This window comes from Mesoplodon mirus (assembly GCF_964341445.2).
Source record: "Mesoplodon mirus genome assembly, chromosome: 12".
Classification (NCBI taxonomy): Eukaryota; Metazoa; Chordata; class Mammalia; order Artiodactyla; family Ziphiidae; genus Mesoplodon; species Mesoplodon mirus.
In genome coordinates, this window is record NC_138988.1 from 42,982,945 (window position 1) to 43,104,840 (window position 121,896).

Genomic DNA, 121,896 nt, shown 5'->3' on the forward strand with positions numbered 1-121,896 from the left:
GGAGGGGATGTTAGGAGGCTGAGAGGCTGAGTCCGACCGCAGCGGGTCCAGTCTTGGGACCCCGCACAGGCCCCCCCCCCCACCTCGCTTCCCCGCCTTCAGGATGAGGGGCGCTGCGACTACAGCCCGGACTCTGCACCTCCCCCTCCCCAATTCCCATCAGGACGCGCAGGGCGGCCCCCTCCCCACCCCAGGAGGCCCGAGCAAGCCGGGAGGAGGGCACCGGCGAGAGGAGGGACCAAAGTTCCCCTGGACTAAGACGCTGTGTGCAGCTCTTCCTAAAAAGCTGCAGTAGCAGCCACTTTGAGCGAACCCAGTGCGCCTGGAGCAGCAGCCCGGGGACGCGGTGCAGGGTCGGGACCGACTTACCTGGCCCGCCGCCCGGAGGGCAGACGGGGTTTCGGCCGCCGGGGTCTGTCCCGAGCGCAGTGGCAGTGACTCTTTGGGCGGGGTCGGGGGTCGCGCCGCCCTCCTCTCAGGCTTTGGGACAATCAGCGACCGTGGAGGCAAGAGAAGCGGAGCGAGGAGTTCAGGGTCCTTGCGGACCCGCGCGCCGTTCTGGGCGGCGGGGCGGGGCAGGGGCGGGGCTGCTTGGCCCACAGTCAAGTGCCCGACCTCAGGTCAGGTGCCCCAGCCTAACGCCAGGTGCCCCGGCTTACGGTTGACAGCAGAGTCCTGGGATTTAGGTATCGTTCATCAAGAGTGGAACTTATTGTAAAGCAATTATACTCCAATAAAGATGTTAAAAACAAAAGAAGTAGGATTAAATGCTTGAAGCTGTAAAAGAGAAAATAGGATATATGAGCAAGACACAATTTATTCTCACAAATAACCAAGCCAACTTGGTAAAGATTCAAATACAACTTCTGGAAACAGAACATTTCCATTGGAATAAAATCCCCAATGGATGAGTACACCTAAAATCAGACATAGTTGATAAAAGAAGTAGTAAACTGAAAGTTAGATGTGAAGCACTTCCCCATAAAGCAGGTTAGAGAGACGGAGAGAGAAAATATAAAAAAAGAAAGAAAAAAAGAAAAAAAAGAATGGAGCTTATGGTACAAAAATGTATGGGTGGCTCAGAAGGGGGTTGAAGACTTCTACCACAACAGGTAGGACAGGGGCCAGATAATAGAGGGCTTTGTACTCCATGAAGACTTTGATTTTACTTTTGAGACACTGAGAAATCATAGGTTTTTTAAGCACGGGTGACGTGATTTGGCGTGGGTTTTGTCAAGAGTATTCTGGCAGCACTGTGTAGAGTGGTAGGTGAGGAAGCTGGTGTTTGCATGAGAGGTCTGAGGCAAGGAGGTGAACTGAGACGTGACTGCAGAAGGCCATGTGGAGGGATAGAGGAAGAGTAACCATGAATTCACTTTTTGGGTGAGGAAGAGGGAAAAATTCAGGAAGACATCCAGATTGCAGTTAGTTGAATAAATGGGAGGAAAAACTTTTCTTTTAGATGCTTGGATTGTTTTTTTTTTAAGGTGAAGTTTTTTATGTGCAAGATATTTGAGAACTTTATGGACTGAAGGAAAAGGAGATTGAAGATATAAGAGACTGTAATTAATGCTGTGAGGGCTGTAGACAGCTCCTGTTGATGTCTAAGATTAAGGATTCTGCCAGGAGGGTGGCTGAATGGAGGTACTGTGAGGTCTACAGAGGGTCGGGAATGAAGTGGGGTGAGGAGGAAGAAAGGTGATACAGTCAGTAAAAAGAGAGGGCTTGAAGGACTTCCTGGAAAGTCAAAGAGGAGGTGTGTTTGGGGGGAACACCAAGTAGATGTTTAGTAAACGCTGCTTAGGTTACATGATTACTTAAGGGAGTCTGTGATAAAACTGAATGATCCAGGAAACAGAGTTAGGAAAATGAAAAGAATTTTAGGGTATATTCTGTCCCACTTGACTGGCTTATTATCAGCCCGTATGGCTCTGATGAGCAGTGATGTGTAAGTCTCCAAGTGTTCACACAGGTGCTCACACCCTCAGAGTATGCCAGGGGGTCTCGTGGGAGTGAAGGAGTGGCAACAGAGTTAGTATTCCAAGCAGAGTAATCTCTCTCCTCTCATCAACTTACTAATTTTCGTACTTTTTTGTAATATTAGAAGAAAAAATGGCTTAAAGCTCTCTATATTCTCTTATTTTTCAAATACTAATTATTCTTGAGCGCTGATAAATCCTCTTTACTCTTACCTTTGGAAAATAGGTTCTCCCAGCTTTTACCACCTTAAGTAATCAAATTACAGTTTTGTGAGTGCTGTGTTTTCATAAAATTGAAAGATTTGTATGACTAGCTTACTGTGTAGTAAAAGAAAAATGTACACAAAGTTTAGAAGGGAAAATTAACCAGTAATTAAAGGCATTTCATGAAACAACTTTTTGTGTGTGTGTGTGTGAATATTTCTCTTAAATGTGTTTTGGGGCTTCCCTGGTGGCGCAGTGGCTGAGAATCTGCCTGCTAATGCAGGGGACACGGGTTCGAGCCCTGGTCTGGGAAGATCCAACATGCCATGGAGCAACTAGGCCCGTGAGCCACAACTACTGAGCCTGCGCGTCTGGAGCCTGTGCTCCGCAATGAGAGGCCACGATAGTGAGAGGCCCGCGCACCGCGATGAAGAGTGGTCCCCACTTACCCCAACTAGAGAAAGCCCTCGCACAGAAATGAAAACCCAACACAGCCTAAATAAACAAACAAACAAACAAATAAACAAATAAATAAAAAGCCAAGCATTTGAAGCCCTTAAAAAAAAAAACAAACCTTGTATAACCAATCGGCAGGCTAAAAGAATAACCTCATGTAAAATACAGAATCCAATTACCATTTTTAAAAAAATGTGTTTTGGCCAAATGCTGTCGTGGAAAGTTGTTTTTCTTAAATTGGATATAATTTGTATTATCTATCTGCTGAAAGGGCCTAGAAGCAGTGATATGCTATTAGCAATGTACCTTGAGACCAGATCTTCGTTTCTAGAAAAAAACATCTCCTGCTGAAAGAACCCAGCACTTACAGAAATGGCTGATTCCAGGGATGGTGCAGGGAAAGTACAAACTGGAACATCTTGCGCCAGAAAACAAGAAAGTGCTCAAACAAATGGTGAGGTCATGTCAAAAGGACACAGGAGTCAGCTTTATGGAGATCTAACTTATCGTGTCTGGAACTATTTGATATCAAAATAAAATGGATTATAGACCTATTAAATAGGAATCCCTATTTTAATACATAAGTAAACACATGGGTGTAAGGAGAAGCTTCTGTGTACCACGGACTGTCAACTAATAAGTTTGTAAGAATGAAAGAGAAAAATCATTTCGCAGCCATCACGGTAGTAAGTGTTTCAGACAATCATCAGTGGATGTTAAAACTAGACAGTGGAAGTTTTATGAGGAATAGGACATGTATATAGTCTAAAAGAATCCCACTGCAAATTACTTATTGATAACAAAGCAAGAAATGATAACTTCACAGTAAAGAAACTCCCCCTTAACTGAGTGATCAAAGTTAATATTGCATGTATGGGACTTGCTGATAAACTCTACTTCCTGGTGTGATGCACTAAGAAGGATACAGTATCACTTCTGTGATATTTCTGCACAAAATGCATAATGTTGAGTCTCATCATTGCAGGAGTATCAGGCAAACCCCAACTGAGGGACATTACATGAAATAGCTGACTTATATTCTTCAAAAATGTTAGTGTCAAAGGTAAAGGCTGAGAAATAAACTCTTCCAGATTAATGGAGACTAAAAACTAAAGATTAAAATGCATGAAAACAAATTGCATTGTGTTATCTTAGATCAGATCCTACATCAGAAAAACGAAAGTCGCTAAATAAGACTTTATTAGGACAATTGGTAACATTTGAGGTCTGTAGATTAGATAATTATATTTTATCAATATTAAATTTCCTGATTTTGATCATTGGACTGTGATTATGTAAGTGAATGTCTCTGTGCTTAGGAAATACATCCTTAAGGATGTGTCTATGACTTATTTTCAAAAGGTTTAGGGAAAAAAATATATATAGAGAGAGGAAAAGAGTGATAAATTGGGAAAAATGTTGAGTTGATGAACTTGGATGAAGGGTGTGCAGGTGTTCCATATGCCATCCTTACACATTTTAAATTTGCAATTAATTCAGAATGAAACAAATATATACATACATACCTTTTAGTATATCTTTTCTATAACAGAATTCTTATTACACTGGAATATATAAAACTAACCACTAAAAAGACTTAACCTTGTTTCTCCTAAATAGTTTATCAGTGAATGATATTCAGGCATGCTCAAGTAGCCTTGAAGAGAGTTTCAAAAGAGACCTGTCAACTCTTCTTACCCTAACTAGTGTCATAATGATGAATGTATGAGGGCAGTCAAGATCAGCTTCCTGAAGAGTATACTTTGAGTAATGGTCTTGTTTTCTTGTTTTTATTTTAAAGCATTATTGGTCTTTGGTCTTTTCTTTCAGATTCTGGGCCTCTGAACCTATATCATTAGTTTTCCATGTCTATATTAATTGATAGGACCTATTCATGCTCACATTGGCAAATCTTTAAGTATCTCTCATGTGGTAGGAATGTATATGGAATTATAAATGACATGCTTCAGACTACATTCTTGATTACTTTCTCCCTTCTTCCTCTATTTCACATCCTGGGAGTCATATCTCTCTCTTAATTTCTTTGGTGTCAGCAACTTTTATCAGTTCTTTTACTTGGTAACTTGTACTCAGATTTTGCTGAAGCTCTGAACACCTGCAATATTGCTGCGGCTTCCGCTAAGTTTCTCTGCACTTCCTACATTCTGGCATAATGGGATGTTCCAGACTCATCTTGGGCAAACTCTGGAATCATCCATTTCTCTTGGTTCGTTTTAATGGGGATTGGTATTTAGAAACCAAGATCTGGGCAAGTTGATTCTCGAGTACTCGGTCTGCTGTTTGGCTTGTCATGTGTGTTCACCACATTTATTTTTAGACTTTTTTAGTGGGTGGAGAGAGCCCCAAAGAACATAGTATGTGAATTATTTTGCCTTTAGTGGCATACTGTTGGGAAGGCCTTTTTTCTCCATCTTCAATATTCCTATGCTTTTTGAGAAGGAGATTTATAGACCCTGGTCATAAGGGAAGCAGATTACCCTGTGTGTTATGTATGTGTATGTACAGTTGGATGTTGATAGGAATCTATATCCCTGGATAGGTATATAGTTTTTCATCTTTCTGGGAAGCATATCAAAGTGGCATCTACTTTTATATACATATTTATGTTTTTCACTAACAATTTCTATTATATCTTTTGTTAGATTTGACATCATTTTTCAGATGAAACTTGATTTCAGGTGGAATTTTAAATTTAAAAATCTTTCGTATGTCTATTAGCATGAAAGCAAAATATGACCCTTTAATAAATTAAATTGGAAAAATTGTCTCAGAGCTTGCCATTTCAAGAATTTAGTTGGGCCAAAAATATTATATGTATGCATACAAATATATACACATATAAACTTGGGCAAATTTTTATTAAGGAAAATAGACATGGGAGACAAAGGTAGGCAAGGGGAAGAGGTAGGAAAAGGTAGGATGTGTGCCGAGAAACAGTAAGTCCCAGACAGTTGGATTAGAGCACTTGTATAGGGAAAGAGACAAACATAAAAGGAAAGGATAAACAACAAGGACCTACTGTATGGAACAGGAAACTATATTAAATATCCTGTAATAACTATAATGCAAAAGAATCTGAAAAAGAATGTATATGTGTGTGTGTATAAAACTGAATAACTTTGCTGTACCTGAAACGAATACAACATTATAAATCAACTATACTTCAATAAAAAGTTGTTTTGAAAAAAAAGAAGAAAAAAGGGAAGATTTGCACCAGGTGGTAGAAACCTTTAATGCCCAGCTAAAAGTTCCAGTTATTTTCTAACAATTCATAATAAAATCATTGTGGATAAAACCATGTCCTTTAGTGATGCTGAGAAAGGGGACACAGCATTGCCCAGCCCTCGAGGTGGGTCTGTTCCTCTCAAGGGATAAATACGTATTTGAATCATGAATTCCTGTTTCCCAGGGAATGTCTTACAATTATGTGTGGCAATTCAGAATGCCTGAGAAGTGTTTGTGTTTTGTTTTCTTAAATCCAGCCATTTAATATTTACTTCTTGTTTATGACTGTACTTTGAACCTTATTTTAGGAGGATATACCTAATAAAAGCAAGGTATTAATTTACTTTTCTATCTAGGTAATGAAGCATATATGTGTCTACTTTGGAGGAAGTGAAGCGGATGAGCTGGTATTTATCAAGGGCCGTATATACCACCCAGTGTGTAGGTAGCTTTGTTCACGCCATCCCAGTCAGTCCTCACAAACAGCTCTTACAAACAAGCAGTGGCTATCTTCTTTTATAGGTAAGGAAATTGAGGTTTTGAGGGGTCACATCCAAGTGACATTGCTAGTAATTGTCAAGGGGGAAATCCAAAGGTGGGTCTCTCTACTTGTATGAGAATTGCCAGTCATTCATAGTATTGTTTTTTAAGATCTCATAAGTCTACAGTGAAAGGATTGCTGTGCCCTTCATATATAGAAGCTTAAGACCAGGAGGTAAAACATGGTGTGGATGGAGAGCAGTTACAAGTGATATTTGCTAGCCTGCAAAAATAAGAACAGAAAATGGGCCAAGAGGAAGATTCGTTATAGCCAGGCAGAAACGTCTGCTAGAATATGTAGGAAAGAATCACAGCATCATAGGACTTGAGTAAATGTGAGCCTGAGGGAAGATTGGTAGCAATGATTTTATCAGAGTGAGTCATCTGACAGCTCTAATCAGAATCACCCCCTTTATTATAGCTTAGGTCATCCATGTGCCTATTTCTAGAAAAGACTGAATCAAGACAAGTGAAACATACCTGAAGATCCTGGCCTGAACATTATAATTGACCTGGCAGGAAAGTGAGCTTCAGATTTGACAGCTCAGTAGTGGTGGTGGTGGTGATATTAGAAGTACTTAACAGTCTGGGTTTTCCTTCTACAGCATTATTTTCCAAACTTCCACAGTTCCTGGAGGGGGAGGAAATTGAAAATATGTCTCCAGGGATCTTGAGGCATCAGCTGAAGTGATCGGGAATTTTTTTTGAAATCTCCTCTTTTATCTTTAGGCAATCTTCATTTTCATATCTGTTTTAATTGAAATTACTTCTTTTACTGGTTAAATATTTCTTTACCCCCATCCTAAATCACCCAGTGGAATTGACAATTTGGGAAAATGTGCTTATTTCACTGGCCTCGCATCTCCCACCTCTGCGCCGGGTGGGTGCCCCGTCTGAGAAGCACCATCTCCCAGGGTTTGAGCTCCCACAGAGGCTTTACCGGTAGCACACGGGGCTGCCACACCCTTGTTGACTCCCCACCCCTGTGATTCCCTCACTTCTGGTTCCTCTCTATTTATCACACTGTCATGGTCTCTTTCTTTCACTTGATTGGCATGACTTTATTTTAAGGGCTTTATCTCTTGATGTGTCCAGCAGTTTTATTTTTAGAATTTCTTTTTTTTGTCTTACCAGGGGAATGTAACCAAATATCTATCTACTTATCTGAGTCTTGCAGGTACATATTTTTTCCTCATGATGCTGCTTGCTATTTCACTTAAGGCACAGTTGCTGCAGATATGACATGACAGAGGGCAAGCTTAGCCTGGGTATTGTTTGCGACCAGTCTCTGCTGGCACTGAGTCAGCATGAAGGCCCAGCTCTGTGTGTGTGGAGTTGGGGGTGGGATGGGAGAGCAAATTGTCATCTCTGTCTCTTGGATAGGAGGGAACGAGTGCAGGCCAGCACGTACGGAAACTAATTTCAGGTCACGAGTGCCAGCTTTATGATTATTATATAGATTGTATTTTCTAGTGATTCCCAGTTGATTTCCAGCTTTTGTTACAGCCTTGACAAGAGTTCAGTGCTTTCTGGTAATTTAACAGCAGCAAAGATTTCCTTTGTAAAGCATTTTTATACCTAAGTGTTATATGAAAAGGATTATTGATGATTTACTGATACTAAAGACTTGGTTCACGTTAAGCCCTCGAGTCCTTTGTTTAGAGCATCATTTGTGTACAACCTGTTTTATTCTCCTGAAACCCTATTGTCCACCTTGAACTGGTCTAATCTTGCTTGATCCCATGTTTCCCCACTATCCCTCTGCAGAACCACCTTTTGTACCAAATGCAATTGCATTCCTGTCTTTTGAATGACATCTGCTACAAAAATAGCTTTTTACATAGGCCTTGCAGATTTCAAAATATTTTTTTTAAACTAACCTGTCTTTATATCTTCGGAACTATTCTATGAGATAGACGGCTTGGGGATTGTTATTACTCATTTTATGAATGAAAAAAGAAGATACCAATGGTCCTGACTTGCAACTTCATGTGAAAGCCCCAGGTCTCTGGGGTTTCAATCTGCTGAACCATTCTACTTCAGTACCCTAGTTTCTAGAAACATTTCCAGTTTTCCCAAAAGTGGGAAGAATTTATTATGTAGGTTGAGTTGTCTACAGAGAAGATAGCTCTAAGATATTTCAGGTTTTTTTTTTTTAAGTTTTAAAATCAGGGAAGAAATAAGTTTTCTGAATTTCCAAATAGGACTGGTTCCTATATTAGATAGGTTAAATATTTTTACTTCCTGAGAGCAAAGTGGACTGAATCAGAGAAGATAGTGAGTTGGCTAAGTTTTCCTTTTTCTCTTTATTTCTGGGACTAGTATTTTATCTCCTCTTTGTTGAAATATTGTAAGTCATGGGTGAAAGAGTCACACTTTGTGGTTCTTAGTAGGAATTTCTGTGTTCATGAGGTTTCTCAAAGGTAGTATTAGAGGTCCTCTAGCTATGTGAGAGTTTTTGAAAATCTAATAGAAATGGTAGATTTCCATGTGGTAAATCCATGGATCTTAAAATGTCAAGCTTCTTTACTTTTGGCTGGAATTTAATGCACCTGATTAGAAGCCCTGTTTGGCAGCACATGGGCATGACTGGTTAATTTTTTTGAGAGTTGTCATTTGTTTGTAGACAAGGAGTCGGTGAGGAGAGAGTATAATCAAGTGACTGGTCTCCTTAGGCTCCAGATACTTGGGAGTCTGAGATCTGTGCTGCAGTGAGGGAAGATGTCCACCAGGTGGCACCAAGGATTTGCTTAACTGTTGGCTCCCCAGCTAGTTAGTGACTGGACCACCTGAAGCCCATTTAAACTTCTCCCCCACCTTGTAAACTATGGCTCAGCTGCAGCCACGCCTTCAGCTCTGGTCCCTGACTTCCCCTGCACCCACCCACTCAGCGCTGCTGCTGATGCTCTGTATCGGCGTCTCACCACACTGTGGGTGTTGACTCTTCCCCTGGATGGGAAGCTTCTTGAGAGCAGCGCCAAATGAATTTACTTTAAAGCTTATTCCTTTCGGTATTTCCAGCAGTGCCGGGCACAGGACCTCTGAGTTGCAGTGTTGAGTTAATATCTCTTGGTGATCTGTGGGCTAGTTGTGACCCTCCATTGCGTTCACTTTCAGTATGTTTTCTGTCTTGAAGGGCATGTTTATTTTCCCAGCTGCATAAATGACTTGCTGGAGGGGGTTGTGTAGTTTCATAAACCTTACTCTAAACTGCCCCCTGACCAACCACTTTCACTAACTTCCAAGACAGTTATAGAGACCATTCCTGTGGAATGATGGGTCTTCCCTGCAGCCCTGCAGTTGGCCTTGGCGGTGGGATTTCCCTGCGTGTTAGGCAGCAGATGGCCTCGGAGTTGTTAGGCTGTGCGCCGTGTGGGTAGGAGCTTGGGAAAAGCAGAAAAGAATCCTCTGTAGCTCTCATCCCTCTGCCTTATCTGGGCTCCCAGCGGGGCCTCCCACAGCAAGTGGGTTTGGCCTGGAAGGGAGGCCTCTTGCCAAGGAAGGGCCGGCCCGGGAGGAGCAGTAGTACCACAAGCATATAGTAGCTGGATTGTGTCATTTTATTGGAGACCATTAAGGAAATGGACGTTCATTTTTTTCTTTTTCAGAAAACAGATAATGGCTTCTAAGCCAATTGGAAGGAAATTTGAAAAGGTTTCATAACAGTGTTATTTCATTATTACAGCCAACCTCCACAGGCAACCAAGTTGTTTTCAGGCCTGACCCTGGCTCTGGCTTTTTCGTTGTGTGGATACCTTTCCAAAGTGTTTGATCTGATGACACATTCAGGGGTTCTGTGTTTGATAGCAGACCCAAGAGTGTGCAGAACTCTGAGCAAACAGCATTTACATTTACCTAATGTAATTTTTAAAATGAACCACAGTCTAGGTGATACTGGAGATAGTAATACTGATGTGGTGTGTCTGGCTGCTTCTTGAAAGGCTGTTTGTTTAGCTCCCTAGTGAATTTGGTAAACCAAGGCCATATTTTTATTTCTAGAGCTGGGAGTTCCCCAAGCTGGCCGTTTTGACCTTTGAATGTTAGGAGCCCCAAAAGTTCTGATTATGAGACAAGGAAAAAGCAATAGCTTTCCTTGTCCATTAAAAAACCCAGGACCCACTCCTGGCATTCCTTTGTCCTACAAAGAGAGCAGAGAATGGGACCCCTGCTCTTTGGGGTGGTGTTACTTTAAAGACAATCAGAATCTACCTGTTAAATGCTCATCTTCTCTGTGAGTCTGTGTTTTGGTTTATTATTACCTTTGGCAGTTGAATTTAAATCCATTGGGGGTGGGGTGGGGTAGGGTAGTTTGTAAGTACATTTTCAGAAATGCATCTAAAAGTCTTTTCAGGAAAAATTTGGGACCTGCTAGTACAAATTAGCATCGCTAATATGGCTGCTTTGTTTTTAGGTGATCGGCGAGGACAATGTGGCGGTGCCCTCCCACCTCTGCAAGGTGATCCTGGCGCGAAGAAGCCCGGGATCTACTGAGCCCCTGACACTAGGGGCTTCGTGGTGCCCAGCGAGGCCATTGGCTTCCAGCCCCAATTAAGTGAGCTCCAGGTGAGCCTGCAGGACCTGGAGAAGTTGTCAGGACTAGTGTTTTTCCCTCATCTGGATGGAAATAGTGACATCAGGAACATCTGCTTGGTGGACACTTGTAAGCTCCTGGATTTCAGGAAGTTCACTCTGAGCACAAGAAAGATTCAGGGAGCCCGATCGGTACTCAGACTGGAAAATCCTTTCATGGAAAATTTGCAGAACGCAGGCATTGAACCCAGTGAGGACTTCATGACTCACTGCAAGAAGAAGCTGGAAGAACTCAAAGCTCAGAGCAGTCAGGAGTCCTGGAAAGAAAGCCCTCGTAGTTCACCTCTCAGAAGTGTGACGTTGTCTGTAATGAAGCAGGTGCAGCCTCTTTGGGATACTATGTTTTAGTGGCTCTGCTTTAAAATGATGGACTCCTAAATTTCAGACTAAATTTCTCCCCCAAAGATCAAAGATGTCAAATGTTTTGGCTGGTATTTTATTTGACGTGGGAAACTAAGGAAACTGTTAACGCCTGCAGATCACGGGCTGGTCTTGTGTCAAGTTAACAGGAGGGCTGTGTCTGTAGGATGACTCTGTGTGTGTGTCCCTCTGGATGTATTGTATGTGAAGGCATTATATTTTCTGCCTCCAAATCATACAGTGTCTTTGATGTATCTGCTCAGCCTTCGTGGAACCCAATATTGTACATGTTCTTTCCCTGGGACTAGAACTGGTCTTAGAGATGGCTTTTGGATATCCCCTATGCATTGTCCTTACCATGTGTGTCATATATTTGTTTCTTGTTCCTCCCCTCATGGGCCTGCTGTTCCTCCTCTTCTGTCAACTACATTTTCTGCTCACTTAGTATGTTCTATATACTAAGCTCAGTGCTTTACATGTATTATCCTACAACTACCCCCTGAGGGAAATACCACTATCCTCATTTTACCCAAGAGGAGATTGAGGCTTAGAGAGCTGAAGTATTTTTCCCAAGGTTCATCTTCCCAAAGAAGTAATCCACAAGGAATGGGCACACAACATGGGGTACATTAAAATCTTCCCTGACACAGAGGCTTTTGACTCAGAAAGACATATGTCCTGAGTGATGTAAGGGGTGTCTGTGATCCTGGGGCCTGCTTGGTAAGAGGGGTCTGGTTCCTTGTCTGCCATCAAGCCAAAGGGACTTTAATGTCCTCTGACTTGAACCCTCCTTAGTTCTTTGGGAAGAAACAGTCACAGGTATTTGAAGGTTAAAGGTCAGTGCTTTGGGGGGTTTATCAGAGTCCCTATTTGCCTTCAGAAATGCAATTCTTCTAGTGCCTGGCTGGTGCCAAATCGATGTGTTCCCTGCTTTCCAGATGGGCTTTTTGTTCTAGAGATTGAGGAACCTTAGAAGGGTCTGTGCCCACAGATTCACCAGCTTGTGGCCCACTCACCTTTGTGCCAGCATGCCTACCTGGATGGCATACATAGGGCTGGTGGTTGGCCCAAAGACCCCAAAACAGTTACCTCTGGGGAAAACAGTGGCTGTTTTCTGAGCCAGATCTCTAGATTTAGGTTTATGTGGAATCCTTTCATGGGCTGTCATAAGTGTAGGCAGTAAAATATCTTAAAATAGGACACAGGAACTTGTCTGACTGTGTCCTATCACTGCTGTCTTTCCAAGGGCTGTTACTAGAACAGTTTTCATGGTGCTTTGTGTTTGTCTCTAACAGACATGCCAAGGCTTTAAGATAAAGGTAAGATGATAATGATTGACATTATTCTGCTTTATTTGGGTAAAAAAGAAAGAAGTTGGAGGGTCAGAACACTGCAGCCCAATTAATACCTGCCTGTTTTATCCCACAGTTCCCCATTAGCTTGTGCCAGTCTTTTTCTTCTCAGGAAGAAAGAGCCAAAATGTCATTGTGACCAAAAAATCTGTTACTTTCTCTCCTTGTTGGAGAGGTGACAGTGGGGTCTGAGGGTTTTTCCAGGAGCCCGAGGGCAGCTCTGTGGGAGAGTTCCTACCACCCATCTCAAGAGGCAAGCCCCCATCCGCTGTCCCCGGGGCCTGTCACTACATTCTCCTCTGACCTGAATTTCCAGCAGCCTTGGGGTTATTCCCATGCTGTTCTTACTCCTGTGTCACCACCTCAATGGTAGAGAATCTTGATTTTTAGGTCAATAAATTAAAGTGTCTTAACATGTTTTTAGTTCCTATGAAAAATGTTACCTGGTCATTGTGAAAAAAAGAGATAACTACTCATAATTAAAAAAGCAGTCTCCCAGTCCTCATTTTTATATGTAAAAGTTTTGTTGATATACGACAAGTGATGCTTGAATTGTTGTCTCAACACTTCCTCTAAGAGTCCCTCCAAAACAAACTTTGAAATGTAGACACTGGGTAGAGCTCAGGATTTTCCTCTGGATCAGATCACTTCCGCCTCCCCCGTGGGACTGTTGAGTACTTGGACTCAGATGCAGCAGAGCCCTAGGCCTCCCCCCAGCATCAGGTGTGTCCCTCTGGTCAAAGAAGCATCTTATTACTGACCTGAGCCGATCACCATCCAGCCGGGCCCTCTCCGGGTCCTGCCGTGGTCTCAGGCTGCACCTGGGACTCTGCCTTCCACTCTGTTTATGCTCAGGGAGCCCCTGGTCTGAGGGAGGCTGCCGAGGGAGAAGGACCCAGGCTCTGCTGCTGGGACCCCCCTCTGGGGGTGAGGGACTCACTCCCTAATCTCTCTCCACCTGCAGTAACATCTTTATTTCGAGACTTCAGGCTCTTTGGTCTACGGATTGAGACTATTTCACCTATATCGTATGCAGCAAAGGGGAACCTTACACAAGTGGCAAAGGTAGGATGGGTGTGCTAGCCCCTTAAATACCTGCTAGTGTTTCTGCCCTTGTGCCTCCATCTTCAAATGACTGAAAACCTCCTTCCCTCCTTCAGGACTTAGAATAGAGCCCAGCAGGAGATACAGAGTCTGATCTTGAGGGAATGGCTTCCTGCAGAGCTGGGCTCAGCCTGCAGCCCTGCTCTTGGAGTGACTGTGAGTATTACCATGTCGCCTGTGTTCCCTGCCTTGATCACGAGTCCATAAATATTGGCATTAACAAGATGAATCTCAAATTTCCCGTAAACGGCCTGTCCCCGACCCCAGGGTCCACTGTTCTGTTCCCTGCTAACTCCCTACCACGTCCACCCTGTGTGCCCTTCCCCTTTCTGGGCCCTCACTCTTCTCCTTGAGCCTCTAATTCATTCTGGTGGAGCTGGTCAGGGGTGGCCTCACATTGACCATGGAACCCCTGCTCTTGCCCACCTCCATGTCCAGCCTCTCCATCCGGCCTGCTTTTCTGGATGTCGTCATGGAGACGGTCTATCAGCGGATCCAGTGTTGCTTTTCCAGTCCAGCCCCACCTTCAGGGACCAACCCTCAGGTCATCAGAGAGCCGAGTGGGATGCACTGCACTCTGTATAATTTGGGGCAGGGGAGATGGGGTGCTTGGATGGGCTTCTCTTCCATGTTCCTGAACTTGACAATTCGGCCAAGGGCTGGTCCACCCTGAGTGCACAGCACCTCTAGGGGTCACTGTGGCCTAATGCCACACCGCTGGGACCTCATCCCAACACAGAGCCTCAGTAGGCAGGCTCCAAGCTCTCAGGCTGGATGGGACCGGAGCGGGTCATCTCTTCCAGTGCGCCTCATGTTTGGCTCACGTCAGAGAAGCCTAGAGAGTTTAATTTTGTCCCCCAATTTTATTTTGAATAATTTCAAGCTTTCAGAAAAGTTGAAAGTGCAACAAATGCCCTGTCCCTCCATACTGTGTCTCTTTTGCGTTCTTGTCTTGAACCATTTAAAAGTAACTCATTGTCTAAAAAATGTAAGTTGTAGACACAGCACTTCACTTTTTTTTCCTGTTTTTTTTTTTTCTTTTTGGCTGCGTTGGGTCTTTGTTGCTGCACGTGGGCTTTCTCTAGTTGTAGCAAGTGGGGGCTACTATTCATTGCAATGCGCGGGCTTCTCGCTGCGGTGGCTTCTCTTGTTGCGGAGCACGGGCTCTAGAGCGCAGGCTCAGTAGTTGTGGCACACGGGCTTAGTTGCTCCACGGCATGTGGGGCCTTCCCGGACCAGGGCTCGAACCCGTGTCCCCTGCATTGGCAGGCGGATTCTTAACCACTGTACCACCAGGGAAGTCCTTTGCTATTTTTTTACTTTATTTTTTTAAATTGAAGTATAGTTGACTTACAATGTTAATTTCTGCTGTAAGCAAAGTGATTCTGTTATACATATATACATTCTTTTTTAAAATATTCTTTCCCATTATGGTTTACCAGAGGATATTGAATACAGTTCTCTGTTCTATACAGTAGGACCTTGTTATTTATCCATCCTATATATAATAGCTTACACCTGCTAAACCCAACCTCCCACTCCATCCCTCCCCCAGTCCCCTTCCCCTTGGCAACTACAAGTCTGTTCTCTGTGTCTGTGAGTCTGTTTCGTAGGTAGGTTCATTTGTATCATATTTTAGATTCCACATATAAGTAATATCATGTGATGTTTGTCTTTGTCTGTCTTACTTCACTTACTATGATCATCTCTAGGTCCATCCGTGTTGCTGCAAATGGCATTATTTCATTCTTTTTTTATGGCTGAGTAATATTTCATTGTCTATATGTACCACATCCTCTTTATCCATTCATCTGTCGATGGACATTTAGGTTGTTTCCATGTCTTGGCTATTGTGAATAGTGCATAGCACTTCACTTTTTCATACTTCAGCCTGAATTACCTAAGAAAAAAGACATTCCCCTATTTCCAAAATAACTATTATCACATCTAAGAAAATTATCAAGAATTTGATATCGTCTAATAAACAAGCTCAATCAGAATTTGCCTGCATGTTCCCCAAATGTTTTTTATACTTTTTTTGAAACATCCAGGCTTCAATCAAGGCTCCTATATTATATTTTGTTAATTATGTCTAGTCTCTCAATCTAGAATAGTCTGCCTGGTGAGCTTCAAAAGAATAGTAGATTCTCCAACCCCACAGTTGAAGATTTTGATTCAGTAGATCCGATGTGAAGCTGGAATCTGTATTTTCTAAACAAGCAACACTGGCAATCCTGAGGAGCAACCAGGATTTGGAACCAGACCATATGCCCTTCTTTGCTCCCACCCTCCCCCAAGGCACACATTCCTTAGACAGAAGTCTTCTGGCAAGCAGGTGGTCTTTGAGTTTGACCTTGTGATTATCAAGGGAAAACTTTCTCCTATCCCATTGGGCCCCCAGGTGCCCAATTTTCTTTATAGAAGAGCTGTATAACATTCAGCTGAAACCTTCCCCTGTAACTCCTGCTCATCAATGACAGGCCCTAACCGCCTTTCCAGGCTACACAGAACTGGCTGGCACCTCCTTTCACCTGATAGCCCTTTAGAGATAAGGTGCTCCTAATGACATCAGGGCATCTCATTTCATGCCCAGGCATTCATGGATTTCAGACCCTTCACCATGATTTCACATGTCTTCCTGGTGTGGCGGCCACGTCTGGACAAAGCATTCAGGGTGAGGTGATAGCAGTGCTGAATCGAGGTGGGGGATTGACACCCCACTTTTCTCACTATACCACTGGTTCACGTGGGACTCGCTCCAACTAACGGCTTCGGGTCTTTTCCACATGATCTACTGTCAAATCACTTTCTCATCATGTGCTCACATAGTCAATTTTTGGAACACAAATATGGCATTTTATGTATGCCCAACTATTAAGATTCCACTTGATTATAGTTCCTACCCATCTTCAGGCGAGTTCACATTCTCGATGATGCTGATTTGGCCATCTGACATGTTAGCTATGCCTCCCAGCTTTGAGATTGCAGATTGGAAAAACAAGCCTTCAATGTGTCCGTTAAAAACATTGAAGGAGACAAGAGCCAAGGAAGGTCCCTTTGGTAAAAAATTCATTTTACATGGCAACCTGCTTCACATACCCATGCAGCGAGTTTCATGTGATAATAATGGGCTCTGATATTTTCAGAACTTAACATTCAATTCTCTTCTATGTCTTTAAAGAAACAAACACTAAATTGATTGTACAATGCAGAAATAGGTCTCCATGAAAATTTGCCTGTGAGTCACTCTGGGACAGGGAGATTGCCCACTGCACCTCAGGGTGCACACAGCACGGCTGGGCCAGCACTTTGGACACCTGTGCTATGCAGGGAGACTTCCCAGCCCATCTTCCCACTTACACATCTAATGTTTGCCCTCCACCCCGCAAGGCTGTTGCCATTATTTTACTTTGCTTTGTAGTTCAGTCATTCATCATTTACTTGTCTTTGCCCTCCAAGGCCTGCTAACTCCCTGGAGGCAGGCAGATTGCAGAGTTGACTCCTTTCTGGGGCCTCCAGAGGGTTCTGTAAACAGCACGTGCCCAAGACGTGTTATGGAGTTACCAGCAAGTCAGAAATGTTGAGCTTATCCTGCTTGAGTGTCACTGTGCTCATGGTCCCTGTGAGGGAACCCAGGAAGGCTGAGGACTAGGGCCTGGCTGGGGGGCCATTCCCCCTGCAGGGAACAGAGAGACAGGCCTCTGAGACGATGGCTTCTCAGAGGAGGGAGGAAGGCATGTGCATTGTTCTGGCTGTGAGCTTGTGGGCAGGCGCTGCGTGGAGCAGGGCCCTGTGCCTGGGGTGACTCCTGGAGGCATGCTGAGCACTGCTTCCAGCCGGCTGGAGTTCCCTGGGCGCTTTCCCCACTCACTTTTCATCAGGATCCACAGGGTCTGGTCCTGAGGCCACCCATCCCAGTGGGAAGATGAGAGCAAGGAGGTGCCCGTCAGAGTGTGCTGAGCAGGGCTTTTGTGTGTTTGGCCCAGAGAGAAGCGGAGTTAAATTTAGGTCTTCCAGCTGTGTGCAGGTGTGGAACCCTGCCCTCTCCCCTGCCCCCAGCCAGGATCTTGGAATTATTTCTCTCCTCTCCCTCCCCCAGCCCCAGTTCCTCGACAGGCACAGCATGAACTGTCATGCCCCTGGTGATGCCAGGGCTCATTTCTGCCCATATGTCTTCTAAGGCTGGGGACAGTGGCAGACAGTGGCCTTGAATTTGCCAGGCCTCCCCAGCAGCTCCGAGGCCTTGGCACATCTGGGGCCCAACTGGCTCTCTCTTAGCCCACTAGGCAGGACACATATTTTAGTTACCACCACCTCCCATGATGGGCCCTGACTTCTCCCCTGGCCTCCTGATTTCTGTGCTGTGTGCCCCCTCTCGCCTCTCTGCCCCGCACTGCAGAGGGAGCCTTCAACCTCTCACTGTCATTGCCATTCAGACACGGGCCAAGACCTTGGATCTTCTCCAAGGTCAGTGGAGTCCAGAACAGTGTGACGTGTCTGTGTCCTCTTTCCCCATATGAGGCTGAAACTTGAATAGACTGGGATTCCTCAGGGGTAAGTGTGCTGCGACGCCTCCTTCACTGTGCCCCTGGGACCCTTCCTCCGGGGTCCCTGGCTGAGGCTCAGAGCCTTACAAGCTCTGGTCTAGGGTCAGAGCCTAGCCCTGCTCCTCTGCATACTTGCAATATGATTTCAGGTAAGTGGCACCCCGTTAACGCCTAGTCCCCTGTGTGCAGTGTGAGGTTGGGCCGGACACTCTCCAGGGTCCCTCTGTGCTCGGTGTTCTGACTGTCCAGGGCAGAGCATTCCTTCTCAGAACGCAGCCTGCAGGGGTGCTTTGCAGGGAGACATGCAGGGGCAGCCTGGAGACGCAGGGGATAGTGGGCTGAGGGGCCTCAGAGGAGGCGTGAATGAGGGAGAGGCTGAGCAGGCTGGTGTGGACAGCCCTGTCCCAGCCCTATCTCCCGTCCGCGACACCCTCTCCACACCCCAGCCCCGATAAGCGGGTGTGAGCCACGGCCACCTTGTGACAGGTCCTTTAGTGGGGAGGGTATGGCGGGGGTCCAGGCCTCTGCTGAATCTGGACGTCAGCGCCGTCCACCCCCACCCCCTTTTCCCTGCTGGGCTGGACAGGCCCAAGCAGCCCCATCCTCCCTGACACTCGGCCAGCGAGGTTCAGCCTCCTCAGGGGTGCAGGGAGCAGACCCCCCTCAGTCCTTTCTGGCAAAGAGCCGAGGAGGACGGCCACCCCTGCCAAGCTGCTCCTGCAGTGACCGTGGGGCTGGGGCCTGGCTGGTCCTCTCGTCTCCTGCCCTTGCCCAGTCTCCTCCAGTCCCTGTGGCCATCAGCTTTCAGTCTTCCCCCCTCAACTCTGACTTTGGGGCCACTGTTTCATCAGGGCCCACCTTCTTTCCTCCAAGGCCCCAGCCAGTGTTCACCACCAGCAGGCCAAGGCCAGAAACCCCTAATTTCTGGGTTTGTGGGCCTAGGGGTCTGAGAAGAAGAGAAACTGAGCTTGGAGCTCTCAGGAAGGGGAAGGGAAAGGCAAACAGGCTGGGCTAGAGGCTGCAGGACACCCCCAGGAAGGAGGGTCTTTGCCCCCAAGCCTAAGGCACTCAACTCGGAGCTTCCTTCTGCTTTCTCAGAGGCCCGCTAACATGTTCAGAGCTGAAGATTGCTTTGATTCTCAGGCTGCCACCATTGTGCATCGGGCAGCCCATTCATGTGCATTTGGGTGTAAAGATGTGCGTGTCCTCTGTGTGTGTTCCCATCCCCGGGTTCCGTTCTCAGCCTCTGCACAGCTTATGAGGCATCAAGGCCCACTGGCTAAGAGCACAGACTCTGGAGCCAGGCAGATGGACCTGGGGTCAGATCTCAGCTCTGCCGTCTTAACTGCTCTGTGCCTCAGTTCCCCCATCTGCAAAAGGAAGATGACAACGTGGACGATAGTACCACATACCTTGTAGGACTTGCAAGTATCAAATGAGTTACTACATGTAAAGTATTTGAACAGCACCTGCCACAGAGTAAGCACCATGGAGTTGTTGGCCATTATTATTATTTGTGTAAATTTTACTTTAATGTAATTTCACATATATCCTTTATGCAGAGTCACCAATTATTTATATTTTGCTCATTAATTTTATAATTCTCTCTCTACATTATGTATAATATACTGTATATTCTATATTGTATATATACTATACATAGTATATACACATACACACTTTTTTCTCTGAATCACTTGAGAGTAAGTTGAAGACATCATGCCTTTTTACCCCTAAATACTTGAGAGTGTATTGGTGAGGACAAGGATATTCTTTTACAAAATCACAATGCAGTTAACAAAATCAGAAAATTTGTTATCTAATCCACAGGCCATATTCAAATTTCATCCATTGTCTCAATCACATCTTCTTTCTATTTATTATTTTTTCCTGTTCCAGGGCCACCTGTTGCATTTAGTTGTCATGTCCCTTTAGTCTCCTTTAATCTGGAAGAATTCCTCGGCCTTTCCTTGTGTCTCTTGAACTTGACATTTTTGAAGAGTTTAGGCCAGTTATTTTGTAGAATGACGTTGCTCAAGTTCTGTTGCTGTTTCCTCATGATTTGTTTTAGGTTATGCATTTTTGGTAAGATTACCACAAAGGGGATGTTGCATCTCTCTCAGAGTATCACATGGGGAGGCACACAATATCCATTTTCCCATTTGGTAACGATGTTGTCTCCGATCACTTGGTTTAGGAGGTGTGTACCAAATTCCCCCGCTGTTAAATTAAGAAAATTAAAGAGCAGCTGTGGGAGGATACTTTGAGACTATGTTCCTCATCAAACTTTTATCTTAATTTTCATCCATTGATGATTTGCTACTCCCTCCCTCCTTCTAAACTTACTAACTGGACCATTCAAACTGGCTTTTGACATGTATATACCAGTCTAAGCACTCTTACTTTCTAGGATGGTCCGGGGCTCTTCTTGTATTTTTTCTCTGCTCTAGCAATGAATCAGCCATTTCACCAAGGAGTCCAATTTCCTTTGAATGGAGAATGGTATTTAGAAACCAAGACTTGGGGCTGCCTGTGCTCATTGATACTAGTGTATTATTGTTCCTCCTTGACGATTTTATCATCTGTTCACTTGTATGCGAAGGTTGGGGCAGCACCAGTGAGACTGCAGCTTGGAGATGGGAGGGGCAAAGGAGCAAGGTGACCTGCATAGAGTCCCCTCTCCTCTCTGGCTCAGTGCATCCTCCCCGCCTTCTCTTTCCTTCTTTCCCTCTTCATCATGACCTCATGTCCCCCTTCTTGGTCAGAATTCCTCTGGAGATTCCAGCTGTGGGAACCTCTGAAACCATTTCCCCAGCTACATGTGTGATATCAGAGACAGACAACTATGTAACCTTTGTGTGTGAACAGTCAAAGGCAAAGATAATTTACAAGAAAGTTTTTGCTTAGAACAATCTGGTGACAGGGTGATTGGGGAAGACACATTTGGAAGATTTCCACCTGGAAATGTTCCTTTTTCCGGCATGAAAAGCACACAGACCCAAACCTGTGCTGAGGTTAAGGCTGGGGTGCCGTTGGAGGTCTGCTCTCCAAATAAGCCTCTGCAAGGCTCAGGGGACCCGCAGGAAAGGTTACAAGCCCCGTGCAGCCCACTTGCCATGTCCACAGGTAGCAGGCACAGGTGCGGCTTAAAAAGAAACTGCCTGGAGTCCGGGGAAGGCCACTTGGCTGGCTTTGTTAGTTAATCAAATGTAGGGTGAGTACATATCCCTGGTCCCCCACTTGGGTGTTAGTTAACTGTTTTGAGTCTATATTCAAGGCTTCCTCTCTCTGAGATCTGGGGTATGGAAAGCTGGCCTCTGGAGGAAGTGCATTAATTTACAGAAGGACCCAGAGCCTCTGAGATGGAGGAAACAGTATCCAGTTGCTACTTCCTGAGATGAGAAGGGAAGGAGGTATACTGTGGGGGAGTGGCGTGACCACAATAAAGGCCTTGGACCAGGGGCTTCTGAAATGAAATGATCTTGGGGAAGCAGAGGTCAGGTGTAGTGACAGGATCCCAGCAAGGGCTCCCCTGTGTTTCATGGGGGAACGCTGGCTTCAGCGTGGAGTCAGGCTACTGTTGGGAGGTGCTGAGCTGCGCTTGTGCTCTCTACTGGAGACTGTGGTTATTTATCCACAGGAGTGTCACCTAGAGATGAATCAAAGTGGGATTCCCTCCCTGGGCTCCCCGTGACTTTGAGGAATGGTACCGCCTTCTGGTAGCCTGGGCTGGATCCTGCGAGGTGTCCAAGTGTCCTCAACAGTGACATGGCAATGCCATCAGACCTCAACCCCAATTTTGTTTTGTAAACAATCCAAGCAGAAGATGAAGTTCCCTCAAGAGAGGGACTGGATATGTCATGTAAATTCTTGATAGGTTGATAGAAAACATTAAAAGCTGATTGAGAGTGTTCCCTGCCAGTCCAGTGGTTAGGACTCTGAAGCTCTCACTGCTGAGAGCCCAGGTTTGATCCCTGGTTGGGGAACTAAGATCCCCCAAGCCGCACAGCCAAAAAAAAATAGCTGACTGAGGCCGCCTTTGTGCTCTATGCTCAGGGGGCAGTTCATATAGCTACATTCACAATGACCAGAGAAGTAGTGTTTTCCTATCAGCAGCGACATGGTGCAATGCCTCAGGCAGGTACAGGAACTTGCTATCTTGTGGAGCTTCTGCTGCCTGTGGTAGATATAGGAGGTTCTTTTCCATTATGGGTTATTACCAGATATTTTCCATTATGGGTTATTAACAGATATTGAACATAGTTCCCTGTGCTATACAGTAAGTCCTTGTTGTTTATCTATTTTATATATAATAGTGTGTATCTGTTAATCCCAGACACCTAATTTATCTCCTCCCCTTCCCCTTTGGTAACAGTAAGTTTGCTTTTTTTTTATGTCTGTGAGTCTGTCTCTGTTTTGTAAGTAAGTTCATTTGCGTCATTTTTTAGATTCCACATATAAGTGATATCATATATTTGTCTTTCTCTTTCTGACTTACTTCACTTAGTATGATCATCTCTAGGTCCATCCATGTTGCTGCAAATGGCATTATTTTATTCTTTTTTTATGGCTGAGTAGTATTCCATTGTCTCTGTGTACCTCATCTTCTTTATCCATTCCTCTGTCAATGGCTGCTTCCATGTCTTGGCTATTGTAAATAGTGCTACAATGAATGTATCTTTTTGAAATATGGTTCTCTCTGGATATATGCCCAGGAATAAGATTGCTGGATCATATGGTAGCTCTATTTTTAATTTTTAAAGGAACCTCCATACTGTTCTCCATAGTGGAGAATTAATTCTTAAATAAAATAGGCCCCCAGTGAATCATCCACCCTGCTTGCCAAGTACTCTTTGGGGCAGATGTCAGAGGCCTGAGGGCCAGCCCAGGAGGTGGCCTGAGGAGGCCGATAGCCTCTTGTGGCACCTTCCTTGTTGTCCTAGTCAGAGACCAGAGGCACCTCCTCACCCATTTTTGGGTGTTCTGTTCTCCAATTTTGCACCCCAAATTGCTCCCAAGTTTTCACCCTCCACCATCATCTCTCCCTACAGAGACCACCTGACCTGTTTCCCCTCATCCGTTCTTATGCCCCACAGATCTTTCCCTCAGAGCAAGAGGTAGGATCTTTCTAAAGTACAAACCCAGCTGGCAACCTTGCCCCTCCCTGCAAATAGAATGTTGGCATGGATATGGAGCAACTGGAACCCTCATTGTTGGTAGGAATGAATGATGAACAACCACTTTGGAAAACATTTGACAACTTCTTATAGAGTTAAACATACACTAATCAGATGAAACTGATTAGTTGTCCCCTGAAACTCAATTTCTAGGCATTTACCCAAGAGATAAAAACGTATGACCATACAAACACCAGTACACAATGTTGATAGCAGCAGCTTTATACCTGATGGTGAAAAATTGTAAACAACCCAAATGTCTATCAACTACTGAATGCAAAACCAACCACGGTACATCCATATAATGGAATACCTCTCAGCAATGAAAAGGAACAAACCAACACAGGCAGCAACATGGATGAGGCTCAGATGCATTATGCTGAATGACAGCAGCCAGACACAAAGGTTATGTGCAATATCCATTATATGAATTCTCCAGAAAAAGCAGATCTATAGCAACAGAAAACAGCTCAGTGGTTGCCAGAGGCTGGGGTGCAGGAAGGGGTTGACTATAAAGGAGCATGAGGACGTGATGGAAATATCTGATATCTTGATTTTGGTGGTAATTATACTGCTTATACATTTGTCAAAACTCACCACACTGTGCATTTAAAAAGGGTGAATTTTGGGACTTTCCTCATGGTCCAGTGGCTAAGACTCCACGATCCCAATGCAAGGGGCCCAGGTTTGATCCCTGGTCAGGGAACTAGATCCCACATGCTCCAACTAAGAGTTCATATGCTGCAACTAAGACTTCGCATGCTGCAGCTAAGAATTCGCATGCCACAACTAAAGATCCCATACATGGCAACTAAGACCCAGCACAGCTAAATGAATAAATAAATATTTAAAAAAAGGAAAGAAACAAGGGCTAAAATCTTAAAAAATAAATAAATAAAAAGGGTGAATTTGTTATGCGTAAATTATACCCCATGGAACCTGATTTAAGTATAGAAACAGTGGGCTGGAGAGGATAGAAAGTATGATGGTCATTGTTGCCTCATTGCGAAAGTGACATCCGAGGAAAGAGGGGAGCCACACACTCTCTGGGAGAAAACTGTGACAGAGAGGGAACAGCCACTGCTGAAGCCCTCAGGTGAGGCGTGCACGGCCTGGGCAGGAGCCAGCAAGGAGCTGGTGTGGCTGAAGTGGAGTAAGAGCCGGGGTTGTAGACGGGCTCAAACAGGCCCTGGGGAGTGGGGTGCATTGGGGGGCTGCAGAGGGCTCAGGCTGTTCTCCGAGTGTGATGGGGGCCACTCGGGGGTTCTGTGCAACTTGCCTTTTTTTTTTTTTTTGCTGTACGCGGGCCTCTCACTGTTGTGGCCTCTCCTGTTGGAGCACAGGCTCCGGACACGCAGGCTCAGCGGCCATGGCTCACAGACCCAGCCGCTCCGCGGCATGTGGGATCCTCCTGGACCGCGTCACGAACCCGTGTCCCCTGCATTGGCAGATGGACTCTCTACCACTGCGCCACCAGGGAAGCCCCAACTTGCCTTTTAATAGACGCCACTGGCTGCTGTGTTGAGAACGGTCTGGGCCAAGGACCAACCAGGAGGCCTTTGTAAGAATCCAGGCAAGAGGCATTGGTGGCTCAGACCAGCATGGCGACGGTGGTGTTGAGGAGTGGTCTGACTTGGGATATAGTCTGAAGGCAGAGCCAACAGGATTTCCTGCTGGATTGGATGTGGGGTGTGTGAAAGAAAGGAGGTAGGGATGATGCCAGGGTTTTTGGCCTGAGCAGCTGGAACTCCAGCTGAAAACCCCATGGGGGCTGCTGACTGGTGTTACCTGTTCCCTGGGGCCTGTGGCTGAAGTCAAGACAGACATGGGGGAGGGCTCGGCCCTGCTCCTGGCTCTGGGGCTCAGGGGATGGGCTGCCTGTACTGGTTATTCCATTACCGTTTATTTACTGGCCTTATTGGCTTTTGTCATTTCCTCATTGTCTCCTGTCTGGAGAGAAGACTATAAATGTGATGGATTGATACAGGATACAGGAGGCCCAATTATCTCTGTCAAGCCGGCCTCTCCTCTTGGTCAAACCCTCCCCGTTCTCCGTCTTTGCATCATCTCTCATTGCCTTGCAAGCAGAAGCAGCCTAGTCCCTGGCTGTCCAGGAAGAGGGAGTGCAACCCAAGAGGGTGAGTGACAGACAGATGGTCCCCTGGAGACACGGCTCCAAGAGCAAATACAGGAGGCAAGCTCAGCCCCACAGAGGCCGGGCGGAGGCCAGCGGGGTGGGAGGGCAGGACGTACCGCCTAAGGTCAGCCCACATCCGGGGAGGGGGGCTCTGCTTCGACTTGCACGCCTTTCTGGAATCCGAGCTGGCGCCTCCCTCCACGAACGCTGGGGTGATGGGGCTTTTCTCTCCGGCAGCAGGTGCCTGGCAGCTGCCCGTGGATGCCAGCCCCGTGAACTGGCCTGGGAGGAAGTGCTTGTCGGAGTGGTGATTGTACGTGCTGGGCTTGGGCTTGGGCTTGGCCTGTCCCCGTCCCCTGCCCTTCAGGCTGACTTGGGACACCCACAGGAGAGCGGCGCCTTGGGTGGGGGCCCCCGGGGTCCCTCTGGGATCCTCCCCAGGGTCCCCTGAGACAGAGCTTGGCAGCTGCCAGGCTTTGAGTGTCATTTCTGAACCAGATCCCTCGGCCCCCACCTCAGGCCTGTCTGCCTGCCTCTGTCCCTGGGAATGTCCTGAGGCCCCTGGTCCAGGGTGGTTGGGACAGGAAGCCTGAGGTTCCTTCTTAGGATTTCAGGCATCTCCCTATGGTCACACCCTGCTCGCTCCCCAACACGGACCCTGGTTGCTGTGCCTTGAGTGTGCATGTGTGTGAATCCGCACCTGCCTCTCCACGTAGGCAAGGATCTCATGTAGGTGGCGTCCTTCCAGAACAAACAGTGGAAGGTGGGACTATGGGTGAGAATAGGAGCCGGGGACCTAAGAGGACAGAAGGGCAGGAAGGATTCAAATGGAGGAGAGGATCCAGGTGAACCCAGTGGACAGTGAACGGCTGGGTTGAGGGGGGTCTCTTGTGCCAGCATTCCGGGGCTGCTCTCTGTGCCAGGCATGGGGCGGGGGCCAGAGAGTGTGGTGCGAGCGGGCCGGCCTGGCCTTCCCCAGCCCTCAGGCAGCGCACAGGATGGTGTCCTGGAGGTGTGTGCAGGCGGGGCAGGAGACACAGTCCTGCGGCTTCGCCAGCCCATCCACGGTGGCCTTTGGCATCTCCTAGCTCTCAGCCGCTGCCGGCTCTGTCTCCGCCTGTAGGAGTGAGTGCCTGTGCTCTCTCCCTGCCCCTCCCAGCCTCCCGGCACTGAGTCTCGTGGCCATCAAGGCTGAGGCGGAAGAGCGGCTGGCACGGGGCAGGGAGCAGCCAGGGCCCTGGCCCCAGGGTGAGAGCTGACGTCTGTCCAGGAGCATCTCTCTCCCTGCCAAGGGCTGAGATCCTGGGCTGCATGCCTTCCTTCTGACACAGGAGCCGGCATCCGTCCCTCACGGAACCTGGACCCCGGCCTCACCCCAGAGTGGCCGGGTGACAGCTGTGGCGGTGTGATGACCGCAAGGCCCACTCTTGCCTCCCTCCAGATGCACCTGACACCTCCCAGGCCAATATTTTATATTGGGGGTATAGTTGATTAAAAATGTTGTGTTAGTTTATTGTCAGTTTCAGGTGTACAGCAAAGTGATTCAGTTATACATATACATATATCCATTCTTTTCCAGATTCTTTTCCCATATAGGTTATTACAGAGTACTGAGTAGAATTCCCTGTGCTATAAAGTAGTCCTAGTTGATTATCTATTTTATATATACTAGTGTGTATATGTCAATCCCAACCTCCTAATTTATTACCCCCACTACCTTTCCCATTTGGCAAACATAAGTTTGTTTTTTTTATGACTGAGTCTGCTTCTGTTTTGTAAATAAGTTCATTTGTATCAATTTTCATATTCTACATATAAGTGATATAATATTTGTCTTTCTCTGTCTGACTTACTTCACTTAGTGTGATCATCTCTAGGTCCATCCATGTTGCTGCAAAAGGCCTTATTTCATTCTTCTTTATGGCTGAGTAATATTCCATTGTATATATACACCACATCTTCTTTATCCATTCCTCTGTGAATGGACATTTAGGTTGCTTCCATGTGTTAACTATTGTAAAGAGTGCTGCTGTGAACACTGGGGTGCATGTATCTTTTTGAAATATGGTTTTCTCTGGATATATGCCCATGAGCGGGATTGCTGGATCATATGGTAATTCTATTTTTAATTTTTTAAGGAACCTTCATACTGTTCTCCATAGTGGCTGTTACGAATTTACATTCCCACCAACAGTGTATAGGGGTTCCCTTTTCTCCACACCCTCTCCAGGATTTATTCTTTTTAGACTTTTTAATGATGGCCATTCTGACTGGTGTGAGGTGATACCTCATTGTAGTTTTGATTTGCATTTCTCTAATAATTACCAATGTTGAGCACCTCTTCATGTGCATTTTGGCTTTCTGAATGTCTTCTTTGGAGAAATGTGTATTTAGATTTTCTGCCCGTTTTTTTTTTTTTTTTTTTTTTTTTTTTTTGCGGTATGCGGGCCTCTCACTGTTGTGGCCTCTCCCGTTGCAGAGCATAGGCTCTGGACACGCAGGCTCAGTGGCCATGGCTCACGGGCCTAGCCACTCCACGGCATGCAGGATCTTCCCGGACCGGGGCATGAACACGTGTCCCCTGCCTCGGCAGGCGGAATCTCAACCACTGTGCCACTAGGGAAGCCCTTCTGCCCATTTTTTGATTGGCTTTTTTTTTTTTGAGATTGAGCTGCATAAACTGTATATTTTGGAGATTAATCCCTTGTTGGTTGCATCATTCGCAAATATTTTCTCTCATTCTCTGGGTTCTCTTTTTGTTTTGTGGTTTCCTTTGCTGTGCAAAAGCTTTTGAGTTTAATTGGGTCCCATTCATTTATTTTTGGTTTTATTTTCGTTACTCTTGGAGGTGGATCCAAAAAGATACTGCTGCAAGTTATGTCAATGAGTGTTCTGCCTATGTTTTCTTCTAAGAGTTTTATGGTATCCAGTCTTACATTTAGGTACTTAATCCATTTTGAGTTTATTTTTGTGTATGATGTTAGAGAATGTTCTAATTTTATTCTTTTACATGTAGCTGTCCAGTTTTCCCAGCACTTATTGAAGAGACTGTTTTTTCTCCATTGTATATTCCTGCCTCCTTTGTCATAGATTAATTAACCACATGTGTGTGGGCTTATTTCTGGGCTTTCTGTCCTGTACCATTGATCTATATTTCTATTTTTGTGCCAGTATCATACTGTTTTGATTACTGTAGCTTTGTAGTATAGTTTGAAATCAGGGAGCCTGATCCCTCCAGCTCTGTTTTTCTTTTTCAAGTTTGCTTTGGCAATCTTTTGTGTTTCCATACAAGTTTTAAGATATTTTGTTGTAGATCTGCAAAAAATGCCATTGGTAATTTGCTAGGAATTGCATTGAATCTGTAGATTGCCTTGGGTAGTGTAGTCATTTTGACAATATTTAGTCTTCCAATCCAAGGACATGGTATATCTTTCCATCTGTTTGTGTCATCTTTGATTTCTTTCATCAGTGTCTTACAGTTTTTGGAGTATGGGTCTTCTCCTTAGGTAGGTTTATTCCTAGGTATTTTATTCTTTTTGATGTGATGGTAAATGGGATTGTTTCCTTAATTTCTCTTTTGGATCTTTCATTCATAGTTTATAGAAATGCAACAGATTTCTGTGTATTAATTTTGTATCCTGCAACTTTACTGAATTCATTGATGACCTCTAGTAGTGTTCTGGTAGCATCTTTAGGATTTTCTATGTACAATATCATGTCATCTGCAAACAGTAAGTTTTACTTCTCCTTTTGCAATTTGAATTCCTTTTATTTCTTTTTCTTCTCTGATTGCTGTGTCTAGGACTTCCAAAACTACATTGAATAAAAGTGGCAAGAGTGGACATCCTTGTCTTGTTCCTTATCTTGGAGGAAATGCTTTCAGCTTTTCACTGTTGAGTATGATGTTAGCTGCAGGTTTGTCATATATGGCGTTTATTATGTTGAGGTAAGTTCCCTCTAGGCCCACTTTCTGGAGAGTTTTTATCATAAATGGGAGTTGAATTTTGTCAAAAGCATTTTCTGTATCTATTGAGATGATCATATGGTTTTTGTTCTTCAATTTGTTGATGTAGTGTATCACACTGATTGATTTGTGGATATTGAAAAATCCTCACATTCCTGGGATAAATCCCACTTGATCATGGTGTATGATCCTTTTAATGTATTGTTGGATTGGTTTGCTAGTGTTTTGTTAAGGATTTTTCCAAGCAGCTCTGGGCTCAGGAAGACTTTAAGCAGCCTGTCTGCTGATGTGTGGGGCTGTATTCCCACCCTGTTGGTTGTTTGGTCTCAGCACTGGAGCCTGCAGGCTGTTGGGTGAGGCCAGTTCTTGGTGACAAAATGGCAGCCTCTGGGAGAGCTCACACCAATGAATACTCCCAATATCTTCTCCACCAGTGTCCTTGTCCCCAGAGTGAGCCACAGCTACTCCCGCCTCCCCAGGAGACCCTCCAAGTCCATCGGGTAGGTCTGGCCCAGGCTTCCATGAAGTCATTGCTTTTTTCCTTGGGTCCCAGTGTGCATGAGACCTTGTGTACATTCTCTGAGAGTGGAGTGTCTGTTTCCCCTGGTTCTGTGGAGTTCCTGCAATCAAGCCCTGTTGGCCTTCTAAGCCAAATGCTCTGGGGGCCTGACATGGGGCTTAGAACTCTCACTCCCGTGGGAGAACCACTGAGATATAATTATTTTCCAGTTTGTGGGCCACCCACCCTGCGGGTATGGGATTTCATTGTATTGTGAATGCACCTCTTCTACCATCTCGCTGTGGCTTTGTCTTTGTCTTTGGATGTAGAATATCTTTTTGATAGGTTCCAGTCTTTTTTGTCAATGGTTATTCAGCAGCTAATTGTGATTTTGGTGCTTTCGTGTGAGGTGGTGAGCTGAAGTCCTTCTACTCCGTTGTCTTGTCTCACACCTCTCTCCTCATGTTGTTTTCACTCCTTTTGCTGCAATTTCTAATATAAAATATATTTTCTTTCACCACCCAGTGTACATACAGGCACTCACCCAAGTTTTCTATGTATATCTAAAACAATAGCTTCACAAGACAACACTTATCCTAAGCACATAGCATCCACTGCTATTTTAAATTCTGATATCATTTTAAAAAAAGCTGGTCGTGGCCCACTACAATGGGACATGGCCTGCGCTTTGAAACGCCTTGGTCTGGTTGGGGAGACAATTAAACAAGTGTCACAGGAGGTTAAAGTGGACTGTCTCTGCCCCTGTTTTGACCAAGGGACTAATACCAAGGATTTCAGGATGCCAAACCATGTGTCCCTTGTATGCAGATGGCTTACAAGGGAAATGGAGCCGGACATGGCGACCCCATAGTCACATCAAGGATAGGAAAAGGGAACCTGTTGTGAGTGGGTTTCTTGCAGAGAACTATCATGAGTTGTTTCTAGGACCCTGTGGCCTTCTTCTGGGGGATGGCCTGTGTGTGGAGGGTGCCACCTTCTAACCCAGGCCTGCTGAGGGGGGCTTCCTGGGCCTTCTTGGAGAGCTTTGAGATGGAGGACTGGGCCTCACTGGGCCTGAAAAGTTCAAGTGGACCAGCCCTGGCACCTGGAGGGAGGGTTGCTCTGGTGGTGGCCTTGGAGCACACTGCTGCCGGGGCCTGGCCGCAGGCCAGTGTGGGTGGGGCAAATGTGCTTAGTGCTTCCTGAGGACCAGAGGCAGCAGGCAGAGAGGGCCTGTGTGAGCCTCCACAGCAGGGCTACCAGGAAGGTCCAGGGGCTTGGCAGGAAGAGGCTGGGAGTAGACCCACAGGTGCCCACAGGCAAAGGAAGGGTCACGGGGCACCCGGAAGAATGCATTCCTAGGGCTGAGGAGACTACAGGGAGAAGGTCCAGTAGGGAGTCTCCAGAAAGCCAGAAGATGCCCGTATGAGAGTCCTCTCTAGCCGTCCAGCCACCCCATCTCCGACTGTCATAGGACTGGACACTCTCAGGATGAGGCTAAGATGGTATTTATAATAGAGTGGCTGAAGGCTGCTGTTTCACCCAAGACTGAGTGGAAAAGCCCCAGCATTGGCCTGGTTTTTACCCGGGGCCAGGGAAGATTGTCTCCACTGAATGAAGCTGAAAGGGACAGGAAGAGGCAAAAATAAAGGCTGCATTTGATTACACTGGGGGTCACCTTTGTTTACATACCGGCTTTGCGGGTTTCTGCAAAAAAAAAAAAAGTATGTGTGTATATATATGTATATACATATATATAAAACTGAATCACTTTGCTGTATACCAGAAAATAACACAATATTGTAAATTTGTAAATCAACTATGCTTCAATAAAAAAAAAAAGAACAGAGTCCAGGCCAGGTCATGTAAGCCATTTATTGGTTTGTTTTAAAAATATGTATCTTATTTACGCACGAAGTTTGGTGAGAAGTGCTTGGGTAGTTCAGACAACGGCTGGCACTTGGTGCAGCCAGCGTCGTCTGTCAGCGGCCGGCCCCGGGCACCTACCTCAGGCTCCCAGGCTGTCCCCACACACAAAACCCCAGCTGCCTTCCAGTCAGCTGGGCCTGCAGGCCGGCTGGCCTCCCAGCCTCATCCCTGTCCATGCAGCAGGCTCTGGGTGCCAGGTGCCAGGGAGGGCACACATCTCTCCACGCCTTAAGAGCACAGCACAGAGAGCTACAAAAATAAGATTTCCACTCAGAGAAGTGTCGCTGGGACAGTTAAAAACCACATCCCACACTGAACTCAAAGGGAACATGGGAGAAGAGAAATCACTGGGGTGGAAGGGGGTGGAGGCTAGGGCTGCCACCAAGGGAACTCAGGTGACAAGAAGAAACATAATACTTGTCTCGCCGGCAGTGTCCCCTTAGCTCCCCACGGCTAGCTCCCTGACGGCTCGGCGAGGTAGGTTAGGACAGCCAGCTTCTGGCTTCCCGGGCTGCCCTGAGAGGTGGCCGCCGCCGGGTGGAGGGCGGCTTTGCTGGAGAGCGGATTTGGGCAGCCGAGCCCCTGCCTGCACAGGCTCCACCAGCCACCACTGTCACTATCAGGGTGACAGTTCTCTACATTAAAAGATTTGCATATGCTAAGTAGGATTGTCAGCAGCTGAAGAGGCCCTGGGGGTGGTAATTGGACTAGAAAAAGTATTTTTCCCTGAAAAGGCCTGCTCATAAGACCTATGGGCAGCCTGGCCGCTGCCCTAGGAGGGCCTGCATGTGGGTGCCACCAGGACCCTGGGCTGAGCGGGAGGGGCTGGTCCAGGGTCACACTACTCCCTTTCCCAGGGGGCCTGCGGTCCATTCCCCTCCCAGGGCACAGGGACTGGGCCTGAGCCTCCTGAGGCCCCTTCTCTGCATAGGGCGCAAACAGCCCTCCCCACTCCCATGCCACTGCATCTGGAGAGGAGCAGGAGGCCACATGGGCATCCCCTCACCGCTGGGCAGAGGCAGAAAGGTCCGGAGAGAGAGCCTGGGTGATGACAACAGACCCCCTTCTCCACATGGGCCGGGGGCCCCCGCCGAGGGCTGTTGAGTTTCTCAGCCCTAACCCCACGGGCTCAGCCTTCTTTTCCTCGCCTGTGGGGCAGGGCCGGCCAGGCTGGGCAGCAAGGACAAGCTGGGTGGCAGGAGGTGAGTGGGGCTCCTCCCTCAGGCCCTTCGTTTAACGTTAATACTCTAACAGAGGCCACGCTCTCCAGGGAAGAAAGGCAACGTCAGTGCCGAGGACCAGCCCTGGGACCCGGGCCACTCTCTTCTGGAAGCTTGTTGTATTTGTAGAACTGACCCCAGGGTGGCCTGTGTAAAAATACAAGGGGAAAATGGAACCTTGGGAACAATGGAAGGCCGGGATGAGCCCCGGCTGACAAGAATCCCACCCATGGGGGCCGGGAGGAAAGGCATGTCTCCCTTAGGCTAGGGTAGAAGAGGCTGCCTGGTGCTCACCTCGGGGAGCCCAGGCCACATGTGGCCTGTGTCTGGCCTCTGTGTGTATGAGAGTGTGCACACGCATGAAAGGGAAGGGGTTCAGCCCTCTTGGCGCCTTAGCCCAACCCCTGGGCAGTGAAGGCCTGTGGGACCCACACTGGATTTCACTTTTGCTCTGACAGCAGAGTCCCAGCAGCTCCATAGACACTCTTGTGCAGAGTTAAGAAGAAGCAGCGGGAATTGCTGCCAATCCATCCATGAAAAAAAAGTTAGTTCTTTGCTCAAGTAAAAAAATATCAAATATAATAAATTTATGAAAGCCCGTTCACAACACATACAGTCTCAGTTTTGTATTTTGTCTCAGCAGCTGGGATGGAGTTGCTCGTCAGAGCCCTGGGGTGTTGCCTGACCAGAACCTTCCGCCAGGACTGGTACACTTTGGGCCTCTAGGGACAGGCCACCCCGAACGGCTGGCTTAGCCAAATGCTTACAGCTGTCAGCATAGTGCACAGGACTCTGCTTTGTCGGTCCATGGGGCCGAGGCTCATCTCTCACTCCTGAAGCCCAAAGCAAGGACAGATGGCTCAACGGCTGCTGGTCTGGGGCTGCATTCAGGTTTGCCATGACACTGTGCGCTGGCCCACCGGGGCATGCTCACACGACAGATTCACGGTCCCTGTCTGGGGACAGGGGCATGTCCGTGAGATCCTCGCTGGGGCTGTAGTCAGATGCCCGCGCCTGGGGGTTATCGCTGGTGGCCCTGGTGACGCTGTCATAGGAGGGTGGGAAGGACGTGGAGGAGATGGAGGAGCTGGAGGGTGGGACAAGGCGCTGGGAGAAGTTCTCGTTCATCATGTAGGCGATGAGGCCCTCCTGCTCGGGGGCATCCTCTTCAGAGAGGCCGCTGCTGCCCGCCTGCTGCCGGAAGAGGAAGGAGGCGTGCTTCATGGAGCGCTGCAGCAGGTGCCTGCGGAAGGCCCGCTGGATGATCGTGGCCGACACCTCCTCATGCTTGCGCCGGAGTGTGGTGGTGATGGGCTCATACGAGATCTTGGACGGGTTGGCCGCCATGAACTTCTCCTCCATTTGGATTTTCAGGGCGTCCATCTCCCCAGACTCACCCAGAACCCTCTTGGTGAAGGCAAAGAGGATGTCCATGCAGTGGATACGGTCCCCGCTCACCATGGGCAGGTCCATATTGATGAGGCTTATCTGGTTGGGCTTGGCGATTCGGAGCGGCTCAGACAGGGCGTCAGCAAAGTCGGACAGGGCCGAATACTCAATGAACTGGGTGGCCTCCGGGTCAAACTTCTCCCAGATCTCATAGAACATGTCGAAGTCATCCTCACTCAGGGGCTCCGTGCTCTCCTCCGTGGCCACACTGAAGTTCTCCAGGATGATGGCGATGTACATGTTGACCACAATGAGGAAGGAGATGATGATGTAGGTGGTGAAGAAGAGGATGCCCACGGCGGGGCTCCCGCAGTTCCCCCGGGAGCCGTTGCTGTTGGGCAGGTTGGGGTCGCAGTAGGGAGGCCCCGTGTTGAGGATGGGGCTGAGGAGCCCGTCCCAGCCTGCCGATGTGGTGATCTGGAAGAGGCACAGCATGCTGTTGGCGAAGGTCTGGAAGTTGAACATGTCATCAATGCCAGCCTCCCACTTGACGTAGGCGAAGTTGGCCATGCCGAAGATGGAGTAGATGAACATGACCAGGAAGAGCAGCAGCCCAATGTTGAAGAGGGCGGGCAGGGACATCATGAGCGCGAAGAGCAGCGTGCGGATGCCCTTGGCCCCGCGGATCAGCCTGAGGATGCGGCCGATCCGGGCCAGGCGGATGACTCGGAAAAGCGTTGGGGAGAAGAAGTACTTCTGGATGATGTCTGAGAGCACAGTGCCTGTGGGAAACAATGCAGACTGTGGTCACTGATGGCATTGCTGTCCTCCCTCCAGCCCTGCATCGCTGGGAGGTGTCTCTGTACAGCGAGGAGCCAGGGAGCAGAGGCCTGGGTCACCTGGGACCTGCAAGGACCCTGCCTCCACCCACCTCTTTGAGTCTCCATTGCTGCAACTGTGGTCCAGAAAAGGAGGACCTACAGTACCTGCATCTTTTGCAAAATGCCTTCTTAGCACTCCGTTCCTTAGTCTCCTGAGAACACCTGCAGAGCCGTACCAGGCTCATCTTCCAGATCTTGGGTTCTGAGGCCTCAGGGGACTTTCTCAGCATCTTGGTGGCCCACCTCGGACCAGAATTCGGGAACTTTTAGCTCCTTGCTACTCAAAGTGTGGTCCAAGGACCAGAAGCCTGATCTCCTGGGCACGTATCAGAAATGCAGAATCTCAGCTCCGCCCCAGACCCACTGTGTTTTAACAAGCCCAGGTGGTTTGTGTGCACACTGAAATACAAGAGGCACTGGCCAGGCAGTCGGCCCACTCCCCGCACCTCGCCTCTCGCATCTCAGCCTCTCTGAGGTGCTTCCTATGACCCTCCCAACTCTGCTAGCTGCCAGGCCTGCCCACCCATTTCTACTGACTAGTCTGGATTTGGAGTTTCAAGGAGCAGGGATGTAAGTTATAGGAGAAAGAGTGGAATACACTTGCCTTGTATTGGCCCAAGTGACCTTTCCAGACTCCTCATATGATAATAATGTCACCGGCTGACATGTGTCCAGTGTTCACTGTCAACAGGGCACTGGGTTGAGCAATTCATACCCATCCATTTAGTCCTTCCAACAGAAGAAAGGGCTTACCCTAGGAGGTAAGCTGATACCATTATCCTCATTTTCCGGAAGAGGAAACTTATCCAAGTTACCACCTAGTCAGTGAGAAGCTGCGATTTGACTCAGACACTCTGGCTCCAAGTCGACCTGTTAACTGTGCCTCTCTGGTACACAAGCTCTGGGATCAGTAGGTGTTCCTGAGTACAGACTGCACCTCCTGGAATCTCTGAGACTATGCCTCAAGGGCTCTGTTCCTGTTCCTGACACCCTCATTCTCTAAAGCTTCTCTCCAGTCCCACCAGGCACAATCTCGCCCTCACCCCTGCCTGGGATCTCTCGGAGCATTTCCTGACCTAACTTCCAGCTTCTAACCATCTGCCCATCACTGCAGCCATAGCAGCCCCTGCTTTTGCCTCTGAGTCACTGAAGGCAGGGTCTGAACATGGCAGAAAGATGAAAGCTAGTCACCCCAAGGCAGAAGTCTGTGGGGGCAGGGTCAAAACTGGGCCCTGAACACAAGTGACAAAAGAAAAAAAATATTGATAAATTGGACTTAAAAATAAAAGCTTTGTGCTTCAAGAGATAACAATGAAAAAAGTGAAAAGACAACCTATAGGATGGGAGAAAATATTTGCAAATCATATATCTGATAAGGGACTGGCCTCCAGAATATATAAAGAATTCGTACAACTCAATAAAAACATAAGTAAGTCAATTAAAAAATTGAGCAAAGGATTTGAAGACATTCCTCCAAGACATTATTCTTATTATATACCAAGATATACCAAGGAAAATGACAAATAAACACATAAAAAGATGTTCATCATCATTAGTCATCAAGGAAATGCAAACCAAAACCTCAATAAGATATCACTTCATACCCACTAGCGTGGCTATAATTAAAAAATACGGAAAATAACAAGTGTTGGTAAGGATGTGGAGTAATTGGAACCCTCATACATTGAGGATGGGAATGTAAAATGGTGCAGCCACTTTGGAAAACAGTTTGGCGGTCCCTCAAAATTTTAGATTACTGGTTGCCAAGGGGCTGGGGAGAGGGAAAATGGGGACTGATCGCTAAATGGGTACAGAGTCTCTTTTGGGGATGAGGAAAATATTCTAAAATTAGAGTGTGATGATGGTTGTGATGTGAATATACTAAAAAGTACTGAAGTGTACACTTGAAAGGGTGGATTTTATGTTATGTAAATTATATCTCAATAAAACTGTTGTTAAAAAAAGAACTTGGGCTCTGAAGTTAAACAGATATGGGCATGTGCTATGGTCTGAATGTTTCTGTCTCCCCCTAAATTCATATGTTGAAATCCCAACTCTCAAAGATGATGGTATTAGAAGGTGGGAACTTGGGAGGGCTTAAGCCATGAGGGTGGAGCCCACATAAATGGGATTAGTGCCCTTATAAAAGAGGCTCATGGAGCTCCCTAGCCCCTTCCACTTTGTGAGGACGTAGCAAGAAGGTGCAGGTTATGAACCAGGAAAAGGACCCTCACCAGAAAACATGATTATGCTGGTGCCTTAATCTTGGACTTCCAGCATCCAGAACTGTGAGAAGTAAATTTCTATTGTTTATAAGTTAACCAGTCTGGTATTTTGTTATAGCAGCCTGAGTAGACTGTGTATGAATCCTGTCTCTGCTTCTCCCTAGTTGTATGATGTCCCTGCCTCAGTGCTGACTTTATAAGGTAAACTGCATGAGGCAGGTGATGTCTGAAGGAGCCTGGCACATACCTGGGTGGCTAGACTCCAGAATTTTCCATCTCCAGGGATAACTTCTACTTTAGAGGGCCACCTGCCTCCCGACTCTGGAACCTCTTCCTCCTTCAGCCTAAGGGGAAGGCTTCCCTTGGGAAGGCAGGAAAGCCCCCACAGGTCCCATTCCCTTTTCCAGACTCATCCTTGAAGCTCTCCAATCAGAGAGATGTGTCCCAGGGTTCCAGGGAGGGTGGGGCCAGGAGGGGGTACTGGGTCCTCTACCAGGTTGGCCCCTTGGCCTGATTGGGCCCTCCCAGATGTGTGTGTGGGTGTGCGTGTGTGTATGAGATGGGGGGAGAGGCAAGGAATGTAGAGAGAAAAGAATGCAGGAGCCTGGTGTACTTGTTATTAAGTACAGATCCAGGGCTGGAGGAGAGGGAAAGGCCTGGCCTGGGGAGAGCTTTTCTGCCTAGCCGACTTGCATACCCACCCACGATGGAGAGGATGACAACCACGAAGTCAAAGATGTTCCAGCTGTTGGTGAAGTAATAGTAGCGCAGGGCAGCCATCTTGATGATACATTCGCCTGTGAAGATGGCTACGAAGAGCAGGTTGATCTTGGTCAAGATGTTGACCTTCTCAGGGCTCTGGTCATCTGTCTCCACCATCATGGTCACCATGTTCAAGCAGATGAGAAACATGATGGTGACATCGAAGGCCTGCTTGGTCACAATGTCGAATATGAAGCCCTGGTACTTGTTCTGAAAGGAGGGGCAAAGGACGGGCTCAGCAGGGGCCTCAGACAGGCTAGCATGCCCCCATTGCTGCCTCTCAGCCCAGGCCACCTACCCTCTTACTTCATCCTCTGGGGGGAGGGTGGGCAACGCCCCCAGACAGTCACGGAAAGAGGAAGAAGTCAGGATGCTGGCCAGCCTGGCTCTCCTGCTGAAAGCTCTCTGGGCTTCCAGGCCCAGCCCTAGGCTCTCTCTTCCCTGAGACCATCTCTGACGGCTCTTCAGAAACGGACCTCTCTTACTCCGAGTTTCCTCAGCACATCATTCATCATGCTTCCCTTTTTTTTCCCACTGTCTGAAGGCTCAAGGTCAGATTTAAAGTTCAGTCCTAGTAATTGTCTCAGTCCTCAGGTTAACAAATTTTCTCCACTCTTTTTGTGGAATTTATTTTATTTATTCTACTTGGGACTTCCCTGGTGGTCCAGTGGATTCTAACTGACTGTATTTTATATGTCTTTAATTGTAAGATTATTTTGGGAAAGAGAGACGATTATAAATAAGTGAAAACACGTGTGCACGTGCACGCGCGCGCGCACACACACACACACACACACACACACAACTAACCTAGAACCGAGCATGGAGAACAGGAAAGTATCAGATGAAATGGATGAATTAGATGCAAAAACTGGGGCTGCCACTTACAAGTTAGTGATTTAGGTATCATTCACCTAATTAACCTCAGTACTGCCCCCATCCTGCTCCAATACACACACACACACACACACACACACACACACACACACTTTTTTGGGCCAAGGGAGTCAGCCTAGCAGAGAACCCAGCACCCCTCTGGGCCCCACCTACCAGGGAAGTCTACTGCTCACGGAGTTGCAAGGATGAGGTTATGCATGGGGGTGGGGGCAGGCTGCCCTGCGCTCCCTGGGGAAAGCCTGCAGCCCTGCAGGGAAGAAGAGGGCTCACTGAGAGGTTCCTGTGGGAGGGAAGTGTCCCCTGGGCTGCCATAGCTGTCTCATGCCTTCCCCTCTATCTCCATGAGACTGAGGCCCCTGTGCGTGGTTATAGGTCCCTCCTTTCCTGGACAGGCTGAGGGCCCTGGGCTGGGCCAAAAGACTGTGAAGAGGCCCTGATAGCTGGTCTTGTGGCGTGGGGCCTTCTCAGGGTCCCCTCGGCTGATCCTCCCCACTCCCATCAAATCGAGAGCCTGACTCACCAGGGGCCGTGGGATGGGCTTCTGGGGCTTCTTGGAGCCCAATTTCTTCATGGCATTGTAGTACTTCTTCTGCTCCTCTGTCATGAAGATGTCCTGGCCCCCTAAGTGCAGAGAGATAGGCACCAGCTTCATTTTGGAGTTCTCAGAGCCCCCAGCATGGAGGGCACATGGATCTTGCCTCCTTGATGAGGGTGCCAGGGTTGCACTCCTCCACACTTCCTCTCCCGGGGCAGAAAAGTGTGCCTCTATCCTGCACCAGAGATTTCCCCCACCCCCAGACCTGCTTCTCCTGGGTCCCTGTCCCCATTCTCCTTGAGCTCTCTCTGACTTTGTGACTTGCAAATCCAGTCCCTACTCCCATCCTCTCCCCTGCCCAGCTCAGCCACCTTGGAAGTTCTCTCTGCCCACTTGGTTTGCCTGCCACCCAATCAGGGCCCCTCTGATGGAGCTCCTGGAAGACCCTGGCCTTTGTGCAGCACCGCCCCCGCCATTGTCCCTGATCACGGACCAGGTAAACAGACACAACCCTCACCCCAGGTTCTCTTAGGAGCCTCATCTCTCAGACTACGGCAGGCGTGGGCCCCCTTGTTACAGGCTTACAGCCCTAAGCAGGTCACATCATGGACACACTCCTCTCCCACCCTATCCCAACAGGAGCAAGAAGAGGACCATCCCCAACAGGAAGGAAAACTGGGGCCAGGAGCCGGAAAGGCTCCCAAGTCCCTGGCATCCAGCCTTGCCCTCTAGCCTGGGGAACCTGTGCTCTACGTATCTTTTTCTTCTGTTGGTTGAAGTTGTCAATGATGACACCGATGAAAAGGTTCAGGGTGAAGAAAGACCCGAAGATGATGAAAATAACAAAGTAGATGTACATGTAGAGGTTGTATTCCCACTGGGGCTGCTCTTCATACTAGAGGGGAGAAACCAGACGGGAGGTCAGACAGGCGGGAATGGGGGTGGGTTGGCTGGGTGTGTCAGAGGAAGGTCACCACACAGGGTGTATGTCTGAGTGTGTGTGATGGGTGGGTGGGGATGGAGTTGAGAAGAGTGGGTGGTGGCAGGTGAGGAGGGCAGGCATGCTGGGCTCAGGGCTGGCACAGCATCCCTGCATGGCTCCTTCCCCTGGGTCACTGGGAGGTTTGAGTATATGGGGGCATCTCTCAGCCTGTAACTGTCAGTGTGATGGGGGTGGAACACAAGGACAGAGGAGAAACTTGATTTATGTCTCTGTTGGTTCCACCCCATCCTCCTGGGGTAAGACTTTGATTCAACTAAATTACAGTGAATTTAATTTGAAAGATATTTGTAAATTTGGGGACTCCTTGGGAGACCACACAACCTTGCCCCAGGGCCAGGCCTAGGCATTCCAAGAGGCTCAACTCTGGTTTGACACAAGAGACCTGGCCCTTATGGGATGTAGACCCTGATTCCCTGGTGGCCAAGCAGCTGGGAACCTCGGGTGCCTGACTCAGGCAGAGAGGCCAGTGTGACAACCTACCCCCCTGGAGTCCACAGCTGCATACATGATGTCCATCCAGCCTTTAAATGTTGCCTGGAAGGAGAAAACAAGAGTAAGGAAATCATTTAATTCTGCATCTATGGGGCTACTTAGGGCTCCTGTCTGGGCAGATGAGGCCAGGAAATAACCTCCTACAAGAAGCAAGCAGTCCATCCCACCCTTTCAGCAGTATCCAAATGGCTGGGTGGTCAGGGAAAGGCCTTCTTGTTCAGGGCTGAGGAGGAGGGGAAGCCAGCCAAGCAGACACCCCAAGAAGGTCATACAGTGGGGGAATAAAATTCTTAGAGACTTCCCTTCAGATCCACATTCATTTCAGATTCTAAAATGACACAGAAGCGCACAGCAGGTATCAGGGAGAGAGAGGTGGCTCTTGGGCTCTCAGTTCTTACTTAAGGACTCCAGGGCTGACCTGGTCCCCTTTGTCATGAGCCTTATGGCTTCTGCTTCATAGCTTTTCAAAGGAAGTCCCTGAAGAATCCCAACCTTCCCTCATACTTAAGGGGGTCCTTTTGCTAGTGGTGTGTTGGCAAATGGCTAACAAATGGCTTTCCAGAAGAAAAAGAAAAGCCCTGATTGTTGTGTTTGCCAACTTCTCTGTGTAAATACTCCCATCATTGCCATCCTTAAGTTGCCAACATGTCATTACTGACCACAGAGTCGGGAAGAGGAGCACAGCGTTGGAATATTTCCACTGTATGGATATAATAGGTGTGAATAACCTCAAGAGCATAGATGATAATAAGTGGTAATGGTGAGTTCTGATTTCGTTTCAATATCATTGAGTTAATTACAAGTTTATAAAATCTAATTTTCAATAATGGCTTGCAAAATATTGGAAAATGTAGCAATTGGCTCTTGTGAGTCCATACATGCTGGCGCTGGCATGGTACACAAGGCAGGAAAGAGGAGGCCGAATAGGACAAGGTCCTGGCACTGGCTGCATGGACTGCCCAAGTCTGGGATGCTATGATGATTCAGAAGAGCCTGAGGGACATGCTTGGTGGTGAGACCAATTGCCTAGCGGATCTCACTTGTGTCCTTGGCAAAATCCGATTGTGTCCTGAGACTACTTTCAGGGTATAAGCTGGTCTGCACAGACTTTCCATGTCTGAGAGTTTTTATGAGTCAGGCAGGGCAGAGGGAAACCAAGGTGGCCGCAGAGAAGGCAACTGCTTCAGCTCCCTGTGCCATGGGGCCCTCACCTGTACAGAGAGGCCTGGAGATGTTGTGGGACCTGCTGGGGACCACCCAAGGTTACGAGATGCCCGTGACCGAATTCTTCCCAGCCACTGTGCGGTTCTGTCTGCAACAGAAAGGGGGCTTTCCTTCCAAGTTCTGACATTCAGAAGGGACAGTCACAGGGATGGAAGGCGCTCTGAGTGTGGCTCTAATCATGTTCCCCACGATGTATTTCACGTTGGAGAAAGCTATCCCTGTGATTTAAGAGGTGGGTGGAGGTGTGAGGGGATGTGCCAAGCTTCCCTCTGTTCTGGGGACTAGAGACAGGTGTCTGAGCTTTTGGTTGGGACAGCAAGAAGAACAAGCTGCAGCTTTGCATGTTATGGTTCAGATTGATTTCTGTTGTCAAGGTTATTTGTATGCTGTGCATTATAATCACTGAAGCCACTATCCTCACAAATCAATGGAAACTTTGGAAAGACTGGGGAAGGCCATGCATGTTTAAACATCACACATCTTGCACAATAGAGATGAAAGGAAATATATTCTTTTAACAATGCAGGAGATATCACTACATTTTATAACAGAGGGGTGGCCAGAGTTACAATTTTGCTAATAGTTCAGTTCCTGGGTGTCTATGGTCATTCACTTGCAATCTGTGCCATCGTACTGCCAAACTGACTGCTGTCTGGGGAGCTGGTTCTGCCGTAGTGCTGAAGCCCCATGCCATACTTGGAGAATGTAGCATCTTCATTAGAATGGAAAATCTGGGGCCTTCCCAAGCAGCCAAGAATTCCCTGGAGAATCCTAAGCCTCCTTTGGGCAACATGATCCTATTGTGAGGATCCAGGGTGGCCCCGCTCTCCCTCTCCTGCCCACAGCACAGGGGAAGGTGCCTGTAGCTGGTCAGCCAGTAGGAGGAAGGAAGGCCCTTCCCCACCCCCACAGGACTTACCACCTGCAGAAGGGCCAGGTACCCGGCTCCCACGTTGTCAAAGTTGACTTTCACCTTGGTCCAATACAATTCGCCAGTCATGTTGAAAGACACACAGTCGCTCTTGTTGTTCACGATGGTGTAGTTCAAGGGCAGGTCTCCCTCAGTCTGGTTGATGCATCTCCCAAACTTCCCCGCGAAGAGGTTCACGCCCATGATACTGAAGATGAGCCAGAAGATGAGGCAGACGAGGAGGACGTTCATGATGGAGGGGATGGCGCCCACCAGGGCATTGACCACAACCTCAAGTGGGCAGAGAAGAGGCTCAGTTCCTGGGGGTGCCCAGAACACACACCCTTTTCAAGGCCTCCAACCTACTGAACCTCCTGGGTATAGGTCCCTATGGGGATGGGGAACAGTTCCTGTCCCTGAAGGGGAATCCATGGCTGGAAGCTCTGGCTGGCAGTGAGGGGAGTGAGAGAGAACACACACGCCTTTTGCTTTGCACCCTGAAGTCTGACACAGCTCAGAACATCTGCCTTTCCCTTCTTGGCTCTGCCCGGAATCCATGACCTTCAAACTTAATTTTCAGCAGGGTCTCTGCTGGACGAGTATGCCACAAGTCTGATGAGAAAGGGCCTCTGGACATACACTCTCTGAGCTAAGCTTCTGGTTTCCTTTGGGGTTGCTGCTACCGGGATGGATGGGTGTTCTCCTGTAAAGTGTGCCCAGGGGACCTCCGGTGGTATGGGTGGTACGTCTGGAGGGTGCTCTGACAGCCTCTCATGCTGCGGTGGGAGCAGGGCTGGCAGGGCGGGTGGTGTGCACGCTCCTTGTGCCTCTGCCCTCCCCAGGGAGAGGCTCTCTGACCCCATGGGGCCATGGCCCCATGTTCTTCATTTAAACTCACAGCACCCAGGAGAAGTATCCTTGGCAAAAATAACTGGGGACTCCACTCCAGTGAGGGACCTAGTTCTCAGCTGTCTGTGAGCCAGGAACGTTTGCCACACAGACTAGGAGCGGAGCTGGTGTGGGGCTGGGCGGTGGATATGGTAATGCTGACACACGCAAAGGAGGGGGTCGGTCTGTGGCCCCCCAGCAGGCATGATGAACCTGGGAACAGGGTGGGAAACCAACTCTCCCGTTTGCCCTTCTCTGGCTCTGTGGCCAGCAGCCACAGCAGAGGCATTCCTGGTAACTAGTGTCTCCCCCATGTCCCCTTGTCCCAGAACAAAATGTCCTTGCTCCCAAAGAGACATTTAACTTAGGTCGGATTATTCACTTGTGAATGGCTTCCCACCGGAAATAAGCAGTTTGTTTCTCCATGGATTCGGGGTGTGAGCAAAGTTCAAAACCATCAGCCAAATTGGGGCTGTGTAATGGTGCCTGCTGTGTCAGTGAGAGACACACAGACGTGTCTGCTAAGTCACAACAGAACTGTGCGCATTTTGTAAAAACAAGAAACAAAAAAAAAAAACCCACACAAACACATGGGTTTGTTTTCTTGCTATATAAGATGGATAATGTTTTTTCTTAGTGGGCTTTTCAATTTGCCTTATATGTGCACATTCTTTGGTAAAATTTGGTGGCTTGAAAAAAACGCAGAGGGCTCTGCACTTAGAAAATAGTGCCAAAGAGTTTACTAAGCAAATACAAACTGCTCTCTGATGGAGAATACAGCTGGCTCCTTCCTTGCTTCCTTCATCCTCCCTAGCACTGCCCTACTGCCTATCACAGAGGGAAGGCAGCCTGTGATGGCCAGGAGGCAGGGGACAGGGCCGGACACACGGAGCCGGGGCACACACAGACACGAGGCCCCGCTGGAGAGCAGAAGCTGAAGGGGCCCTGGGCCGGTGGGGCTGGCTGCAGCTGAGACACCTGTGCCCCAGGTCTCACTTCCTCTCCATTATCCAGGGCTCTCTGGCCCTCATGGAGCCCACAGGGCTGGGGGTGGCAGGCCTGGGGGGAGGTTCTCACAGCTCTCCATCTCCGAGTGCCACCAAGCCCAGCCGTGCTTCCTGGAGATCCTGTACATGCTCCCACCAGGTCAGGGCCGCCTGGACAGCAAGTGAGCCTGTGGGTCCCCTCCATGAAGCCACTTCCCACTGCCCCTGTGGGAAGAGCCACCCCTCTTACCCTCATGCCCTCAAATCGTGACAGGGCTCGCAGGGGTCGGAGCGCACGCAAGGTCCGCAGTGACTTGATGGGGCCCATCTCAGCAAAGCCCAGCGCGTTGGCCACCAGGCTGATCAGTGAGACCTGTGGGAGGCAGGGTGGGAGTGGAGCCACGGGGACAGCTCAAGACAGTGGCAGGGCTCCTGGCCCACCGAAAACAGGCTGGGTATGAGAGAGCCAGCAGGCCTTCCTGTGTCCAGTCTTTCTGATTCCCGGCTGGATCGTCTTCACAGGCTGTCCTGTGTTGGGCCAGCCTTCCTGCAGCCCAAGAGGCTGGGGGCAAGCCCAAGCATGTCCCAGCTTTCAGACCTTCACCGAGGGCCTGCTGTGTGCACTTCACACACACACACACACACACACACACACACACACACACACACACACGTACATCTGTAATAGCCGCACTCACCCCAGGACTTGGAACGCACCTCCCAATGCTACAGATGAGAAAACTGAGTTCCAAAGCCACCCACTAGTGTGGAGGAGCAGGGCCACAAAGACTGGGCTTTAGGTCCCATGTGCTTTCCTTCAAGTCAGATTCTTGGGCCTGCCCCTTCCCTGCCCCAACGTAGACTCTCTGGGGAAGGACTGTCCTGAGTTGAGTATGAGCAGACAGACAATCCTGGGGCATTTCCCCAAAGCTGGACCTCACAACATTCTGCCGTCTTCAAAGAAGGGAAGCGCAGATGGAGCCCCTGAGGACTGTTCTCTGCTGTCTGCTTTCTCTGCCCCGCCCTCACCGGGGCATTTCTACCCAGTGGATTTTATCCTTCTAAAGTTCCAGGGGCATCCAATCCCTTCTTATGTCACTGCTGGCCGGTGATCACAGGTTAGAAGTGGCCTCCTGCCTGACCTCGCCGGCAATCACCATTACCACCACCCTAGCTCTGAGGGCAGCCTGACGGTGGCGAGGGGCTGCAGGCGGGGCCCTGACTCCCGGACCCTCCTCCCAGGCTTGGAAGCAGCAGGTTGGGAGAAGGCTGGGCAAAGGGGCTTGGACGAGGAAGACTCCCAGGATGGACTTCTGTGCTGCCCCCACCCGGGAGAGGATGAGGGGCATCTCTCAGGGACTTGCTGCTGAGGGCAGCCAGGTCTGGCCAGTCTCCCCGCCTAGCTCCCAGCAGGCCAGCCTCGTCTGCTGCTTCCAAAGCTCGCCCTGCCTGCTCCACCCAATGTCAGTTGATGACAACTCCATCCTTCCAGCTGCTCAGGCCACAAGCCTTGGCATCATCCCTGCCTTCTCTCTGTCTCTCACTCCCTACATCCAACCCATCAGGATTTCCTGTTGGCTCTGCCTTCAAAATATGTCAGAAGTCCAAATATTTCTCACCGCTTCCACTGCCACCATCCTGGCCAGGCCGCCATCATCTCTCCCCTGGATCACTTCCACAACCTCCCAGCCTTCTCCCTGCCTCCACTCCCCGCCCCCACCCTGACAGGGCGATTCTTTCATAACATGAGTCAGATGATGTCACTCTTCTGTCCAAAGCCCTTCAATGCCTCCGCATTTCATTCTAAATAACGGCCCATGGTTTTCAAAGGCTGCACCTGTTCTACCCCATGCAGTCTGGCCTCATCTCCTGCACTTCCCTTCCCCACTCCTCTGCTCCAGCCACTCTGGCCTCCCTGCAGTTCCTCAGGTATCCCAGGCACCCTCCTACCATAGGACCTTTGCACTGCTGTTCCAACCTCTGTTTGGAGTGTTCTGCAGACATCTGCCTGGCTAACCCCAACTTCCTTCAAATGTCACCACAGTGAGCCCACTCTGGCCAGCCTGTTTTTTTTTTTTTTTTGCGGTACACGGGCCTCTTACAGTTGTGGCCCCTCCCGTTGCGGAGCACAGGCTCCGGACGCGCAGGCTCAGCGGCCATGGCTCACGGGCCCAGCCGCTCCGTGGCATGTGGGATCTTCCCAGACCGGGGCACGAACCCGTGTCCTCTGCATCAGCAGGCAGACTCTCAACCACTGCGCCACCAGGGAAGCCCTAGCCTGTTTAAAGTTCTAATCTCTATCTTCCTTTCTCCCTGAGTCCTGGCCCTCCTAATCCCCTTCCCTCTCTACTTCCTTTTCTCCATGTGTATACATCACCAGCGTAATATGAAGCTGGCTCATGTATTATGTTTCTGGTTCACAGTCACCTTCCTGTGTGCAGGCAGGGGTTTTGTCTGTTTTGTTCCCCAAGATCCTCAGCATCTACAATAGCACCCACATACAGTAGATGCTCAATAGTATCGAAAAAATGCATGAATTGAACATGGAAACATCCTTTTCCAGACCTTGATGCCTGAAGTCCACCATTTCCATGAAGTGTGGGGATAGGGGGGCATGGCCAGCATCTGGAAAGCTGGATTCCAGCACCCACTTCCTTCTCCTTGACCTTGGGCCAGGCCCTTCTCTGCTGTGAGCCTCAGTTTCCTTCTCCACAGGCTAATTCTCCAATCTTGAGAATTCCAGGCCCTTAGCCCTGGCCTCAGCGGAGTTCCCCAAAGTAGCAGGTGGTGGGAGGTGGGTGGGCTTCCCCAGAAGTCTTTGCAAACTCTATCTGGCCTGCCCTGGCGGAGTCCCAAAAAGCTGCAGGAACAGCTGGGTGAGGGGGCCTCAGGGCAGAGCTGCCAGGATCCCAGGGCTTCCCCCGGCCCTTTGGCAAGGAGGCTTCAGGGGTCCTCTCCCTCATCTCAGGGAGGCTCTGAGGGCTCCAGGCTGTAAGAGCATCCTGAGCTCCCCCCTTCTCTGCCGCCTCAGCACCTCTCACCCCAGCATTAGCATCGGCCACTTGGGGTGATGAAAGAGGCCTGGGCTGGAGGCCCAGCAACGTGGATCTGTGTCTCCACACATACTCTAGCCCACGGAGCCATTCATGTTTGTCCTCCCACCCAGGCCTGGACCCTGGCCAGGCCCACTGGCAGCTGAGCCCCTCCCTTTAGCTTCTGGGCCTGAAGTGGGGACAAAGCACAGGCCTAAGCTCTTCTATAACTATAAGAAGGACAGCCCCTGCTGGTGGGCAGAGCTACGAGTGTCTTCTGGAAAGCTCTTCCCAGCCTGCAGATCCTGACCCACATCCTGCTGTGTGAGACCCACCACAACCAGATGATGAGTCCTCGCCTGAGCCCTTCGCCATGTTCCCTCTGCCCTTAGGGAGCACAGAACCAAGGTTGCCCCGCATTCTGAGTCTCAATTCTCACCCTGCTGTGGCTACTCTCCCACCTGACTGTGCTCAGGAGCCCCACAAGACCCTGCAGTCACCCTGCTTGGTACCCAGCAGTGTCCTGGGGCCTGGGGAACTGTGGGTCAGGGGCCTCCCATTCCATCTGCCAACTGGGTGCTCAGGGGATATGCCAACCTCCTACCCCAGGTCCCCTGGGCACACCAGAGGTAAGGCAAGCCCTGCCAGCCGCCTGATCACCCAGAGCAGCCACCTGGAACCCCTCAGCCAGTGTTCACACTTTCCTCCTTCTCACAGGTGACTCCAACCCCTCTCACCCTCCCCAAGTGGTACCTTCTACCTGAGCCAGGAGGATCTCCTGCCTGCCCAGCACCCTTTCCCCAATCCTGTGCCCTCTGGCCTTTGGCTCATTCCATCTCCTATACAACACCTCCTCTGTGTGTGGACATGTAGGCTCTTAACTGGTCATCTGTGTAGTGGGCCTGACAGACACTTTACAAGGTGCCGTGGTGAGGGCTGCAATACGGGCTCATCGCTCCCCCTTCTGGACGTCCTGAGAGGGTGGGACCCCACTCCTGCCCTGGCTCACACCGCTGCCGGAACTGCACTTCACTATCCCCCGTGGTGAGTACAGTTTCTCCCAGAAGCCTAGGTTTCCCTGTGTCCCCAGTCGGGGGTTTTGATGGCAGAGCCCAGGTATCCCCTCTGTGACCCCAGACTCGGGCTTCCTGCCCCTTTGCCCATGGGCACAGCCAAGATGCTCCACTTCGTCCTGCTGCCCTGTCCTTCTGTCCTTCTGTCCCTCGGCCTCAGCTCCTTCTCACACTGGCAACGGGCGCCCCCCTCCTCTCTTCCCTTCAGGGGCCACACTTACGTCCACAATGAGGAAATCGAGCCAGCACCAGGCATTGGTGAAGTACTTCTTGAAGCCATAGGCCACCCACTTGAGCAGCATCTCCAGCACGAAGATGTAGGTGAACATCTTGTCGGCATACTCCAGCAGGATCTTGATGGTCTTCCGCTCCTCCAGGTAGATGTCCTCGAAGGCCTGCAGACCAGGGTAGACAAGGTAGACATGATATCCTGACCCAGCCAGTCCCACCCCGCACAAGCCTTCATCTCTGACAGTATCTGCTGCTCAGGAGGGCGGGGCAGAGGGGAGCCATGTCGTGGAGGGGATTCCTGAGTGTGCCCTCTGAGCCGCGTGTGCACCATTGCCGGGTTAGGAAATGATGTTATGTGGTGTGTGGACAACAAGGCAGAATGTGTAGTGAGAATGCTTCTTCCTTCACTTTAAAGAGCAAGTCTCAGTTCAGTGCTAGTGCATTGTTAAGACCTCTCTAAAACAGCTCAAGGCCTGCTGCTAGAAGCAGCATACACTTTCCCCACCCCCTCTATTCCACTGTGTTTTTACTCAATTTACTTTGGCAATTACCTACTTTTCATAGGAAACAATATTGGTTTCCAATGACAACGATCATTCAAAGTTGCCCTTTAAAATAAACTTATTTAAACAAACAAAAAAACAGTGAATGTTCATCTAAGGCAAAATTTTAAAGAAATGATAGTAAAGGCAGTTTGTAGATATGAAGAGTAGGAAACACAGGACTAGATGAAGTCAAACCTCCTGCAGTGCTCAGCATCTGGGAGTCAACATTCCTAAAATGCTAGAAGTTGTCGGTCTTTTCCCACCTCCTCACTGCTGCCTCAACCCAAATCCCCAAGCCAACAGAGAGACTCAGATGGCCCCAGCTGCCCTCTTCTAACTCCAGGCTTCTGATCTGTACCTGCCCCTCCTGAGTTACCTTCCCCTATCCAGAATGTGCTCTGAGGCTCCCAGTCTAGGCAACTGAATGCGTCACTGAGGGCCCCAGGGAGCTGCCTCCACCTGTCGCTCTGGGCCTCCCTGTCTGACTGCAGGGCCTCTGTGAGCTACAGTGATCCAGGGGGCTGGTGCTGTCAGCAGTCAGTTTAGCAGACCACGTAGCTAATCTGGTCCATGTAGATATGACAACAGGATAATTCAGGCCCCAAAATGGACTTTGGGGGTTGTTCAGGACAGAAAGTAGGCCTGTTTTTTTCTGATTATAAAAATGTATGCCTCCTATAAAAAATGAAATAATACAGAAATTATAAAAAAGAGAATAAACAACAACAAAAAAACCAAACAACTCAATCAAAAAATGGGCAGAAGACTTAAATAGACATTTCTCTAAAGAATACATACAGATGGCCAATAGGCACATGAAAAGATGCTCAACACTGCTAATTATTAGAGAAATGCAAATCAAAACTACAGTGAGGTACCACCTCACACTGGTCAGAATGGCCGTCATTAAAAAGTCCACAAATAACAAATGCTGGAGAGGGTGTGGAGAAAAGGGAACGCTCATACACTGTTGGTGGGGATGTAAGTTGGCACAGCCACTGTGGAAAATAATACAGAGGTTCCTCAGAAAGCTAAAAATAGAATTACCATATGATTCAACAATCCCACTCCTGGGCCTATATCCAGACAAAACTATAATTCAAAAAGACACATGCACCCCCTATGTTCACAGCAGCACTATTCACAATAGCTAAGACATGGAAACAACCTAAATGTCCATCAACAGAGGAATGGATAAAGAAGATGTGGTACATATGTACAATGGAATACTACTCAGCCATAAAAAAGAATGAAATCATGCCATTTGCAACAACATAGGTGCAACTAAAGACTACCATACCAAGTGAAGTAAGTCAGAAAGAGAAAGACAAATATATGATATCACTTTTATGTGGAAACTGAAATATGACACAAATGAACCTATCTATGAAACAGAAACAGAATCACAGACATAGAGAACAGACTGGTGGTTGCCAAGGTGGGGGGATGGGTTGGGAGAGGGAGGGAGTAGGAAGTTGGGGTTAGCAGATGTAGGCTTTTATATACAGAATGGATAAACAACAAGGTCCTACTGTACAGCATAGAGAACTATATTCAATATCCTATGATAAACCATGATGGAAAAGAATATAAAAAAAAGAATGTATATATATGTATAACTGAATCACTTTGCTGCACAGCAGAAATTAACACAACATTGTAAATCACTATATTTCAGTTAAAAACTTGATTAAAAAAAAGAGAATAAAAGGCATCTCCAATTTTATGACACTAAAGTAACCTCTGCTAACATTTAGGTGAACATTCTTTCAACCCTCACTATTTGTGTGTATATATTTGAGTGCACGATTTTATAAATAAGCTAAGATATTTTGCTTTGAAATTTCTTTTTCCATGAAACAATCTTTTGTGAACATTTACTTACTAAGTAATGTGAATACATACAAGATCTATCATTCTTTTTAAAGGCTGCATAATATTTCATTATTTGCATATACTACTGTTAATTTAGCCATTGTTTCCAATTTATCCCTAGTAGAAACAATATTGCAATGAGCACAGTGTCTGATTATCTTGAGGATAAATTTCTAGAACTGAGGTGCCAGGTCAAAGTTATACTTTTCGTACAGATTAGGAACAGGACCTCCAAAAGGGGACACCAATTTGAGACTCCTTCCACAGTGCATGAATGTGGCTCTTTTCCCACCAACCACACCGGTGCAGTTTCTCCTTTGTCACATTTCCCAGACTAATGAATGAAATTTGTATTTGTTACATTTTAATTTATCTTATTACTAGTGATACTGACATCATCTCCTTGGATATTTGCAGTGTTCTCTTTATAAATTGCCTGTTCATGTCCTTTACCTATTTTTTCACTTGATGGTCTGGTTTATTTGGGGACATTAACTCTTTGTTTTATATACTTTATCCTAGTTCTGTGCCTTTAAATCTTGTTTACTTTTGTTTACCGTACTGAAGTTCTATAATTTACTTTCACTTATTATTATATCATTTAATATATTTATATCATTTGTTACGATTTTCATTTAGTAAAACCTTTGGCATCATGTTAAGAAAGTCCTTGCCAGAGACTCCCTGAACAAGATGGCAGAGTAGAAGGACTTGAGCTCACCGCCTCTCATGAAAACACCAAAATTACAACTAACTGCTGAACAACCATTGACAAAAAAAGATGGGAAACTACCAAAAAAGATACTCTACATCCAAAGACAAAGAAGAAGCCACAACAAGATGGTAAGAGGGGCACTTTTGAGATACAATCAAATCCCATACATGCCAGGTGGATGATATACAAACTGGAAAATAATTGTATCACAGAGGTTCTCCCACAGGAGTAAGAGTTCTGAATCCCACATCAGGTTCCCCCAGCCTGGGGGCATAGCATTGGGAGGAGGAGCCCCCAGAGCATTTGGCTTTGAAGGCCAGTGGGGCTTGAGTACAGGAGCTCCACGGGACTAGAGGAAACACAGACTCCATACTTGGAGGGTGCACACAAGGTTTCATGTGCACTTGGACCCAGGGCAAAGCAGTGACACCATAGGAGCCTGGGCCAGACCTACCTGTGGGTCTTGGAGGGTATTCTGAGGAGGCAAGTGTTGCCTGTGGTTCACTATGGGGGCAAGGACACTGGTGGCAGAGGCCCCAGGGAATGTTCATGGGCATGAGCTCTCCCAAAGGTCAACATTTTGGCACTGAGATCTGGCCCAACACAGCATCCTGCAGGCTCCAGTGCTGGGATGCCTCAGGCCAAACAACCAACGGGGTGGGAACAGAGCCCCACCCATCAGCAGACAGGCTGGCTAAAGATGTCCTGAGCTAACAGCTGCTTGACACACCCCTGCCCACCAGAGGGACAAGACTCAGCTCCACCCACCAGTGGGAAGGCACCAGTCCCTGCCACCAGGAAGCCTGCACAAGCCCCCGGACCAACTGGACCCACCAGGGGGCAAACACTGCTAGTGAGAGGAGCTACAATCCTGCAGCCTGAGCAATGGAGACCACAAACACAGAAAGTCAGACAAAATGAGATGGCAGAGAAGTATCTTCCAGATGAAGGAACAAGATAAAACCCCAGAAGAACAAATAAGTGAAGTGGATATAGGAAATATACCTGAAAAAGAACTCAGAGTAATGAAAGTAAAGATGATCCAAGAAAAAGAAAAAGAAAAAGAAAAAGAATGGAGGCACAGACTGAGAAGATACAAGAAATGTTCAACAAGGAGCTAGAAGATTTAAAGAACAAAGAGATGAACAATACAATAACGGAAATGAAAAATACACTAGAAGGAATCAATTGAAGAATAAATAAGGCAGAAGAACAAATAAGTGAGTTGGAAGACAGAATGGCAGAAATCACTGCTGTGGAACAGAATAAAGAAAAAAGAATGAAAAGAAATGAAGACAGTTTAAGAGACCTCTGGGACAACATTAAACATACCAACATTACAAGGATCTCAGAAGGAGAAGAGAGAGAGAAAGGGCCTGAGAAAATATTTGAAGAGATAACAGCTGAAAACTTCCCTAACATAGAGAAGGAAACAGTCACCCACGTCCAGGAAGCACAGAGAGTCCCATACAGGATAAACCCAAGGAGGAACACTGCAAGACACATATTAATCAAACAGACAAAAATTAAAGACAAAGAAAAAATATAAGAGCAACAAGGAAAAAGCAACAAATAACATACAAGGGAATCCCCATAAGGTTATCAGCTGATTTTTCAGCAGAAACTATGCAGGCCAGAAGGGAAAGGTATGATATGTTTAAAGTGATGAAAGGGAAAAACCTACAACCAAGAATACTCTACCTAGCAAGGCTCTCATTCAGATTCAATGGAAAAATCAAAAGCTTCACAGACAAGCAAAAGCTAAGAGAATTCAGCACCACCAAACCACCTTTACAACAAATGCTAAAGGAACTTCTCTAGGTGGAAAAGAAAAGGCCACAACTAGAAACAAGAAAATTAAAAATGGGAAAGCTCACTGGTAAAAGCAAACATGCAGTAAAGGTAAGAAATCATCCACACACAAATGTGACATCAAAACCAGCAATTGTGGGAAGAGGAGAGTACAAATGCAGGATATTGGAAATGCATTTGAAATTAAGAGACCAGCAACTTAAAACAACCTTGTATATATACAGACTGCTATATCAAAAACCTCATGGTAACCACAAACCAAAAATCTACAATGGATACACACACAAAAAAGAAAAAGGAATCCAAACACAACACTAAAGATAGTCATCAAATCACAAGAGGAGAGAACAAAAGAGGAAGGGAAGAAAAAAGACCTTAAAAAAAACAAAAATAATGAACAAAATGGCAATAAGAACATACATATTAATAATTACCTTAAATGTAAAAAGATTAAATGCTCCAACTAAAAGACACAGACTGCCTGAATGGATACAAAAACAAGACCCATATATATGCTGTCTACAAGAGACCCATTTCAGATCTAGGGACACATACAGACTGAAAGTGAGGGGATGGAAAAAGGTATTCCATGCAAAGGGAAGTCAAAAGAAAGCTGGAGTAGCAATATTCATATCAGACAAAATAGACTTTAAAATAAAGACTGTTAAAAGAGACAAAGAAGGACACACAAAAATGATCAAGGGATCAATCCAAGAAGATATAACAATTGTAAGTATATATGCACCCAAAATATATACTTACAAAAAATAGGAGCACCCCAATATATAAGGCAAATACTAACAGCCATAAAAGGAAAAATCAACAGTAACACAACAATAGTGGGGGACTTTAACACCCTACTTTCATCAATGGACGGATCATCCAGACAGAAGATCAATAAGGAAACACAGGCCTTAAATGACACATTAGACCAGATAGACTTAACTGATATTTATAGAGCATTCCATCCAGAAGCAGCAGAATACACATTCTTCTCAAGTGTACATGGAATATTCTCCAGGATTGACCATATGCTGGGCTACAAAGTGAGCCTCCGTAAATTTAAGAAAATTGGAATCATATCAAGCATCTTTTCCAAACAAAACACTATGAGATTAGAAATCAACTACAAGAAAAAAAACTGTAAAAAACACAAACATGTGGAGGCTAAACAATATGCTACTAAACAACCAATGGATCACTGGAGAAATCAAGAGGACATCAAAAAATACCTAGAGACAAATGAAAATGAAAGCATGATGACCCAAAACCTATGGGACATGGCAAAATCAGTTCTGAGAGGGAAGTTTATAGCAATACAATCTTACCTCAGGAAACAAGAAAAATCACAAATAAACAACATAATCTTACACCTAAAGCAACTAGAGAAGAACAAACAAAACCCAAAGTTAGTAGAAGGAAAGAAATCATAAAGATCAGAACAGAAATAAAATAGAAACAAAGAAAACAGTAGAAAAGATCAATGAAACTAAAAGCTGGTTCTTTGAAAAGATAACAAAATTGATAAACCTTTAGCCAGGTTCCATCAAGGGAAAAAAAGGGAGAGGACTCAAATCAATAAAATTGGGAATGAAAAAAAAAGAGAAGTTACAATGGACACCACAGAAATACAAAGGATCATAAGAGACTACTACAAGCAACTATATGGCAATAAAATGGACAACCTGGAAAAAGTGGACAAATTCTTAGAAAGGTACAATCTTCCAAGACTGAACCAGGAAGAAATAGAAAATGTGAACAGACCAATCACAAGTACTGAAATTGAAACTGTGATTTTAAAACTTCCAACAAACAGAAGTCCAGGACCAGATGGCTTCACAGGTGAATTCTATCAAACATTTAGAGAAGAATTAACACCTATCCTACTGAGACTATTTCAAACAATTGCAGAGGATAAAACACTCCCAAACTCATTCTATGAGGCCACCATTACCCTGATACCAAAGACATATGAAGATACCACACAAAAAAAGAAAATTACAGGCCAATATCACTGATGAGCATAGATACAAAAATCCTCAACAAAATACTAGCAAAGCAAATCCAACAATATATTAAAAGGATCATACCCCATGATCAACTGGGATTTATCCCAGGGATGCAAGGATTTTTCAATATCCACAAATCAGTGTGATACACCACATCAACAAATTGAAGAATAAAAACATATGATCATCTCAACAGATCCAGAAAATGCTTTTGACAAAATTCAACACCAATTTATGATAAAAACTCTCCAGAACATGGGCATAGAGGGAACCTACTCAACATAATAAAGTACATATATGACAAGTCCACAGCTAACATCATACTCAGTGGTGAAAAGCTGAAAACATTCCCCCTAAGATCAGCAACAAGGCAAGGATGTCCACTCTTGCCACTTTTATTCAACATAGTTTTGGAAGTCCTAGACACAGCAATCAGAGAAGAAAAAGAAATAAAAGGAAATCAAAGTGGAAAAGGAGAAGTAAAACTATTACTGTTTGCAGATGACATGATACTATACATAGAAAATCCTAAAAATGCTACCAGAAAAGTACTAGAGCTCATCAGTGAATTTGGAAAAGTTGAAGGATATAAAATTAATATGCAGAAATCGGTTGCATTTCTATACACTAGCAATGAAAGATCAGAAAGAGAAATTAAGGAAAGAATCCCATTTACTATCATCTCAAAAAGAATAAAATACCTAAGAATAAACTTACCTGAGGCAAAAGACCTGTACTCCAAAAACTATAAGACACTGATGAAAGAAATCGAAGATGACACAAACAGGTGGAAAGATATACCATGTCCTTGGATTGGAAGAATCAATATTGTCAAAATGACCATACCACCCAAGGTAATCTACAGATTTAATGCAATCCTTATGAAATTACCAATGCTATTTATTGCAGAACTAGAAAAAAAATTTTAAAATTTGTATAGAAACACAAAAGACGCTGAATAGCCAAAGCAATCTTGAGAAAGAAAAACGGAGCTGGAGGAATCAGGTTCCCTGACTTCAGACTATACTACAAAGCTACAGTAATCAAAACAGTATGGTACTGGCACACACAAAAAAATATAGATCAATGGAACAGGACAGAAAGCCCAGAAATAAGCCCATGTACCTGCAGTCAATTAATCTAAGACAAAGGAGGCAATACTATACAATGGAGAAAAGACAGTCTCTTCAATAAGTGGTGATGGGAAAACTGGACAGCTACATGTAAAAGAATGAAATTATAACATTCTCTAACAAACATCATACACAAAAATAAACTCAAAGTGGATTAAAGACCTAAATGTTAGACCAGATACTATAAACTCTTAGAAGAAAACATAGGCAGAACACTCTTTGACATAAATTGCAACAATATCTTTCTGGATCCACCTTCTAGAGTAATGAAAATAAAAACAAACACAAGCAAATGGGACTTAATTATACTCAAAAGCTTTTGCACAGCAAAGGAAACCATAAACAAAACAAAAAAGGTAACCCACAAAATGGAAGAAAATATTTGCAAACAAAGTGACCAATAATGGATTAATCTCTAAAATACACAAACAGCTCATGCAGCTCAGTATCAAAAAAATAAACTCCCCAGTCAAAAATGGGCAGAAGATCTAAATAAACACTTTTCCAAAGAAGACATACAGATGGCAAAATGCACATGAAAGGATGCTCAACATTACTAATTATTAGGAAATGCAAATCAAAACTACAATGAGCTATCACCTCACACCAGTCAGAATGGCCATCATCAAAAAGTCTATGAACAGTAAGTGCTGGAGAGGGTGTGGAGAAAAGGGAACCCTCCTACATTGTTGGTGGGAATGTAAATTGGTACAACCACTATGGAGAACAGTATGGAGGTTCCTTAAAAAGTAAAAATGGAACTACCATATGATCCAGCAATCCCTGGGCATATATCTGGAGAAAAACATAATTCAAAAGGATGCATGCACCCCATTGTTCATTGCAGCACTATTTACAACAGCCAACACATGGAAGCAACCTAAATGTCCATCGACAAAGGAATGAATAAAGAAGATGTGATACATATATACAATGGAATATTACTCAGCCATAAAAAAGAAGGAAATAATGCCATTGCAGCAACATGGATGGACCTGGAGATTATCATAGTGCGTGAAATCAGACAGAGAAAGACAAATATCATATGCTATCACTTATATGTGGAATCTAAAAAAAATGATATAGGGGCTTCCCTGGTGGCGCAGTGGTTGAAAGTCCGCCTGCTGATGCAGGGGACATGGGTTCGAGCCCTGGTCTGGGAAGATCCCACATGCAGCAGAGCAACTGGGCCTGTGAGCCACAGCTACTGAGCCTGCACGTCTGGAGCCTATGCTCGGCAACAAGAGAGGCCGCGACAGTGAGAGGCCTGCGCACCGCGATGAAGAGTGGCCCCCACTTGCCACAACTGGAGAAAGCCCTTGCACAGAAATGAAGACCCAACACAGCAAAAATAAATTAATTAATTAAAATCAGTTGATGATAATCTATTGAAAAAAAATAAAAATAAATAAATAAATAAATAAAATGATATAAATGAACATATTTACAAAATAGAAACAGATTCACAGACATGAAAAAACAAACTTATGGTTGCCAAAGGGGAAAGGTTGCGGGGGGGGAGGGATAAATTAGGAGTTTGGGATTGATATATACACACTACTATATATAAAATAGATAATCAACAAGGGCCTATTGTATAGCACAGGGAACTCTACTCAATATTCTGTAATAACCTATACGGGAAAAGAATCTGAAAAAGAATGGATATATGTATATTTATAACTGAATCACTTTGCTGTACATCTGAAATGAACACAACATTGTAAATCAACTATACTCCAATATAGCATAAAAATTTAATTTAAAAAAGACTATAGGGGGCCTCCCTGGTGGCGCAGTGGTTGAGAGTCCGCCTGCCGATGCAGGGGATACGGGTTCGTGCCCCGGTCTGGGAGGATCCCATATGCCGCGGAGCGGCTGGGCCCGTGAGCCATGGCCGCTGGGCCTGCGCGTCCGGAGCCTGTGCTCCGCAACGGGGGAGGCCACAGCAGTGAGAGGCCCGCATACCGCAAAAAAAAAAAAAAAAAAAAAAAAAGACTATAGGGACTTCCCTGGTGGTCCAGTGGGTAAGACTCTATGCTCACAATGCAGGTGGCCTGGGTTGGATCCCTGGTCCAGGAACTAGATCCTGAATGCATACCATAACTAAGAGTCTGCATGTTGCAACTAAGAGTCCATGTGCTGCAACTGAGAAGTCTGCGTGCCGCAACTAAAGATCCTGCATGCCACAACAAAGATCCTGCGTGCCACACTTAAGACCCGGTGCAGTGAAAAATAAATGAATGAATGAATGAATGAATGAATGAATAAAATTTTTTAATGTATAAAAAAATAATAAAAGACTACAAAAAAATTTAAATTGAGGTACATATGAAAAAAAAGAAAAGCAAAAAGAAAGCCCTTGCTTATTGCAAGGCTAGAAAAAAAATGACCTTCCTTTTCCTTTTCCTTTATTCCTTCCTTCCTTCCTTCCTCTCTCCCTCCCTCCCTTCCTTTCTCGTTTCATTGTTTTATATTACAATTTTAAAAATCTAATATATTTTGGTTGGAGCAAATATATATTTTAATATTTTTTTCAGAGTGACTAGTCAAGTGTCCTAACACTTTATTAAAGAATCCACAGAGTAGAAGTCAACACTATCATCTACCACATTTCTATATTTGCTTAAATGTATTTCCAACCTCGGTGTGGTTCTACTGCTCTCTTGGTCTATTCCTGAATTAGTGTCATATGAATTTTCCTGGCCATTTTTCATAATATTTAAGATAAACTTAAGCAATGTTTTTTCGAATTCCCTTTAAAATGTTAGAAATTTATTACTGCCTTGAGTTTAATAACTCATTAGTTTTAGGAACTAATACAGTCTTTCTGCCCAAGACCAGAGTATATTTATAGTATGTTTATCTGTTTGTCTTATTTTACACTCCTTAGGCAAGTTTAATAGTTTTCTTCATGTACCTCTTATACATTCCATGTTATATTCATTCCCAATTATTTTATGGCTACAATGCCTGGCATGTAAGGACTATTGGAGAAATGTTACTTGTGACTAAGTGGTTTCTGTTAGTATAAAACAACAGCAACATCAACAATTATTTGTATATTTGTTTTATAACTGGCCATATAATGTTTTTAATAGGTTTTAAAATTTTTCTAAGCAATCACTATCTACAAGTAATGATATATTTCTATTATTTTAAACTCATTTTATACTTGACTATATTAACTTAAATTCTTCTGTTTTTCTGATTTTTATACTGTATGTTTAATTTTCTTGATTAATTGCACTGGCTAGTACTTCAAGATTATTATTAAATAATGAAAAACAGCTAAAAGGTAGTTAAATCATCTTTTTCTTTTTCCTGACTTTATTTATTTTTTTTTTTTTTTGCTGTACGCGGGCCTCCCACTGTCGCGGCCTCTCCCGCTGCGGAGCACAGGCTCCGGACGCACAGGCCCAGCGGCCATGGCTCACGGGCCCAGCCGCTCCGCGGCATATGGGATCCTCCCAGACCGGGGCACGAACCCGTATCCCCTGCATCGGCAGGCGGACTCTCAACCACTGCGCCACCAGGGAGGCCCTTCCTGACTTTAATAAGAATGTTTCTAGTGCTTTACTACTAATGATGATGGAAGAAGTTAATTTGAAAGTAAGTTTTTCATTAAGTAAAGGAAATATATTTTATTTCTATTCTTACCAAAGTTTTAAAAATCAGGCATTCATTGAGACAATTAAATGGTTTTTCATCTTTGTCTGACTCATATAAATAGATTTCCTAGTAGGGCATCATTCTGACTTCTTAGGATATACCTAGCTATGACTCATTTAGTCTTTCAAATATTTTACTGGATCCTATTTGCATGTATTTTAAGAATTTTGCATCACTATTCATTAGTACAGAGAATGAAAACTGGTCTGTAGTTTTACTTCTGGTATACTTAAGGTTTTAAAAATCAGCACTATTTAGCTTTCATAAAAAGAATTTGTAGATTTTCCATCTTTTTTCATACCCTAGAAGATTTTAAATAGGATTGAAATTATTTTCTTCCTTGAAAATATGAAAGAATCCACTCTTGGAGATGTAAGAGATTAGACCTAGTGGTTTATTTGATTGTTTTAATTTTTGAAGGAATCAGCTTTGGAAATTTTATCATATTTACTATTTATTTTCTAATACATTAATTTGTGTTTTTATTTTATTAATTACTTCCTTTGCTTTATTAAAAAATTTTTTTTACATTTGTTTATTTATTTATTTATTTTTGGCTGTGTTGGGTCTTCATTGCTGCACGAGGGGTTTTCTCTAGTTGCGGTGAGTGGGGGGCTACTCTTACAGTGCACAGACCTCTCACTGTGGTGGCTTCTCTTGTTGCTGAGCACAGGCTCTAGGCATGTGGGCTTCACTAGTTGTGGCAAATGGGCTCAGTAGTTGTGGCTCGGGGGTTCTAGAGCACAGGCTCAGTAGTTGTGGCGCACGGGCTTCATTGCTCCATGGCATGTGGGATCTTCCTGGAACAGGGCTCGAACCTGTGTCCCTTGCAATGGCAGGCAGTTTCTTAACCATTGCACCACCAGGGAAGTCCCTCCTTTTCTTTCTTTAAGATTATTTTGTTGTTGTATTTCTACATTCTTGAGTTAATGAATTTATTCTTTCTATTTAATAATGAAAATGGTTAAGTCTATTAATTTTACTCATTACAGCTTTGGCTGCATCCCACATGCAGTATTACTGATATTGTTATTTTCTAGTTTCTTTCCCCCTCTCCCAAGTCAAAGTTTTTTCTATACCTCTATTCTTCCTGTCTTATTTTTCTAGATTTCAGGTGGACAAAACTGGTTGAACTGTAATCTTTGATTTATGACACACTGTCATCTTTGGTCCATGAATAGTCTCTATTTATTTGCTTACTTATTAATATAATGAACACCCATGAACCCACCATGAAACTATTTTCTGTTTGATCCAAAGTTTAAGAATAACTTTTACATTTTTAAGGGTTTGCTTTCAATCTTTCTATTTTTGCTACACTTAGCAGTCTTCTTATCTGTGAAACAGTGCTTATCCCACAGGGTTATTATGAGAATTAATGTATTAATGTTTGTAAAATGTTACAACAGGGCCTGGCACATAGTCAGTACTATTTAAGTGTTAGCTACTATTTTTATTATTATGTTAGATCAAATTTATTAACTATACATATGTTTTACATATCTCATTGTCTTGTTCTTTCTACTTGATTGGTCAAGCGCTAATAGAAGTGTGGTAAAATCTCACTGTACTACTGTACTGTTGCCACTTTTTTTCTGATTTTGCTTTGTATAAGTGCTATGAAATCCCAAGTAAATATATTCATAATAGTTGTATTTTTATTATAGGTTGGACCCTGTTTATCTCAATTTTTACCTTGAATTCAACCTTGTTTAACATTAACAAACAAAAACACTCTGATTTTTGTTGTCATTATTTGTAGTTGTCTGCTATATCTTATTATTTCCTTTTACTATTTCTGAGTCACAGTGTTTCAGATTTGTCATTTGAGAACACATAGCTGAAGATTTTTTTTTCTTCAGTCCATTTAGAGTCCTTTTCTTTTAAAAGATGAATTTTATCCAGTCACACTTATTATTAAAACACATGCTTGATCTTGCCTTTGCCATACTGTTTCCTGATTTAATGCCTCCTTGTTCCTTTTTTCCCCCTATCTTTTGCTGTAAAATCTCTGTGTTCTTAAAAAATTTTTCCCTTCAGCAATTTCAAAGTGATACATAGTCTGCTTTCTGTTAAACAAGTTTATAACTTCAAATAACACACTCCGACTTCTTTTTCTCTGTATATCATTGATGTGTGTGTTTTTTTTTTTGTTTTTTTTTTTTTTTACAGTGCTTGGCTCTCTACCCTGATGAGATTCACCATTCGCTTGCCAAAACTCCTCCTCACTTATGCTAGGCTGAGCTTTTCCTCCACAGCCTAGACTAAATGGCTCTGGCTGCCCTTGTTTGTGGCTGTTTAAAAACAAAACTCGTTAACATATTGTCAAATCCTCCTTCTCTGAAGCCTACAGAGATTTGGCTCTAGCTGCTGATGGTAAAACAGCATGTAGCCTGCAAGCCATGGCTCCAGGCCCACTCTGGAACAGGGGCAGGGCAGTACAGGGTGGGATGGGAGGCCCAGAGGTTTAGAAGTGATAGCTGCAATGTCTCCCCATGGCCTGCCCCGACAGGAGGCAGCATGTGCTGGAGGCAAACAGCCTGGGATCAGAGTGGCCCTCTCCCTCTCTATAGTCCAAAGCATTCCTTGTTAGTTGCTCACCCATGGGGTTCTAAACTTCTCAACAATATCAGGTGCTTGCTCCCTCTGGGGTAGGAAAGTTTCTGTTTGTTCTGATCACCCCTCTCTCTGCCCACCAGCACCTTTCACAACCCTCTCCAGGGCTGTTCCATCTCCTAGAAGGGCTCTGAGAGATGAGTAAGGTGCTTGGGAACCAGATAGGGCATCCCTGGAGTGCCTCACTGCTCCTCCCAGCCTCACCAAACCTCCCTATTTTCCATAGTCCAGTTCCATCTGCTTCCTCCAGGGAGTCTTCCTGATTGCTCCAGTTCCCCCTGACCTCCCATCACCCTGAGTCATCTACTCCATTCTTACTCAACTCTCTCTCGAGCTGATCTCTGACTATCTCAAACCTGCTGAATCTGATTTCTCCAACTAGACTGGGAGCCCCTGAGGCCAGAGCCAGAGTCTCTTCTTCCTATTGCTCCTCCATGGCTCACAGGACCAGTAGATACAAGGAGAGCTTAGTAAAGACCTATTGAACAAATGGAAAGTCAAGACAAAGGACTCGGCACCTGACTCTCTTGGCTCAAATGCCACATCTGTTGCTTGTGAGTGGTGGGGCTTTGGGTGAGTTACTTAATGTTTCTACAAAGGGTTGCTATGGGGATTAAATGTGATAATGTGTGAACTACATAGCTTGGCCTCTAGCCCTAGAAGACATGGGATGAGTGGAGCTACCAGTGTAATATCAGCCTGCAGTGAACCAGTCTGACAGCGTGTCTGATGCTGTGTGCAGGTGGGTGTGTCACCAGGGCTTGGGTGTAGGTAACTGGTGACCTGCGACCTATGCCAGCTGTGCACTGTGATCGGGGAAAATGACTTCCTTTTGTGGAACAAGGAGGCCTGGAGAGATGACCTCTGTGAGCCCTTTCTGCTCTGACCCCCATATGTGCTGTGGGTGTTGACAGTTTACGAGTTGGTCCTGATCTGGGGCCCTGGGGGAATGCATTTTCAACAGAGGCTCCGCCCCAGTTTCTGACCTGGTTTTCCAGCTGGAGATCTCCTTTCTCTACCTCCCCTCCTCCTCCATACCTCCCTGCCCAATCCCCAGGAGGGTACCAGCGTTCCACTGCTGAGCAGGATCATGAAGATGATGAACGTCTCGAACCAGCTGTGCTCCACGATGTGGTAGCAGGTCTTGCGCAGCCTCCACCAGACCTTCCCTGGGGCCTGCGTGGTGTCCACGGTGCAGCAGGGACAGCGCCGGACACAGCCTTTGGGGGAGGGAGAGGAGTCAGACCCAGTCCAGGGCCTGCAAATGCCCACATCTGATGGCAGAAAGTTGAATGGTTGAAAGAATGACTGAAAGAGGTTACAATGATGGGTAATGAACTGGGCAACATGGTGGGTGGGGCCATGGCAGGGGGTGGGTGGCAGAGAGGGGTGACTGTGAGTGCTGCCCTCAGGAGCCCACACTCAGCAGGTACCCTGTGGATAGGCTGGATGGACTAGGCAACCAGTAAGTAGATGAAGGGCCTGGCAGTTCTGGGCAGGGGCAAGGCTGGGGTTGGGATGAGCTCCAACTTGTCCTGTGCTCATCTGGGAAACTTTCCCCCTGGGGGAATGTACCAGAACCCCCTGGGGTGCTGTGTCCCTGGCCTTTCTCCATGTTTGCAGTTTCTGAGCCTTGGGAAGGGCAGTCTCCTCACTGATAGCCCCAATGATGTGCCACATGGAGGGCAAACCCTCATTTTATCCCCAGCTGCCCTCCGAATATACCATGGATTCATAAAAGCTCTAGATGCCAGTCACCAGCACAGCCACATGCCACACCCACCTTGAATATTTACAGAGGGCCTACTATATGCCAGGTGCCGTGCCAGGGCCTGAGGGAACAGGGGGAATTAGATCCAGTCCTTGCCGCTGTGGGGGCACCTGGTCATGCTACCGTCCCACACACGCAGCCAACCCACAGCTGCCCAGCCCAGCACGGCACGGGCACACTTGCCATGACTCACGTCACAGGCAGGTGGAGGGGCCCCCAGGGTCTTGAAGAATGGGGGAAAAATGGCAGGCACCCAGGTCAGAGTGGGGTGCGACATGGCCCTCTACCCCCAGGAGCTGCAGGTCCTCCTGCTCCGGTGGACAGGGCTGAGGCTGGGCCAGAGGCCCACCCAGGGCAGTACCTTTAGTGAAGCAGTCCTCTGGATCCTTGATCTCCTCTTCGAGGTCGGGGGTCTGCTCCAGGAGGTCAGCAGTGTTGGTCATGTCTGCTGTGCTCCCCTCAGAGTAACTGTTCTCATGTGTCTGTGGGCAGGACCGTGGGGTAGGGAGGGTGAGGGCACGAGTGTGGGCCGTGTAGCAGCCTCCAGCCTCAGGCCCAGAGTCTGGGGGGAGCCTGGGGCTCCCAGAGTGGAGGTGCCCAGACTATCCTCCATTGCACACCTGGGGAATCTGAGCCCGGGTGAATGGGAACCTGCCATAAAGGTCACCTAGCCTGGACCTTAGGGCTCCTGAGTTTGTGATTCTAGTCTACTGGTGTCTAGGGCAGGGTACAGGGGGTCGGGGAAGGGTTCTGGGAAAACCCTGGGAATGGGGAAGGCATCCAGGTGGAAGTAAAACAGACATGGGGTGCAACAGGGACACACACTGGGACATGGACACATAGTGGCAGCTCAGCACACACAGAGGAAACAGGCATGCCACACCCAGAACAGAGTCAGAGCCAGGATCATGGGCACACACAGGTACCAGGTCAGACATGCGAAGAACAGGCCAGCAATCCAGCCCACATTTCTCACTCAATTCATGTGGGTGCTGGTGTGATGCACAGAGCCTGGAACAAGAGTGAGAAGGTGCTGGAAGCTTTCCTGCCCGGCTGTGCAGTGTTCTGCTGCCCTGATCCCACATAACTTGATTATAGAGAGGTGTGTGCAGGTGCCCTTATGAGTGTCTGTGTGTGTCACATGTGGGGTGCCAGTGTATAGGGGTGTTGTAGTCCTGCCCACTTCCCCTCTTTGGGCCAGTGCACCCATCTCCAGCTCCATGGATACTGTTTAGCCAGCCCCTTCTCCAGAAAAGTGTCTTTAGCCAGGGACCTGCAATCCCTGGAAATGGCTCGGTGGTTACATCGAAGCCAGGGGTGGCTGACGACTAGTGACTGACTGATATGAAGGACACCAAGCTGAGGCTGGAATCCAGCCAGCATGCCATCTGGAGATGCTTCTTTTGCCTCATCCTGCTTCTATCACTTCCTTATGGGTCTCTCCTGAGGGCACTCTCTCAACGAAATATTAGCACAGGAAGCCAGGCTCCAGCTCTGCTTCTAGGAGCCCACCTTAGTGATAAGTATGGTGGGGAAGGGGGTTCTGTAAAGGAAGAGCAGCCTTCATTTGCTTCAGATCATGTCTACATCCCCCAGCGCAATTGGCCAGCCTCATGCCACTCAAGCTCCACTCTACTTAGGGGCGAGCTGGTTTGAGTTCTTGGGCAGCCTCTGCTCTCAAAGTTGCCTTCTTTTTCCTTCCTTCCACTACTCACTCCACCGCTGTCTCAAAGTCCTCTTTAACCCTGAGGTTTGTGATAAGGAAGGGCTGGATCTTGGTGAGAATGCAGAGAGTGCTCCTGGGTTCAGGGTGGTCTCCCGTGGCTTTGAGGGTCATGTCCTTCTCCCAGCTTCGTTGAGCGGCACTGAGCTGGGAGAGGCACAGTCAGAGGTCTTCATGCAGCTTTTCTTTTCAGACACTGGAGCTGTCACGTGGGGGGACAAGTACTCAGAATCCCGCTGCAGGTGAGATGAGGGGTCCTTCTCCCAGGAAAGCCCCAGCCCACCTCGCTCTCCCTTGTTCCCACCGCGACCTGATTTGAAGAGGTGATGAAGTTACAAAACTCGTTCAAAGGTCAACGTTCTAGTACAGGAGCCCCTTCTGTCCGTGACCTTCTGCTACTCCTATGTCTTCCTGTTCCCACAAGCCTTGGTGTGTCAGACCCTCCAGGGGGAGAAGTGTGACCTGTACAGTCAGGATGATGATTCCACCAGGCCCTCGTGCTTACAAACTGGCCATGATCACAAAGCCTCCAATGGGCCCATCTCATGTAAGGAACAAGGCAAAGGAGAAATATCCTGTTGGAGCAAGTCACAGCTGCCTGACTGAGGGCTGAGGTCAGGCAGCAGTTCAAGGGCCCCTGAGTGCTGTCTCTGAACATATAACCTCCACCTTCCTTGATGCTTGGCAGAGCCGGGGTGGGGTGTAGTCAGCTGTGCCACAGTCCAGTTAGCTCAGGGGTTGCAAGCTCAAATGCTTACAGGGCCAGGTAGGTGATGGAATGAGGGCAGGCAGGCGGGAACTGGCAAACCGGAGCGCTCCAGCCGGTGTCAAGGAGGCGGCGGTTAACACTCGTCTCCAGCAGGGCGGCTCTTCTTGCAATTTTTTTTTTCAAGAGAAGCCCGAAATGCAGATTTTTTTTACATAAAAGCTTCTGGGTTTTAAATGTTGGTAGCAAATTCAAATTAAAACCCTTCTGTGTCCCGAAGCCGTCCGGCAGGCCTTGTGTTTGCTGCCTCTGCTTTTGTCCAGGTGAGAAGCAGCTGGTGGCTCGTGTGCCAAGGACTTGTTCTCAGAGCTCCCCACAGCACCCTGGGGTGGGCTGATTCACAGGACAAACATGTGCCGACAGGACCAAAGCAGAGGAACCGAGTGAGGAGGGGGTGAACAAGCAGAAGTTTGGGGTTAGTCTTGCATCGTGGTCCTGAGGGGCTGTTTCCAGAATTTCCCCATGGCTCTGGGCCCCAAGCCGTGTCTCCCCTATGAGGACAGGGCTGCCCATGCCCCCCTCCGCAGACGGGTCTCCCACACTGGCTGTGACGGCGGCTGTGGTTCCCAGCAGCAAATGCAGGCCTGTGCCCAGGGCCTCTCACGGCCTCTAGTCCCAGCAGCAGTGCCCCACCGGCTTCAGGGACAAAGGTGTGCATTACCTCACTGCACCCTGGGGCTGGGGCCTCTGTTCTCCGCTGCTGCTGCAAGTCTGCCTGAGCTGCACTGGCCTCGGCCCCAGAGGTGGTCTCTGACACCTGGCTCCAGGGCCTGGGCTCCGGGAGGGCCTCTGGGCTGCCAGATACAGGCTGGGATTCCTGCTGAAGAGACCCCCCCCCCCCAGCCCATGAGCTACCAGGTCGGAGTATTTCTAGGACCCTGGCTCTGCTTCAGGCCCTGCCCATGCAGCGGGGCACTGCCTCCTGCCCTCTTCATGAGGTCTCATCTCACTGAAGACCCCTCCCTCGGGCGTCCTGAGGCTGAAGGAGGCTCCTGATAGGTTCGGGCAAAGGGCCTAAGGCTAGACAAATCTCCCCCTCCTCTCACTCCTTGACGGGTACCGCTGGGCTATGATGCCCAGCTCCCAGATGCTGACAGCTCTACTTAGGAAGGACATGCTGACTTTTCCCAGGAGTTCCCATTGGACCCCAGCTTGCTTGATTGCGTGCCCGCATGTGCGCGCGCACACACACACACACACACACACACACACAGGCCCCAGGGAGCCAGGGCCAAAAGGCCCAAGAGAAGGAAAGGAGGAGGAAAAGGAGGGGCAGATGGAATTCCACTCCTGTGCTGGGAGTGTCCTGGAGCTAATTGGAAGTTGTGGTCCTGGCAACGCCAACGCTCCCCCTCCCCCAACCGACACAGTGACTGTCCCGCAGCCCGACTGAAAGGGCAGAAGCTGGCCTCTGGGACCACAGGGAGGCAGGAGGATGTGGAATCAAGCCTGGAGCCTCAGATCAAATTCCATGCAAGGGAACAGCTGCTCTTCTCAGCCAGACCCATCCAGTGCAGGCCCTGAGGAAGCAGCCAGGATGGGCCCAACGAAACAGAGAGAACCAGTCCTCGCTGTTTGACCTGAGGCCTAGGGAGAAGCCATCTGAGCCTAGCTCAGGCCATGAGAAAACTGAGGGAGCTCGGGTGGCGGTGAGGGGTACCATCCCGGTTGTCCAGACTCTAGTCCCAAGTGTTAAAAATAACAGGTTGGGAGATAAGATAGTGCTGTCTCTGACACCTGCCATCTTGGGATGCTTATTTTTAAATCTCAGAATTAGCCCTGGGCCTGGGAGGAGGGGAAGGGGCAGTGGGGAGGTCTGGAGGGCACATTCCTCCCTCACCAAGACATTCCACCTTGTTAGTCCTGGAGGTGACAAGGTCAGGGCAGGGTCTGGGGGCCAGGTGTCCTAGCTCTGTCCTAGATGCATGAGGAACTCCTAGCAAGTCTCTCTCTTCTCTCTCTTGCTGTGCCTCGGTTTCCCTTTCTGTACAGTTAGCTGCCCGTGACCAGCCAGGGGATGAATGATGGACAGCAGTCCCTCCCAAGACGCCCTCCTGGGCTGGGCTGGGCTGGGGAGAGAGGGTTGAAAGCTGGTTTCAGCACGCCTCCATGAGGCTGGTTTTTGGGGGATGGCCTGTCTTCTCCCTCCAGGCCACACCTGCTGGGGCAGATGCTCTGAGTGAGGCTGGGTCCCCTGGACAGTAGGTGCTGCACACACGGTGCGGGGCTGGGATGGGGGATGGGGCTCACCTGCTTGCTGGACTCTTCCTCTGTGCTCAGGTTGTTCTCCTCATCCTCCTCTTGGTCATCCGTGTCTGACTCGGCCACGGCGATGGGCACACACACGGGCTCCGGATCCCTGGGTGTGCCCTGGCCTGGCCGTTGGCCCTCCTCAAACCGTGTCTCCTTGTGGGCTGGCAGCACCTTCTCTGTCTCTGAGGGTGGTGGGGGGCTGGAGGTGGTGATGCAGCCGGGCAGCTGGCCCTGGGTGGCGAGGGCCGCAGGCTTCTGAGCCCGCCGCTGCAGAAGCCCACAGCAGAAGTCCCAGGTGGTCCGCTTGATGAAGCGGAGGCCCCGCTTGATGCGGGCCAGGGCCAGCTGGAGGTTGTTCATCTCCCCGTCCTCGTCAGGGGCTGTGAGGTTGTCTGCACTGAAGGAGCTGAGCAGCAAAGCCAGGAAGAGGTTCAGGACCTGTGGAGATAATGCCGTGCCCTGCGTGCTCAGCCGGGGCTATGATGAGCACTGCCAGAGGCAGACAGCTCAAGGCTTAAACCTTGGGCCCTAGGCTCTCATCCTAACCCCCCATACTCCTGAATATAGAGGGTTTGGCTATAAAAGGAAAGACAAATTCTCATCCTGAGGTAGGCGATAGGCCCCAGGCTAAGCAGCTGCAGCTGGTCTCCCGCTGATGCTTCAGATGGGATACCAGAGGGAGCATTGGGCCCTGATTGGGTGCGTTCTCATGGATTTTCTGGCCTGACACATGCTCAGAGAAGGTCCTCAGTCTAGGGGAAGGACAAAAGGAGGGAGAAGACGCCAGCTGGAATCCATCTTGGCTGAGAGATGCGTGCCCACACCAGATATGGAGATGATTGGCCAGAAAAAAAATCTGGAAAACTGGCCCTATTTAAGCAACCTAAGCCCCTCCCTCTGAGCTTGCCTGTGTGCTCTTCCACACACACTTTGTTTTTTCCACACTTATTTTGTTTCTTCCACACATATTTTGTTTTTTCCACATGTACTTTGCTTCTAATAAATGCTTTTATCTTTTTCACAATCTTGGTCTCTTTGCTGAATTCTTTCTTCAAAGAAGAACTGAGGTCCTTCTTCCAGCTTTTCACTGCCAGAATCAATCCCTCCTCCCGAGGACTCAGATACAGTCTGAATTGAGGGTGTTCAAACCCAGGTTTCTTGGGTGTTGGCCCAGGTTCAATGAGAGAACCATGGGTTCATCTGATGTCAAAGCCTGCAGATGGGGCCTTGCTGTCTTGGGAGTAATGGGGGGCAGTGAGGTCAGGGTGAGCACAGGGCTGCTCCCTGGGAAGTGGGATCCAATCTGGGATCAGCAGGGCCCACCCATCCATTCATTCATCCATCACCCATCTGCTTTTGGGGCTTTCCTGGGAAAACGCCCCTGCATCTGTTGGTGAAGGAGGGGCAGTGATATGCCTCTGAGTTCCCCACTGAAGCTGGGTCACCACTCAAAGATCTGGGGCTCCAGCTGTGGAGCACTCTCCACCTGTGTCCCCAGATCCGACCATGTTTTCCAGGTGAAGGACATGGGAGACTGAGCAGAGAAGAGGGCAATGCCAGGAAAAGAGGCCAGGTGGCAGCCCTTGGGCGCCTGGGACTAACTGTAGGGTCAAGCTACTGAGATGGAGTTGTGTCCAGGCAGTGAGGGGTGTTTGGATGGGTGCTGCGTGCAGGATTAGACACTTGGATAGAGTGGAGAGACCTGGGGCTGGTGCCAGGGGAGGGGCTGAGGCTTCAGAGGTGCCAGAGCACACAGTCTCTGCTTAGGTTATTTATCAGGGGTTATGGACTTGATGTCCCTAAGGGGGGTTTGAAAAATCTCTCTGTCCTTGGATGGTTCTGGACTACTGCTTGTTGTTAAACCACGTTGCAAGTGTGAAGTTTTAGCTTTTGTTAAAAAAGAGAACTTTTACTGAGCGACAAGGGACTGGGCTTGGGTCCATTTCCATCTCAGGGAGGGTAGTTGAAGATGGTGGTGGGCTCGTTCCACACAGGGGTCAGACTGGCTCGTGAGCATCACCAGGCCAACAGGACAGAGACCCAATCTCCCCACCTTGGGCTTGGGTCTCCCCTCCGCAGCCGCTCCCAGAAGGGAGTCCAGTTGAATGGGGGCCCCTATAGCAGGGTGGTGTGTGAAGGTGGACACCCAATCTGAGTCCCTGCTCTGGCTTCTAACAAGCCCCTGAGACATGCTTGTCAGCGAGCTGGGAGTGAGAATTCTGGCGAAAGCAGTGGGCAAGGTTGGAGTGCCAGGCCTCGGAAACCTGCCTTTGGTTTAAACAGTAACATTCATGTGGACAGTATGGAAAGGTTAAGGAGTAGGCTCTCCTGTTCTATCTCCACAGAGAGATGATCACTTTTGACACTTGGCAGTCTCTTTTATGTCGTCACTGGGGGGGTGACGCATGTGATGTGATGCAGAGCTGCTGTCTACACTGACCTCTGGCCAGGCCCCTGGCCTCTGTCCACACTGGCCCAGGCCTGGCCTGCCTCAGCTCCTGGTAGCCCACCCTGGGTTCACATCCCCTGACCTCCAGGCATCCGGGGCCAGGCTGGGGGCAGGGCAGGGGGTGCCTGGGCAGCCTTGTCCACCCACAGAAGACGCTAGGGCCTCCCTTGCCGCCGGCTTCAGAAGTTCGGCTGCTTCCAGTGCTTTCCCTGTCAATCACACTGCTGCTCCCCAGCCCCTGCCTGATGATCACTTCCCATTTCAATGACAATCTTGCTTCCACCCACGCCCCGAAGCAGCCCAATTCCTGAGGCAGCCAGGGAGGGGGCCGCGTGGGCTGCGTTAGCTTCCCTCCTCCAGCAGCCTCTAATCTTCTCATCCCCAGGCAGATCTGCTCGGAAGTCGCAGGCTGTGTGTGCATGAGGGCAGCTCAGCCTGGCCCTGGGCTGAAAGCTCTGTGTACTCGCATCTTCCTTGGAACACACAGAGTCTGGCAGCCCCAGAGCTGTGCCAGGGGCTGAGCGAGGGGCACCCTGAGGGGCGGCAGGTTTGGGGGGATGGGAGGGGGGTTGCAGGGCCCACCAAAGAGCTGGGTTCCACTGGCACTGTGCACTCTGCTTCCTCTCTGGGCTCCACCCATGGAGGCTGAGGAAGACCGACCCCAACTTGGCCTGGTTAAGTCACATGGGAGGAGAAAGCAGGCAGGTCTGGAGAAGGGCTCTGGAATCTGCAACCCACAGTACTCACATCATCTAAAACCCCTCTATGAGCCGCTGTGAGCCTGCGCTGCCCACACCATGGGCAGTGGGAGCCAGACACTGCAGGTGTGACGTTGGAGCATGTGTGGTCCCCCTGTGTACCCAGGAAGGTGGCTGCATGTCCACAGTGGATACTGACCTCTCCCTGAACAACTGACCCCTCTCAAACTTGCCTCTTCCAAAGGCTCCTTCTCTGGCATTTAGATTTTGATCTCTCTCAACTCCAGAATTGCCCACATTGTAAAGACACAAGGCAAGATGCACTTTCCCTGGGACAGACAGGTGGCCATGGGAGCAAAGACCTGGGCTCCTCATTACAGGACAGCAGGGACTCTCACCACAGCTATTCAGGATGACATACAAGGTTCTCTCGGGCCCCACCTCACCTGGACCACCACCACCTACCTGTGCCTCTGCTTTGCTTACCTTGCTTCTTCCCTCTCTAGCATCACCCGTCAATCAGGTCAGCGCGAACCCCTTCCACCAGGAAGCCTTCCTTGATTTCCCCAGCTGAAGGGGCTCAGCACCCATGGGCTCCCTCTTAATGGCTCTGACCATTCTGACCAGCTTGAGAGTTATCTCAGGCCTGTTTGAACTCTCCACCTCCTCACTCTCTCAAGGTGGTGAGCAATGTCAGAGCCACATTCATCTCTGTATGCCCAACAGCATCTGGCACAATATTCTGCATGCAATGGGAGCTCAGCAAATGTTTGTTAAGCTGAATTGAACCAGGTGATAAATCACTGACAGTGAATAACTAATAAAACAATGAGTAGATGAGAAAATAATTAATGGATATAAAATGAATACATAATGAATAAATAGGTAAATAGATGGGTGAATGAAAGAATGAGCAAATGAAGAGTGATGTGCATGAATGGATAGCTAAATGAGTGAGTGAGTAGATAGCTGGATGGATAAATGAGTAGATGGATGGGACTGATGAATGAGAGAATAGATGAGTGGGTTGATAGATGGATGTAGAGGTGGATGAATGAATAGAGGGATAGATGAGTGAGTGGAAAGATGGCTGATGGATGAATGAATGGATGGATGGGTGGGTGAATGAATGGATGGGTAGATAGATGGGCAAATGGATGGATGAATAGGTGTGCGTGCGTGTGTGAATGGGGGTTGATGGATGGATGGTTGATGGATAGATGAATGGATGGGTAAGTGAATGAGTAGATGGAGGTTGATGGATGAATGGCTGGGTGAGTGAGTGCATAAATGGGTAGGGAGATTGGTAACTGAGTAGGCAGATCGATGGAAAGGTGGACAGGTGGATAGGTGAGTTGGTGGGTGGGTTATTGATGAGTGGATGGATGGCTGGATAGGTAGATGTATGAAAGTAGAGAGATGAAAGAGTGAATGGGTAAGTAATAGATGGATTGATGATACATGGATGGATGGGTAAGTGGGTACACAGATGGGTGAATGAATGAATGGGTGAGTAAACAGATGGAATGATGGGTAAATGAGTAGATGGATGGATGGGCTAAATCGATGGATGGATGAGAGATTGATGGGTGGATGGATTGTTTGATAGATGGCTGAGTGAGGGAGTGGATGGATGGAAGGAAGGGTAAGTGAATGGACAGATGGATGACTGGGTGGGTGGGTAGCTGGGTAGATGAATGGATGGGTAGGTGAGTGAGTGTGTGTGAGGCCCCTGGCCAACTTACCACGAGGTTGCCAATGACCATAACAAGCAAGAAGACCAGCAGGCACAGTGACTGCCCAGACACCTCCATGCAGTCCCACATGGTCTCGATCCATTCGCCACAGAGGATGCGGAAGATGATGAGGAAGGCATGGAAGAAGTCCATCATGTGCCAGCGGGGCAGCAAATCTGAGTCACTGATGCGGTGCCTCAGCTCTGAGTAGTTCTTGCCAAAGAGCTGCATGCCCACTACAGCGAAGATGAACACGATGATGGCCAGCACCAGCGTCAGGTTGCCCAGTGCCCCCACTGAGTTCCCGATGATCTTGATGAGTGTGTTCAGGGTGGGCCAGGACTTCGCCAGCTTGAAGACCCGAAGCTGGGGAGGGAGGGGTCCTTGTGAGGGGCTCTGGCTCCCACTGCCCATAGACACCCTCACCCCCAACAGCTCCTGCCTGAGAACCCAGGACACCCTTAAAGGTCACCGACACCTGTTTCTCCTCATTTGTCCAAGAGCACACACTATTGCTTCCCTCCACAGCCTGAGGGCAGCTTCATCGGGTCCTGCTCTGGGAGTCAGGTCAACAGCTCCAGACTCCTCCCCCAACCCACCCCTTCTCTTTGTACCCACACCAGCCTCCTACCCACCTTGGTCTCACTTCCAGGAACCACCCAGTAGATTCCCCATCATGGAATGTCCCTCTTCCAGAACTTTCCTCATCAGGTATCCTTCTGGGCGAGCTCAAACCACCCCTGACTTGCCCAGTCACCTCCATCTTTCTCTCCTTTCAGTCATCACAGAGAAAGGGAGCTGGTGTTTAGCATTTATTAAACACCCACTGTGCCAGGCCTTATGTTTAGGATGGATCAGCTCATTCAGAACTCCAAATAACTACATGAGGGTGGCACTATTATTATGTCATTTGACAGATGAAGAAGCCAACCCTTAGAGGCGGAGAATCTTGTCTAGGTCCCTTGGCTCTTGGCAGTGGAGTCGGAATTAAAACCCTCAGCCTAGGCTTTCTATTTTGCCCCCACCAGTCTGCCTTCCTAGCCACAAGTGAAGCCACTTCCTCCAGGAAGCCTTCCCTGACCTACCTCTAGCCCCATGCCTGGACCTCTTAGACATTTTGAACTCAAAGCAGGGTCCACAGACCCATAGCTTTGACATCATCCGAGACCTACTGAATTCACATCTGCACTTTAGCAAGATCCCAGGCAATTTGTGTGCACATTAAAGTTTCAAAAATGCAGATTCCAAAACCAGCAGGTAGAGCCTCAGCAGACTTGGTTCCACCTGTTGCTTGTCACATGGCTTTGGGAAATTGTTTCATCTCTCTGAGTGTGGAATGGGAATGTAGTAACACTAGCTCCTCTCCTGGGATCCTATGAGGACTAAAGGGGGCATGGTGAATCATTAGGGCTTTGTAAATCGTCAGGATGGATGGACACCCCAATTGCCCCTCTGGAGGGAGGGCTATCTCCCTCTGTCTTGCCCACCTCTGTGTCCCCCACATCACCAGCACTGGGGTACCTAGCAAACAGCTGTTGGGTAAGGCATGAAAGATCACAGTAGGGGTGACTGAGTGGTGACTCAATCGGAGGGGGTGTGGCTCAGTACCCCAGGCCCCCACCCACTCGCCCCCTGCCGGGCCCAGCTGTGTACCAGGCGGAAGGAGCGAAGCACCGACAAGTTGCCCATGCGGGACAGGCCCAGCTCCATGAGGCTGAGGATGACGATGATGCTGTCGAAGATATTCCAGCCCTGCTGGAAGTAGTAGTAGGGGTCCAGGGCGATGATCTTGAAGGTCATCTCTGCTGCGAAGATCCCTGTGAAGACCTGGGAAGCAGCGGGCATCAGGGGTTCCCGACGTTTAGGCTGGAAAAAGCCTCTGGCAGCAGGGGCTCCCTGCCTCCTGACTCTTGCTCCTGTAGGGTCCCCATTCTGGGCTGTCAGCTCTGACTGCACCCAGAATCCCAGTGGGTGCCTGCTCAGCCATGGCCTGGTCCCTTGGGGACACCTCCAGCCCGATGCCTCCAGCCAACTCCGCTGTTTCCCAGGCATGACCCACCAGCCTGGGCCTCAGAAACAGCCAGGCAAACTGCAGGCTCTGCAGGGACTCACAGCTCTGGGAGGCACCTGGGATCAGGGGAAGCTGGGGTGGGCCTTGACACCACAGCTCCAGACCCCTTCCAGCCCGTGTGTCCACAGGAAGTTTCACACACGCCAAATACACACATTCCCACAAACACGCTTTCATGGCTCATGGCTTTTGCCCAGGCTGTTCTCACTTCCTCCCTGTCCACATGCTGACTCTTCTCACTGTGATAACAACCAGCCACCATCTCTTGAGGCTTGACTACGTACCAAGAGCTGGCTAGAATGCTTTGCATACGTTGTTTCTTTTAATCTGTCCAACAACCTGATGAGAAAAGTATCATTAACCCCATTTTACAGGTACAGAAACTGAGGCACTGAGAGGTTAAGTAACATGCCTGGGGTCAAGTAGCTCATAAATTTGAGAACCAGGAGATGAACTCAGTGCAGTCCTTCAAGATTTAGAGCAACCACTCTCCCTTCTAGAAACGTTCCTGAGGTGGGCAGGGGCTGGGCTTCACCTGGTTCACTGACTCATGAGTCCTGAGCAGCCCAGCTTCAGCCGGCAGAGACTCAAGGTTAAGGAGTCCATCGTGTGATGGGCCAGGCAGCCCCGACCATGGCCTACGGCTCTGAGCTGTGTCAACTGCTATGGCAGGAGGGAGCATGGCTCTGGGAGGAGGGGATATCCCCTGAGGGTGCGGCTAGCAGGAAGTTGGTGCCTGTATATCAGGCCTTCCTGGAGCCAGGTGGGGTAGGGGGTGGGGTTATCCTGAGGGTGGTGAGGAGGCTCTGCGGTCTTCTGCAGGGGAGGCCTGAGGTCAGAGGGCCTCAGTAGCTGTGGAGGTCAGAAGCAGGGCCATGGCTGAGGCATCTCACTGAGGTCAGCACTCAGGAGTGGGGGTTACCTTGTCCTTGGCACCTGCCCTGAGGAGACTCTGTGCTGAAAGGAGAGAAGGAGAGGCATCTGCACCTGTTGGTGGCCCCAGCACCAGCCCTTTCCCTTCTCCGGAAATGAGGCCCTGTGGCAGTGGGCTGGGGGGCAGGGGATTGCTGTTGGCCCAGGGAGGGCACTAGGATGGCAGGTGGGTGGGCACCTCTGCACTACCATACAGGGCACCACCCATCAGCCCAGCCCATGTGACTTCAGTGGTCCCTTTAGTGCTTGTGCCCAGAGAGAACTGTCCCTCCACCAGCTGGGGTCTTAGGGAAGGGAAAGCCCCCGAAATCCTCCAGCCTCTGCTCAAATTCCTAGGCTGCCCTCACATGTGAAGAGGCATCCTTGGGTTCTGCCGCTTTCCCTGCCCCCAAAACTTTTCCATCTCTCTGACCCCATCTCCCACTACTCTTCCAGCCACGCTTGCCTCCTTGCTGTCACCTCCTCAGGGCCTCTGTACCTGCTGCTGCCTTTCCCTGGATCCTCCCCTCCCCAATACACAGGACTCACTCCCTTCAGGTCTCTGCTTAAAAGCCACCTAATCAACTCAACAAAACTTCTTAATACTTAAAATCGGGGCCCCACCCACGATTGTGCTTATCCTCTTCCTTGCTTTATTTTTTGTTCCCTCATATGCCACCCTGACATACTGTACGGTAGCTGTGTGTTTGTATGTTGAGTCTCCTCTGGCTAGACTGTAAACTCCACAGTAGGAGGGACCTTTCCTGTCTTACTGTACCTGGAACAGTGCCCAGCCTATAGGCGGGCCATCAATATTGGCTGAAAAAGCATGCAAGTGGTTGGGCCTTAGACCTCCTGCAGCGCCCAGCTCCATGTCCCTGTCTTCCTGAGGCCTTCCCTACTCAGCAACGGCCCTCACCCAGCTGCATTCCCTGCGTTGGGCTTTGCTGAGAGCCCCTAAGTGTGGGGCCTGGATTTGCCCTTCCTTGCCCCCAGCCCTCTGGTCTCCCTGGCCACTGCCTGAGGATGCCAGGGTGAGTGTGTGCTTAAGACCCATGAGTGCTAATACTCATGTCTCGGTAAACGAGCTCAGGAAAGATCCCCCACCTCACTTTGCCCAGGTTTGCAGCTGTTCTGGCAGCAAAATAGCAGATACAAGGTGGTGTTGGAAGTCAGCAAGAAAAAGACAGCAGAGGGAAGCTCTTGGGGGTTGCCTTTGGGGAGGTGATGAGCAGAAAAACCAACAGCATCACCTGGAAGGTCTTCAGAAATGCAGAATCTTGAAGGCCCCAGACCTGCTGAATCAGAATCTGCATTGTGACCAGACTCACAGGTGATTTGAAGTTTGAGAAGTGCTATTTTTGAGCAATGGTTCTTAAACTTGGTGCGCCTTGAACCCCCTAAGGAGTTTTAAAAATATTGATGCCTGGGTCCCACTTCCACAGATTCGAGTTAAGTTGGACTGGTGTACCCAAGTAGCGAGAGTTTTATCATCTTCCCAGGTGATTCTAATGTGCAGCTAAGCTTGAGAACCACTGCTTTAGAAGTACATGAATTTTGGTGTGACTCCTTCCAAAGGATCACCACTGGCGTTGTAAGGACATGAGATCAAAGCTGGATGGTTTAAGATGTGCAGAGAACGGCAGCCAGACCCGAGTTCCAAAGTAGGGTCTGCCACAGAGGGATCTTGGGCCAGTTTCCCCATCTGTCTGAGCCTTGAGTGTTCCCATATGTAAAATGGGGATGATAATAACACAATAGGTGGTTTCTAAGAGTTAGAGCTAATGGATGTCAAGTGGATACTGCCTAAGAGAGGGCGGTTGTTGTTCTCATTGGCCTCATTTATTATAACTGCTGAAAACTCCAGGCCCAGGCAGGGGCTTCAGATACAAACGGCTCTGCATGATATATAGGCTCACTGGGACCTAGCAGGCAGGCTGTGAGTGTGGGCACCCACCTCCCCTGACTCCTGGCAGGTGCTACATGGAGCCATCAGTGCTAATCGTGGCTTCCCAGGAAGTGGGAGGACTTTTGAGAAACCCCAAACTCTCCTGACCTTGGCTAATGTCTTTAATGGGATCATCCTGTACACACTGTAAACTTGCTTTTGAAACGTAACACCTTGTGAACATCCTTCCATGCCATTTAAACATCATCTACAGCATCATTTTCTTTTTCCTTTAAAAAAAACTAGTTGTGGGATATCCCACGGTACAGATGTGCCGTAAGTAGTTTAACCATTTCTTTGTGATGGGCATTCTTTTGTCCCTATTAAAAACATTGCCAGGACTTCTCTGGTGGTCCAGTGGTTAAGAATCCTCTTTCCAATGCAGGGGACGCAAGTTCAATTCCTGATTGGGGTACTAAGATCCCACATGCCTCGGGGCAACTAAGCCCGCGCACCACAACTACTGAGCCTGTGTGCCGCAACGAAGAGCCCTCGCGCCAAAACGAAAGATCCTGCATGCCGCAACTAAGACCCCACGTGCTGCAACTAAGACCTGATGCAGCCAAATAAATAAAGTAAATAAATTTAAAAAAATTGCCATAATAGATATCCTTTCACATACATATTTTAAAACAACTTGCCCAATTATTTTCTTAGTATAAATTTCTGGAAATGGAATTGCATAGCCAATAAGCATTTTTAGAGATTCTGACACATAACTGCTAAAAGATCCTCAGAGATCGGTTTTAACCAATCCCATGAACCACATGGGATAACTGTTTCCCTCATAAAAATGCTAATTCCTGTCCCACTAACCTTTCCAATCCAGTAGGACAAAAGCCATCTTTTACTGTTGCCTTGTTGGACATTTCTTTGAGTTTTGTATTTCTCCTTCTGTGAAATTGCCTGTTCATATCCTTTACTTGTTTTCCTATTAGGGTGTTTGCCTTTTTTTGGTGTTGTTTATAAAAGTACTTTATATATTAAGGGTATTATCCCTTTATCTACTGTGTGCGTTGCAATTTTCTTGGTTTGTCATTTATCTTTGTCATTGTACTTTCTAAAAATTATAAAATATTTTAAGCATATAAACAAGTATAGAATAATATGATGCATCCTTTGTACCCACTACCAAACTCTACCAAATATTAACATTATGCCATACTTGCTGCAAATCTTGTTTCCTTTTTCCCTTAAAATAAAAGCAAAGACTTAAATAGCATTTACTATATGCCAGGTACTGCACTAGTGCTTTACATATATTGAATCACTTAATCCTCACAATAACTCTATGAGATATTATTGTTATCCCCATTTTACAGATAGGGAAACTGAGATACAGAGAAGTTAAGTCCCTGGCCCACATGATGGAACCTGACATGAACCTAAACAGTTGGCTTCTTCTGCATAGTCTTGATCACCACCTGCCATCGCAGGTAAAACCCATAGAACTACATTCACTCCGAGGTAATCACCATCCTGAACTTGATGTTTATCATTCCCATGCATGTTTTTACAGTTTTGATGCATAGTATTTTTGCAGTTTTAAGGTTTCTATAACCATATGTGTTATTTTTTGCAAGTTCCTTTTATTCTTAACATCATGTTTGTGAGATTTATCCATACTGAAAGATGTATACATATTCTTTCTAATTGTGCACAGTATGAAAACACCACAATTTATCCATTTTTAAGTGGAGGGATAGACATTTAGATTGATTCCAATTTTCCCTGTGACTAACAATGCAGCAAAGAGCTTTCTTGCACGTGTCTCCTTGTACAGACATGTGGGACTTTCTCAAGAATATGTATATCTGAAACTAAGTTATAGGGTATGCATATCCGTGACTTATCAGATACTGTACAACTGTTCCCTGAAATGGTTGTACCAAATTGACACTTTTACAAAGTGTGAGTTCCCACTGTTTCATATCATTGCCAACACACAGAAGTTTATTTTTGATTCTCTAATGGGTGGGAAATAGTATCTCAATGTTGATTTTATTTGCATTCCTCTGTGTTTCTTTTCATTGGTTTATAACTATCTGAATTTCCTCTCTGTCACTTCTTCTGTCCATTGTTGTGGTTGTGTTTTTGCCAGTGGATTGTCCCTCTTCTCTTTATTGATGTGTAAGCATTCAATGTATATTCTGGACTCCATGTCTTTCCAGTTAAATACTTTTCATAACATCAATTCCAGTTTGGGGTAGTGATTTCACTTTGTTTACCATATCCTTTATTGTACACATATTACAAATTTTTTAACATAGGTAAATTTAGCAATCTTTTCTTTCATGGTATAAACTTTTTGTATGTTGGAGAAAGCCTTCCCAACCTCCAAATTTTAAATATTCTTCCACATTTTTATTCTAAAAGCTTTAAAATTTTATTTTATTGCTTTTAGGTGTTGAATCCATTTCCCTGCAACTAATTAATGAATATGGCATGGGGTAGGGATCTAATTGATTTTCTTCCATAGAGATAACCATTCTGGGGACTTCCCTGATGGTCCAGTGGTTAAGACTCCATGCTTCCAGTGCTTCCACTGCAGGGGGCGCGGGTTGGATTTCTGGTCCAGGAACTAGGATTCCGCATGCCATGCAGTGCAGCCAAAAAAAAAAAAAAAAAAAAGGAGATAACTATTCTTCCCAATCTTATTTATTGAATATCTGTCATTTTCCTATTAATTTATAATGCCATCTCTGTTATTTATCAAGTCTCCAAATATGCATTTCTTATTTCTGAGTTCTTGATTCTGTGTTACTGGTCCATTTTTCTATATTGCACCAATACTATAATGTTTCAATTACTATAGCTTTATAATATATCTTATACATGGTAGGGTAACCTCCCCAGCTGTTCATTAATTTGTTTCATAGACATTATTTTTCCATATTAATTTTAGGATTGCCTTTTCAAATCCCATGGGTAAAAATGTGTTGGGATTTTGATCAGAATTACATTAAACATCCAGGTTAATTTGGTAAGAACTGATATCTCTATTCAGAATTTCATCCATGAAAATGGCATATCTCTTCACTAATTTATTCTTTTATATCTTTCAATGGTTTTGTAATTTTTTTCATATAAAATTTACAATCTTCTGCTACATTTATTCCTAGATTCCTCACAGTTTTTATTGCTATTGTAAGTGTTAACTTTTAGAAATTACTCTCCAACTGATCATTGATGGTGGCTAGGAGCAGAATTAGTTTTAGTATGTAGAGTCTGTACCTACTAACATTGCTGAACTCTCTTACTGGTTCTAATTGTCTTTCTGTAGATTTTCTTGGATTATTTCTATAGATAAAAACATAATCTGGGAAATAACATTAGATCAGTTTTCCTTCCTTCTTTCTTCTTTTTCTTCTCTTACCACATGGACAAGGACTCCAGTATAATTTGGACTCGAAGCAGGGAGACGGGAACAAAGCTAGAGCTGCAGCACAGCAGTGTAAGGCACTAGGTAAGAGGATGAACTCTAGATACAAATGGCTTGGATTTGAATCTTGGGTCTTTCATTTCCTGGCTGTGTGACCTTGGTTAAATTATTTCACCACTCTGTGCCTCTGTTACCTTATTAGTAAAATAGGGGTAATAATAATATCACCTCCCTTACTGGTTGTTATAAAAATTAGGTGTTCAACAAGTATTAGCTATGATTACCAGGATCACTTTGTGTGTTAATTTTTCAGACATAGGTTCCAGGAACACCCAGGTATAAATTTGAACTCCAAATCTGTATAAGGTCAAATTCACAGTCACAAGCTTCTGGAGGTTACTTTCCCCACTCCCTCACCCCGCTCCAGCCCTGGCTGAGACTGACAACCTTCCTTCTTTATTGTTTCCCAGGGTCAGTGTGTGGATTTATTTTAGTTCACCATTTTACTGAACATAGGGTCATATTCTTATGGGGCTACTCAGTTCCAAACCCTACCTGCACTGTCCCAAATACAAGTCCTGTCCCTGCGTGTTCACAGAAATCCAAGCCCCCAAGATTACTCAAATCAGCACTCCTCCCACCCCCTAGGGGAACTACAGAACGATTTCACACGTTTACTGCTATAGTTTTTAAGTCCCTCTTTGTTTTTGGCACTTGGGGGTTTTTGTTACTTTCTCATGAACTTTACTATGCATGTCAAAGAAAGTTTGCTGTATTTTTAATTGTTTCATAGTTGGAAACATCTCAGGTTTCCTTGTCCACAGTATTGCTAGGAACAGACGTTTCATTTGCCTTTTACCTTTGTTTATATGATGGGCTAAACATTAGTGAAATCTATCAGTCTTCTCCTTTATGGAATCTGTCTTTAGTGACATGCTTAGAAAGGATTTTTTCACACCAAGATTATTTACCTATGCTTATTTTTGTGATTTTGTTTCTTTATATTTAATATTTAAACCATCTGGAATATATTAACTGCAAGACAATCAAAACCTTACATACTAGCAATAAAGCTATCCAAACAGAACAAAATAAGCTGTAATCCAATGACATGACCTATTACTAATAACTGAATCACAAATTTAACACATCTGCAATTCAATCACAACTTAATGCTCCAGGGAAGCCACCAGTGCTCTTCATCACCTTGACTGCTACTCAGTCCAACCCAACGGTCACATTCCATTAAAACTGTATTCAACTGAAATCCTACGTAACCACCCTCTGAAGACCACCCAACACAAGGCAGGCACAATTGTGCCACGAGACTCCTACAGACTGATATCTAGCTTTTCCTTCTGTTTGTATACAGAAGAAGAAAAGAAAAGCAGAATCACAGCAAAACAGACTCAACATTTGTGAAAAAATTTGAATAGACCCTGTAGAGAACTATCTAGAGTTCTGGATATGGAAAGTAATAAGGGAAGAAAATCCTCACACTCCACAGTGTAGGAGACATGCCTACCTGTGGGGGCCACCTGTGCAGCTGGGACCAAGACAGGGCTGGGTCTGCAAGAGGAGAGAGCTTGGACTGAATGACCCCCTCCCCCCACTCAACCTCAGTGATGATCCCAGGAGCTCCTTTCAGAGGCCAGTGGGCTCTCTGCAGCCTTGCTCTAGGATCTTCTGCAGAAGGGTTGACCCTTTGTTTACCTGGACAGAGCCAGTAGGACCCTGTCCCCCAGAGCCAGGAGAAAACAGCTACATGCCCAGCTATGCCATCACTATGTCACCTCTCTGGCCTCAGTTTTCCATCTTCAGAGTGAAGAGCTAGGACTTGATTTGGTGTCAAGAAGAAAAAAATCAGAATTAGAACCCAGACATTCTGACTTCCAGGGACAGTCTCCTTAATAACAACAACAAAGATAATTACCACAGCTATCATTTATTTTGAGTGCTTATTGTTTATCAAACTCTGAGCCAAGCACATTATACACATTATCTTATTCAATCCTCATTAGCTTCCTATGAAGTTGATATTGTCATACTAATTTTACATTTATTAAATTCAACAAATACCTTCTGTGCCAATTACTGAAACTAAGTAATTTGCTTGAGGTCACATAGTAAGAGCTGAGTCAGAATTCAAATCTGGCTCTGCCTGATTTACTCACTCCATCCATCCATCCATCCATCTATCTCTCTATCCTTCCCTTCCTCCTTCTCTCCATCCAGCCATCCATCCATCCTTTCCCTAAGAGAACTGCCTCTTTTTGTATACACTCTCCTCCTCCATTACTAACTGCCACACCTCATGTCCCCACACATTTCAGGCTCACACTCAACTCACTTTTGTTTTCTAGCTTTTGGGCATCTTTATCCCCAACCTCTCACTCCCAATTACATCTCTCACAAAAGCTGCTCCTGCGGCTCCTTCCACAAGGTCTTCCACAATGACTCCTATCTTCAGAAGATCCTTTCGTGTTCTGAGTCACTTCTCCCTTACCCACGAAGGCTTTGCCAGCTGGCCAAGAGCCCTTCACAACACGATGCCCATTTGAGAGTCAGCTGCCAGCAGCCCTTACCAGGTTTCCGACCTGCAGCATCTCCTCAAATTCAGTTGTCATGTTGTAATGCTCCAGTGCCATGAAGAGTGTGTTAATCACGATGCACATGGTGATGGTGAGGTCGGCGAATGGGTCCATGACCATGAACTTCACTCTCTGCTTGATGGACATCCACAGTGGACAACACTCCCAGATCAGGTAGCGCTGGGCGAAGCGATTCCAGCATGGCGGATACTTGCGGTGAGACTCCAACTCTGGGTGGGAGGGGGCGGGGCAGAGAGCCAGTGAGCTGGTTTGTTTTTGTTGACCGACTCTTATATAACTCGTGGTATTCCAGAAAAGATGTATGACCTACCCAGGAGATGACAGGGGGACAGAAAGAGGGGCAGGGAAGACTAAGGGAAAGAGTGGCCTATGTCCTGGCTCCTTACCCTGGGAATACGGGAGAAGAGGGCCACAGGGACAGAAAACCAGGATGGATGTGGGCAAAACTGGGACAAGATAGATTAGGACAGATGTGGGCTCTCTTGAGACAACACTCTCACATAGATCTAGGGACACTCAGGGGAGGTATAGGCTGAGACAACATCTGAGACAGGCAAGTTCAGATATAAGGACACCCAGGACCCAACAGGTAGGAACAGATGTGGATATCTGGGACATGTCAGGACAGATGCAGGGGTGGGATGCCTGGGACAGAAGTCATATTGGACAGGAGAGGACAAATCAGGGGGGTGCCAAGTTCAGGATGGATTGGGTGTGAGGTTGCCTAAAGTGGGACAGGCTTGGACAGATGTGGGAGGCTTGGAATAACCTGGGGTAGATATGGGGATGGCTGGGATAAGCTAGAACAGGCATGCTTGGGATGGGATGGTCCCAGCAGACATGGGGATGCTTGGGAGAGGACAGGATGAGACCAATGAGCACCTAGGACAGGCCAGGACAGCTGTGGGGATGCTTGGAGAGGATAGGATGAGACCAATGAGCACCTAGGACAGGCCAGGACAGCTGTGGGGATGCTTGGAAGAAACACAGACATGGCTCCTGAGGATGCCCAGGACAAAACAAGATGGAACAGACGAAAAGACACCCAGGACAGGCCACAGAGACTGGAAAGTCTGGGACAGCTGTGCGGATGTCCAAGGCAGGCAAAGCAGCTGGGGTGAACTTGGCTCAGGGCTGGCTAACTGTGAGGGTGCTCAGACTAGAAGCAGGGAGTGTTTGGATGACACCAGGGCTGACCTTCCAGTACACTGGTGAGGACGCTGACTGCACTGAGGGCTCGCCGCCGCTCTCCTGGCTCCTCGAAGTCATCCACACATGGAGCCTGGGGGGTCAGCATCTGAGGCCTGCCTGGCTCCTCCGACGGTGTGGTCTGGGTGTAACCGGGAGATATGTGTCAGCCTGGGGACGGGGGTCTGCCTGGATCTGGGGAAGCTGCCCCAGACTCAGGTTGGAGAGGTCACAGGGGGCCAGCATGGGGGTCTTGATGGGACACTGGGCGCTGGGCTTCTTTGCTCCCAACTCCCTCCCAGCTAACAACTCCCCTCTCGCCAATCATTATCTCCTTCATTCTTTTTTTTTCTTCACCATCTCTCATTAGTGGTGATTCCTGAGTGTGGACAGGAAATGACATGTACCAGGTTCTTTTAACCAGATGCTGATATATACATTAGTACATGCAAAAACAATCTGGGAGTCTTAATTGACCCCAAGCTCCCCAGAGTCAAAAAAAGCTGAAAAAAAAATCCACCATGCTCTAAGGTGACATTAATGGAAGCAGAAAGCAAAATGCTCAGACATAGCTGGTGGGAGCTTTTGTGGAGGCAGTTTGGCTATATCTACCAAGATAATTTTAAATTGGCTCTGCAGTTCCTTGTCTAGTAACCAAACTTCATAAATAATTATACACGTGCACCAAAAATATGTATGCAACAATGTTCACTGCAGCGTTGTTTCTAATACCATAAAAACAAAACAACTGATCAATAGGAAGAATATTAAAATCAATTATGGATACAGTCCGACTCTGGACTCTGACTCTGACAATAAGGAGAACAAGGCTGTTACACATATGTTCCCATGGGAGCACTTCCAAGACAAACAGTTTGATGAGAAAACAAGAAAAAGATCTGGAAGATAACACACTAAATTGTTAAAGTGGCTACATCCCTGGAATGGGATTGTGTGGGAAGGGCAAGGACTTTTACTTCTGCACTGTTGGATTTGTTTTCAACATGGTTGCACCTTTTTTGTAAGTAAAAGAACCAGGCCTACAAATGGAGATGGGGTGTGTCCAAATGAAGGGGGTGGCAGCAGACATTCCCTAGGCTTACTTCAGAGCCCCCCACAGAACCAAGAGGGGCCCGCAAAGACTTCATGTCAGCATGGCCGTGCAAGACCACAGTCCGTGAGCCCAAGCTGGGGCTGATGAAGGCACTGCGCTGTTCAGCGCGCAAGAGCGAGGCTCTATAATCTGTCAGAGGGAAGGTGGGCCTAGACAATGCAGGGTGGCAGAGCCAGGGCCCGGGGTGGGTACCAAAATGATCTGGGCTCAAGTTCAGGTCAGCTTTTGCAATTGGTAGGACTGCCCTAAAGTGTTGCCTAGGGAGGGAGTGAGCTCCCAGTCATTGAAGTATTCAAGCAGAGGCACCTGAGAAAGCTGAGGTAGCTGGTGGAACAGTAGTACCCTAGGTCCAATGCAACTACAAATCTGCCCAGCTTAACTCACAAGCATGTCTTAAATTCTCTCAACTTCTCTCCTTTACCATCTGTGATAGTTTGGGTTATCATTCAACAAATATTTACCCTTTCCTCTCCCACTGTGACTGAAGCAAAATTCCCTGTCTTATTGGTGACACACTTGCTTTGGCCAAGGGAATGTTAGTGGACATGATGTGAACAGAAGCTGTGAGTGTGCTTGTGCCATTTGCTTTGCTCTTGTGCTCCAGTAATCCTCCAGGAAAAGAGCTTCCCCAAGTAGCTGCCACACTTTCAGCCCGGGACAAAGACAAGGGGAGCAGCCCTGAGCCTAACCTATAGTATGGAGCCAGGCCATGTGCAGTCTGAGGCAGAGCTGCCCAGCCAAGGTCAACCTAGACCAGCCAAACCATGGTCAACTTGCAGAGAAGTGAGCGTGAGAATAAAGGCTTGTTGTTAACCATTGACTTTGGGGGTAGTTTGTTACACAGCAATATTGTGGAAATAGCTGACTGATACACTGTCCAAGTGCAAGCTGTCATCATCTCTTTCCCAAAACTACTACAACAGCCTCCTAACTGGCCTCTTCTCTCCCCTCTATTGTCTACACAGCTGAAAGGGATTTCCTTAAAAAGTAAATCAGGGGCTTCCCTGGTGGCGCAGTGGTTGAGAGTCTGCCTGCTGATGCAGGGGACACGGGTTCGTGCCCCGGTCTGGGAAGATCCCACATGCCACGGAGCGGCTGGGCCCGTGAGCCATGGCCGCTGAGCCTGCGCGTCCGGAGCCTGTGCTCCGCAACGGAAGAGGCCCGCAAAAAAAAAAAAAGTAAATCAGATCATGATAATCCTCTGATCAACAACTCCACCCCCCACCCCCCACCCCCCCACCCCCCCCCACCCCCACCCCCCCGCCTTACTCAGAGTAAATCCAAACTTTTCTACAGCTTACAAGGCCCTGCATAGGCTAAATCCTAACTCCTCAAACTCATTTTATATCCCTTTCTGTTTCCACCACACCCGGCCCTGCCTGGCCCTCTTATCCCTTAAACATGTTGAGCTTCTTCCTCTTCAGTGCCTTTACACTTTCTGTCCCTTCTGCCTAAAACACTATTTTTCCACATCTTCGTGGCTGGCTCCCTAAAATCACCTGTTAGTCAATTTTAACGTCACCTCCACATAAAGGACTTCCCTGCATATTCTAACTAATAGCCCCCATTCCCAGCCCTCCCCGTAGCACCTTTCTATCACATGACCCTTACTGGCCCCTAGAAATATTGATCAGTTTACTCTCTGTCTTCCTGCCTACGATGCCAACTCCATGAGGTCAGAGTTCTTGTCTGTTCTGTTCACTGTTATATCCTTGGAGCCTTAAACACTGGCACTCTAGGCAGAGAGCTGCCACTGGATAGATATGGGCTAAATGGATAAATACTTGGCACTCAGGGGCTTGGGTTAAGTTCTAGTTCTGTCCCTAAGATGACGGGGGCAGGGAGGGGCTGGGTAGGAGGGAGAAGAATCTGTTCAAGGTGCCTCCCCCACTCCCTCTGCCTTTGGGCCAGGCACACATACAGGCAGCAGGCAAAGTAAACCTTCAGCCTCTGCCCCAAATAAAAGTGAGCTTCTGTTGGGCCTGCCCCCTCCTGTGTTGATGAAGAAACCACTATGTGCCGGACACTGTGCTTTGTTTCAGACTAGAACTGGGCAGAGGTGTCACAAGGGACTCAGTTGAAGCAGGCAAGGCATCCCCAGGGGTCTACAGCCTGCTAATCTCTTTAACTTTTCAACATCTCCATCTTGGTCCACTAATTCCTTTAACTTTGCAGATAACCCCCTTGGCCTGCTAATCCCTTTAAGGTTATAAATGGGCCCCACAGAAGTGAGAATGGGTGAACTCAGAGTTCCCGGGTAATGAAGTGTTTGAACTTGGATTCCTCCTGACATGTGCAGTACAATGAGATGATTTTCTCCCTAATGAGATTAGGGAATTCTATTAGCGCTCCAGCTGCTGACCTGGTTCCACAAGGCTGAGGCTCCAGGGCTGGACCTGCAGCAACTGGGAATCTGTGTTCTTGGGAAGTCAGACCCCCGCCCTCCAGGTAATGGCCAGGTGGGTCCCCAGACCCACCCAGAAGCTATGGTCTGCCCCCAGTGCGTTCCCAGGACCCTCTCCTTGACTCCCTGCTCCAGAGGAGCACAAGGGCCCCAAGTCTTCACTCCTTCCGTCCTGCTCAATAATAACAATCATAGATAATAATAATAATTATTGAACATGAGGCAAGTACTGGTCTAAGCACCAGACAGATATTAACACTTTTAGTCCTCACCATCACCTTCTTTTTTTTTTTTTTTTTTTTTGCGATACGCGGGCCTCTCACTGTTGTGGCCTCTCCCGCTGCGGAGCACAGGCTCCGGACGCGCAGGCTCAGCGGCCATGGCCCACAGGCCCAGCCGCTCCGCGGCATGTGGGATCCTCCCAGACCGGGGCAGGAACCCGCGTCCCCTGCATCGGCAGGCGGACTCTCAACCACTGCGCCACCAGGGAAGCCCCTCACCACCACCTTCTGATGTGGATATTATTTTTATTTCCACTTAACAGATGAGGAAATTGAGGCAAAGAGAGATTAATTGCCTGTGCAAAGTCCCACAGCTAGAGCAAGTGTCTGAGCTGGAGCAAAACAGGCCATCTGGCTGTGAGCCCCCTCTTCAGCCTGCCTCTACCTTCCTGATCAGGTTTCCCTGCCTTGTCCTGCTTCCTCAGAAGGTCTGCCCTCCTCCACCTCCTGCAGGCCTCGGGGTCTGAGACCCACATTTGCCCTTTTCCTGGGTGGGCTGCTCTGAGCCCTATGTTGGGGGCAGGGGTCAGCAAGGGCACCCGGTGACTGGTTGGGCAGACATCAGCCTGTCATGGGATAGGCTGACTGAGCGATCAAAGCTCTGACTGGCCTCTCATGATCTGGCCCTCCCTTCCCGTCACCTTTCTGACAATTTCTCCAACTCCCCTCTCCTTTACTCCCTGGTTTCCAGCCACACTGCCCTTGTGGCATTTCCTCAAATACACTAGGCATGCTTCTGCCTCAGTGCCTGTGCACTTGCTGTTCCTTAGGCCTGGAATATGTTTCCTGCAGATGATGCAATGACGGTATGTTACTACAACGTTATCACCACATCAACGTACTCGTGTGTGTCCTGATTGCTTTACGCATATTAGCCCATTCATCCTGGCTTCGATCCTGATGTGGGTATTTTATTTTATTTTACTATTTTATTTTATTTTTTGGCTGCACTGCGTGGCATGCGGGATCTTAGTTCCCTTAGCAGGGATCAAACCTGTGCCCCCTGCAGTGGCAGTGTGGAGTCTTAACCACTGGACCACCAGGGAAGTCCCTGAGGTGGGTATTTTAAATCCATTTTACAGACAAGAGACCTGAGGCACAGAGAAATAAAATAACTTGCTCACAGCCATCCAGCTGGTAAGCAAACCCCATCTGTCTCCGGAATCTGGGTGCTAACCCCTCTGCTATACCACCCCTCACCTGGTTCCCCCGCTCCTTGCCTCCTTCAGGTCATTGTTTAAGTGCCTTGCAATAAGGGGGTTTCCCTTTCCCTCTTCCCCACTTTTGTCCTCCCACAGTACTTAGAGCTTGGGCTAATATTACTTGACATTTATCAGTTTGTAAAGTGCCAAAATATTTTGAACTTGATGAATAACTGTTGCCCAGAAGCTCAGAAGTGTTCCCTTGCCACTCTGGCCTTTCTCCAGATTGTCCATGATCTGCAACTCTCCAGGGCTCACACCTGGCACACACAAGACCTCTAGGGCACTGGTCCTGTGCCACCACAGTGTCTCAGTGCCCATGCCTTACTAGCTGCTAAATATTTAACTGTCATCCCTGTTTATCATCATTACATACCATATATGGATACACACACATTTTTCTTCTTTCTTTAACTTTTGTCTGTCTGGAAGCTCTAGGAAGCAGAGATTTTTTGGTAGGCCTATTCACCCCCAGAGCTCAGTACACAATAGGCACTCAGTAAATACTTGGTAAGTATTTTTAGACCTGGCTCTGGTGACCAGTCTGGGAGATGGGACCTGCCTGGCGCTGCATGGCGGGGCGGACTCACCGTGTCCAGGGGGCGCTCCAGCATCATAGGGCGGATGAGGCGGCTCCCCGGGGAAGTGGCCTCAGGGTTGCCTGCCCCCAGCAAGGAGACCACCCCATTGCAGTCCACAGTGCTGTTCCTTTTGCCATTGAGGACGTGGCTTGGAGTTGAGGTTCCGGGACTGGGTTGTCCCTGGGCACTAGGCCGGCGCAGGGGCCAAGGCACCAGCAGTGACGTGCGGTGGCTCTCACTGTCCCCGGCTGTGCTGTTTTCATCATCTGCAAAATCTGTCTCAGAACCCATGTCCCGTCGGCGGAAGGTGAAAATGCTTCCATGGCTGGAGCGTGGCTTCAAGGAGGTCCTGCTGAGGCCATGGGTGATGCTGAGATGATTCTGAGGGCACACAGAGAGGGGACAGGACCAAGACGGCTCTTCCCGTGCTCCCAGCTTATCACTTGTGGCTTTGGCCCCAGCTCAACTTGGAGCATTGAGGGCTTTTGTCGGCCACATAGGAACTGGATGGGCTGAGCCGGGGGTGCTCAGAGGAGGGGTGCAGCGTTAGAGGCAATCCTGCATCTTCTGGGATCTCTGCTCACCTGAAGCCTGTGCCTCTGGGGCTTTGAGATTGAAGCTTATCTGGGGGAGAAGGGGGCAGGAAGGCCCCTGCAGACAGGCCTGGCCCGAGCAGGGGCTGGGGCAATCAGTCATGTCCCTCACTCATTTGGGCACGTCCTTGAGCTCCTACCAATCCACACCATGGGGAGTCCCTCAGTCCCAGCCCCAATGCTGGGGACTTAGCTGAGGTTGGGGATATCCTAACACCCAAATGTACCCTATCCCTCTGCCCAGGGCTCCTTCACTCTAAGAGTGACCATGGGAAACAGGAGGGGCTGGGAGGGGACTCAAGGAATATTCTCCTTGGGGAGCGACCACGGGGGCTGTGATAGCACCAGGGGACTAGCACGATGGCCTTTTGATGCCGGATCCACCCTGAAAGGGCCAGAGCCACGGCCGGGGATTACCACTGCTCGGGGACCATCCTCCAAGTCGGACTTGGGGAACCTGTCATCCCCACACTCCTCCGACCCTGAAGACATTCGTTTTCTCTGCTTGCTCCTTCTCTCGTGGGAGACTACTGTGGCCAAAGGGGACATCTCCAAGGAGCTGCGGGACACGGTGTCCACACCCCTGATGGTGAGGGCCTGAAAAACGGTGGAAGAAGGGATGTCTTGGTCATTGAGACATGATGCAACCTCAGGCCAAGGTAGGCCAGGCAACTCTCAGCACCTCTGTTTTCCCCAACAGTTAAGTGGACTTTCCCACACACCCCCAAACGAGTACATCATGGAGAGGTGAGCTCAGACAGACCCAGGATGTTTTGAGAAAGATCCGGATCCAGGGATGAAGAGAGTAGTGGCTTAAGTGGGCAGTTCTTGGAAGAGTGGAGTGTTGGGGCAGGTGGGAGAGGGGGTGTTGATGAGCCGAGGCAGTGACAGAAATAGAGGGCAGGGGATCTTCGAGAAGGTTCGGCTGGTCAAAATGGGTGCTGCAGGATGTGGCATGGAGCAGTGAGAAGGAAGTGGATGTCCTTGGCCTAGCTTCTAAAAAGTTTGCTCTGCAGTTAGCCTCCAGCACCCACCATGTGTGGAACTGTGGGGACAGCCATGGCAGCATCGCCAGTGCTCATTTGCTGAGCCTGTTCAGGCCTCCAACCTTGGATCTTCCTCACTACCCCATCAGAAGGTATCCCTTGACTAGGATAAACTATGTCTACGGACACATGGTTCTCTTCTACCCAGCATGCACGAGGCTCACGGCAACCACCTTTAGCCAGAAGCTACCACCTTTACCCACCTGGCACCACCATCACCCAGAAGACACCAAGGTCATAGGGAAGAGCGTTCCTCAGCAGGCACCATACTCACAGGACCCACCTTTACTCAGCAGGCACCACTTTTACCTAGCAGGCACCTCCCCATGAACAGGATCTTGTCTTTACCCAGCAGGTAACAAATTTTTACCCAGCAGACACCACATTCACAGGAAATACCTACACCCACCAGACACTTGCTTTACCCAGCAGGCACCAGCTTTACCCAGCATGCATCACTTACAGCCACCAGCTTTTACCCAGCAGGTGCCACACTTACAGGCATCCACAATCAGGTGAAGGCTTGTTCTGGAGGCTCCTTGGCCACACTGCTCACCCACCTCATGCTCTTTCTTGAGCATCTCCATGGCTTCCTGGAGTCGCTTTTCCTTCTCCTCTGTCTCAGCAATGGTGGCTTGGTTTTGCTCCTCGTAGGCCATGGCAACCACAGCCAGGATCAAGTTCACCAGGTAGAAGGAGCCCAGGAAGATGACAAGCATGAAGAAGATCATGTAGATCTTCCCTGCAGACCTCAGGGTCTGGGGGAGCAAGGGGGCGGAGGTCATCTTCACTGGGGCCCCTTCTGGGTCAAGGTCATAAATCCCAAGTTGCCCAGCCTGGCTGTGCCAGGGGTTCAAATGGTCACAGCCTGGAGATGGGGTAGAGCATGTCCCACCTATAGAGGGAAGTGTCCTAACCTACAGAAGAGAGTGACCTGCACACAGCGGGCAGTACCCCACCCATGGAAGGAGGCAGAACATTTCCGTTGACACAGGAAGTGTCACATAGGGTGGACCAGTGTTCCACTAACAGAGCATGGAGTATCCTGTATAGAGGGCTGGGTACTTGGTCACCAGCAAAAGGAAAGTTTCTTTGCTTGCTGAGTCCTCATCCCTCAAACGTCCCCTGTGCCTCCTCTCTTCTGACCAGTGGGGAAGCTGCTGGGGCGCTTGTGACTAGTCATTTGTGCAGCCTGGGCCCTGGTGCTAGACACTGAGCCCATTCCTGGCAGCTCTCTGCTGGCCCCATGCACCCACGTACCTGCTGGTAGAGGCGCTCCCAGCAGTCCTGCGTCATCAGTCGGAAGAGCGCAAGGAAGGCCCAGGCGAAGGAATCGAAGCTGGTGTAGCCGTAGTCAGGGTTCTCGCCTGCCTTCAGGCACCTGTAGCCCTCGGGACATGTCCTACGGCCAGACACACTGACTTTGTCCTATGCTGTGAGGGGTCCTCTGCCCCTGAGACGCTAGCTCCACAAACCTACTGCCACACTGCGGGGTCCTGCCACTGTGACTTTTCATGCTGTGCCTCCCACCCGGGACACAGTCATCCTCTTTTCTCTACCCATCTGTATGCTGCTAGGCCTAAATCCAGCTCCCTCTGCCCACGTGACACACCATCCCAGCTGCTGTCTGCATTGCCTCTCCCCTCCCAGAGGAAGTGCCAAGGGCCTGGCTCAGGTTTCTTCCCTGCCTGCCTACCCCAGGGAAGTTGGGCACAGTGCAGACACACAGCGGGAGCATGAGGCTGAGGTGAACAGGATGGAGCCCAAGGCAAAGGTCAGGCGGCCATGGGGCTGTGGGATGATTCTAGGGTGGATGGGCTGGGGCCCGGCCATGTCTGGAGGGGACAGCCTCTCTCCCAAAGAGGGAGCACTGGTCTGGAGCCACGAGTGGAGTGAGTGTGTGAGAGAGAGGATGGGGGCAAGGGGAACTTGGCAAGTAGTAGGATGCAGCCAAGGGGCCTCTGTGCCTTGCTAATCTCCTAAATTAAGAAATTAAGACTTTTTCTTTAGAGACAGGAAGGACTCTGTGGCCATTTGAACCCCTGACACAGCCAGGCTGGGCAACTTGGGATTTATGACCTTGACCCAGAAGGGGCCCCAGTGAAGATGACCTCTGCCCCGTTGCTCCCCCAGACCCTGAGGTCTGCAGGGAAGATCTACATATTCAGAGATGCGGGACTACAGCCCCGAAGAGCACCTCCCTTAGGTGAGCCTGTGTGACCCTCCCCATAACAACCTATGGCACAGTCACACTGACCCAGGTGCTGGTGTGCACAGGGCCCTGGAAGCTGCACGTGGCTACTGGTCATCTCTGGGTACCACACCCAGGCTGCAGGTCCAGGCCCTGCTTGCCCTGGAGGAGAGTCTAGACTGCCGGGGGAGGCCATACTCACTCTTGACCTGATGGATGGATGAGGAGGAAGGAAGTGAAGACAGGAGGGGGTGGGTGCCGCCCTGGGGGGCTTTGAGAAGGGAATGGAGCCAGGGTTGGGCTAGTGTGGGGCCCTGCAGGGTTTCCTGGGCTGCCCCCCAAGTCCAGTCCCATCTTCAAGGCTCTGTTTGCCTTCCCTGAAAAGCCGAACCCCCATCTCTTTCTTCACCCCTTCCCAGCTGTCTCCCTGTGGAGGTGGGGGGCAGCTGCCATGGGCCTGGCAGGGAAGGGAGGCAGGGAAAGGTCTTGCTGTCCCTGGGGTCAAGGGCATAAACTGAAAGCACAGTCAGCTGATAAAGCACTGGGAGGAGACTCCCCCAGCTGGGTGAGGTGGCACTGGGGGGGGTGGGTGTTACATACCCAGCGTCAGAGCTGTTCCCACACAGTAACACATCAGAGGTGCCATTCTTGAGCAAGTAGTTTTCTGGAAGAGAAGCATCCAATGGTGAGAGGCACGTGTGGCCCAGACTCCTGGGGGTTCCAAACTGCACCCTGGGCTTTGGGGAGGTAGACACTGCTGGGGGTCTTCCGTCCGCTCCTCTGCCCTCTGCCTGACCAGGTCTGAGACAACTCTGGCTGATTCCCTGGGCTTCCTCTGGCTCCTCCTCTGACGTTCAGCTGCCAGTGTCCCCAGGTGCACTCAGGAAATCCCCATAGGGAGCTTCCGGACCCTGCCCCACTCAGGGGGCCAACCTGGGTCAAGAGAGGCCCTGAACAGGAGGCAGGGGTTTGTTCAGACATGGCTGGGGCTGGACCAGATGAGACATAGGACATCAGTCCTGTCGCCTCCACTCTGTGACCATACATCAGTCCCCATCACTCCCTACTATCTACCTTAGTCTTAGGTGTCAGTTCTCCAAGTGTGGTCCCCAGACCAGCAGCATCAAGCATCAACTGGGAACTGGTTAGAAAGGTAACTTCCCAGAGCTACTGACTCAGAAACTCGTGGGGGTGGGGCCCAGCAGTCTGTGTTTTCCAGAGCCTTCCAGGTGACTTTGGTGTACACATACGTTTTAGAACAGCTGCTACGTGGCCACACTGAATCACAAGCAAATTGACTCATTGAGTTTCCATCTATTTCTTTTTTCCAAAGTGGACTGCTGGTGTATGTTAGAGGCCTTAACTTCAGAACGGCCCTCGGGGTCCTTGTGGCCTGGAATCTGGCCTTGTACCAGCATCTACCTTTGGTCTAGACTGATGGCTCTAGTCAAGAGAGGTGCTGGTCATCAGCCCGGAGGGTGGAAGTGTAACCCATGGGGCAGTGAAACAACTCGAGGGGCTCATATGGGTTTGTACAATCATCGAGCTTGTCCTGGGGTGCATGGGTATGGACTTAACATCCTGACAAGGATCACTGAAGTCAAGTGACAAAGCCCATGCCAAGCAAATGGGGCCTCTACTCTGAAGCCTCACAAACTACCCCAGCTCCGTCCCCCCACCCTTTCGCAAGCGAAACCCCTCTCCCTGCTGGCAGCCTGGTCTCCTCACCATTCCTGACCCTTCAAATGTTGTAGCTGCCGTTCTCCTATCTACCTCTCCATCCTTCCCATTCTTCAAGTGTTATCTCCCCATCTAGCCTGAGAACTCAGGAGGACAGGTGCCGAGTCTGCTCCTCTCCTGTCCTCTCTCCCAGAGCCCCAAAGGGCTGGGGCTGGGATCCCTGACACGCAGCCGGGTCTCTGGGGGAGCAGGTAGGGCTTGGACATCTTCAGAAGGAGGCCTGTGTGGGAGATGCTCGGCCCTGGTGGCCCCACAAAGCCCTGCCTGGGCCACAGAGCCAATCAGCACCTGGGTCGTTGAGGTAGAGGTCCAGCGATTCCCAGACCAGGCCGTCGGCTTCCACGGAGCCGTTGGTGCCACTGAGCACCGTGAAGTTGCGAACGCACTTGTGCCTCAGGTTGCCCATGAAGAGTTGCAGGCCGATGAGGGCAAAGACGCTGAGGCAGAAGACCGTGAGGACCATCACATCAGCCAGCTTCTTCACAGACTGGATCAGGGCCCCCACGATGGTCTTCAGGCCTGGGGGAGGCGAGGAGGAGCTCAGAGTCACCCATGGCACCCGTGCTCCCCGCTCCAGTGGACAGGGGCCGGGCCTGAGGGGTGCCGGGCTTGGGGGGCGATCATGAGGTGGGGGCAGGGGAAGGAGGCCTCTCCTGGGCTTTTCAGACCAAAACCTCCCTTTCCTCTGCTGCTGAGAGTCTGTCCTGATCCCCCTGGGGCAGGAGTCCAGTCTGGCTGTGTATTTTCAGAGGGGCCTAGTTCTCTTTGCTCTCCATAGCCAAATAAATGAAATAAGTATGGAAAATGCTGTTTCCTTGTGGGAGAAAACACTCAAAGCCCATCCCCCTCTGGATGGTCCCAAGTTATGCCAGGCCTGTCCCTTTAAATGTAGTTCCTGGAAAGGAGACAGAGGGCCAGGCCCCCTCCAGGGCAATGGACAGCCTTGGCCTTGATCCTGAGATGGGGAGAGACACAGCCATTCTTGGTAGGGGAATGTGGTGTGTGCACTGGGGAGGTTGGCGGGGGGGTCTGGCTAAGGCCATGGTGGGCGACGTCCTAAGGGGCCTGCTCTGTCTCAGGCCCCACTTTTGGGAAAGGCACAGGGGTACCTGTTTTGTATTTTCCTCCTCTGCCCTGTCCCCCTGGGACCCATCCCCGTCCATCCCACCCCCCAAAGCTAAGAGGCCGTGATCTGTTAGTTGCACGGCCCAGGTCCCTGCAGAAGCCAGTGCCGCACAGAAAAGCAAGTGTAGACCCCTTTGGTCTGACACTTGGCTGCGGTCCTACAGCAAGTTCACAAGTTCGAGCAGAGCATTGGGAGCGAGGGGGCATCTCTGCCAGCAGCAGGGACTCACCTCCCATCCCTCCTCCCCACCCTTGCCCCCCATCAAAGCGGCCAGATCTCAGATTAAGCTCCATCCGTCCATCGTCCAGCCGGTTAATGTGTTAGGAGCACCTGTGCGGCTGTGCCCACAGCTGCTGTGCCCATGACTCAGAGACAAGGAGGCAGCGATGGGCAAACACAGGAGAGGGGAGAGGAAGTCCTCCCCACAGTACCGCCAACGCTGCTGCCTGCCCAGGGCTCGGAGGCACTCCGCGTTCTCTGTGAAATCATCCTGGCAGATGTTGGCAACTGCCTGGGCACTGGGTGGACCTTGCAGGGGTCTGGGCCCAGAGTGGTGGAGGTGGTGATGGTGGTGGCGGGGTTCACGAGCCCTCTGTAGTCCAGAACTACGCTTCCTCTCTAGCAGAGCTTCTAGGACCCTCGGTGGGCATCTGGTTCTCCTCGCCACACTTGGAGACCCACCCATAGTGTGGGGCAGGGTGGGGGCAAAGTGAGGGGCCGTGGGCAGCAGCCCACATACCCAAATTAAACTCTGCCTCCAAAGTATCTGTGGCCTGAATCACTCAGTTCAAGGCTCTGAAAAGCACCTCCTGGTCTGTGGAGATAGTGTCCTTGGGGACAATCAGTTGGTGACCCATTCCTTTAACCATTTCTCACATTGATGAGAGTCCACTTCCGGCAAGAAGGATTCCAACCAAGTAAAGGGATTCTTTCTGAGAAGACCCAGGAAGAGATGGGTCCCGGGGGATCAAGTGGGAAATTCTCCCTCCACTGAAGTTCTAACAGGCTGGGCGAAGAGCCCTTGGAAACTAACCATTCCGATTCATTCCCATTTTAAAGGAAAGGAGACTGAGGTCTGGAGAGGGCCACGGCTATTAAGCCTCAGCTCAGGGAACCCGTACTCAAGGGAGACGTCGGTAATGCTGACCACAGCCTTTTCCTAATGACCGCTTTCAGGAGCTGCTGTGAGCTGCCTCACTGGGTTGCTGGCAGCTTTGAAGAGATCCAGTGGGACTCCCCGGACTGAGAAATATTTTCCTTTGTCAGCCTCATTTTTTAAAAATAAAACAAACTGGAAGATGATTTTTCTTAATTGTCGTGGTCAGTGTGCTCATCTATCCTTGCCAGGTGTGTGCTATGAAGTCCCCAGGGCCCTAGAGGACTGACCCTGGCCAATGACGCCTGTCACAACGTTGGGGGCGCTCCATGGGGATGGGAACAGTGCCCCACTCGCTACGGACTCTTAGCAGAGGTCTGGGCCACGTGCGGGGAGCGTGCGGGCAAGTGGCTCCTGGGCTCACCCCGTGGTGGGTTCAGAGCCGGGAGGAGTACTGAGGCTCAGTGTGAAATCAGCATAAGTGGGGGCTCCTCTTATTAGATAATTAGCCCCACCGGGGGAGTCTGAGCTCCTTCAGGGAGCTCACAGCAGGGTCCCTGCCTCCCTGGGGGCAGCAATAGCAAATGCAGGCCAAGGGCCCAGGACCCCTGAGCTTTCCAAGTCAGGAGTGGCTACAACCATCTGGCTCACCAGCTCTGACATCTCTCCAGATCAGTGACATGCAACCTGTTTCCAGCTGCCTTCTTAAAAGAAATGCCTTCTCCAGCTCTGAGTGGGGATGCACTTAGAAAAGTTTCTGGAAGGGGCCTCTGGGCTCTGAAATCATTATAAGTCTTTGAGAGCTTTCCTAGATGGATGGGGTGGACTGGCTTTCTAGAGAGGTCGTCTGGGCCTCAGAAGGTTTCCCGGGGACAATTGCCAACATGCGTCAAGGAGAATTTCTTCCCGAGGCTACCATGCACGGTTTACTAAACCTCTACCGCACATGCAGCAAAGGCTGTTAAACGCCAAGGACCGGTGACACCTGTCCACAGAGTACTCTCCGTTTCACAGAATGGGGCTGCGGTATCGGCTGTGTGTGTATCACCAAAGGGGGCTCAAGGCAGGAAATGGGCACTCAGCCATGAAAGGCCATGCCTGAGCTATCCTTTTTTACTCTGGGTGTGGTTTCCCTCACCAACAGTACTTTTAGTTTCCTCATCGGAGGATGATGCTTCAGGCTGAAGCAACTCACCTACAAGCTTTCAGCTATTCCAATAGTTGAGTTCAGTTTGGGAAATAAATCACTACCTTGGGAAGAATTTGGGTTCAATCCAGGACCTGCCATGGAGTACTCTGTGCCCCCGGGGGTCTGTGGTGGTGGGCTTTGCTGGGGTGGGCAGTCCGAAGCCCATTCTGAGGCATGGAGGGGACAGCCGTGTCCACTGAAGACAGCCCCCGTATCCAAGCTCTGGGAGAGGTATTCTGGGGACAGGCACATTTGAAGGGGCCTTCCCGAGGGTTGCCTTGGCTCCCAGGTAGCTGGAAAGGCCCAAGCGTGTCCCTCCAGCCTTGGCGTTTAACCTGATTTTCACCTGAAATGACTGATATAGTTTTCAGGGCCCGGAGGACTCGGAAGGTACGTAAAGCTGAGACATTGCCCAGGTCCACAAATTCAGTGGTGTATCTGTAACAAGGGAAATTCACACACAAGACAGTGACAACACGCCAGTAGGACACACAGTCAGAGGAGGGGGGTGGGGGAGACGGAGAGAGAGTCACTTGTAGCTGAGATCTGGGAGGCAAACCTGGGCATCTTACCTGGGATAACTGAAATAGTTTTTAGAGCTCTCAGGACTCTGAAAGTTCGAAGAGCCGACAAATTGCCTAGTTTTATATTTTCTGATACATACCTGTAGAATCAAATCACAGTTATTGGGAATTACAAAGCGGCACCTCAGCCCGCCCTCCCCGACCAGCCCTCTCCCTTCTCCCCCTCCCACGGGGAGGGCTGTGCATGACCCGGGGCCTCCCCTAAGTTTTCTCCCTGATATCATCCCTCCTGCCCCGGGGAAACCTCAGCGAGGGTGCCTTAAGGATGTCCACAGAGCAAGCTCCCAGGCGGCTCTCTCGGTGATGGTCCTGTGAATAAACAGCGTCATGAGGCAACGACTCTGCCACGTTCTCCATGCCACTTGGGGGCTAGGACACGAAGCCACATGGTGGGGTCTGAGACTGGGGACACAGCAAAGAGGGAAACTCCATTTTCCAGGAGGCTCAGGCCAGGTGATATAGGAAGCAAGCGGGTTTCTGGTCCTGGTTTTGCTCTATGTCTTCTGCAGCTCATGCCTGGCAGCTCTCATGCCTGGCAGCTCTGATCCGTGGGACCCTGAAGTCTAGCTGAGACCGCTGTGGAGGCATGGCTGGGTGTCCGAGGGCATCCCACTCCCTCCTTCCAACCACAAATCTCTGCACAAGGTGTGGCTCAGGAGTCCCTGAAGTCAGGAGGTGGAGGTGACTTGAGTACTCAAAGGGAGAAGAGTTCCCAAAATGATGCTTTGGAAGATGAGATGGGAGGTTGCCCAAATATTTAGCTCTTAACTACTCACAGGCAACGGCCAACACAAGAAAAGAAAAAAGCAGGTTGAGGGGTCCTAGGGATGTGCCAGCCCCTCTCCCATGAGTCCACCCCAGTCTTGGTGTCTCCTCACGATGGCCCTGGGTCTCCACAGGAGTAGTGACCTCGGGAGGCAAGCAGCCCTCCTCGGTGTGTGTCCCACTTGGGCCCGAGTGGTGCTCAGCAGGGTCGAGTGGCCGTGGGGCTCCCACCTGCAACTTGGACAATCGTCCATCCATAGCTTCCACAATCACAGGAGGAAGGAGTCGGTCTCTGGCTGGCAGGGACCCGCCCAAGCAGAGCGTGAAGACATGCGTGGATGGGTCACATGACCAGGATGTCTGAGAGATGGATGGATAGTATGTGACCAGGGCTGTTGGGACAGTGGCAAGTGACCTGTGATATTTAACCAAAGGTTTCATATCCAGGGTGTCTGAGATTTAACCAAAGGTTTGACAAAGAACAGCAGACTCAGGATGTCTGATGTTTAACCAACTGTGTCCGAGCTGGTGTCTGAGTGACGTCAGTCCAGGGACACTGGGTGAGGGTCGAGGGTGGGCTGACAGTGCTGACAGACTCACTCTGCCTATCATTGTGGACCTCCAGGCCCTTCCACTCGGCTCAGAGTTTCTGAATCTGCCTTCAAGCTCTGGGGTCTGCAGGGAGGGACTTGGCAGGCTGTGCCAAGGGACTCAATGTCCTCGGGTCAGCCGGGTCCAGCTCTGACCCTGGGATGACACCAGTTTCCTCTCCATCCACCCATGGGGCTATTCCGTCTTTATGGGGCTCCGTGGACGAGGCCTGCTCCCTTCTTTCTCTCCACATCCCTTCAGAGCTGGGAAGTCAGCAGACTCATTCTCAGCAGAGCTTTCCTTCTGTCTACACCAGATCCTTTCCATGGTGTGGTTTCCATTCCTTCTGCTGGACTCACTGCAGCTTGCAAATCTTTCTTGGGCACAACAGTCAGATGCAGCCCTGTGTTCCGGGGGGCGTAGAAGTCACCTCCCTTGTTCTGGCCCATATACATCTATTGATTTAGTCGAAGCTCCCTCTCAACTTTTGATGGCTATTCTACTTTCTGTGAGGGCTCTGACCCTCAGGCCTCTGTCCCACACTCTCCTCTCAGGCTTGGACTCTCTGTCCAGACATGGTGTGGCCACGGGACTGCCAGGTTGAACCTGGACCATTGCCAATGTCACTGTTACATGGAAGCCACAGTTCCAGCCTGTGGATGGCTCTGGATCCATTTTCTGCTGCTACTCCAATGGGTGTGGCCTGGGACAAAGTTTTCTCGTTCAAGACACTGGCTTCAAGGCTGTCTCTTCTGGTTACAGGGAATGGGCAGAGAACTGTGCCAAAGGGAGAGGGAACCAACCGTCCCTGCTTCAGCCTCTTGTCCCTTCCAGACCCTGCCTGTCCCCTCGTGTCTCCAGTGAAGCCCTGCCCATCTCCTGCTTGGATTTAGCCTGTCTTCGCCTGTCCCAGTGTAGACCCTGCCTTCCCCACCCCCTCAGGGCCCCCAGCGCTGACAGTGCTTGCCCTTTGCTCAATTCCTGCTGGGCGTACGAAAGCTGAGACCCCAAGGTATGTGCTTCCGGCAGCCTTCAAGGCCAGCTGTGTGGCTGAGAACAGGGTGGGGCCAGTGGTTGCGTGTGGGTGAAGTCAGGTCACACGTGGGAGAGCAATACTGAGGAGGAAGAAGACTTGACGGCGGGGCACAGAGCAGGGTGAGGACAAGGTGTGTCTGTGACCATGTCTGTGACACGGGGGCTGCTGCCTCTTTTACTTGACCCAGAGCCTAGTGCCTGGCTACTTCCCATTTGGGGGCCCTAGACCCCCACCAAAGCCTCTCTTGGGGCCCCGGAGAATGGCAAGGCAGGAGAGACCCTGTATTTAGCAAAGGGCCAGCTTCAGCGGTGGCCCAGGTCAGGGTGGAGCTCTGCTCCTGCCAAGCTGGCAAAACGCTCCTCCAAGCCATTCTACTCTTTCTGCTGTGGCCAAGCGGCTGGGCAGGGGCAGAGAGCTGCGGGGGTGGATCGTGGGCCCCGACACAGAAAAAGCAGCCGATGGTGGGTGAGAGTTCCACCCCATCACACCAGCCCCAGCGCAGGAGGGAGCCTTTTGGAGGCTGAGGAACCATGAGGAAGGCAGACCCTGGCCTTCTTCCTGCTCTGCCCCTATCTTGCTGTGCAGCCCTCCCATTCCAGGCAGACGGCCCCTCCCGGGCTGCTAGGCAGAGGTACAGGCAGCACAGCACGTTAGCTACTGCGGTGATTGCCACCCTCTCCTCTCTGCTCTCCCTCCCTTTCCCTCCATGTTTGGTTTCCATAACAACCCCAGAAGGTGGGAGGCTGCACTAACTAGCAGGTAATGCCCAGCTCAAAGGGGGCAACAGGAAGAGCTCTGGCTGCAGGATTGCAAGTGGAGCCTGGCAGGCTTCCTGGCACCCCCTCCAACCCTCCACAATGCTAAAGTGGGTGGGGTTGGGGATCAGGTGGAAGCCTAGCCAGAAACATCAGAATAGGGGTGCTTCTCAAGGTTACGGGTTAGGAGACTTCGTTTGAGCCCCAGCGTTGCTGCTGATTCATTCTACAATTTTAGGCAAGTGGTAGGCTCTCTATGAGCCTCAGTTTCTCCATCTGTAAAATGGAGGGTGGGATGGGGAGTTTCATTGAATAGAACTTTGTTGCCACTTAAGACTCCTCTGATGATTCTAAGAGCCCTCATTATTGAATCATTTTGGCTATAGCAGAACACTTTTCACAGCATTACCATGGCAGTAATTCATTGTTTTCATAAGGCAGGAGCACTGTCAATGAAAGTGCCAGGCCAATCCAGCCCAGAGCACAAACCTGACATGCCAATGGGCCCAGGCAGCCCCAGGGGAAGTTAGTGGACCATTTCTGTGAGACGCTCGGAAACCTGGAAATAGTCTCGTGGCCTCTGAGGCCCCGTTCTGCTTTTTCTCCCCTGGTTCTGGTCCAGAGTGAAGGCAGGAGGGCTTGGTGAGGAAGGCACTCCTGCTCTGCAATTCCCAGTGGAGGGAGAGGTTTTCTGCAGGATTCCATGGGGACTGACTGGCATGAGACAGGACAGGAGGACTGGCTAAGGGCTGGATGGGGAGGACTCAGAGCATCTCTTAGAGTCATGGGCTGATGACAAGCCAAAGCCTGGCTCCTGCCATCAGACAAGGGGCCCGGGTTCTGGGAGCGTTGCTGCCATGACACAGTTCTGCTGAGGCTCCAGGATGGGAAGGTAGGAAAGGCTCAGGCAAATGCTCTATCCTCTTGAAGCCCCTTCCTGTGACTTCGGGCCCTCAGGGGCCAATGGATCACTGCCCACCCCACCCCCACCCCCACTGTAGGGCACCTTGGAGCCTGGGCCCGCCTTAGCCATTTTACTCCATTCCCATGAGTGCAAGCCCCTGGCTCTGACAGAGAATGCTCCCTCCATTCTCACACATCAGACTTGCCTCCCAACTCTGTGTTCTCAGCTGATGATCCTGCTTCTTACCACTGAGAAAACAGAAGCAATCAGAAGAGAAATTCCTTCTCTCGCTATCGGCTCTATCAATCTACCTCCACTGCCACTTGAAATTCTGCCTTCCCTGCTCTTATGGCCAACACTTCACCCAGACCCTGGATTCCTACCCCTCGGGCCAGCTCAAGGGCTTTGCTCCTGCAATTGTCCCCTTTCCTCCATCACCAACTTCCCCTCTCTCGTGGATTGTTCCCATCAACTTGCAACGATGCCTCCCTTCTTTAAAGGTCCTCCCTTCACCCATCCTCCCCTCTGGCCACCACCCTACTTTGGCTCCTATTTTAGAGCAAACCCCACAAAGCAGATGGGTACATTTGCCTCCCCCCCACCCCGCCCTCTTCCCACCCTCCCTCAAGACTTCTCTAATCAGCCATGTGTCCCCCACTCCCCTGGAAGCCATCTTGTCAAGGTCAAAATCATCAACCATTTTTATGTTGTTGACTTCAACGGTCCATCTTGGTTCTCACCTTCCTCAGCCTCCTTGTGGTTTCTTTCAAGTCGAGTCACATTCCCCCGTTGGTTTTCAGGATACTGCTCTCTCCTGGTTTTCCTCAGCCCTCCCTCCAGTTTCTTCGCTCCATCCTCCTTTTTTGTGACTTCAGGATGTTAGAGCGTCCCAGGGTACAGTCCCCAGGCGGCTTCCCTTCCCTGGCGACACTCCCAGATGATCTCATCCGGTCTCCTGGCTTTAAATACCATCTGTATCCCGACAGCTTCTAAATTTATACCTCTGAGTGGACCTCTTTCCTGAACTCCAGGTTGGAAGATCCAGTTGCCGACTCGATATCTTACCCTGGATGCTTTCATACCTAATACATTCCAGACCGGATGTTTGATTCTTCTCCTCCCTCTGTTTTCCAGGCCAACGAATGGTCGTACCAGCCACCCAGCTGCTCAAGCCAATAGCCACCCTGAGGTTTCCTGTCAGGCCTACCTGCAAATATACTTAGAATCTGACCATGTCTCTCACCTTCTCCACTGGGACCCTGGTCCTAGACACAATCCTCTCTCCTGGCTACGAAAATAGCCTCTGAGCTGCTCCATCACTTCCGCCCTTATCCCTCCACAGTCCTGTCCACAGAGCAGCCAGGGTGATCTTCCTAGAATGTAAATCAGACCACGTCCCTCCCTGCTTTTAACCCCCATTGGCTCCCATCACACTTGGCTTTTATCATGGCCTGTAAGGCTGCACAATCTGTCCCCCACACCCCACTACTCTTTCCCTTGTTCACTTAGCTCTGCCCAGGCCTAAATCTACATTGGATTCATGGCAAGTGGTAGCCTCTCTCTGAGCCTCAGTTTCCCCACCTGTAAAATGGCAGGCTGGAGTCAGCTCACAAGCAGCGTGCCTAGAAACAGGGGTTCTGATGCATGTCCTGACCACCAGGCAGAGAGCACCCCATCAGCAGGGTCCAGTTTCCCTCTTCTCCTCTCTCCTCCACTGCGTGGATGAGCTCAGAGCCGCTCACATCCAAGGGTAAATAAAGACTTTGTCATGAACAGGTGGGTTCAGTGAATCTGAGAATCCTAGAAAGTGGCAGTTGAACTGAACCTCTGATACCACCCAGCTCAACACCGACCTTTTACCAGTGGGGAAACTGAGGCTCTATAAGGGTAGGGAGTATAACCCTCATCAGCTCTGCTCTTGCCAAGGTGCGGCACCCAGCCCTGCACACACTGGGTTTTCCACACACATCAGGCTTTCACAAAGGGTTTGATGGCTGAGCCCCTGACCATGACTCCTGCATGGGAGGCCTGCCTTAATCACTCATCCCTACCAGAAACCAGCATCCGTTGCCTGAGACATCCAGAGTGGAATGCCTCAACACAACCCCTAAGCAAGGGTCCCTTCCCTGGCAAGGAAGTGGGGCCTCAGCTGGCATGGCAGCAGGCCTGGGGTCACATTTGCTTACTGTGTCCCTGGCATCAGTTTTCTCATCTGTAAAATGGGAGTAAGGAACCCCCATCCAGGTGACCTCTCTGGCTGGTGTGAGGACCCACTGGATCATGTGAGTGACCAGGCATCTCACAATGTGCCAGACATTGACTCTCTGAGTGGAGACTGCAGCCATGCTGGGACACCTGGCATAAGCTCCTGGGGATGCCCAGCCACTTCTCTAGCTCCTTTGCTCTCTTTCCTGCAGTTTAAATCACCTTGGAATCCAGGTCACTGTTCATAGTGGTCCAGAGATTTCAGGTTGTAACATTGGTTTCCCTTGACAGAAACGGCAGAGGATGCTAAACCAGAATCTTAATGGAGTCCCTTGAGCAAAGGGCTGCCACAGAGCCACAGATGAGCCAGGGGGCCTAACCAGCATGGCCGCCTGAGCTACTATGAACCCGTCTCTCCCCACCAGCGTGAGCCAAGGGCCTCCACGCCATCTTCCTCCTGCAGAGCTGATGTTGCCTCTGCAGGGAGGCAGAGGGGGCTGGGCAGCCTGGGGCCAGGAGTGGCGCCCACGCCTGTCAGTGTGGCCGCACCCCACACAGCACAGGGGCGAGGTACTTACGCCATGACGATCACACTGAAGTCCAGCCAGTTCCACGGGTCCCGAAGGAAGGTGAACGCATGCAGGCAGAAGCCTCGAGCCAGAATTTTGACCAGACACTCAAAGGTGTAGATGGCAGTGAAGGTGTACCTGGGGAGGAGAGACCAGTGGGCTTTCTCAGGGAGGGTGAAGCCTGCAGGCCAGGTTGGCAGGAGCCCTATGCAGCTTCCCTCTCGAGGGCTCTCAGACCAGGCTCCCTGCAAAGCCCCCACGGCAGAGCTGGAGTTGGGGGCCGGAGCTTCGTTCCAAACACCTGGTCAACTTAGGCATCTTCCCGTTTACTCAGCGTTGTGCATGCCCATGTGAACCCTCCATCTTCTGTCTCTTGGTTGTCTTGATGTAAGAAGACCCTCCATGTATCTCCTCACCCCAGCCCTGGGGGTCCAGGTACACAGGCATACGGTGGCCACTGTGGGACAGTTAGGACACTCAGAGTCCTGGCCCCTCACTCTTGTTTGTGGATCCTCAACCACCTACAGGTAGGTGGGTACAGCTGTCTACCTTGGGCTTGGAAAGGGAGTTTGATGTTCTAACACTTGAGGCTGGGAGGTTGCTGTTCTCTGTGTCCGGGGCCAGCTGAGCAATCCCAAATGTTCGGATGCTGGGACTGCGGCCCACAGGGCCACAGCCATGCTTGTCTCCAGGTCTTAGCAGCTGGATGCAGACCCCAGCACCAACCGTGCTGCTGGGTCCTGTGTGAACAAGGAGCACCGCCAGGCAAGCCACTTAGGTAAGAGAGCCTGTCCCCTACATTTCGTTGGCCCCCTAAAAACAGGGCCTGTTGGGTTCCACTTAGAATCTATGGGTCAGGTACGTTCATTTGGGAAGAACCAGGCACAGTTTTCTAAAACTGTGCAAATGGTTATAGGAAGTAGGGCTTAGGGAAAAGAGGCAGCAGAGTGTGGTGTTGAGGTCGGAACAGTCCTGGGCCTCTTCCCGGCAGCCACACCCCCTAGCTGCAAGGTCTGGGGTGGTCACTTCTCCAGTTCTGTCTCTCATCTGTCAAATGGGCATAGTGTCTGTACCTGCCCTATTGGGTTGTCATGAGGGTTACATGATGCTTATTGCTCCAGGATAGTGTCTGGCATGCACTAAGTGCTCAATCAATTATTAGTAGTATTGTCTCAGAGCCTTCTGCAATACCATCAGTCCTCTTTAGGGTGGGTCAGGGAGAAACCCTCACTTTGCCAACCTGGAGAGCTTCCTCTCCTGAGGACATAACTCAAAGCATGAATTTGGCAGGACTGGAAGCAGCGAAGAGGGAAGGGCTAGGGCAAGGACCACCCCCCCCCATCAGGTGGGTGAGTCCCTAGGCCTCTGCTGGGGTAACTTTGAGGCCAAGAGTCTGGAATGGAAAAGGCAGGGGGGGAGGGGCTGGCTGGAGAGGCCCTGAAGATACTCACTCGACATATTTGGTCCAGGGTGGAGGGTCGTGCTGGGCCATGAACACGCAGTTGGTCAGGATGGTACACATGATGAGCATGCTGAAGAACATGGCGCAGGGTCAAGGAAAGCCGCCTGCAGGGGGCCAGACGGGCTGCCACCGCCAGGGGGTCCTGCCCCAGGTGTCGGCACCGCCAGGCCAGGGCTGCCAGATCAACGAGACAGGGGCTCCCAGGAGACACACCGGGGCTCTGCCCAGTCCTTGCTAACCCCTCCCCACTGAGGCTGGACACCTGCCCTGTTCCACAGCCCCCAACAGGGACCAGACGCCTGAATTCCAACAGCAGAGTCCATTGTAGGGCCCATCCTAGAGAGAAGGGAGGAGGGGCCGGCCCCCAGAACTCAGAGGTTTTTACCCATGGCCTAGTGGGAGCCCTGTCCTTGGCCACATTAGAGGGAGATGGGTGTTTATAAACAGCTCCTCAGGGGCCCCTGTTTCAGGGAGAGGAAAGCCATGGTGGCAGGGCCCCAAGTTCCCTCCTCCACTTCTATGGGAGCAGCCCACGCTGACCTTTGAGCTAGGACTTCTGCCAAAATGTTCATGCCTTGTCTGGACACAGTGACCCGGGGGGAGGCAGGGGACCACATCTCTGGCTGCTTCCTCCTTTGCACATGCTCTTCACTCGTGGCCTCTGCTTCGCCTAGTACACTGCTTCCCTCCTTCAAGGAGTGCCTCCTCCAAGCAGCCTGCCCTGACTCCTTGCTTGCTGCACCCCCATGGCACCAGGCATCCCTCTTTTAGCATGGCAGTGCCCATCTGTCCCCACCAGAAAGGGAGCCCTTCAAATGCTGGGATTGCATCTCGGGCATCCTCTGGGCCCTTGGTCTCACACTGAACTGCTCCAGGCCTTGTCTGATCCCTGAGTCTTCTTTTTTTTTTAATATATTTATTTATTTTTGGCTGTGTTGGGTCTTTGTTGCTGCACATGGGCTTTCTCTATTTCCGGCGAGCGGGGGCTACTCTTCGTTGCAGTACGCGGGCTTCTCACTGCGGTGGCTTTTCTTGTGCAGCACGGGCCCTAGGCGCATGGGCTTCAGTAGTTGTGGCACGTGAGCTCAGTAGTTGTGGCTCGTGGGCTCTAGAGTGCAGGCTCAGTAGTTGTGGCGCACGGGCTTAGCTGCTCCGCCACATGTGCGATCTTCCCAGACCAGGGCTCAAACCCGTGTCCCCTGCATTGGCAGGCAGATTCTTAACCACTGCGCCACCATGATCCCTGACTCTTTGGCTCCAAGTCCCAGGCACTGCTTCAGGCTGGACAAAGCTCTGACTGACCGCCATGGCCTCCCTTACCTCTACCGGACTTGCAGAGGAACAAGGGCCAGACCCTGGGCCTCTTGTGGGTAGGGGCACCCCCGAGAGGCCCAGCCCAGAACAGGGACACTCTGCTGCCCCACAAATCCTCTCCCCAGCCCGAGAGAGGAAACTGGGCCTCCCTTCCCTGCAGCTGCCCTCAGGCTCACCACCTTGTCCCGGCCTCAGCCCTGCGGGCAGCAGCTGCCAGCCAGGCAATTCCCACCGGAAGCCCAGGAGCTGCAGTAATTGAGCTCCGGGGGCCTGCCTCTTCCCTCCCCATCACAGTTCCACCCGTTCCCATGGCTTGGCCCAGCCTCGGGCCCAATGGGGAGCCCAATGCAGTCAGACTGGAGATGGGTCTGAGCTGGGGTACTGACTTTGGTGGGGGGCTGGCCCAGCTGGAGAGAGAGGTGGGCTATGTCAAGGAATCTAGGTGAATGCCCTCCACACCTCCAGCACTCCTTCTAGGGAATCCAGGGAATCAGGCAATAGCATGTCAGACCTGGCCCCCAGTTCATAACGAATTCTCCAATTTCTCATCTGAGATGAGAGGGGTCAGGTTTTGGGACACCCACCCCAGGGTTTGGATACTCAAACCAGAGTTGCTCAGCTCAGCGGCCAGGGCCTCAGGGAACCTTGATTCCTCCCCAGCCAGAGGGTGTCTCTCCAGACACTGAGGTCCCTCCCTCAGCTTGGTATCTGTGCATCCCTCTGCCTGGGGGAGGGTCTCCATGGCCAGGCCTAGTTCCTCTCCAGCTTTCAAGGGTAGGATCAGATACCCATCTCAGTAGCCTTTCTCCCCTACACACGTGCGCACGTGTGCACACACATTCCCGTTCCTCACACCCCGGCTCCCTGCCAAGGCTTTCCTCACTGGGCAGGCAGTTAACAAGCCCCTCAACCAGACTTTATTCATCCCCACAGATCCATTGCTAAACCACCCGAGGATCAGATGACTCCTGAAATGTGAAAGTAATGATGCTAAGAGCAAGTATTTATTGAGCCCTTCCTAGGTGCCAGGCTCTGTTCTCTGCATCTATTAACTAATTCAATTCTCCCAAGAATGCAGGAGGGGTTCCACTTTGTCTCCATTTTGGAGATGAGGAGACTGAGGCACAAAGCGGTTACCCTGAAGGATGCTCTAGTAGGCAGAATAATGCCCCGCCTACCCGCCAAAGACAACTACATCCTAATCCCTGGAAACTATAAACATTAATTTATACAGCAAAAGGAACTGTGCAGATGTGATTAAATTAAGGATCTGGAGATTATCCTGGATTATCTGGGTGGGCCCAATGTCATCACAGGGTCCTTATAAGAGAAAGAGGGAGGCATCACCATGATGCTTATGAGAAAGACACCACCAGCTGCTGTTGACTTTGGAAATGGAAGGGGGCCAGAGCCGAGGATTTCCTGTAGCCCCGAGAAAACAGAAAAACCTAGAAAACAGACTCTCCCCTAGAGCCTCCAGAAATGATTGCAGCCCTGCCAATACCTTGCTTTTAGCCCAGTGAGAACTTTTTTGGGCTTCTGACCCCCAGAACTATAAGGTGGTAAGTCCGTGTTGCTTCAAGTGGCAAAGTTTGTGGTAGTTTGTTACAGCAGTCACAGAAAACGACTGTGGGTACAAATGACAGGGTGAAGGGCTCTGTAAAGTGTGAGCAGATGGCCACCCAGGAAGAACAGAATTATTTGTCATTTTTAAGAACAAACCTCATGTGAGCACATGTGCGTGGCTCTGTGCAGGAGATAGGGAGGCCTCTTTGCCATTGAACTGCTCCAAGATAGGATATTATGAGAAACCAGTCCCGCCTCTGGCTGGGCTGGGCAGGAAGGCTTCCTGGAGGAGGCATTTAGACAGGCACTGGAGGCTGGTTAGGGTTCCTCCAGCCGTCAGTCAGCCCAGCCGTTCCTGGTGAGGCTCAGAACTGGGGAGACCCCTGTCTGGGGAGCCAAGCCTCTCCCAAGCCCTCTTTCAGTGCACACACCACTCATAGCTCTCATTAGAGTGGAGAAAAGGTCACTTGGCAGACAGCAGCAGTGCGGACAGGCCGCCTTGGACCAGAGGACTTGGCGGGACACAGACAGAGGGGAATCAAGGTCTAGCATCAAGACTTAGGGAAGAACCAGAGTAGACAGCCCTTCTGAGCCCTGCCAGCCAGGGCCTGGGTCACACGGTGGGAAAAGACAAGTGCTCCCTGAATGAATTTTGGCTTTTCCAGACACAGCAATGGAAGGTGAGGCACACAGACTCTGGTCTCTGCCACTTGACTGCTCAAAACCCTGCCTGGCTCTCCTATCCTTGAGGACAGCCCTTCCATTATTCTCAGTCTTTCCTGTGTATGTGATCTTTTCCTACCTAGACTGAGCCTTTAGTCCATGTGACTGCACCCAAGCATCCCTAGGTCCCCCATGGAGCCATGCACACAGCCAATACCAGAGAGATAAGTCAAGTGTACTCCTGGCCAGGGCACACCTGTTTGCACTGCCTGGTGGTTTCAGGCAGATGATTGAGCTGGTTTCATGTGTGGGCAGAGGCAAAGGCCAGCTCTCCGGGGCTGAGCTCAGCTGAACATCTTCAATCCTGCCGTGTCATTGTCCCCAAACACCCACTCCCAGCCTCATAATTAAAATGCCAGCAAGGACTGCCAGCCTGGGTTGTGGGGAAAGCCTGAAACTGGGGCTGCCTGTCTTCAGGTCCTAAGGAGTCAAAAAACTCCCAAAGAGAAGGGAATTAATGGTCGGGGTATTTTCATATATTTGTGCTATTAAATTAACACACACACACACACACACACACATACAAACATGTGGTTTGATTGCCCATTTGAATCTTCTAGGGGAATGTGGGAGGATTTTGTGAACAGATCCTATGCACCCAGGAAGGCAAAATGCTGCTTGCCATGAACGTGCGGCCTCTCTGAATGTGACTGCAGTGGAATTTGGCGTTCTGTTGGTTTCTTTTATTTAATCCTGGCAGGAACACATTCTGCAGGATTATAACAAAAATACTTCAGAAAAAAAAATTCTACATGCCCATATTTACTTTTTAGGCAACTTCCCAGGGACGCGCTGCAAGCGTGGAGCCCAGAGCAAAGCTGCACTGAGTTATCGCACAATCACCAGCATGTCACTGGGAATGTCTGGATTGTCGCAAGTGAGCGGGATTTCTTTCTGGAGAGCAGGGACTGCATCCCTGCCCCCTCGTAAGTTAGTCTTTGCCCCTACTGCCCTGTCCAAAGGGCCTGGCACAGAACTTTGCACACTGGGGACTGAGATGTTTGAATGGCTATAGAAATGTGTAAGCCAACAATCAGTTTCGGTTTTGCAACATGAAGAAATTCTAGAGATCTATGGCACAACCATGTGCCTATAGTTAATATGACCACACTGGACACTTAAAAGTGATTAAGATGGTCAATTTTATGTTACATGTTTTCTACCACAATAAAAAAAATGTAAATGGAGAGAAAGCTCATAATTCAAAACTTGAAATCTGTGGGCATTAGAAATGCATGGTGACTGCCAATGGGCATGGGGTTTCTTTTGGGGGTGATAAAAATGTTTTGGAACTAGAAAGTGGTGATGGTTGCACAACCTTATGAATATACTAAAGTCCACTGAATGGTACACTTGAAATGGTCAATTTTATGGTATGCGAACTGTATCTTGATTGAAAAAAAAGAGAAATGCATGAAGAGCTTGTAGATTTCTAGGCCTCACACTGGTGATTCTGGTCTGGAAGGGGCTAGGAATCTGCATTTTTAACAAACTTCCCAGGTGCCACTGGCAGACTGACATTTGGAAATGACTGCCTTAGAGCAGTGTGTGCAGAAATCATGGAGACCTTCCTAAAATGCGGGTTCTGGGCCCAAGTTTCAGCAATTCCTTTAAGATCCTTGTGATACTGCTGCTGCTGGTTGGTGTACCACACTTTGATGGCAAGACTCAAGGACACAGAGGGGCTGCTCCCAAAGCCCACAATCCAGGCCCCTCTTCTCCCTCAGTGCCCCCCAAGCCCGCTAAGGGGCGCTATTGGAGGCCAGCAGTGCGCTCCCATCCCCAGGCAGTGGAGTGTCAAGGCAGCTGCTCAGAGCCCAGCACAGGGCCTCCCAGATGCTGAGCCACTTCCCTGGGGCAGCTGCCCTGGGAGACAAGATCCACCTCAGTGACCTCAGAGCCGGTCCTGCCGGGCGGAACCAGCCCCTCACAGCCTCAGTGCCACCGCTCGGTGGACCCTCTGGCCAGGCTGGGGACTGCCCCTACCGCCTCCCTGGCCTCAGCTGCCCCATGGCCCAGCTTTGCAGGAACCCTGGGGCTGCAACTGCATCCCTAGGGGCTGCGGTGGCTGCCAAACAGAGCTGGGTTGTTTAGATACCTGGAGGAGAAGCCCCAGGTGGGAGCCGGAGCATGCTTTCAGGGACACCACACCCTTGGAGTGAGGCCGGAGACAGGCTGAGAGCAAGAAGAAGGCTGGACTTTCCTCCCGCTGCACTGCTCTCACCAGGCTATGCCCACATGCCGGCAGAAATGACAACTGCTCATGTGGTTGTCTAATCACTCTGAGGGGACTGTAAAATTCCCAAGGGGGCAAGGACAGTGTCTCATTCAGCTTGACACCCCCAGGGTGCCGGGCAAAGTGCCTGGCACCTACAGGGAGCTTGGGAACAGTTGCAGAATGGCTCAAAATTACATCCAGGACCACCCTTGCCTCATAAAGTAGGATGCAGCTGTGAACGGTAGGCTGCCCCTGAATACAGTCTCTCCCCACAGTGTCGGCCCACCCTAGAGACCACCCTACTGATGCCACAGCCATGGCCTGCATGGGCTGGGAGCAGGGGGTGGTCCCTGGACATACATGTGTCTCAGGATCTCCATGAGAAAGGCAGGAGCCAGTTGGAGGGGGCTGGAGAGCGTCTGCAAGCAGAAAACAAATGGGGCCCTGAGGCCCTCTGACTGGTCCCTGGGTTTGGGATCCGGCACCGGGGCACAGGTTGGCAGACAGTGGAGCCAGGAAGGAGCACCCCTCATCCCTGCCTGGACAGGAAATGTCCCCCGAGCAGTCAGCATCTGTCTCTGTTATTCAGTCCCCCACTGAGCAGCTGTTTTCCTGAAGCCTCCTGCCCTGACCAGAGGTTAATGGGTGAGACCTTCGTCTTCGCCTCAGAAGAGGTCCATCGGAGGGGGAACTGAGGGGGGACCTTGGGGAGCTCTCGGGCCAACCCGCCAACCCAACAACTAATCACACCACTGAGCCCAGCATCATTGATTGAATTAACAGGCAAGTCAGCTGCAGCTAAAGCAAAGCTGCCCAGGCCCTCACGGTGAAACACAGATGCCTCTGACTCCACAGCCAGACACCTGCACCTCCGCCCCGAGAGGCTCCATGTGTAAGGCCCCTTTTCTGAACCCCAGAGAACAGCCGTTTCCCTGTCCCATGCTCGGCCCGAATGGGGTCCTCCTACGGCCCAAAGACCAGTACCCGTCCCTTACCACAATGCAGCCGTCCCATAGCTCTCCTCCGCAGCATGAATATTTTTTAGGTTGTGGTTTATATAACTTAACGCTAACCAGAGTTCTTTGAGATACTCGGAAACTGCAAACATTTTGTCAACACCTAATCAAAAAGCAAGCGATGCCTCCCTTGAAAGAGGCCCACATGTGAATAAACCAGAGGCCTCTTTACTGGGAAGCATTTTTTTCTTGGCTGAGCCCCGGTGACCTGCTTGAGGTCCCAGCTGGTAGGCGGGGAGGTGCAGGCTCAGGGGGTGCAGTGGGAGGGGACATGTGGAGCCAAGACCAGAACCAGGGGACACCGATCGGCCTCATTTCTTCTGGGATCCTTAGTAGCTGAGCTTCTAGGATGTTTCTCTCCTGAAGGATCAGAGCCGAATCCCCCAAACTTTCATGTGTCCATGATCCCCTGGGATCTTGTTAAAATGCAGATGCAGATTCGGGGTGGGGTCCGAGAGACTGATGTCCAACCGCTCCCAGATGACAACTGTGTGCTCGTCTGAGGACAGACCGGGAATCAGCACCACCCTCAGCCCTAAACGCCCCATCCACCACCCGCCCCCCTCCCCCGCCCTGTTTGGGGCCCACACAGTGGGGACAGACTGCCAAGGATATGAATGAACGAGGATCTTCACGGCCACTCTCCGGATGGGGTGGAAGGGGCTGAGGACATACAAGGCGTTGGTGGCACTGAACCGGAAGATGGTCTTGCCTTTGTTCAGGACGATGAAGGTCTGTGGACGGAGAGCTGCTTTAGGTCGGGTGGCAGCCCCTAGGCCCTTATGGAGAGAGGCTTTTGGGGGCAGCTGTTGGCTTAGAGCCCTAGAACTCTGGAGAAAGGGTAGGGTGAGAGGAAGAGGAGAGAGCCTGAGGGAGAGGTGGGGGGTAGGGGCAGTCGGCACATTTGGCAGGTGAGTGGACCCTTGCTGGGTCACCCACGGCTGGGGTGGGATGAGATCAAGTTTAAGGGATTGTCAGGTTGGGTGGATTTAGTTTCGTTTGAAAATTACAGTCCCAGCCAGAAGAGGCCTTTCATGATCCTAGCCGAGCTGTTATCATAGCGGAGGCCAGGACCCAGCTGATGCCCCCTCCTTCCCCTCTCCCTTCTGACCCCTCTGTACTCCCCCATGAGGCCCACTGAGGAGTGAGGGTCTGACAAGGGAGCTGGGTCAGCAGGGAGGACTCATGGGTGAGAGTAGGGATGAGGAAAATGCAGAGCCCAGCCCAGGAGAGCGAAGCTTTCCCGGGGACCGTGTCTCCTGGAGTCCAGACAGATGGCAGCCCCACCTGACCCCAGAGGACACGACCTAGTGTCTTCCTCGGGGGATCATGTGCAGCCCAGGGTAAACCCGCTCCCTGCGCTTCCAGAAGATTCTATCTACATAGCTCAACGGGGCATGGGAAGGGACAATGGGTGCTGGAGGCTGAGCCACGAGCACATCGGGTGGGCATTTGAGCCAGATGCCACCCTTGAGGACAGCAGTCCATTCCCCCTGTCCCGGCTCAGTGGGCACAGCTGAGGTGGCATAGCCTGGGGCTGTGCTTCTCCAAGGGCTGAGTTGTTGAGATAAGGTTCTTTTTACTCGGGGCTGGGGAGACAAGTTGACCAGATAGATGAGGACTGAAAGTTCTGCTGTGGTGCCTGCATCACCCGGTGGGGCTGCAGGCAGGGTGACCGGGGGTCAGCAAGGAGAGACGGGAGGTTAGAGACCAGAATCCTACCTGGGGCCACCACTCAAGTGTCCCCGATCACAGGGACAGGAGAGTGTCCCTGACTCCTCCCAGGCTCAACTGCCAACAGCCCCCAAAGCCCAGCCCAGCCCTGGCCTACGCTCAGCTGTCCCTGTGCCATGACTCCTGCCTGTCCCAGCTAACTTCAACCGCATCGCCACTTTGATGCACCACTCACACCTTGACTTGTCCCCAGCTGCGGCCTTAACCCGACCCTAATTCTCACTTCCAGCTCTGACCAGCCAGGACCTAGGCCCACCCAACCTGACTAATCCCAATGTCTAGTCTAACTCTGACCCCAACCGTGGCCCCAGGCCCTCACCTTAACCCAGCTTGAGTCACTCGAACTCGGGGGGGAATCGAGACCAGGTTCAAGGTCTCTTCTCCCACCTGTGCATATAGCCTGGGTGGGCTTTCCTTCCACCTACCCACTCACATGTGCCTGCACACACAGAGACAATCGGCACCTCTCCCAGCCTCAGACTCCTGGTCTCCTGAATGAAGTCTCAATGCACAGTGACACACAACTCAGACGCCTGGTGACACTGACACGCAACACTCATACCCGCCAGGTGCTCACATTCACTTCCTCAGCGCTTCCTCAGCCCTGGACCAACTGCAGTGATGTGGGCAGGAACCATCCTCCACGGCACCCAGCCTTCTGGGGAAAGTCCTCCCCCAAACTCAAACCCGCCTTCTTCCGGCAGTGAGGCCCGAAGTGTGGGCAGCCGGGGTGGGCATGCCCGTGGTCTGGCTGGGTGCAGGGCTGAGCACACGGTCTTGAGAGGTGAGGCCAGGGCAGGGGACCCAGACGGGGGAATTGACCTCCTGGGTAGAAATCCATGCCTGAGGAAGCCTGGGTTACCCTGCCCTAGTGGACAAAAGCCCCTTCCTCTCCCTACACTCAGAACGGACAATGGCAGAACCATCCCTCCCTACCCCTCTCAGATTTCCCACTGGCCGTCATGGTCCCATCACCAGCCCACAAGGCCCAGGATGCTGCTGCCGTGGCCCCCAGCCTGAGCTGTCATTACATAGCCAGTGCCTAACAAATTCCGTGGGGTGGGGGATGGGGGCTACATGCTGTCTCTGGTTAGGGGAGGGATCACATGCTGTGCTCTGGGGCCCAAACTGGACTCAGGGCCTGACTCCAATCCACACATACCACGGGACCGGGAGGAGTCCTCCAGGGGTGAGAATAATCTAACCACAGATGATTCCCAAAGTAGATACTCCACAGGGAGGCAAGACTTCAAGTGTGGCTGCCTGCTCTTTCTTTCATAGCACCAAACCACCTCAGGCTGCATAATTCTGGCCTTTTATTCCGGAACTCTAACACTAAGGTGATGGGAATATAGATCACTAATGACTCACTCTCCCAAGGCCCAGGGAAGCCAACCCCAAACAGAGCCCCGTATGGAGGCGAGGCCCTCTCGCTGTCTGCTGCGTTGACAGGGATGCTGCAGGGAGGTGGGGTGGGGGTGGGCAACAGTCACCTTTTGGGTGCTATAGAAGGGGTCCAGGTCCTCCAGGGGCTCCCCAATGAGCTCTCGGGGTGGGTTGCCATAGAGATCCGGCAGCTTTTTAGAGGCCTGCAGGTCCAGCTGGGGCTGGGGAGCCTCCTCCTTGGGCAGCCCGTCTCGGCTCTCCTGCGAGGTGGCCGAACCTCGGGCCTGCTTCTCTGCCATGCGCTTCTCGATGGCCGCCAGAGACTCCCGGGTGAACCTGCGGAAGCTGCTGGTGCCCCGACGTAACAGGAAGTCTGCCATCTTCTCATCCTGCTTCTGGGGCACAGGCTGTCCTCACACTGCCTGCAGGGAAGCTGAAAGACACAGACATGGGGCTGATGCTGCGCCCACGGCCAGGGGGCAGGGTGGCCAGACCTGGGGGGACTGGCTGGGCTGGTGGAGGGAAAGACCAGTATCTTGGCAAAGATGCTCCCCACCTCTCCACAGGCACACTTGGCGGATGCCAGCCTGGGCAAACCCAGAGCCCTCCAGGCTCCAGGGAATGCATGGGGACCTGCAGGAGGGTCACTCCTCCCTTTCCCATCCCAATGAGCATGTTTGAATGCAAGTAGGCACGAGTGACTGGGTCATCGGGGACCCTCCATTCTACCCTACTCGATACAAAAGGGCACACTCACACCTGTTGGTTCCTTAACCAAGCCCACTGA

At 49.5% G+C, this 121,896-nt stretch overlaps 1 protein-coding gene and 1 long non-coding RNA gene across 8 annotated transcripts; one reads left to right on the forward strand and one right to left on the reverse strand.

The window, feature by feature from the left end:
- Positions 1-13,266: 13,266 nt before the first annotated feature.
- LOC309813543 lies at positions 13,267-13,982 on the forward strand. Its single transcript, XR_014295519.1, has 3 exons — positions 13,267-13,450; positions 13,692-13,792; positions 13,888-13,982. It is a non-coding gene; the product is annotated as an uncharacterized lncRNA (long non-coding RNA).
- A 20,252-nt stretch (positions 13,983-34,234) lies between these two features.
- On the reverse strand, positions 34,235-121,489 carry SCN5A (sodium voltage-gated channel alpha subunit 5; the record flags this gene model as incomplete). 7 transcript variants are annotated; one of them, XM_082638678.1, is made up of 27 exons in its annotated part: positions 34,235-35,475; positions 38,501-38,771; positions 39,979-40,079; positions 40,747-40,888; positions 41,477-41,530; positions 43,632-43,913; positions 45,747-45,869; positions 49,823-49,996; positions 65,275-65,429; positions 66,342-66,462; positions 69,131-69,286; positions 70,720-71,160; positions 75,615-75,971; positions 77,259-77,432; positions 86,504-86,739; positions 87,728-87,860; positions 93,310-93,681; positions 94,311-94,490; positions 95,500-95,697; positions 96,200-96,341; positions 97,731-97,794; positions 99,159-99,389; positions 102,628-102,719; positions 109,700-109,828; positions 111,142-111,222; positions 118,578-118,723; positions 121,217-121,489. In XM_082638678.1, the coding sequence occupies 27 exons, from the start codon at positions 121,487-121,489 to the stop codon at positions 34,235-34,237; spliced, it is 6,069 nt and encodes a 2,022-aa protein (XP_082494804.1). The 7 variants fall into 7 exon arrangements, with proteins under 7 accessions (XP_082494804.1, XP_082494802.1, XP_082494807.1 ...); XM_082638676.1 differs by having other exon boundaries at positions 69,131-69,289; XM_082638681.1 differs by lacking the exon at positions 102,628-102,719 and adding an exon at positions 102,854-102,945 and having other exon boundaries at positions 38,591-38,771.
- Positions 121,490-121,896: the final 407 nt, after the last annotated feature.